Below are 120,206 nucleotides of genomic sequence, written 5' to 3'. Positions count from 1 at the left end.
ATGAAATTCGTTTTTGTGTGTGAGACGTCATCTAAATTAAAAATGGCGCACCTTTTGGCCATTTCGCGTTCGTTGTGTTCAGGTGGTCAATCAGAGCCGTGAAAGCTACACGAATCATACTAATATTTATTATTTTCAGTCAGCAAAATGATAAACGATACAAATACAAAACTAGAAAGGGATCGGATACCGCTGACTTATCGATCGTTCGCAGCGACAAAAGTTAGGCGATCCCCCAAAACAGAAACTGCGGTTTTGATTCTTTTGCTATGACTCAATAGCGACATCGGGTGCCTCATCACTAATTAATTAATAACTCGCTGATTATACGACATATTTCATCCAAAATCAATGAGCTTCTGGTCCGAGATATGATGAATATGCATACAAAATTTGGATCAGAAGTAAAAGAATACCACGAGGTCTTTAATCGTTTCGTGAGATATAACATACGAAAGTGTCTAACAGACAAATACCGGTACTCCTGAAATATGTGCACCAAGATGTCGCACAACCTGAACCCTAACCTGGTACACAACCTAAGTCAGGCTGTGCGCCATCTTGGTGCGCATACTCCAGGAGGTCTCAAATACCTATCAACATACTTACCGATCGAGATCGATAAGTAAATACGCGAATATGACAAGAACATAACATCACTGGGGAAGGGAAGCCGCGGGAAACCAAACCTGATGATCAAGTAGCGACACCCAAGGTTCTATCTAATTGTGATTAAGATTTTAGAATATCTGGAAATTAATATTATTTAGTTTTCGTTGTAAACGAGCGAGCAATTTTGACCACAGCAGGTTGTATCGAAGACCCACGCAATCCAGGAGATAGTCAGTTGAGGTAGTCTTCGTTTTATATATAGACTCTATGTAATAGACTACAGGCAGTGAAGATGTTCGCGATGTAGGAAATATTCGAGCAATTTAATGGTGGCTCCGTTATCTAAATTTACCTGAAATTATGATAATTTGTAGTACCGTACCGGTACTGTGAAAGATTGAATTTGTTATACCACTTCGTTTTGACTTTCGTGTCCATATCTCTTGTTTATCATCTAAGATTCTAAACGAGTGATTCTCAAAGTGGGCTAGAGAGATAAATCAGGTGACGAAAATTTAGAGGGGCGATTGCGCATTCTCTAAATGTCAGATTTATCGAGAAGCTTGTTTTGTTTATGCGACAACAGAGAATATTCGTCTCACTAGCGCTTCCATTAGAAGGATAGCATAATGCCAGAGGCGACTTCGTGAGTTGCACTGATTCTGTTGAGCATTTCATATCCGTCACAACCCACTGATTGATCGTGTTTACTATTTATGGAAATAAATTGAAAAATCTACCTGACTTCAAGATTGATGACGTGAAAAAAAATCCTGGAAGGTTTTCATCGAATAAAAGTCGTGCAAAAAGATGCTACAAATTCTTCTGAGGGTTGTTTATCCAAGGTGGGTTTACGAAGATGGATAAGAGACCGGTGAAGGCGATAGGATTGTTGATGAGTGGAATGCATACCAGCTTATCATAGCAGCACAATCTATTTCAATTTTTAGCAAGATTTTCAGTTCTTAATGGCTTTGACATATTCTTTGTCACATTCATTATTTCCATATTTATTTTAGAGCGGTGCGACCGATTTTTGGTCGGCTACACCATTGGAATTGATTTAAAAAAATATGTGTGAATATAGATAATGCTTCATGACCACAGAGCTTTATTCATTCAACAATTTTCTTATTGTCAAAAGGCTTTAAAATTTTGTGGAAATTTCCAATCACATACTACATATGCGCACAATCTGAACGCTTACATCCCAAATATTGAAAAATAAATTCTGGAAAACAAATCATACAATCATTTTCATTCATTATTGAAATGAATGTCGTTTCGTAGTTTTCTGGACCCAACATTGATCTAAATTGGTCAATGTTTAACTCAGCATTTGCTGGTTCGTCGACTATATGTGTTTTGGCTTTGCAATCATGAAACATTAAAAACACGAAGCAGCAATATGAAAGTGATATCAGACGGATTTCCAAAAACTGGAACCAAGACTATGACTGTTTCTTTAAAAATACTGGGATTCAATATTTACGATTACATGGAAAACACTACAATTTTAGGCAAAGATTGAGAAAAAGTATTTAAAGTGGGCTACACCACTGAAGATTTTAGTAGAATGTACGAAAATGTGCACGCAGTGTCTGACGTACCACCAAGCTTTTTATGGGAAGAACTACATAAAGCTTTTCCGAACGCAAAGGTAATTTGACATCTTATTCGCAACAGAATTTTAGCAATACCGTTTCCTTGATAAGAAAGATTTGCCAAATTATAAGGTGAAAGATTCATAGATAGATACAGTTAGAAATATTAACAGCAATACTGGTTCTAAATGCATCTAGAACGAATGAGAGTGTTGGCACATGACATGGATAATATCAGACTAGTCTTGCGATTCATTTGAGGAAATATTAGGTATGAAATATACATAAAGAAATAAACATCTTCTGCTTATATCTGCCTCCGGTATATCCATCCAAATGTATAATTTGTTAGGTATTTTGTTAAATTGTAACATTTGCCGAATATTTTGACTACCAAGGATGAAGATTCGAGCTGGACTTTGAAACTAATATCACTCTCAACACCCTATGGACATTTGTCGTTTAAGATTCTATTGGATTATTGTGTTGGCAAGGGATACGTATATTACATCATTCAGTTTTATGTGTTTAGTTGTTGCTAATATTATACTACTTATTTTTACAACAACAGAAGAAATTAAAACCAAGTATTTAACGGGTTGGCTCAATGAGAATTTTTAAAATGGTTCAAATGAAGCACATATTCTATTTTGTTTAAAGTGTGATCAAAATTATTTCCGCAAGAAAAGAGGAATAATGATGTGCAATTTTATTGAACCCCTAATTAAATATTAGCTTTTTTGAATTCCAAAATGAGCACATAAATTCAAAATATTTAGATAACGTTCTGCGCTTTACGATGTTTCCGGTTTTTTCTAGTGCGATAATTTTACGAAACAATTTAATATATTTCAGATCGGTTAATATTTGGTCTTAGTGATTCATTGCTCTGGAAGTCATTTAGACGACTGACTTTTAATGAGCAACTTTTAAAACTGAAATTTAGAGAGCACAACTCACACATATATAATGCAGGTAAACTAAAACTGTTTTCACCTATGCTGTGTTCAAATTTGAATCTGATAAATGTTTCATTCATATTAATATGGGTTAAACTATATATGCAAATTATCAAAACACTATGAAATCGTAACGTGCCAATTGAAAGGTAAAAGATTCAGAAGTCTACGACATTACTGCTCTCACGGTATGTGTAAGTAGTATGAAAGTATATCGCGCTTATAACAATTGTGTCGGACGATTTGAACAAACTTTCAATATGTATGTAGGCTACTATTTGTCTAATCTACTTCCCACAATCAATGCCATAATTGCAACATTTCAGCCTATTTGTCTTCTTTTGCTACATACACGACAGTTCACTGAATATTTTCCCCCTTCCATATGATTACTGAATAGGCAGCCGTTTAGTCTACACGCATAACGTTTCGTGCGAGATAGATAGCTACGTCAGCTCTGTTTAAAGAAAAAAGTCAAATTTCATGTTTTTTTTAGAAAAAAGAAAAACTGAGCTCGAGTTTCGTATAAATACGACTGCATCCGCTCATTTCTTCACCAGTCTGACTCGTTCGAAACGTAAGTTAGGAAATCGCCGATTGTTGCAACATACAGCTCGGATCCTAAGCATTTGGATATTTCTTATTTTGAGACTTGCAAAATAGAAAAGGTTGGTAGTTGGAGTAACTAGTCGTTTAATTCGGCGATATATTTGATATAGAATCCAGAAAGCTGGACACATATTTTCTTGTGTTTATAGGATACATGAAATCTATACTAAGTGCTTTACGTCAAAATATATTTTTATCAAATATAGTCAAGTATGGACTATTTTGAATAAAAAAACTTAAAAACGGCGTGATTTTTTTTGTATAATATACTATGTTATTCATCTTTGCATTATTTCTACATTTTATCGCGTCAACTTATGTCCGCAGGTGAAACTGATATATTCCGGTTCAAGTTCAGGTTTCGGTTTGAGTTTAACTTTTGCTTCAGATTATTGGGGATAATACCTTAATTGAAACATAATTAGAAATTGATATGCGGTAAAAAACGACAATTCAGAAATAGCAAGATTTGAGGGTATGCTCATTGTAAAAATATCCATCACCATACGTACACATAGTCACGAAGATGAGTACAAATTGAAATCAAAAGTTGAGATTTGAAGGATACTGGGAAAACTTTTACAATATATTTTCATGAATAACTTTATTATTGTAACTTCACCAAACTCATTTTTTTCAAACCATATCGTTTACCATATCGTCATAGGTAGACAACATGAAGATTGCTATAATTGCCATCATTGCTCTATTGGGAGGTGTTTTCGGACAAGATGTGGAGGATGCAGATTCAGGTAGATCGAATTATATCATATACACAGTTTAGTTTGAAACTCCAAGTTTGTGCAATTATGCACATAAGCATACATAAAAACAATATAAACACAAACAATGAGCAAGACAATATGATTTAATCTACCTGCGCCGACAGGACAATATATTTATACTTCATTCTAAAATCTAGAAAATTGTTATCAACTTAATAATGTATCATAACAGAATATTATTTATTTAACTGAATGAAGTTGCATTATCTTAATTTATTATTACAGGTATTAGTGTTAAAACTGACTGGCCACAAAATGAAGACTCAAACGCTGGTGCACTCGTCGAATTTGCTGTTTCCGATGTTGGAGATGGTAGCTGCACGGCTGATCTTCCAGGTCCAGTCAATCTTTTCCATGTAAGTGTAATGTTTATATTTAAACCAATATGACAAAGTTTGGCTGCAAGGTGATTAAATATATATTTATATATATATAAGATGAGAGGAAAATGGCTAAAATTGTGTAGATGCATCCAACATTATTTCCCGAAATATTAATAGACAACATACAGACAGATTACTGGGACACGTTGTTTCATGCCCTGAAGGTAGATTTATAAATTAAAGTGAGAGAGATGGTACACGGCAGAAAAAATTTGACATGAAAAAATATTTCGTTCGTCAAAAACCGGTTCTATTTCCAAAAATATTTTTTAAATCATTCTGTTTTAGGTAACGAACGGCCATATTGTCCCAGGAGACAGCAGCCCCATTGAAGGCACTTACAAAATTGCCGCCCCAGCTGATTGGGAAGCCATCAATGAAACTATAACTGTCCTCATTATTTTCAACCGGGACGAAATTTTCAATATTACCGATATCGTTTTTACATGTGACCAATCCGATGTACAAGACTGTAAGTTTAAACCAAACAAATATTGCTCTGCGTTGTAAATTGAATTACTGCATGGACTAGTCCACATAACAACAACTGTTGTAACGCTATATTTCGTATTTAAATTTCATCGCCGTAATTGAGTGTTGATTGTTGCTTCGTGTCGATTTACTTCAAATAATAACTGTAAATACTGTTACATGATGAACTCACACGTATACATGCAGTACAACAAATTCTTTAAACTATTTTCCTAGTGGGTGTGATAACCAAAAATATCTTGTAACTAACATTTTAAAAGTTTAATTTCTTGTAATTAACATACTAAAAACTGTAATTTTTTCTCAGTATCTGTCTACTCCTTCCCACAAAACGACCTTGTAAAGGAAGCCAGCTCCAATGTTTTCAAAAGAAGCGGATACCACGAGGGAGACGTACTTACCATCACTCTTCCAGTAGCAGTTGCCAGATTTAACGTAAGATATTATAACAATATCTTTTTATTTTTTCAGTATCATTTTTTTTCTGTAACTTACCACACTATTCAAACAAATTTCAGATTACTGGTGGAGACAGCGAACTAGTTGTTGACGGAGACGGTACGACATACACAGTTTCGGGATTCAAGAATGAAGAAGGCAATGATGATCATACCGAGGTATACTTCTACGAAATTGTGTTAAATAAAATTATGAACGGGGGTGCGAGATTCTAAATCTTTTCTAATTGTCATCCCTTTAGTTTCAAATATATTGTGTAAATTAACAAAACAATTAAACAACAAAAATTAAAAGAAATCGAAACGAAGTCAGGGTTTTCAAATACTATTATTCTGTCTATTCATGTAATTTTATTCTTTCCATTTTAGGTCCACTTCAGTATTGATTACTCTACCGAACCAGACTCCTGGTTTGCTGCGGGAGATATCACTGTTTCAGTCACCCAAGAAGAAGAATCCGAAGAAAGCCCAGATGAGGCCTAAGCAGTTTTTAAAGCATTATTCGTAATATATAAGATCGTTTGGACAATGGAAATAATCACATTATCAATCTTTTAATAAATGTAGTTTTTGTAATAAAATAATCATCAGTAAACAGGCTCATCTGAAATTGAACAAAATGAATCAAATTAGATTTTAAATATTTATATTTTTCCTTCCAGTTATTATTTCTATCCGATAAAAAGGTTGAGGTATTCCCTGTAGTTAAATCATTACAGCCATACTTAGGCCAATGTATTCTTTAATTCTATTTGTTTGTAAATTTTTTGAATCGTGCTTCATGTTTCAAACCTAGTTTATCATAATTCGTAATACTTAAATCGTAAAACTTATCAGATATGGTAATTACAATACATTCAATTATAATCGAAAAGACTCTCATTCTCTGTTTTGGTTTTCACTGCCAAGAAAATATGGTAATAAATTGACTATAAAGTATTTGTGCCGGTGTTTTATCGTTATCTGTTTGCAATAAGCAAGATTTCGACTTTTATACACGAATAAAGAGCACCAGTTAAAATGTTTTAGTTGTGAGAAGAGTAAACGACGGGCAGTTCTAGAAAAGGGTTTGAAATGCACAGATTGAGAGTTTTGTACACAAAAGTAGGCCACAGTCGTATTACAGTAAAGAAACTTATATATTCAGAATGTGAAAACCATTTTGAATTTTCATTGATTAATTCATTATCCCGATTACTTCGATCTTTAAGCAGAAGTGGCGAATATCGGTAATTCAAGTCAAAAAGCAGCGTAATTACTCACGAATTATATATATATTATACGATGACATACAATAAAAAGACATTAATATTACTACAGGGGACAAAGCGAAATACACGTCAAATGCACGAACGCAAAAGTAAGCACTATTGAAGTTTTACATATACTTATTGTATTCTGTTAATGTATTTGATAGTCCAATGCGTGATTGGTTATATATATATATATATATATATATATATATATATATATTAAATTAAATTGTTAATGACAAATTTACTTAACAACTGTATTCTGTTATTTTCTATTCGAATCATATCAAGGATATTCTATGCCTTTTTGTTCTCGCTTGTTGTTTGATTTACTTGAATTTCTGATATTTCACAGTTCCACTCATTGGATCAACCCACTGGCGTCCATAAAATCTATTAATCGTAGGGAATAAAATATTTCCGAAAATCAAAAAATATTTAAATTAGAAGATCTCTTTGTTTAGCCCCATTTGTAAAATGTGTGAATGTATATTGTAAGATTATTCTTCAAACGGACTACAACACGGCGTCAGAATTATTAGACTGTATATGAAAAATAACCTTCAGATCAACACTACGTAATGATTGATCTTAGAAAGTATATTTCAAAAGTATTCGGCTCGATTGAGTGCCCATTTATGTTGTGTTTGTATTAAAAAACATATTGAAATGTTGATTTTTTTCGTTGTGAGGTTCCAAAATGTTGCATGTTTGTAACGCGTTGTTTGCAACCGTCTGTCGCCTAGTGTTGTGATTTTCAAACTTTTTCGAACCTCGGGACGCTTTTTTACATCATGAATTTTTGAACGCCAATCGCAAGTTTTCGATTTTGTGGAAACTATTCGAATAACTAATAATCACGATCAATTTTAGCGTAGGAATGAAATAACAACAAGACCAAGCTTATGACTCGAATAGTAAAGAGACGTAACAAACTGAAAGCAAGACTACAGAGAATGAAAATCCGTTGAAATATCAATGACGATTACTTAAAACGGGCTGTTCGTAGCCGTTAATAGCAATACAATATTAATATGAGCTTGTTTAGATGAGCACGAAGCCTCTATTTTAGTTGGGGCTCAGGGGAGGCAAATAGGTAGTTCTTCTTCAACGGTTGTAGGTTTTTCATCAGTGATATTTAACGTGCGGTATGCATTATGAAGAACGCCGATAAACCGCCTTGAAATAGCTATCTTCTTCTGGTGTCGTTATAACTCAAAACGAAATTTTGTTTTTGTTATTGTTGAAGGGCGTTATTTTTACCCGAGCATCGATTTGTTTATTACGTATTGGTGACCAAACAGCAGTAGGTTAAAACTGAAATTCAGGCAGTCGCTCAGACTTTTTGACTCGGTTTTATGTGCCATTCGTCAGTTTTTATTAGTGCCTTTAAAGTTAAGACATACCGTAAATAAAATAACTCTTTTGCGCGTTAAAAATTCTCTTTGTACTTCACCGTTGACTAATTTGAGTCCGTTCCTAGAAAAATGTTTATTACCCGCAATAGAATCCTCAAACTAAATGCGTGCTAAGTGGTTTTGGATTTTTTTGTCATCATAAAATACGCCAGAATGCAAAACAAATTTGGAGACAACAATCTGACGCGGAGCACCTGATGATCTTTCACGGAACATCGGTTCAAAATCACTAGCCTGGTTCATAATGCATGCAACGCAGTCTTTTTTGTTTGTCACAAAAGCTCTTGCGTGAGGATGGTGATAGATAGGTATCTTGTGATGTACTATTTCATGTAGCCACTTCTGATTCATACGCTAACGACCACAACACACCTCAAAAACAACAATGCTCTCTGATTCGTGGTTTCTTATGGACAACAGCAACGACCTGATAGTGGCATGAAATCTCTAGGAACAGACAACACCCTAAACGTGTTGCGCAAAATTAAATTTCATTGCTCATTGTGATGGGGTGTTAAGATTGTAACGGGCTGTAAAATTGGGCCGAGTTTAATCAGATTGAATCGTGTAACTCAGGAAAGAGTATAATTGTTATTTTTTGACACAAAGTGGACCTATGGATCTTTTGGTAAATTGTTGTTATTGTTGTGAGTAAAAAATCGCTTTTTATATTAAATACGAAACCAATTGCTTTGGAATTTACGGTGATTGAAGATTGTTGTTATCACTAGAAAACTATTGCTTTTATTTATTTCGAAAATTTTCTGTTTTTTATATGAAATTCGTTTTTGTGTGTGAGACGTCATCTAAATTAAAAATTGCGCACCTTGTGGCGATTTCGCGTTCGTTGTGTTCAGGTGGTCAATCAGAGTCGGGAGGGCTACACGAACCATACTAATATTTATTATTTTCAGTCAGCAAAGTGATAAACGATACAAATACAAAACTAGATAGGGATCGGATACCGCTGACTTATCGATCGTTCGCAGCGACGAAAGTTGGGCGATCCCCCAAAACAGAAACTGCGGTATTGATTCTTTTGCTATGACTCAATAGCGACATCGGGTGTCCCATCACTAATTAATTAATAACTCGCTGATTATACGACATATTTCATCCAAAACCAATGAGCTTCTGGTCCGAGATATGATGAATGTGCATACAAAATTTGGATCAGAAGTAAAAGAATACCACGAGGTTTTTAATCATTTCGTGAGATATAACATACGAAAGTGTCTAGCAGACAAATACCGGTACTCCTGAAATATGTGCACCAAGATGTCGCACAATCTGAACCCTAATCTGGTACACAACGTGAGTTCAGGCTGTGCGCCATCTTGGTGCGCATACTCCAGGAGGTCTCAAATACCTATCAACATACCTACCGATCGAGATCGATAAGTAAATAGGCGAATATTACAAAAACATAACTTTACTGGGGAAGGGAAGCCGCGGGAAACCAAACCTGATGATCAAGTAGCAACACCCAAGGTTCTATCTAATTGTGATTTAGATTTTAGAATATCGGGAAATTATTATTATTTAGTATTCTTTGTAAACTGTTATTAGCGAGCAATTTTGACCACAGCAGGTTGTATCGAAGACCCACGCAATCCAGGAGATAGTCAGTTGAGGTAGTCTTCGTTTTATATATAGACTCTATGTAATAGACTACAGGCAGTGAAGATGTTCGCGATGTAGGAAATATTCGAGCAATTTAATGGTGGCTCCGTTATCAAAATTTACTTTAAATTATGATCATTTGTAGTACCGTACCGGTACTGTGAAAGATTAAATTTTATATACCACTTCGTTTTGACTTTCGATTCTAAACGAGTGATTCTCAAAGTGGGCTAGAGAGATAAATCAGCAGACGAAAATTTAGAGGGGCGATTGAGCATTCTCTAAATGTCAGATTCATCGAGAAGCTTGTTTTGTTTATGCGACTACAGAGAATATTCGTCTCACTAGCGCTTCCATTAGAAGGATAGCATAAGGCCAGAGGCGACTTCGTGAGTTGCACTGATTCTGTTGAGCGTTTCATATCCGACACAACCCACTGATTGATCGTGTTTACTATTTATGGAAATAAATTAAAAAATCTACCTGACTTCAAGATTGATGACGTGAAAAAAAAATCCTGGAAGGTTTTCATCGAATGAAAGTCGTGCAAAAAGATGCTACAAATTCTTCTGAGGGTCGTTTATCCAAGGTGGCTTTAAAAAGATGGATAGGAGACCGGTGTGGGCGATAGGATTTTTGATGAGTGGGATGCGTACCAGCTTATCATAGTAGCACAATCTATTTCAATTTTGAGCAAGATTTCCAGTTCTTAATGGCTTTGACATATTCTTTGTCACATTCATTATTTCCATATTTATTTTAGAGCGATGCGACCGATATTGGTCGGCTACACCATTGGAATCGATTTAAAAAAATATTTGTGAATATAGATAACGCTTCATGACCACAGAGCTTTATTCATTCAACAATTTTCTTATTGTCAAAAGGCTTTAAAATTTCGTGGAAATTTTTAATCACATACTACATATGTGCATAATCTGAACGCTTACATCCCAGATATTGAAAAATAAATTCTGGAAAGCAAATCATACAATCCTTTTTATTCATTATTGAAATGAATGTCGTTTCGTAGTTTTCTGGACCTAAAATTGACCTAAATAGGTTAATGTTTAACTTAGCATTTGCTGGTTCGTCGACTTTATGTGTATTGGCTTAGCAATCATGAAACAATAAAAACACGAAGCAGCAATATGAAAGTGATATCAGACGGATTTTCAAAAACTGGAACCAAGACTATGACTGTACCTTTAAAAATACTGGGATTCAATATTCATGATTACATGGAAACCACTATTTTTAGCAAAGATTGAAAAAAAAATATTTAATTAATGTGGGCTACACCACTGAAGATTTTAGTAGAATGTACGAAAATGTGGACGCAGTGTCTGACGTACTGCCAAGTTTTTTCTGGGAAGAACTACATAAAGCTTTTCCGAACGCAAAGGTAATTTGACATCTTATTCGCAACAGAATTTTAGCAATACCGTTTCCTTGATAAGAAAGGTTTGCCAAATTATAAGGTGGAAAATTCATAGATAGATACAGTTAGAAATATTAACAGCAATACTGGTTCCAAATGCATCTAGAACGAATGAGAGTGATGGCATATGACATGGATATTATCAGACTAGTCTTGCGATTCATTTGATGAAATATTAGGTATGAAATATACATAAAGAAATGAACATCTTCTGCTTATATCTGCCTTCGGTATATTCATCCAAATGTACAGTTTGTTGAGTATTTTGTTAAATTTTACCATATGCCGAATATTTTGACTACCAGGGATGAAGATTTATGGTTTAAGAGTTTAGTAACGTAGATGCGATCAAATGAATCAAGCTGGACTTTGAAACTAATATCAATCCTAACACCCTCTGGACATTTGTCGTTTAATATTCTATTGAATTATTGTGTTGGTAAGTATTACGTATATTACATCATTCAGGTTTATTTAGACAACTGACTTTTAATGAGCAACTTGTGAAACTGAAGTGTAGCACAACTCACACATACTGTAGGCAAACTAAAGCCGTTTTCATCTAAGCTGTGTTAAAATTTGAATCTGATAAATGTTGCATTCGGCCTATTTGTCTTCTATTGCTACACATACGACAGTTCATTAAAAGTGTTTCCTCCTTCATATGGTTACCAGAGAGGCAGTCGCACTCCAAGACAAGAAAAATTGTCATGCTGAACCCAGTGGCATGCTCAACAACTGGGGGGCTGAAAATAAGTCGGTCACATCTTTTTAACATAGGTTCGATCTGAGTTGACAACAAAACTTTAAAAAATACAGCGCCTCGGTAATGGACCATACAAAGGCAAACAAAACTTGGTAGTTGACACAGAGACTGACAGAGTGGAAGTTATGTTTACATTTTATAGGACAGAATTTACTCCTAATTCCTAATTAGATCTCAGCCGGGTCTCAGAAAGATAAGTCACTTGCTTTTCCATTTGACCACCTGAAAACGCAAGTCGACGATAACACAACTCTGGCAATTTTGTATTCTCTGCTAAACTTTCACCAAATTAGTTTGAGCATGTGAGATCGCCACAACAATCTAAAGCAGGGGTTTCAAACATGCGGCCCCAGAGCACTTCCAATGCGGCCCTCGAACGCTTAACAATATCTGTAAAATTTTGCGAATTTTTTTTTATCCAAAGGTAATACATTTTTCAAACCTTTTAAAGTGAAATCGATTATTCACATTATCAGAATAAGATCAGCAATCAGTATGACAATTTTAAAGATCAACTTTAAACAATTTTTTTTTATGTGTTTGTATATTATCATGATTATAAGGCTACCTAGTTACTGAAAACTCAAGCGGTCCACTTTTGCCACGTACTGGTAGGAAATGTCGTGAATGTGGCTCATGTCTAGTCCGAAAAATCAGCCATTTGTTTGTTTACTGATCTATACATGCAATGATAAACGTAATATTTTTGTATTACTGAAATTAATCAAACATTCTCAACGATCCAGAATAACCGATGAATGATCATGTGACTTCTTTAATTAGAGGTGGTACTGTAAAAATCATTTCAGCCTGATATTGGTAAGCTGGTGGCACAAAAGAGATGCCAAACGTCAGGACATATGTAATAAAAAAAATCAGTTTATTCTGTAGTATTTTTGTAAATTTGGGTTTATATATTTAGATTAAGTATTTTTTAGTGTATGTATTATTCTTTTCTTATCAAAACTTTGTTCAAAAATGTTTTGGATAGTTGTACATGAAAATTTATGATTTTGTGTAATAAATACAGTGAATTGCAATAATATTGAAATGCAAAAATCAATATGTAAATGGCATTTGAAATTTGAGAAGATACCAAAACTTCATTCGGCTGTTTAATTGCATCACAATATATGTCACAAATTATACCCATCTAAAAATTCAAGTATCAATAGGCTTCAAATATACATTGTCAAAATATATCAAAAACTATTTGCGGCCCTTTGCACAATCCCCACAATGCGATGCGGCCCTCGAAAACCCACGAGTTTGACACCCCTGATCTAAAGCATGGATTGAACAAACGAGGCTAGTTTGCAATATTTCACAGAAATATATATTTATAATTCGATGATAATATAACATCAACTTCTGCCATGTTGATTCCGTTCAAACAATTTCCCTTGCGCAACAATTTTTTAACTGAGTATTTGTCTCAGTAAAAAATGATTGTCGTGTTTAGTATGCTGTCCTTCTTTTATTCTCGTCAAACTTATTTGTCGTTTACAGAATGCATCTGCTGAAAAACTTCTGGTTTACAATTATCGTCAGGGATGGGAAAATCTATGCAAATTTTTGGACAGCCCTGTACCTGACATACCTTTCCCTCACAAGAATAAAGGCGCAAATATTATCGACGAATATCTTGCTACGGATACAATCATGATCAACCTTAAAAAATAATTGATATTGTGACTGGCAACCGTGTTTGTTCTTTGCTGCAACGAATATCTGCAACTATCTATGCAGTGCAGCAAAAGTATTATGGAAAAAACTTTAATTTTTTTAATTAGTCCTAACTGTATAATTTATTTTGATATCACAATAATAATAAACAAGAGAGCTATGCTCAAATATATGGACACGTAGAGTCACATAATTTTGATGACGTCATAGCGAAAAAAAAGTAATAGCCTTCTGGAGAAAATTTTTATCTTTCACCACTGAAAATTTCAAAGCAATTGGTCCAGTATTCGAAGAGAAAAGCGACTTTTTAAAAACGTGTCAAAGAACAAGAACAACAACATAATATTGAAACGATCGTTATGTTCATTACGTGTCCAACAAAGAGATGAGAGCTGAATTCACGGCGGTACCGGTACCTAACGTAGGTGCGGTACTGAGTTAGCAGTCAGGCAGCATCTTACCTGTACACTGTAGGCCATATACGGTAATTGATCACAGAACAGTTGTTCCCTTGCAAATTTTATGTTGTTTACACTTTAGGACAGATAATTGATCACAGAACAATTCTTCCCTTTCAAATTTTATGTTGTTTCCAGTAGACTCTCATCAAAATAAACAAATATAGTAGGCTACAAGTGCTACAACGCTTGCATTACTGCACTGGTAGGACCGTGAAAGAATAAGTTACGGTAATTTCATTGTGGTAAGACACCGGTACCGGCACCAGTACCAGTATCGTACTTACGTACTGAGCTACCAGTACCGGTTAGCAGTCAGCCAGCATCTTACCTGTACACTGTAGGCCATATACGGTAATTGATCACAGAACAGTTGTTCCCTTGCAAATTTTATGTTGTTTACACTTTAGGACAGATAATTGATCACAGAACAATTCTTCCCTTTCAAATTTTATGTTGTTTCCAGTAGACTCTCATCAAAATAAACAAATATAGTAGGCTACAAGTGCTACAACGCTTGCATTACTGCACTGGTAGGACCGTGAAAGAATAAGTTACGGTAATTTCATTGTGGTAAGACACCGGTACCGGCACCAGTACCAGTATCGTACTTACGTACTGAGCTACCAGTACCGAACCTGTAGGTCTGATATTCCGTTCCGCATACGATAGGCTATAAAACTTGCATTGCAGCATTAGTAATACCGCGGAAGGAATAAGTCAATTTCACTGCGTTACGGCAACTTACCAGTACCGACCTACAGTAGCTGTAGTACTGAGCAAGACAATCGATCGCGAAACCGCTTGAAATAAGTGTAAAACAGTGTTCCCATGAGTAAAAATAAATACCGCGAAATTTTGTATGAAATATCATATCTCATAGGATTCATATAAAATTTAAGAATAAACAAAAGTAATAGCCTTCTAGCGAAAAAATTAATCTTTGACCACTGAAAATTTCAAAGCAATTGGTCCAGTATTCGAAGAGAAAAGCGACTTTTTAAAAACGTGTCAAAGAACAAGAACAACAACAACATAATATTGAAACGATCGTTATGTCCACTACGTGTCCAATTATGAATACGGTTCACATTGTTATAATCGACATTCAAACAGATCAGATGTTGTATTCCGAATATTGTAATTTCAAGTTTGAATAATCTTAATGTATATGTTGGTGAAAATTATGAAAATAATTTTGTTCGTCTATATTGTTTTGTTTGCCATCGCTTAGTCCAGGATTTTGGCAGACTTTTTTATAGGATGTAACATATCTCGATTTGTTATTATGTTGTTGTTGGACACGTAGTGGACATAACGATCGTTTCAATATTATGTTGGTCTTGTTGTTGTTCTTTGACACTTTTTGGACATCTAGTGGAAAATCTAAAAAACCGCTTTTCTCTTTATTTATTTTTACTGGTTAAAGATGAAATTTTTCTCCAGAAGGCTATTACTTTTATTTATTTCAAATATTTCTGCTAGCTCTGTGAGATTTGTTTTTGTTCGCTATGACGTCACCGAACGTTCTGCGGACGCATAGCCGACACCCCTCTTCTTTTTGATCACGTGCCATCGAACGTCGATGGTTCTAACGGAGTCCTTACGGTACTTTGCTACGATTTTTTCCTTACGCTGATCGACGGTACGGTAATAGTACTGCGAACAGACGTGTCCATATATTTGGGCGTAGCTCTCTTGTTCTTAGAATTCTTCTTATTGTTGTGAAAACGTGGCTTTTCTTTTTAACTACCCGATCATTTTCTTTTAAAATTTTCAGTGGTCAAAGATTGCCGTTGTCGTTGGAAGGCAATTAATTTTAGTTATTTCAAAGATTCCTGTGGGTTCTATGTGATTCGTTTTTCACTTCGAAGTTTTGTGTGAAGACGTCTTCAACAATGAAAGTTGCGCACTGTGTGGCGGTTTCGCTGTCGCAGTCAGCAAAAATGTTTTTTTTTGATAAGCTGCAGGTAGACTTTTCGGTACCTGGTATTTCGATTCACACGGCGACCCGACGCATACGCGCATGGATCATCATAGGATCTGTAAAGGGGTAAATTTTTTTGTTTTATCACCACACAATGTGTGACCACAACACAGCATAATGTCAACAGTCTGATAGGAAATGGGATATTTTATTTACTTTATATTGCCGTAAGAAACACGGTACTATAAGAACATTGTGTATTTTACCGCAGGATTTTGCTAATATTTGAGCGCGACTCACTGACCAGTCTAATTTAGTAAAAGTATGGCCAAACGTTCTTACATTTTAGCAAAGTCAAAACCCCACACGTCAGTACACACTACGGTATGTTTGGTTTATTGGAACATATAGCCTATATTTTTATTTAATAGTGGGTCTAATGCAAATGTTTTATCGTGGTTATTTGAACTTTTCTGCTTTTGTAGATCAAAGTAAAGCCCCAGTGGATTATTGATTGCTGTCCCAGGGCTGCTGTGGAAGGCGTCCACATGCACTAGAACAGGGGTCGGGAACCTTTTTGGTCAAGAGAGCCATAAAATATAAATATTTTCAATTGCATTTCCGTGCGAGCCATATAACATTTCTTCACTTAATCAGGCCTGAAATGTTTACTCAAAAGTCAACACATACAATGTCAATATACATTTAATGTGATTTCTGATGCTGCATGTAGTCGCTGCGGGCCTTGAACGGTTGCTCACATGCAGCCCAAGTTGAAATCTACGATACTCATCACCCTTTTTCGTTTAGGCATCTCCGTAGTGTTTTTAAAACTCTATCGCTTTGTGATGTCACAATATATGTTCCAGAATCCCCTTTTTGTCACAATGCCTGTCTGGTAATTATCTTACATAACATAGACATGTGCTGGACGCGCGTTCTCAAACGTATTGGGAATTTCCTGCCAAATTTGGCTATAAAAGAGTTTGAAATCTCGTAACAATAGTAAGCTTAGTCTTGGGATATTAGATTTTTCTGGGAGCCATATGCCGTCACCAAAAGAGCCATATATGGCTCGCGAGCCATGCGTTCCCGACCCCTGCACTAGTAGAATGACAACACTGGTCAAGAACTTGTAAGAAAACTGATCACTGGAAGCACTGGTCAAACACGTCCATATAGTGAAGTGCGTAAGGCTAGTAAACAGATCAACAAGCAATCTCGTACTGGGTTATTATATTCGTCTGATCTGAGAAACTCAGAATCTGCAGAAAACTGTCTCTCAAACAAATTTACTCCGGTCTCTCGTCCGATTACCAGTCCATGGATTCCATTAGTCAAAGATTTGTTTCAGATACAAGGACTTGGTGGTGGAGGAAGTCATAACCGACAAGCGAGCATAATTACCCCAGGGTAATCAGAGTTTTATTTTTAACGTTTAGCACGGCGCGCCACACCGCTGAGCCATGGTACAGTTATCTACATTCTACAAAACCTATCCAGCCAATAGCTGGATAAAGCCAATAACATCTAAGTATAAAATTCCCACCCGACAATCATTTCGTAATGTAGGCTATGAAATAAGACTAACCCAAAATAGGAAAACTAATCAACACCTGCACAGCCTTCTCCCTAATCCGTAACGTGAGGCGAGCTTCTGATACCGCGTGGCAACGAAAATTCTAGAAGACCACAAAGCGCGGGGAAATATAAGTTACATTGTTACGTCACATTGAAGATAGACAGTTTCAAATGACAAAGTGGGACTAATTTGACAGTGCTTAAGAATGTAAATACATGAACCTGGTAATCTATGAACGACATACAGGATATAAATAAAAGCCTTGAAGCAGCAATGGGTCGCACACATTTCGCACATCGAGCTACAAAACATTTGACCCGAACCTTCCTACGGCTGATTCCAAAATATGTGGTAATGTATTGGAAAATGACTAACAGTTTTACATGTAGTGCTGTAAGTGTTTATATGTTTCCGCATGTACATAATATGCGCATGAGAGTGCCCAATCGCAGTACCGCTAGCCTACGGACCAAGGACAGCCGTGGCGTAACGATCACCCTTGGCGGAATAACAATAAATTAAAAATTTCGTCTTCGAGTCCTGAAAATTTGAAGTTGATTGGCCCAGGAAAAATTACCGCACCAATTAAGTCCCCCCCCCCCCCCCCCAACAGCAAGACAAGAAAAAACCACGATTTATCATAATGATCCATAGGGTCAATTCGTGTCCGAAAATGAACAAGCGAGTCGATGTTCATTGTGTTTCGATATTGTATTGCATTGACATGTAGTATAATATCTGTACAACCGTAAACGATTTGAGCAGTCTAAGTGAAGGTAGAAGATTCGTAATATATATTGAATTGAACAAACAATTGTGAAAATGAAGACACAGTCTGTCTTGCAAATTACCAGGATGATGTGACAACTTTGTTGGCGAAAGAAAGCAAGGCATCAAAAATGCGATGCATTGCAAAAAATGTCAGTCAGATGTAGGTAAAGTGGTGACAAAAATGAATTCTTTGCACCTTATATATAAAAAAACTTAGCAGCATAGCGTTTTGGACTTACTCTATCTCAAGTATTGTATCTTTTACAGAAGTTTTTTTCTCCACTTGACCTATAATCAGGGCTGCCATAACGTCCTTATTTCCAAGATTTGTACTTATTTTGAAGGCCTTTGTCTTAGAAAATATTTTTGTCCTTATTTTTAACAAACGTCCTTATTTTGACATGTGTCCTTATGAATGAATATACCGGTAAATTAAACTTTAAAATTGGTTTAGATCTGGAACTTCATAAGATATAAAATGAGTAAACGTAAAAACATTTGCTGAGATGACTATGAGAAAGAATTCAGCGGCGTCAAAACAAACGAAGGGCCAGTGATTTGCGCACTGCAGATTTCGTGAATGTGACATTAACCTGGAATCCATAAGTAAAGCAGCAATTTCTGCTCACAATGCAACCCAGAAGGCGGAAGCACAAGGACCCTGGTCAAGAAATTGAATCAAACCAAGAGTCAATGATTATACAAGGGTCGCACTGCATGAATACATTCCGTTAATTACATTTCATTCATTGTTATCTTTTTACTATGTTTCCCTGTCCTTATTTTAGGGTTCATATCGATGGCAGCACTACCTATAATTATAATACTAAATCTAAAAGCGTGTTAACCACCAATCTCACAGTCGAAGAAATCGAAATATCAGATTACATAGCAGGATATGTTATTAGAAAAATCTATCACAGTGAAGGAATTTCAGCTAGTCGTAAACTCATATTGTTGAAAAAAATAACGCTTACGAAAGTGACAGAAAAAAAAGATTTCACATCAAAACATGCTTATGAGAAACATTGGAATGGCTATCTCAATACATGCAAGCAGCTGAAATTTATTTCCATCATCACATCATTGTACATCTGACACTTGATAAAGAAGAAAAACATTTTAAAATCATTCATGAGCGAATACCTCAATGTATTATTCAATGTAACTGAATGTCAAGATGTAACAACACTACTTGAAAAAGTATTCAAAAAATTAGAGCAAATGTATAAGAAAAGTACTGCAGCCAAAATAATACCAACAAGATGGGCAATAGGATTCGTTGAATACGAAAACAATTAAAGAAAAACAGCAGCTAAAACGAAGATTAAGATATATGTGATTACAGCCAGGTTTCTGTACTCCTGAAGTATGCGTACTAAGAAATGAGGACACCGGAACGTAGTGTGTATACCACGTTAGGGTTAGGCCATTTCCAATTTTTCATATCTCAGTTCTATTACAAGTTCGGGGACTAACCAAGTGAGTTTTGTAGTATTTGTACCTAAAATTATGACCTAAACCTAACGTGGTATACACACTACGTTCCGGTGTCCTCATTTCTTAGTACGCATACTTCAGGAGTACAGAAACCTGGCTGTAATCACATATATCTTAATCTTCGTTTTAGCTGCTGTTTTTCTTTAATTGTTTTCGTATTCAACGAATCCTATTGCCCATCTTGTTGGTATTATTTTGGCTGCAGTACTTTTCTTATACATTTGCTCTAATTTTTTGAATACTTTTTCAAGTAGTGTTGTTACATCTTGACATTCAGTTACATTGAATAATACATTGAGGTATTCGCTCATGAATGATTTTAAAATGTTTTTCTTCTTTATCAAGTGTCAGATGTACAATGATGTGATGATGGAAATAAATTTCAGCTGCTTGCATGTATTGAGATAGCCATTCCAATGTTTCTCATAAGCATGTTTTGATGTGAAATCTTTTTTTTCTGTCACTTTCGTAAGCGTTATTTTTTTCAACAATATGAGTTTACGACTAGCTGAAATTCCTTCACTGTGATAGATTTTTCTAATAACATATCCTGCTATGTAATCTGATATTTCGATTTCTTCGACTGTGAGATTGGTGGTTAACACGCTTTTAGATTTAGTATTATAATTATAGGTAGTGCTGCCATCGATATGAACCCTAAAATAAGGACAGGGAAACATAGTAAAAAGATAACAATGAATGAAATGTAATTAACGGAATGTATTCATGCAGTGCGACCCTTGTATAATCATTGACTCTTGGTTTGATTCAATTTCTTGACCAGGGTCCTTGTGCTTCCGCCTTCTGGGTTGCATTGTGAGCAGAAATTGCTGCTTTACTTATGGATTCCAGGTTAATGTCACATTCACGAAATCTGCAGTGCGCAAATCACTGGCCCTTCGTTTGTTTTGACGCCGCTGAATTCTTTCTCATAGTCATCTCAGCAAATGTTTTTACGTTTACTCATTTTATATCTTATGAAGTTCCAGATCTAAACCAATTTTAAAGTTTAATTTACCGGTATATTCATTCATAAGGACACATGTCAAAATAAGGACGTTTGTTAAAAATAAGGACAAAAATATTTTCTAAGACAAAGGCCTTCAAAATAAGTACAAATCTTGGAAATAAGGACGTTATGGCAGCCCTGATTATAGGTCAAGTGGAGAAAAAAACTTCTGTAAAAGATACAATACTTGAGATAGAGTAAGTCCAAAACGCTATGCTGCTAAGTTTTTTTATATATAAGGTGCAAAGAATTCATTTTTGTCACCACTTTACCTACATCTGACTGACATTTTTTGCAATGCATCGCATTTTTGATGCCTTGCTTTCTTTCGCCAACAAAGTTGTCACATCATCCTGGTAATTTGCAAGACAGACTGTGTCTTCATTTTCACAATTGTTTGTTCAATTCAATATATATTACGAATCTTCTACCTTCACTTAGACTGCTCAAATCGTTTACGGTTGTACAGATATTATACTACATGTCAATGCAATACAATATCGAAACACAATGAACATCGACTCGCTTGTTCATTTTCGGACACGAATTGACCCTATGGATCATTATGATAAATCGTGGTTTTTTCTTGTCTTGCTGTTGGGGGGGGGGGGGGGACTTAATTGGTGCGGTAATTTTTCCTGGGCCAATCAACTTCAAATTTTCAGGACTCGAAGACGAAATTTTTAATTTATTGTTATTCCGCCAAGGGTGATCGTTACGCCACGGCTGTCCTTGGTCCGTAGGCTAGCGGTACTGCGATTGGGCACTCTCATGCGCATATTATGTACATGCGGAAACATATAAACACTTACAGCACTACATGTAAAACTGTTAGTCATTTTCCAATACATTACCACATATTTTGGAATCAGCCGTAGGAAGGTTCGGGTCAAATGTTTTGTAGCTCGATGTGCGAAATGTGTGCGACCCATTGCTGCTTCAAGGCTTTTATTTATATCCTGTATGTCGTTCATAGATTACCAGGTTCATGTATTTACATTCTTAAGCACTGTCAAATTAGTCCCACTTTGTCATTTGAAACTGTCTATCTTCAATGTGACGTAACAATGTAACTTATATTTCCCCGCGCTTTGTGGTCTTCTAGAATTTTCGTTGCCACGCGGTATCAGAAGCTCGCCTCACGTTACGGATTAGGGAGAAGGCTGTGCAGGTGTTGATTAGTTTTCCTATTTTGGGTTAGTCTTATTTCATAGCCTACATTACGAAATGATTGTCGGGTGGGAATTTTATACTTAGATGTTATTGGCTTTATCCAGCTATTGGCTGGATAGGTTTTGTAGAATGTAGATAACTGTACCATGGCTCAGCGGTGTGGCGCGCCGTGCTAAACGTTAAAAATAAAACTCTGATTACCCTGGGGTAATTATGCTCGCTTGTCGGTTACGACTTCCTCCACCACCAAGTCCTTGTATCTGAAACAAATCTTTGACTAATGGAATCCATGGACTGGTAATCGGACGAGAGACCGGAGTAAATTTGTTTGAGAGACAGTTTTCTGCAGATTCTGAGTTTCTCAGATCAGACGAATATAATAACCCAGTACGAGATTGCTTGTTGATCTGTTTACTAGCCTTACGCACTTCACTATATGGACGTGTTTGACCAGTGCTTCCAGTGATCAGTTTTCTTACAAGTTCTTGACCAGTGTTGTCATTCTACTAGTGCAGGGGTCGGGAACGCATGGCTCGCGAGCCATATATGGCTCTTTTGGTGACGGCATATGGCTCCCAGAAAAATCTAATATCCCAAGACTAAGCTTACTATTGTTACGAGATTTCAAACTCTTTTATAGCCAAATTTGGCAGGAAATTCCCAATACGTTTGAGAACGCGCGTCCAGCACATGTCTATGTTATGTAAGATAATTACCAGACAGGCATTGTGACAAAAAGGGGATTCTGGAACATATATTGTGACATCACAAAGCGATAGAGTTTTAAAAACACTACGGAGATGCCTAAACGAAAAAGGGTGATGAGTATCGTAGATTTCAACTTGGGCTGCATGTGAGCAACCGTTCAAGGCCCGCAGCGACTACATGCAGCATCAGAAATCACATTAAATGTATATTGACATTGTATGTGTTGACTTTTGAGTAAACATTTCAGGCCTGATTAAGTGAAGAAATGTTATATGGCTCGCACGGAAATGCAATTGAAAATATTTATATTTTATGGCTCTCTTGACCAAAAAGGTTCCCGACCCCTGTTCTAGTGCATGTGGACGCCTTCCACAGCAGCCCTGGGACAGCAATCAATAATCCACTGGGGCTTTACTTTGATCTACAAAAGCAGAAAAGTTCAAATAACCACGATAAAACATTTGCATTAGACCCACTATTAAATAAAAATATAGGCTATATGTTCCAATAAACCAAACATACCGTAGTGTGTACTGACGTGTGGGGTTTTGACTTTGCTAAAATGTAAGAACGTTTGGCCATACTTTTACTAAATTAGACTGGTCAGTGAGTCGCGCTCAAATATTAGCAAAATCCTGCGGTAAAATACACAATGTTCTTATAGTACCGTGTTTCTTACGGCAATATAAAGTAAATAAAATATCCCATTTCCTATCAGACTGTTGACATTATGCTGTGTTGTGGTCACACATTGTGTGGTGATAAAACAAAAAAATTTACCCCTTTACAGATCCTATGATGATCCATGCGCGTATGCGTCGGGTCGCCGTGTGAATCGAAATACCAGGTACCGAAAAGTCTACCTGCAGCTTATCAAAAAAAAACATTTTTGCTGACTGCGACAGCGAAACCGCCACACAGTGCGCAACTTTCATTGTTGAAGACGTCTTCACACAAAACTTCGAAGTGAAAAACGAATCACATAGAACCCACAGGAATCTTTGAAATAACTAAAATTAATTGCCTTCCAACGACAACGGCAATCTTTGACCACTGAAAATTTTAAAAGAAAATGATCGGGTAGTTAAAAAGAAAAGCCACGTTTTCACAACAATAAGAAGAATTCTAAGAACAAGAGAGCTACGCCCAAATATATGGACACGTCTGTTCGCAGTACTATTACCGTACCGTCGATCAGCGTAAGGAAAAAATCGTAGCAAAGTACCGTAAGGACTCCGTTAGAACCATCGACGTTCGATGGCACGTGATCAAAAAGAAGAGGGGTGTCGGCTATGCGTCCGCAGAACGTTCGGTGACGTCATAGCGAACAAAAACAAATCTCACAGAGCTAGCAGAAATATTTGAAATAAATAAAAGTAATAGCCTTCTGGAGAAAAATTTCATCTTTAACCAGTAAAAATAAATAAAGAGAAAAGCGGTTTTTTAGATTTTCCACTAGATGTCCAAAAAGTGTCAAAGAACAACAACAAGACCAACATAATATTGAAACGATCGTTATGTCCACTACGTGTCCAACAACAACATAATAACAAATCGAGATATGTTACATCCTATAAAAAAGTCTGCCAAAATCCTGGACTAAGCGATGGCAAACAAAACAATATAGACGAACAAAATTATTTTCATAATTTTCACCAACATATACATTAAGATTATTCAAACTTGAAATTACAATATTCGGAATACAACATCTGATCTGTTTGAATGTCGATTATAACAATGTGAACCGTATTCATAATTGGACACGTAGTGGACATAACGATCGTTTCAATATTATGTTGTTGTTGTTCTTGTTCTTTGACACGTTTTTAAAAAGTCGCTTTTCTCTTCGAATACTGGACCAATTGCTTTGAAATTTTCAGTGGTCAAAGATTAATTTTTTCGCTAGAAGGCTATTACTTTTGTTTATTCTTAAATTTTATATGAATCCTATGAGATATGATATTTCATACAAAATTTCGCGGTATTTATTTTTACTCATGGGAACACTGTTTTACACTTATTTCAAGCGGTTTCGCGATCGATTGTCTTGCTCAGTACTACAGCTACTGTAGGTCGGTACTGGTAAGTTGCCGTAACGCAGTGAAATTGACTTATTCCTTCCGCGGTATTACTAATGCTGCAATGCAAGTTTTATAGCCTATCGTATGCGGAACGGAATATCAGACCTACAGGTTCGGTACTGGTAGCTCAGTACGTAAGTACGATACTGGTACTGGTGCCGGTACCGGTGTCTTACCACAATGAAATTACCGTAACTTATTCTTTCACGGTCCTACCAGTGCAGTAATGCAAGCGTTGTAGCACTTGTAGCCTACTATATTTGTTTATTTTGATGAGAGTCTACTGGAAACAACATAAAATTTGAAAGGGAAGAATTGTTCTGTGATCAATTATCTGTCCTAAAGTGTAAACAACATAAAATTTGCAAGGGAACAACTGTTCTGTGATCAATTACCGTATATGGCCTACAGTGTACAGGTAAGATGCTGGCTGACTGCTAACCGGTACTGGTAGCTCAGTACGTAAGTACGATACTGGTACTGGTGCCGGTACCGGTGTCTTACCACAATGAAATTACCGTAACTTATTCTTTCACGGTCCTACCAGTGCAGTAATGCAAGCGTTGTAGCACTTGTAGCCTACTATATTTGTTTATTTTGATGAGAGTCTACTGGAAACAACATAAAATTTGAAAGGGAAGAATTGTTCTGTGATCAATTATCTGTCCTAAAGTGTAAACAACATAAAATTTGCAAGGGAACAACTGTTCTGTGATCAATTACCGTATATGGCCTACAGTGTACAGGTAAGATGCTGCCTGACTGCTAACTCAGTACCGCACCTACGTTAGGTACCGGTACCGCCGTGAATTCAGCTCTCATCTCTTTGTTGGACACGTAATGAACATAACGATCGTTTCAATATTATGTTGTTGTTCTTGTTCTTTGACACGTTTTTAAAAAGTCGCTTTTCTCTTCGAATACTGGACCAATTGCTTTGAAATTTTCAGTGGTGAAAGGGTATTGGTGTTTTTGAGGCTTCGGGAGTGGTTCTTATTGGGAGTCTGGACCTTGGTCAGACGAAACGTTACAGAAATATATTTGTGTTAGTGTGCAGCAAGACTCTTGAATCATTTTACAAAAAAGTTGTTGCTGTTTATTACAAATCAATAATTTAAAAACACTCGACAAAATATTGCAACATTTTTTTGGCATATCTTAAATTATAAATATATATATATGTTGAAGCCATGTTTAGATAATAGCAATGATAGGTATCCAATTTACGTGAATAAGGGTATTAGTACCAGCCTGAAATCAAGCAAAATGGATTCACATGGCAAACGTAAAGCACCTCTTATGTTGTCATATGCAGCTGGTGACTTCGTATACAATGACGGAATGAATGGAAAAAAATCCATCATAAAACACTCATTATTCGAAGTTAAAATATCTGTGTTCAATTTATGTCTTCATGCCGATCTTACAATTTCAGGGTGGTATCGATCACCACATTTCTTTTTTGCCGAAAGTTTCAGTTCCTCAATCGAAAATTTTCATTGATATGGCTGTATGGTGTAAGTTGATTCTGATTTTTGAGATAAATCATCACCTATTAGTCAATTCATATCCTTGCTTACTGCTACACAGCATAAATCCTCACACTGCAACTTTTTTATGATCTTTTTCTTCCTGAAAATATACATATTAGGTTACATAATATCTTGATCTCTTATCAAAATTAACATTCCTTGACCAATCATCACTGTATTGGTTACCTAGGACATTCACAACTCACTCTTTTTATGCTGAACAATCGTAGCACGAAATGATTCTCTACTACATCTACTCATTGGAGCCTTGAAGTGAATTTAAAATCTTCAGATCTTACTGTCATTTGTCAACATGCTTTCAAGTGCTAGGACCGGTTCTAGGGCCTTCCCTCTCAAATGATTGCTCTCCTATTTTGCTTTGTAATCTGCATTCTATAATAAAATCTTCATTAATGTTGATGCACAACTAATTTGAATATTTATAAAGCCACTCACTTAATCTTGTCGTGAGACAACGCACACGATGATTTTGGAAGCAATAATCTGTCTGCGCCTAGTCGGGCGTGACGGCGAATCCAACATCGGGACCAAATATCGGGAGTTACACGGGGTTGGTTAAATAAAGTCGTGCGATTTGTTACAAATTACGACACCCAATAAATTGCCTAAAGTCCGAAAAAATGAGTTGATTTATTAGAAAAAAATCATTTACACTACTTCTTCCCACTTTTGGCAAATAATTTTGATAATGATAATCAAAAGTATCGACTTTTCATTACTGTATGATGATTTTCCGTTGCGACAAAATATTCAAATTCATGAACAATAACAGCATTTAAAATGCCTTGCCGTATTAATTCAATTTTGTTTAATTAACGTAACTCGTGGTTGCGTCAACTTACGAAAAAATAGAAGTAATACCGCGGAAATCTGCGGAAATAAATGATCTGGCCAATCATAAGTAATTTTTTATACCTATTTCCGTACTTACGAAAAACAAATAATAAAACAACTATCTGTGGACATAAAATTTGTGGTAAACTGCCTCATTACAATTAATTTTTGATTTATATTTTCGTACTCACGGAAAAATAATTTATATTATTTCTCGCCTTCAGGAAACTTATTTTGATAATGATATTTGAAAGTATGGACTTTTAACTGAGATGATTTTATGTTGCGACAAAATAGTCAAATCCATGACCGATAACAGCATTTAAAATGACTTATTGTATTAATTTAATTGTGTTTAACGTAACTCCTAGTTTTGCCGACTCGCGATTAAATTAATGCATTACTACTCTAAGATACGGCAACAATCTGTGGACATAAAATGTGTGGTTATAATCTGCCTGATTATAATTACGAAAAACAAAAGCATTACAATTTTAAAATAATCTGTGCAAATATAATGTGTGGTAAAATGCTGGATTATTATTTATCGATTTTAATCCGTAAATATGTTGATAGGTATTTGTCTGTTTGTCGGTCTGTTTGTCTGTTAGATGCACACGATATCTCACGAAAGCGAGATTGAATCTGCTCAAGATTTTGCATGTGCATTCATTATATGTCGTACCAGAAGCCTATTGATTTTGGATGAATTAGGTCGTATAATTAGGGAGTTAGTGATTAATTAGTGATGGGTCACAAGGTGTCACTATTGAGTAAGAGCGCTGTTTTGGGGGATCCCCTAACTTTCGATCGATAAGTCTTCGGTCTCTGACCGATATTCTCGTAATTAATTTTTGATTCATAATTTCCTACTCACAAAAATATAATTTATGCTTTCACCCACTTTCGGCAAATAGTTTTGATAAAGATTGTTAAGCATGGACCTATCTGTTGTGCAAAATATTTACCGTAAATCCATGACTGATAACAGCATTTAAAATGCTGATTAATTTACTTTAGTTTAATGTAACTTATAACTCATGGTTGCATCGTCTTACGAAAAATAAAATGTTTCTATTAAAGTAACTTTAAAATACCACGGCAATCTGTGTACACAAAACTAAATGTAAACTGCCCCATTATAATTAATTTTGATTCGCACTCTGGTACTTGCGAAAATAAAAAGGGCATACTACTATTACAGCAATCGGCGGATATAAATTGTCTGGTAGCCAGCTTGTAGGTAACGGTTATTCCATTGTTTACTGTATGCTAATTCCACCATACAATAGGATAAGCTCGAATTTATTTTTGAAGTATTCGAAATTTCATATTTGAAAATAATAATTTCGAATGTATTCGCGTCGAAATAGTGAATTATTCGGCATTGACCATCCTTGGCTACAGGTACAGCGATACTCGTGTACCTTCTATTGCAAATTTGTTACAACCACTTCTATACACAACGAATATTTTAATCAAGTACGAATTACAGGTAATGGGCTGACTCTCGATGACATTATGGTCAATGAAGACAGTCGGGATGGTTTTAAATGTAGCCCCTAATTTAAAATCGGTAGATTTAAAGATGAAAAAATCACAGCTATGCTCTTTGGATGCATCCCGCTTTGAGCTTATAAAAATATGGTAACCCTACTCAATATAATATTTAACAAGTAGATAAAAATAGCCGCCGTTCGTTTAGGTATCGGAAATATAGAATGATAATGTCCCTTTGTAGTCGTCGGTTGGATAAAAAGAGGAATGCGAAACATTCTCATCAATTTTTCCTACTAATTTATTTGGTGGGGAAATCTTTTGTTTGGCATGCCACACCTTATTCTCACGTTCTGTATTTGTATACTGATACGATATCAGCGACCTCACAAAGATTTCGTTAGTTTCTGGTTACCACGTGTATATAAATATAAAGCAAATTTTTGTTTTGGGATATTCATTCATGAAAACCAACTGTTTCCACATGCACGGCACAAGGAGTTCGAGACAAAACCGTCCTGATGCACGTTCATATACAAGGTTAAATGGTTTGGGTGAAAATTAATTTCCGTGCAGTACCAACTTCGTAATTTATAAATTCGGATACTTTTACTATGTAATATCAATCTTGACAAGTATAAATATTAAATATATGTTTGCAACGGCGTCAGTGTCGTTTACAACTCCCAATATATATATATATTGTGTTCTATTTTGAATGACTATGCTTGACAATTCTTCGAGCGGAAAATGCTATACTGACAAGGATGACAGGGATGAATATGTGGTTATAATTCCCTTTTGAATAATCGCCTCCGTAGGGCTAGGCTATCCCAATTAAAGCGCTCATACAATGTCTGTCAATTACTCGAAATCTAAGATCGTTACTGTTAGGTCTACATAGCGTTAAAATTATTAACATATGTTGTGCCTCATGCTTAAAAATTGTCTACCTCAGATGTACATTCACAGCTTGCGGTAAATTTTGTGGCGTTGATTTTTAGGCGTCAAAAATGATACTTCTGCCAACATGCTGTATACAATTAATTTACTGTCCAAAACTTGTGACCATGTAGCACTTACGGTTCGTGAAAAACAAATACATATGGTATACGAATACATACGGTATGGTTTCAAGTTAAAAATAATTTATAAGTGCCGAGAACTGCGGGAACGTGCTTTCTATTTAGAATATCTTCGTGTTACATCGTTAACAACTTATTTATCCTTATGTTTACCAGTTTAGCGGTAATTCTATATTCCTATATTGTTGTTGGTATATATCAGTAGGCATAAACAAACCTGCAATGCCCATTGTATACTGTCATACATAATTCGATCGACGACGTTGCGACTGACTCAATTCGCAAAATTCACATAACACGTCAATAAAAGCTTGCACGTCTGGTGGTTTTCGAAACAACTAGCCCTGAGGGCGAGTGAAGTAATTGTCAAATCACCATCGGATAGACAACAGTGACCGTTCTATTACGTGTGTGTGTGTTATTTTATGACATTTCTGAAAATGTAATGAGCAATAAACATAAATTGCCACGCCTTCGACCAGTATAAATAACACATGCTTAGACTCCAAAGTCATCAGTTTTCAAGTGCACAACTAGAAGACAGAGCAAGCAGCCGATCCCATCTCTACATTGGAAATTAATTTTCGAACAGAAAAGGTAAGCTTTAGATTTTAGTATTCAAGAAATCACCCCTACCGTGATTTACTATCACATACAAGCATGGCGTGAAAGAGTGAGAAGTAGATTTGAATAAGTAAAGACATCGGGAGATTCTTTTCCATAGAGCTTGGTTCTATTCATTGTTACCTTGTTTACTTTTTAGAAATAGAAACAAAATGAAGGTCGCCATCTTTATCGCAATTGTATTCGCTGGAATTGTCAATGGACAAATCGTAAGACGTGAGTATTTTATCGAACATTGTGCTTAACTGACTTTACTCTATCGATCCTCTATTGCTACCAAGATGTGTAAAATGGAGTGAATATTCTTAACTGAACAAACTCTAATTTCAGACTCTAACTTTAAACTTTAATTTTAAACAAACTTTAGACGAGAATGCCCTCACATGGCCTGAAAATGACCACACACTTGGGGGAGCAATCGTGGATTTTGTCTATGAAGAAATCGGCAATGGATCGTGCCAAGTTTCACTCCCGTCTATGGTCAACCTTTTTCACGTGAGTAATATTTATGTATCAAATGAAATTATTTAGATTAGAATTTGTATATAAATAAAGTTAGACAAACTTCAGAACTTTATCTTGTTCCAAGTACGCAATATTTGAACGTCTTGCACTTCAGGTTGTGAATGGATTTATCGTCCCTGAGAGCAGCAGCCCAGTTGAAGGTCTTTACACGATCAGTGCACCAACCCACTGGAGTTTAGTCAACGGCACATTCAAAGTTCTCATCTTGTTTGACCGTGGATCAGCTTTTGCTCTGGAAGACATTGTATTCGCCTGCGATCCTCTGGCAATTTCTGACAGTAAGTTTGTCTGTAGATTTAAGATAAAATGTAAAGAATATTGATTTAATGTTACAATGAAGATAAATAAATAGTGATGGTATTATCAGGAGTTGCAAAAAAATAATACTGTTCCATTATTTTTCTAGTCAACGTTTACTCTTTCCCGCAAAACAACCTGATGGGAGAAGCTAGCTCAACAATTTGCTACAGAAGAGCTTTCCACGTCGGAGATGTTTTGACAATCACTTTCCCAGTCCGAGTCAGAGAATTCAATGTGAGCTGCAGAAATTTTGTTTAAAATTTAATCGTGGACATGATTCAATTTGCATTTTATCGTGCAATTTATCTAATTAACTAATTTTTCCCTGTTCGACAGGTTACCACCTGGAACTCTAACTACGAACTTACAACCGAAGACAACATCACATACACTTTGACCGGATTTCAAGCTCCCATTGGAAATGACTTCAATACCGAGGTTAGTGTTTACAGTATTCATTTAATGCGATAAAGTATAAAATTAGTAGCGTTACAAATATAAGACATAATACTTCCAAAATATCTTTAAACACAACACTCAAAACTTGATTTGTTTTGGGAATCCTAGTAATTCACATTACCTAATTGTCATTCTAGGTTTCATTCCACCTTGTCTACGACATGGAAGATGGAGTCGATAGATGGTTTTCCGCTGGTGACATCACCGTCTCAATCACAAAAGCAGCCGACAGTGAAGTTATCATTGTCTAAAACATTCATCCATCTCTTTTGTTGATACGTTTATCTCATTCCGAAACTTGTCATTTAGATATATATGTAGCCTACGTTGAATTCTCTGATCTTATTCTTTGAAACAGTTGAATATTTTGGACAATCAAAATTAAATATATAATAAAATTGGACAATTTGGACAATCAAATATAAATATAATATAGGTTTTCAATAACTGAAATTTTGAAACATAAATTCACTTTGAAACACCAAACTTTTTAAAAAATTATTATTTGCCGAATTTTTGTACTTAATTCGAAAATTTTCTTTGAATGGTTGAAATACCATGACAAGATTTATTTCGTCGGTATATTTTATGTATTTTTTTGTAGAATTTGTAAGCTTACGTTTGATATTTTTATACCAATGATGAAACTATTTTTATATTCAATTTGTATATGAAAATTTGAAGTAAAAAGAAACTAGCATATGCTTGATAAAAATTATTATCTCATTGCATTTGTGTAATATTACATTATCAATATTTTCAATTTATGAGTACGAATGCTGTGGTAAACATTCCGAGTTGTTGACAATAAAGATCTGATTTTTACAAAAAAATGTCTGATTTCAATTCAAGCTGAAAATTCCAGTAATTGACGCATTTTTGTACATAAACTACAGCAAGGAGTTACGGGCCAGTGCTTAAGAGGATCCTGCCGTAGATAACATGGTCTATCTTTTGGATTAAGCTATCCGATTGAAGTTTGCAAATAATGCATTTGTACAGTAGCTTATGATGATTGCAGAAAAAACGCATTGCAATAATACTATACAAGAGAGCAAAGCTTAAATACATAGACACAAAGTTCGCTACGAATTTAATGAAGAAGAACGGCGAACAATCGATACCGAGTCGTCCGAGCAATACGAAATAAATCTATTCCCCTTATCGAGGGACTTTGGGTAATTTGGGTAATCATTTGAAACCCATTAGTCCTGCAATGGCGGAGAAAGGAATAATTTTTTCCAACAACAATATTAAATCCAATGAGAGTAATAAACAAAAGAATTCAGGTCTAACTCTTTGTCAAACTAAACAATAAATCAAATAAATAAAGCACTTGCGGGATGGCGGCTGGACACACTGGTCTATAGCTTTATATAAATATAATGATTGGGGGTTTTGCCTTTTAATAACAGAATCCAAGGTCGCGTATTTTGTGATGTGATAGTGAAATTCACTCCGGCATTTTTCGAATGACTAAAATATAGAAAAAGAAGTGTAAATAAGAGTTGTAATTATATGCTGTCAGTGGCAACTACCTGAAAAAATATCAGAATCTTTAATGAGCATATTATGGTTTATTCATGCTACTTTATTATCCGGTTTACCCTCACAGTACTATCCAGATATCAGATGGCAAAACACCTATCGGTTAACCGGTTATTCGGATAATCCAACCCTAGTCACATCCACCAGTCTCATTTGTCGAAGTTCCTATAATTTACGCAGACTAGTGCAATCACATGCTGGTGAGTAGATTACAAATTCAATGTCTCACTAAGTAAATTACGATGTCGCGTGGGCCAGATAAATTCCTCACTTGTGCACATTTTACCATGAAGCATATTGGATGTACATATTTTCGAAAATTCTTTAAAATATCATGTACATCACCTCACCCGGATTCCAGATTTTCGAAACTATGGTATATATAGTTAGCTTTTTACTTAGCAGTGAGGCTTGTTTGGGGCAATCGTGCTGCAAGCTTGCTGATATGAGGAATCTTTCTGCTTTTATAATATAGTGGGTATAATACAATTGTCATTGTGTTCAAATTTGCAGAAGCATTTTGTTGCAACTGCATGTATATATATATATATATATATCAGAAGTTCTCTTTAATACACGTAAGTATTGTCACTCGCGCTCCGATTTTTACCAAATAACTTTAGTAATGAATTAAATATTTTACCACACAACTTTGCAAGTATTGGATAATCTTCCTCTACGCCAATCATATTTAAAGGTAAGGTATTTATTTTGTTTATTGCGTCAGTTTTTTTTCATCTCGTGAAAGAAAGAATGACCTTGGAATTTGTTTTTAAATGGTAACCATTATATTATCCCCAACAATTATATTATTCGAAGTTAGACCAGTATGTCCAGCCGCCATCCCGCAAAGGTTTCAGATATATGTTTTATTTAGGGATGGGCCGGGATTCGGATCTGGACTCGGATTCGAGTCGAATCCACGCATTTTTTGGACTCGGATTCGATTCCGATTCCACGTCATTTTTACCGAGTCTAAAATCAATTCTGTTTTTACTAATTTACGCCTATATTTGTACTTTTGCCTCTATAAATCTCACTACATACCTTAACGAGTTGAAATTCAAGGTTAAATCTGTAACAATATCCCTCACGTGTACTATAAACACTCCTAATAAAAGCGACAACAGATATCCAGATAATATAACGCATGTTAAAAACTATTGATCGCTTATAACAATGATGTTGCGCCAGTCACCTTCAAACTATCTATCCTTTTTGATACACAATAAAATATGTGTTAGCGCAATATTTTTGAGTTTTTGATTCGCGTAAAAATGAAGCATGCTCTGAATCAACTCAATGGGGAATCTCATCGATACCTCTTTTAAATCGAGTTTATTACGTGCAATCCTTTCTATAAAAAGGGAGCGATGGAAAGCATGGAGCGTTTTAGAACGTTTACATGAACTACTAAATTGCAATCATTGTATTGACGACGAGTGGCATCTCTCTACCATTTGCGCACGCCACATAGTAAATTTAGGGCTAGAAATATCTGGAATTATGGGGAAGCATTGCAGTCAAAAGCTTTTTATTTTTCATATTGATATGTGAGAATTTTTAACTAGCCGTCCAGAATTGACGCAAGGTGGTGGGCTGAAAATCCAGTTCACAGCCAAGGCGCACATTGACCCACGTTTACGTTTGTATTATGGTCGCCAGAAAAAAGAAAAAAAATATCTTTTTAAATTGTTCCAACAGCTATCTGCGGAACCATTAGGCAAAAAATATGAGTTTCGACGTATGTTTGTGAGCGCCCGATGCTGTAATATGGTCAAAAACGTGTTTTCTACTTTTACATTATGGCGTCACGGACTTTTTAATTCGTCTGTTGTTATTCTTGTTGTGGTTAATATTGTTGTTGGCAAAAATTGTGTCTTTCTCCGCCATTGTAGGTCTAATTGATTTCAAATGTTCAAAGACGGAAGAAGTCGCTCGATAAGGAGAATAGTTTTTATTTCGTATTGCTCGTTTGTTCGCCGTTTTTTTTTTATCAAATTCGGTGCGAACTGTGTGCCTATGCATTTAAGCTTTATTCTCTTGTATAGTATTATTACACTGCTTTTTCTGCAATCATCATAAGCTTTCTAAACTGTAAATGTACAAATGCATTATTTGCAAACATCAATCGGATAGCTGTTAGGCTTTATCCTAAGGATAGACCATGTTATATACGCAGGGCCCCCTTAAGCACTGGCCTGTAACTTTATCAAGGTTATAGTTCTTAAAGAAAATGCGTCAATTACTAGATTTTCCACCTTGAATTGAAGTCAGAAATTTTTCGTAAAAATCAGATATTTATTGTCAAATGCTAGTTCCGTTTTACTTCACATTTATATCGTATCAAATTGAGTATAAAATAGTTCATCATTGGTATAAAAATATCAAAAGTAAGCTTACAAATTCTACAACAAATTACATAAATATACCGACGAAATAAATCTTGTCATGGTATTTCAACAATTCAAAGAAAATTTTCAGAGTAAGTACAAAAATTCAGCAAATAATATTTTCACTCGCATTCACCATGTTCATATGATGGATTAAAATCAAGTTCGGTGTTTCAAAGTGAATTTATGTTTCAAAATTTCAGTTATTGAAACACCTAATATTACATTTAAATTTGATTGTCCAAAATATTCAACTGTTTCAGAGAATAGGATCAGAAAATATCTAAATGACAAGTTCCGGAATGAGTTAAACGTATCAATGGAAGAGATGTATGAAGTTTTAGACAATGATAACTTCACTGTCGGCTGCTTTTGTGATTGAGACGGTGATGTCACCAGCGGAAAACCATCTATCGACTCCATCTTCCATGTCGTAGACAAGGTGGAATGAAACCTGGAATGACAATTAGGTAACGTGAATTACTAGGATTTCAAACACACATCACGTTTTGGGAGTTGTGTTAAAAGATACTTTGGAAGTATTTTGTCTTATATTTGTAACTCTACCCATTCTAGACTTTATCTCATCGAATGAATACTGTAAACACTAACCTCTGTATTAAAGTCATTTCCGATTGGAGCTTGAAATCCTGTCAAAGTATATGTGATGTTGTCTTCAGTTGTAAGTTCGTAGTTGGAGTTCCAGGTGGTTACCTGTTGAACGGAAAAATATAATTAGTATATTGAACAAATTGCTCGATAAACTGCAAATTGAGCTAAATCCACAATTTTATTTTGAACAAAAAATCTGCAACTCACATTGAATTCTCTGACTCGGACTGGGAAAGTGATTGTCAAAACATCTCCGACGTGGAAAGCTCTTCTGTAGCAAATTGTTGAGCTAGCTTCTCCCATCAAGTTGTTTTGAGGGAAAGAGTAAACGTTGACTAGAAAAATAATGGGACAGTATTAATATTACACAAATTCTGATAAGACCATGGCCATATATTTATCTCCAAATATTCTCCACATATTATCGCAAATTTACGGACAAACTTACTGTCAGTAATTGCAAGAGGATCACAAGCAAAAACAATGTCTTCCAGAGCAAAAGCTGATCCACGGTCAAACAAAATGAGAACTTTCAATGTGCCGTTGACTAAACTCCAGTGGGTTGGTGCACTGATCGTGTAAAGACCTTCAACTGGGCTGCTGCTTTCAGGGACGATGAATCCATTCACAACCTGAAGTGCAAGACGTTTAAATATTGCGTACTTGGAACACGATGAAGTTCTGAAGTTTGTCTAACTATATTTATATACAAATTTCAATCTAAATAATTTCATTTAATACTCAAATATTACTCACGTGAAAAAGGTTGACCATAGACGGGAGTGAAACTTGACACGATCCATTGCCGATTTCTTCATAGACAAAATCCACGATTGCTCCTCCAAGTGTGTGGTCATTTTCAGGCCATGTGAGGGCATTCTCGTCTACAAAAAAATCAGTTAAAATATTCACTCAGTTCTATTTTACGCATTTTGATAGCGTCGATAGAGGAAAGTTAGTTATGCACAATGTTAGATAAAATACTCACATCTTACGATTTGTCCATTGACAATTCCAGCGAATACAATTGCGAAAAAGATGGCGAACTTCATTTTTTATTCTTTTCTGAATAGAAAACAAGAAATAATCAATAAAACGAATCTCTAGAGACAAGAATTTTCCGTTGTCTTTACTTATTCAAAGCTTCTTCAGACTCTTTCGCACCATGCCTATATGCAATAGTTGAGTACAAAGGTAGAAGTATGTAAAATGGTAGAAGTGTTTTCTTAAAATACTAGAAGCTATGCATTACCTTTTCTGTTCGAAAATTGAATTCCAATGTAGAGATGGGATCGGCTGCTTGCTCTGTCTTCTAGTTGTGCACTTGAAAACTGATGACTTCGGAGTGTAAGCATGGGGTATTTATACTGGTCGAAATTTACAACCTTAGAATTCTGCATGAGCGGTATGGACTCCTATCTATACCAAGCATAAATATAATTTTGGAGATGTTTACAGTTTGTTTTGATGATTTTATGAGTTGATTGCGACGGGTGTGTTTTTAAGAGTGCCAGTAAACCGCAGTAAACTTCTTTCGCGGTTGATGGATAAACAGGAGATAATAAAACGTATATTATAATATGGAGTTTCCTTCAGTATTGACCTGTATGTTTATTTCTCAGTGTAATCCCAACCGTACAGTTTGTGTCTTAGTAGTAGTTGTCAAGCGTGTCCCTACAACAAAAACAAATATTACCTTAATCACTGAATAATAATAAAAATGCAATATTCTTATTCTGGTTTCGTGTATAAACAACACTACTCATGGATATGATCGTTTTGAATTTACTTTCTTTGATGTTATGTTCGTGATTATACAAAGCTACAATATTCATACTTTTACTTGCAGGAAATACACGGTCGTTCTAAATATCACGTGTTTCAAAGTCATACTCGGAATTCTTATTGAGCGCTCAACTTCTTTGTCGCCTCTACACATAAAACACCTTTCATCGATTGAAATTGGGATACTTTTCAACAATTTGTACAGTTGGTACATATATAGATAACAAGCGCAAGTTTATCAATATTAAAATATACAGACACCCTAACGTAAAATTGTCTCAAGTCAATTGTGTATTAACGCTTTTATCATATATCCTAGATATTTTACCATTCAGTATAAATTTGTCTGAAATTACTCCACAACACTTTCAAACGAGAATATCGGTCAAAGACCGAAGACTTATCGATCGAAAGTTAAGGGATCCCCCAAAACAGCGCTCTTACTCCATAGTGACACCTTGTGTCCCATCACTAACTAATTGATGACTCGCTAATTATACGACATAATTCATCTAAAATCAATAGGCTTCTGGTACGACATATAATGAATGCACATGCAAAATCTTGAGCAGATTCAATCTCGCTTTCGTGATTTATCGCTTGCATCTAACAGGCAAACAGACAAACAGACAAATACCTATCAACATACTTACCGATTAAAATCGATAAGTAATAAGTTGAAATATGAAAAAGATCCGATTAAGTTATTTTTTCTAGACAAATTTGCCCGTATATGGACGAGACAAATTCGATAATAGTTTTCAGTCAAGTCCTCGTTACCCGAGCAGCTCGTTCGAAGCCAGTTTTAAGATGCTGACTTCACAAACGGCTAAACTTCTATGGGGGTACAAAGTCGTCCATGTTATAGGTAGTTGGATACGTTGTAAAGTACCAAACACTGTTAGCAATAATCTTTGGGATGGCAACTCATTCTGTGTAGATTAGCACTCATTGACCGTTTTGCAGCCGTAATAAAAAGACTTGATATTTAGGAGACGCAGAATTTTGTGTTCATAACGAGACTTCGTGGTGTGATATATTTCTTTCTTTGGTAAATTTCATGGTTTGTTACTATTCATTACTCCATATTTCACGAACCAATGTCACGGTTGAACGCCTCTGTCACGCTTGTCCGCCGATCGTTTCAGCAAAGTCGGTACTCGCTACTCGGTCACATCTAGTTTGGCTAGTTTTGATATCTATAATTTTTACTAACGGATATATCCGTATATTTCGTATTTTCACTAGTTACTGCTTATTGTTAGAAAATCAATTTCACAAGATTTTTGTGGTGAATTGTAGTTTTATTGTAAATTGTACAATAAACTACCGAAATTATAGAATGGTGCAAAGATTAGAAGTAATCCGGGACACAAGTTAGTTTAACGCTTAAAATGAGTCCTCGAAATTAAAACTAGCTTTTTCCAACCTAGAATAGGTTTTACATCCTGATCCCGGGAGAGTAGAAAGCCGATAAGATGGCTTAATCATATGACTAACCACGGCCTCTCGTCCGGTTACCACTCCATGCCGGGTCTGGGATTAGTTAGCCAGTTAGTTATTTCCAGGTACGTGACCAGCGGTTACGTGAACCACCCTACGGCGGCGAAGAGTGCACATAAGTATCCCCGCATGGGATTCGAACCTGCGCACCCACGCAGGGTAATCAGAGTTGTGGTGGCGAGCGTATTCTTAACGCCCAGCCTTAGCACGATGCGCTACACCGTCGAGCATAAGAAGGCGTTCCTTCAATATACCGCAAAAACTAAATGTCGAGTCAGGTCAAAAGGCAACAAGCTCAAAAGCGCTTCCCACAGTGTAGGCCTAAGGTATATGTACGTGAAAGCGCAATGCACCAGATAAGAAGAAAAATCAATATGTACCACCCAACCCCGCCAGACCACAAACAAATTCCAAATGTAGTATACTAGTATAGGACCTGCCAATCTTCCACCAGCCAGGCCCAATGATACATAGCCTACATGGCGTCGATTATGCGGTATTGGTCTTGTGTCCAGTACCGAAGCAAAACATGCCCCATTTGCCTAATTTTTCGACAATATACCCGGATCCTAAGGCAAAAACAGCGACATCAATAAATAGTCATCACCTAAACCGCCATCCTCCAGACTGCCTCATCCACACATCCATTTCCTCAAATCTCTTCAACTGAATTCGTTTACAGTCTCGCTTATACTCCCAACCTAACTTTTTAAAGCAAATGCGCTCTTCCATAACATACCAATCACATTTGTTTTGCGTATTTCGTGATGTGATAGTGAAGTTCACTCCAGCATATAGACTAAAATATAGACAAAGAACTGTGAATGAAAGTTGCTATTATATGCTTAGGGTGCCGTCAGTAGCCACCACCACCAAAAAAGCATATGGTGTATTCTGGCAACTTCATTGTCCGGTTTAACCTCACAATACTATCCGGATATCAAAATACCTCTCGGTTAACCGGTTATTCAGATAATCCAACCCTAGTCACATCCGCCAGTCTCATTTGTCGCAGTTCCTTTAATTTACGCAAACTAGTGCAATCATATGCTGGTAAGTAGTCTACCAAATAAATGTCTCACCAAGTAAATTACGATGTCGCATGGGCCAGATAAATTCCTCACTGCGACACCTTTTATTATGAAGCATATTAGATGTACATATTTTCGAAAAATCTTTAAAATATCGTACGTGGACGCAATGGGAATGGTTCTGGCTTTCAGTTAACTCATGCAAATATCATGTACATCACCTCACCCGGATTCCGTTTTTTTTTAAACTATTGTAGGCAGCTCGTTACTTAGCAATGTGTTTGGGGCAAGCTTGCTGTTATGGGGAAACGTTCTGTCTTTATAATATAGTGGGTATAATACATTTATCATTGTGTTTGAATTTGCAGAAGCAATGGGTGGCACCTCCCTGTAGAGATATATCAGATACTCAGATCAGAGATATATTAGTACTCTTTAATACACCAAAACAAAAGGAAAAGTATTGTTACTTTTAGAATTCAGTGTGAGTTGCAGAAATTTTGTTTAAAATTTAATAGTGGACATGGCTGAATTTGCATTTTATCTAATTAACTAATTTTTCCCTGTTCAACAGGTTACCACCTGGAACTCTAACTACAAACTTACAACCGAAGACAACATCACATACACTTTGACCGGATTTCAAGCTCTCATTGGAAATGACTTCAATACCGAGGTTAGTGTTTACAGTATTCATTTAATGCGATAAAGTATAGAATTAGTAGAGTTACAAATATAAGACAAAATACTTCCAAAATATCTTTAAACACAACACCCGATTGCCCGAAACTTGATTTGTTTTGGGAATCCTAGTTTTTCACATTACCTAATTGTCATTCTAGGTTTCATTCCACCTTGTCTACGACATGGAAGATGGAGTCGATAGATGATTTTCCGCTGGTGACATCACCGTCTGAATCACAAAAGCAGCCGACAGTGAAGTTATCATTGTCTAAAACATTCATCGATCTCGTTCGTTGATACGTTTATTTCATTCCGAAACTTGTCAATTAGATATATATGTACGTTGAATTTTCTGATCCTATTCTCTGAAACAGTTGAATAATTTGGACAATCAAAATTAAATATATTACAATTAGACAATTTGGACAATCAAATATAAATATAATATAGGTATTTCAATAACTGAAATTTTGAAACATAAATTCACTTTGAAACACCAAACTTTTGATCATATGATCACGGTGAATGCGCGTGAAAATAATATTTGCTGAATTTTTGAACTTACTTTGAACATTTTCTTTGAATGGTTGAAATACCATGACAAGATTTATTTCGTCGGTATATTTTATGTAATTTTTTGTAGAATTTGTAAGCTTACGTTTGATATTTTTATACCAATGATGAACTATTTTTATACTCAATTTGTATATATAAATTTGAAGTAAAAATGAACTAGCATATTATGCTTGATAAATTTTTTTATCTCATTGCATTTGTGTAATATTACATTATCAATATTTTCAATTTATGAATACGACGCTGTGTTAAACATTACGAATTGTTGACAAAAAAAGATCTGATTATTACAAAAAATGTCTGACTTCAATTCAAGTTGAAAATTCTAGTAATTGACGTATTTTTGTATATAAACTAGAGCAAGGAGTTACGGGCCAATGCTTAAGAGGATCCTGCCGTAGATAACATGGTCTATCTTTTGGATTAATCCTAACAGCTATCCGATTGAACTTTACAAATAATGCATTTGTACAGTAGCTTATGATGATTGCAGAAAAAACGCATTGCAATAATACTATACAAGAGAGCAAAGCTTAAATACATAGACACAAAGTTCGCTACGAATTTGATGAAGAAGAACGGCGAACAAACGATACCGAGTCGTCCGAGCAATACGAAATAAATCTATTCCCCTTATCGAGCGACTTTGGGTAATTTGGGTAATCATTTGAAACCCATTAGTCCTGCAATGGCGGAGAAAGGAACAATTTTTTCCAACAACAATAATAAATCCAATAAGAATAATAAACAAACGAATTCAGGTCTAACTCCTTGTCAAACTAAACAATAAATCAAATAAATAAAACACTTGCGGGATGGCGGCTGAACACACTAGTCTATAGCTTTATATAAATATAATGATTGGGGGTTTTGCCTTTTAATAACAAAATCCAAGGTCGCGTATTTTGTGATGTGATAGTGAAATTCACTCCGGCATTTTTCAAATGACTAAAATATAGAAAAAGAAGTGTAAATAAGAGTTGTAATTATATGCTGTCAGTAGCAACCACCAACTGAAAAAATATAAAAATCTTTAATGAGCATAAAACCGCTCACAGTACTATCCAGATATCAGATGGCAAAACACCTATCGGTTAACCGATTATTCGGATAATCCAACCCTAGTCACATCCGCCAGTCTCATTTGTCGAAGTTCCTTTACTAATGCTATCATATGCTGGTGGGTAGATTACAAATTCAATGTCTCACTAAGTAAATTACGATGTCGCATGGGCCAGATAAATTCCTCACTAGTGCACATTTCACCATGAAGCATATTGGATGTACATATTTTCGAAAACTCTTTAAAATATCATGTACATCACCTCACCCGGATTCCAGTTTTTCAAAACTATGGTATATATAGTTAGCTTTTTACTTAGCAGTGAGGCTTGTTTGGGGCAATCGTGCTGCAAGCTTGCTGATATGAGGAATCTTTCTGCTTTTATAATATAGTGGGTATAATACAATTGTCATTGTGTTCAAATTTGCAGAAGCATTTTGTTGCATCTGCATGTATATATATCAGAAGTTCTCTTAAATACACGTAAGTATTGTTACTCGCGCTCCGATTTTTACCAAATAACTTTGGTGATAAATTAAATATTTTACCACACAACTTTGCAAGTATTGGATAATCTTCCTGTACGCCAATCATGTTTAAAGGTAAGGTATTTATTTTATTTATTGCGTCAGTTTTTTTTTCATCTCGTGAAAGAAAGAATGACCTTGGAATTTGTTTTTAAAAGGAAACCATTATATTATCCCCAACAATTATATTATTCGAAGTTAGACCAGTATGTCCAGCCGCCATCCCGCAAAGGTTTCAGATATATGTTTTATTTAGGGATGGGCCGGGATTCGGATCCGGACTCGGATTCGAGTCGAATCCACACATTTTTTGGACTCTGATTCGACTCCGAGTCCACGACATTTTTACCGAGTCTAAAATCAATTCTGTTTTTACTAATTTACGCCTATATTTGTACTTTTGCCTCCATAAATCTCGTTACATACCTTAACGAGTTAAAATTCAAGGTTAAATCTGTAACAATATCCCTCACGTGTACTATAAACACTCCTAATAAAAGCGACAACAGATATCCAGATAATTTAACGCATGTTAAAAACTATTGATCGCTTATAACAATGATGTTGCGCCAGTCGCTTTCAAACTATCTATCCTTTTTGATACACAATAAAATATGTGTTAGCTCAATATTTTTGAGTTTTTGATTCGCGTAAAAATGAAGCATGCTCTGGATCAACTCAATGGGGAATCTCATCGATACCTCTTTTAAATCGAGTTTATTACGTGCAATTCTTTCTATAAAAAGGGAGCAATGGAAAGCATGGAGCGTTTTAGAACGTTTACAATTTTACATGAACTACTAAATTGCAATCATTGTATTGACGACGAGTGGCATCTCTCTACCATTTGCGCACGCCACATAGTAAATTTAAGGCTAGAAATATCTGGAATTATGGGGAAGCATTGTAGTCAAAAGCTTTTTATTTTTCATATTGATATGTGAGAATTTTTAACTAGCCGTCCAGAATTGACGCAAGGTGGTGGGCTGAAAATTGACCCACGTTTACGTTTGTATTATGGTCGCCAAAAAAAAGAAAAAAATATCTTTTTAAATTGATCCAACAGCTATCTGCGGAACCATTAGGCAAAAAAATATGAGCTGCGACGTATGTTTGTGAGCGCCCGATGCTGTAATATGGTCAAAAACGTGTTTTCTACTTTTACATTATGACGTCACGTACTTTTTAATTCGTCTGTTGTTATTCTTGTTGTGGTTAATATTGTTGTTGGCAAAAATTGTGTCTTTCTCCGCCATTGTAGGACTAATTCATTTCAAATATTCAAAGACGGAAGAAGTCGCTCGATAAGGAGAATAGTTTTTATTTCGTATTGCTCGGACGACTCGGTATCGTTTGTTCGCCGTTTTTTTTTATCAAATTCGGTGCGAACTGTGTGCCTATGCATTTAAGCTTTATTCTCTTGTATAGTATTATTACACTGCTTTTTTCTGCAATCATCATAAGTTATTTAAACTGTAAATGTACAAATGCATTATTTGCAAACATCAATCGGATAGCTGTTAGGCTTTATCCTAAGGATAGACCATGTTATATACGCAGGGCCCCCTTAAGCACTGGCCTGTAACTTTATCAAGGTTATAGTTCTTAAAGAAAATGCGTCAATTACTAGATTTTCCACCTTGAATTGAAGTCAGAAATTTTTCGTAAAAATCAGATATTTATTGTCAAATGCTAGTTCCGTTTTACTTCACATTTATATCGTATCAAATTGAGTATAAAAATAGTTCATCATTGGTATAAAAATATCAAAAGTAAGCTTACAAATTCTACAACAAATTACATGAATATACCGACGAAATAAATCTTGTCATGGTATTTCAACCATTCAAAGAAAATTTTCAAAGTAAGTACAAAAATTCAGCAAATAATATTTTCACTCGCATTCACCATGTTCATATGATGAATTAAAATAAAGTTCGGTGTTTCAAAGTGAATTTATGTTTCAAAATTTCAGTTATTGAAACACCTAATATTACATTTAAATTTGATTGTCCAAAATATGCAACTGTTTCAGAGAATAGGATCAGAAAATATCTAAATGACAAGTTCCGGAATGAGATAAACGTATCAATGGAAGAGATGTATGAAGTTTTAGAAAATGATAACTTCACTGTCGGCTGCTTTTGTGATTGAGACGGTGATGTCACCAGCGGAAAACCATCTATCGACTCCATCTTCCATGTCGTAGACAAGGTGGAATGAAACCTGGAATGACAATTAGGTAACGTGAATTACTAGGATTTCGAAAACACATCACGTTTTGGGTGTTGTGTTTAAAGATACTTTGGAAGTGTTTCGTCTTATATTTGTAACTCTACCCATTCTAGACTTTATCTCATTGAATGAATACTGTAAACACTAACCTCTGTATTAAAATCATTTCCGATTGGAGCTTGAAATCCGGTCAAAGTGTATGTGATGTTGTCTTCAGTTATAAGTTCGTAGTTGGAGTTCCAGGTGGTTACCTGTTGAACGGAAAAATATAATTAGTATATTGAATAAATTGCTCGATAAACTGCAAATTGAGCTAAATCCACAATTTTATTTTGATCAAAAAATCTGCAACTCACATTGAATTCTCTGACTCGGACTGGGAAAGTGATTGTCAAAACATCTCCGACGTGGAAAGCTCTTCTGTAGCAAATTGTTGAGCTAGCTTCTCCCATCAAGTTGTTTTGAGGGAAAGAGTAAACGTTGACTAGAAAAATGATGGGACAGTATTAATATTACACAAATCCTGATAAGACCATGGCAATATATTTATCTCCAAATATTCTCTACATTTTATCGCAAATTTACGGACAAACTTACTGTCAGTAATTGCAAGAGGATCACAAGTAAATACAATGTCTTCCAGAGCAAAAGCTGATCCACGGTCAAACAAGATGAGAACTTTGAATGTGCCGTTGACTAAACTCCAGTGGGTTGGTGCACTGATCGTGTAAAGACCTTCAACGGGGCTGCTGCTCTCAGGGACGATAAATCCATTCACAACCTGAAGCGATAGACGTTTAAATATTGCGTACTTGGAACTAGATGAAGTTCTGAAGTTTCTCTAACTATATTTATATACAAATTTCAATCTAAATAATTTCATTTAATACTCAAATATTACTCACGTGAAAAAGGTTGACCATAGACGGGAGTGAAACTTGACACGATCCATTGCCGATTTCTTCATAGACAAAATCCACGATTGCTCCCCCAAGTGTGTGGTCATTTTCAGGCCATGTGAGGGCATTCTCGTCTATAAAAAAAAATTCATTTAGGAATATTCACTCAGTTCTATTTTACGCATTTTAATAGCGTCGATAGAGGAAAGTTAGTTATGCACAATGTTCAACAAATTACTCACGTATTACGATTTGTCCATTGACAATTCCAGCGAATACGATTGCGATAAAGATGGCGAACTTCATTTTTTATTCTTTTCTGAATAGAAACCAAGAAATAATCAATAAAACGAATCTCTAGAGACAAGAATATTTCGATGTCTTTACTTATTCAAAGCTTCTTCAGACTCTTTCGCACCATGACTATATGCAATAGACGAGTAAAATGGTAGAAGTATGTAAAATGGTAAAAGTGTTTTCCTAAAATACTAGAAGCTATACATTACTTTTTCTGTTCGAAAATTGAATTCCAATGTAGAGATGGGATCGGCTGCTTGCTTTGTCTTCTAGTTGTGCACTTGAAAACTGATGACTTCGGAGTGTAAGCATGGGGTATTTATACTGGTCGAAATTTACAACCTTAGAATTCTGCATGAGCGGTATGGACTCCTATCTATACCAAGCATAAATATAATTTCAGAGATGTTTACAGTTTGTTTTGATGATTTTATGAGTTGATTGCGACGGGTGTGTTTTTAAGAGTGCCAGTAAACCGCAGTAAACTTCTTTCGCGGTTGATGGATAAACAGGAGATAATAAAACGTATATCATAATATGGAGTTTCATTTAGTATTGACCTGTATGTTTATTGGACACGTAGTGGACATAACGATCGTTTCAATATTATGTTGTTGTTGTTGTTGTTGTTCTTGTTCTTTGACACGTTTTTAAAAAGTCGCTTTTCTCTTCGAATACTGGACCAATTGCTTTGAAATTTTCAGTGGTTAAAGATTAATTTTTTCGCTAGAAGGCTATTACTTTTATTTATTTCAAAATTTTGCGTGAATTCTATGAAATTTGATATTTCGTCTAAAATTTTGATGTATTATTTTTTAACCATGGGAACACGGATTTTAGTCAGTGTCATGACTGGCTGTACGTTTTGATTCTGCAAAATTCTTGCTACTGGAAATTCAGAACTTTTTTGAGGGTACCGGTAGCGTCAAAGGTACCGGTAAGGACTGATTCGCTCTGGTCTAACGTATCCATATATTTGTGCGTAGCTCTCTTGTTTCTCAGTGTAATCCTAACCGTACAGTTTGTGTCTTAGTAGTAGTTGTCAAGTGTGTCCATACAACAAAAACAGATATTACCTTAATCACTGAATAATAAAAAATGCAATATTCTCATTCTTGTTTCGTGTATAAACAACACTACTCATGGATATGATCGTTTTAAATTTACTTTCTTTGATGTTATGTTCGTGATTATACAAAGCTACAATATTCATACTTTTACTTGCAGGAAATACACGGTCGTTCAAAATATCACGTGTTTCAAAGTCATACTCGGAATTCTTATTGAGCGCTCAACTTCTTTGTCGCCTCTACACATAATACACCTTTCATCGCTTGAAATTAGGCTACTTTTCAACAATTTGTACAGTTGGTACATATACAGATACCAAGCGCAACACTATCAATATTAAAATATACAGACACCCTAACGTAAAATTGTCTCAAGTCAATCGTGTATTAACGCTTTTATCATATATCCTAGATATTTTACCATTCAGTATAAATTTGTCTGAAATTTATTGTAGAAATTAATCTTGATCGTAAATGAGAAGCAGACACAAGCATCGCCGTTCGTATGTGTTATGTTGCATATGTTTTCGGAATTGGGTTCGTGCAATCAACGATAAAAAACCGTTCGAAGATAAAAAAAAAATCGTACGTTGAAGTACTTCACAACACTTTCAAACGAGAATATCGGTCAGAGACCGAAGACTTATCGATCGAAAGTTAGGGGATCCCCCAAAATAGCGCTCTTACTCCATAGTGACACCTTGTGTCCCATCACTAACTAATTAACAACTCGCTAATTATACGACATATTTTATTCAAAATCAATAGGCTTCTGGTACGACATATAATGAATGCACATGCAAAATCGTGGGCAGATTCAATCTCGCTTTCGTGATTTATCGCGTGCATCTAACAGACAAACACACACATACCTATCAACATACTTACCGATTAAATCGATAAGTAATAAGTTGAAATATGAAAAAGATCCGATTATGTTAAGTTATTTTTTCTAGACAAATTTGCCCGTATATGAACGAGACAAATTCGATAATAGTTTTCAATCAAGTCCTCGTTACCCGAGCAGCTCGTTCGAAGCCAGTTTTAAGAGGCTGACTCCACAAATGGCTAAACTTCTATGGGGGTACAAAGTCGTCCATGTTATAGGTAGTTGGATACGGTGTAAAGAACCAAACACTGTTAGCAATAATCTTTGGGATGGCAACTCATTCTGTGTAGATTAGCACTCATTGACCGTTTTGCAGTCGTAATAAAAAGACTTGATATTTAGGAGATGCAGAATTTTGTGTTCATAACGAGACTTCGTGGTGTGATATATTTCTTTCTTTGATAAATTTCATCGTTTGTTACTATTCATTACTCCATATTTCACGAACCAATGTCACGGTTGACCGCCTCCGTCACGCTTGTCCGCCGATCGTTTCAGCAAAGTCGGTACTCGCTACTCGGTCACATCTAGTTTGGCTAGTTTTGATATCTATAATTTTTACTAACGGATATATCCGTATATTTCGTATTTTCACTAGTTACTGCTTATTGTTAGAAAATCCATTTCACAAGATTTTTGTGGTGAATTGTAGTTTTATTGTAAATTGTACAATAAACTACCGAAATTATAGAATGGTGCAAAGATTAGAAGTAATCCGGGACACAAGTTAGTTTAACGCTTGAAATGACTCATCGAGATTAAAACTAGCTTTTTTTCCAACCTAGAATAGGTTTTACATCCTGATCCCGGGAGAGTAGAAAGCCGATTGGATGGCTTAATCATATGACGAACCACGGCCTCTCGTCCGGTTACCACTCCATGCCGGGTCTGGAATTAGTTAGCCAGTTCCCCTTTTCCAGGTACGTGAACCACCCTACGGCGGCGAAGAGTGCACATAATTATCCCCGCATGGGATTCGAACCTGCGCACCCACGCAGGGTAATCAGAGTTGTGGTGACGAGCGTATTCCTAACGCCCAGCCTTAGCACGATGCGCTACACCGTCGAGCATAAGAAGGCGTTCCTTCAATATACCGCAAAAACTAAATGCCGCGTCAAGTCAAAAGGCAACAAGCTCAGCAGCGCTTCCCACAGTGTAGGCCTAAGTTATATGTACGTGAAAGGCGCAATGCACCAGATGAGAAGAAAAATCAATATGTACCACCCAACCTCGCCAGACCACAAACAAATTCCAAATGTACAAAAACGAGGCAATGTTTACTTTACAACCATACTTGAATATCTGCCTGGAGGACAAAGGTGTCTGAACGGCTGCAGAAATTGCAATTGTTACATCATTGTTGTTGATTGGTTATGGTTATGGAAATAAACAAGGTAATTGATGCCCGGGAAAATATGCATAAAGGCCGTACAGCGAATACATACAGTATGGAAGATAAAGCGTTGTCGGCATATTTTAGCGAACTCAAAGGTTTAATTGTTGCAATAATTCAAAACTGCTCGCGTACCACCTGAACATGTTCCGCGTACCACTAGTGGTACGCGTACCACAGGTTGAGAACCACTGCTGTACGCCAATCATTTTTAAAGGTAAGGTATTTATTTTGTATATTAGAGCAGTAGAGATTTGAGGAGGTGGAGGTGTAGATGAGGCAGTCTGGAGGATGGCGGTTTAGGTGATGACTAGTAATTGATGTCACTGTTTTTGCCTTAGGATTCAGGTATATTGTCGGAAAATTAGACAAATGGGGGCATGTTTTGGTTCGGTACTGGACACAACACCAATACTGCACAATTGACGCCACGTAGGCTATGTATCATCGGGCCTTGCTGTTGGTGGATTGGCATTTGTTTGTGGTCTGGTGCGGCTTGGTGGTACATTTTGATTTTGCTTCTCATCCGGTGCATTGCGCTTCCACGTACATATAATTTAAGCCTACACTGTGGGAAGTGCTGCTGATCTTGTTGCTTTTTTATCTGATGCGGCGTTTAGTTTTTGCAGTATATTGAAGGAACGCCTTCTTATGCTCAGCGGTGAAGTGCATCGTGCTAAGCGTTGGGAATACGCTCGCCACCCCAACTCCGATTACCCTGCGTGGGTTCGCAGATTCGAATCTCATGCGGGGACACTTATGTGCAATTCTCGCCGCCGTAGGGTGGTTCATGTACTCGCTGGTTGGTTATGGCTTTCTTCACCGTCAGGTCCATGCCCCTGAAAACAATAAACTGGCTAACTAACCCCATACCCGACATGGACTGTAACCAGACGAGAGGCCGTGGTTCGTCATATGATTAGGCCATCTTATCGGCTTTCTTTTCTCCCGGGACCTGGTGTTAAGTGGAAAAAAAAGTTTTAATTCTGAGGACTGATTTCAAGCGTTGAAATAAGCTAAGTCTCGGATTACTTGTAATCTGTGCACCATTCTACATTTTTGGTAGTTTATTGTACAATTTACAATAAAACTACAATTTACCACAAAAATCTTGTGAAATTGATTTGCTAACAGTAAGCAGTAACTAGTGAAAATACGAAATATTCGGATATATCCGTTATCCGGATAGTGAAAATTATAGATATCCAAACTAGATGTGACTAAGTAACAAAGATGAGCGGAGTCAGAATATTCAGACTCCGACTCTGTCCTGGTCCGAAATCAAAATTCGAATTCGGAGTCCGACTCCGAACAGGGAAAACTATTTCGCTTCTGTTGACAAATCTAATTTTGACATATTTTAGTGTTCACTACATCAGCAACATCAAAAACGTGCTGCGCTGACGTATTTTGTGTTCATTGGACACACATCTGATCACTTAAAAATATGTATTATTATGCTTCACAAACTCACATTTAAACATTGCTCGGATCTCCTGAAGTATGCGCACCAAGATGGCGCACAACCAGAACTCAGGTTGTGTACCAGATTATGCGACATCATGGTGCTCATACTTCAGGAGTACCCATTTCTCAATCTAAAACTACATGGGGACTATGTATTATACAATTATAGTGTTCGCTACAACCGCATAATATAAACATTGCAAAGACTGCGGTATTACATACACTAGCACACACTCATTAGTATGTTCAACTAAACTTTAAAATTATATTGTGAGATCAAGTATACCACCCATGGTTGTATGTATCAGGTTTACTGTCAGGCGACAGCACATCAAAACACAATAAAAACAAAGTAGCATCGCATTTAAAACTATGTTGCGTACATGCATTATCGCCATGGATCGTATAAAAGATTTATAATTACTTATAGTCCTCATTACAGGAATAATTTTGAAGTTCCGTTTGAAATTTTTTTATTTGGGATAATTAAAGCCCCACAGTATGATTAAAATATGCATTTATCCAATTCTGAAAAACTATGAAAAAGAAAAACCAACCAAAACTGTACGCATTTTCTAATTCAAACTGAAAATAATACCGCTGTCTGTTAAACATGACTCAATTTAAAGCATATTTATTGACCCATACGCTAAAGCAATTTTTACCAAAGCTTAGGAATAATAGTTTACTCGAGGCTTGGTCATCCCATGAATTCAGTGTTCACTACAATCAGACAATCACATTTAAACATTGCAAAGTCTGAATAGAACCAATCATTTATACCCACAATTACATTCAAGTATTTAACATTACTCTTCGCCAAAAGCATGTTCAATATACAGTTATATACAGTTATGGTGTTCAACATAACCTCATGCACACAGTGACAACTGGCACCTATATATGCTTTTTTTCTTTGGTTATGCACAACGAATTCATGGAACATACAGGCATGGAAGTTATTTGCTACAACCCGACAACAGCATCCAAACACTGTTAAAAATTACAAAACACCCGTTTCAGGCTTGTCTAGTAGTGGTAAACTCGGATTCATCAATATCGGTTTCATCCTAACAAGGCACGATTATGTTTTAACATTTATGTACGGATAATTTAAATCTGTTTGGATTATTCCTGTACGTATGGTTATATTATAGATTTAGTTGGAACTCCTGATTGACCCCGGGTAACCGCGAATATTCCCACTCTTGATCCGATCCTGTTTGTTGAAAACCCTGCCAGAGTCCTGTTTTTTTGAGTTCTGAATCCTGTTTGTGTTCAGCGCTACCGAGTACCGACTTTGCTGAAACGATCGGCAGATAGGCGTGACGGAGCCGGTCAGCCGTGACATTGGTTCGTGAAATATGAAGTAATGGATGGTAACAAACCAATCAATTTACCAATCGAAAGGATATATCACACCACGAAGTCACGTTATGAGCACAAAGTTTGTATCTTCTAAATATCAAGCCCTTTTATCACGGGTGCAAAACGGTCATTGAGTGATAATCTACATTCTACAGTCTACGCAGAATAAATTGCCATCTCAAATATTATTACAAACAGTGTTCGATACTTTGCACCGTATCCAACTACCTATAACATGAACGACGCTGTACCCCTCATAGACGTTTAGCCATTTGTGAAGTCAGAGTTTGTCTCGTCTGAATACGGGCAAATTTGTCTAGAAATAATAACCTAATATATTCGGATCTTTTTCATATGTCAGCTTATTTGAAAGTGTTTAGTGAAGTGAAGTACTTTAACGTGCGATATATTTTTTATTTTTTGAACGTTTTTTTATCGTTGATTGCACAAACCCAATTCCAAAAACATATGCAACATAACACATTCGAACGGCGATGCTTGTGTTTATTTTAGGGCTGGGAATTTCAGGGAAAACACTTTATAGCCGTTAAAGGGGTGAAATTAACAGGTTAACCGCTGCGTGACGTTTGACGTAATAATTTATAATTTTATCTTGTTACGTCACAATGGCTGCAAAGCAGTTTCGGGTAATCTTATCCCGGTGTCGCTCGAAATTATTCACGAATCGAGATAGATTCGTGATCGCTCCGCTGCAAAAGACATGCAGCATGGTTAGGACATGTATGGTGGCCCATCGTTGTCACGCGTAAAATTAAAAAAAAAATGAAAAAGCAAAAATAAAAAAATTGTTGTGAAAAAACATAAAAAAAATTTAATAAAAAGAAATGACGTTGATGACATTGAATATACGATTTTGCAATAAAATCGTGAACAATATTATCTGACCGAAAATTGATTCTGAATTTATCATTTTCAAGTTTTTATAATCAGCAATATTGTTACCTAAATTATTTTTCACATGTATCGGGTCCTTTCCAATACAGTTAGTGATATTCTTTCGAATTCAACGCCACAGGAGATAAATTTGCGATGACGTAATCATTTTTGAAGAAATTGTACATTATAAAGATGATTTGTACCTAGATGTCAGTTAACGGTTAAAATAAATCGTAACCGTTAACCATCTAAAATCGGTTAACCGGTAAAACATTCCCAGCCCTAGTCCTCTCCTCATTTACGATTTCCACAATAAATTTTAAACAAATTTATATTGAATGGTGAAATGTCGAGGATATATGATAAAAGCGTTTTAATACTAGGGATTTGTTCAAAAATTATTGTTTTAAAACAATTGTTTTAAATCAAGTTTTTTTTGCCTGTTTTGTTCAAAATGGCTGTACTATTTGATTTTTTTGTATTAAATAGGTTGGAGAAAAATGGATGTAAAAACTTGCCAAGCGCTTCTTATTGGCAATAAATCTTTCAAAAGGCCACAAATATCGATAAAGGCTCATGCACACCTTCTCAAGCTGTAGTTCATTGGTTGTCGCAGTAAGACGCAACCGATAAGCCATTATGTGAACGACCCTGCTGCGATGAAACCACGTTGCGAAAATTGAAATGCGATCGAATAAATGAGTTTGTATAACCTTGAAAAACTCACTTCAACCTGAAAAAACAAAGTATGCTAAGCATAAATTAACCGAACAGTATTAACCGTAACAATGACTTCATTTTATGAGAAAATGTCAATACATGACCTCGAAATCCATAATAGGGCGTCATAACAGATTAGTTGTGGCGTCTTTGCATCAGAGGAATTTTACAATCAACATAGGCTAGGTTAGGATGTCTCATCGTTCATATCAGTAGATTACCGCCGATATAAGCATATTCTTCATTATCGCAACCCACTCGTTTTGCCGAAGGGCTGCCCTTGATCGAATTGCTTTTGTAGTAGGCTCGTGAGCTAATTTTCGTCTCTCTGATATCTCGGCTAAACATTCCGGGTAAAATCTTATGACTTTGGTGGAGATATAAAGTGGCGATAAATGTTCGCAATAGTTGTAAAAAGTCAAAATAAAAAAAAATTACTTTCATTTTTAAAATTATAATTCCGGCTGCGTGTGCAACTGCCAGAATGCAACGTTTTGGCGTAGTTTCGCGGCGATGCAAGGGGTATTTCAATAAAAAATACAAAAAATACAGAAAAATTTCGATTTAAAACAAGCCCTTGTTTTAAAACACGATGTTTTTTTTAGTATTGATAAAAAACAAACTCCTATTTAATACACGATTGACCCGGAACAATTTTATGCTAGGGTGCTTGTATATTATCATTGTTAGGCTTACGCTTGTTATCTATATATGTACGAATTGTATAAATTTTCAAAATATATTTCAAGCGATGAAAAGTGTATTAGGTGTATATTTGACAGAGAAGTTAAGCGCTTAATAGGAATTCCGAGTATGGTTTTGAATGGTATTTCCTGCAAGTAAAAGTATGAATATTGTAGCTTTGTATAATCACGAACATAACATCAAGGAAACTCAATTTAAAACGATAATATCCACGAGTAGAGTTGTTTCTATACGAAACCATAATGAGAATAATTCTTTGTTTTGTTTTTTTATTTGGTGATTATGTCAATAGGTCTTTTTGTTGACAACCACACGCTTGACAACTACAAGGACACAAACTGTCCTGTTGGGATTGCACTGAAAAATAAACGTACAGGTCAATACTGAGTAAAACTCCATATTATATATGATATACGTTTTATTACCTCCTGTTTATCAATCAACCGAGAAAGATGTTTATTGCAGTTTACAGGCACTCTAAGCAACACACCTGCCGCAATAAACTCATAAAATCATCAAAACAAACTGTAAACATCTCTAAAATTATATTTATGCTTGGGATAGATATGAGTCCATACCGCTTGTGGAGAATTTGAACGTTGTAAACTACGACCAGTATAAATACCTCATGCTTACACTCCGAAGTCATCAGTTTTCAAGTGCACAACTAGAAGACAGAACAGCCGATCCCAGCTTTACATTGGAATTCAATTTTCGAACAAAAAAGGTAATGTATAGCTTCTAGCATTCTTATCATTTCACATATTTATCCACTATTGCATATAGGCATGGTGCGAAAGAGTCTGAAGTAGATTTGAATAAGTAAAGACATCAGAAGATTCTTGTCTCTAGAGATTCGTTTCATTCAGTATTTCTTGTTTTCTATTCAGAAAAGGATAAAAAATGAAGTTCGCCATCTTTATCGCAATTGTATTCGCTGGAATTGTCAATGGACAAATTGTAAGACGTGAGTATTTTATCGAACATTGTGCATTACTAACTTTCCTCTATCGACGCTATTAAGATGCGTACAATAGAACTGAGTGAATATTCTAAACTGAACAAACTCCATTTTTTTTACAGACGAGAATGCTCTCACATGGCCTGAAAATGACCACACACTTGGGGGAGCAATCGTGGATTTTGTCTATGAAGAAATCGGCAATGGATCGTGTCAAGTTTCACTCCCGTCTATGGTCAACCTTTTTCACGTGAGTAATATTTGAGTATTAAATGAAATTATTAAGATGAAAATTTGTATATAAATATATATACATAGTTAGATAAACTTTAGAAATGCATCGTGTTCCAAGAACGCAATATTTAAACGTTTTTCGCTTCAGGTTGTGAATGGATTTATCGTCCCTGAGAGCAGCAGCCCCGTTGAAGGTCTTTACACGATCAGTGCACCAACCCACTGGAGTTTAGTCAACGGCACATTCAAAGTTCTCATCTTGTTTGACCGTGGATCAGCTTTTGCTCTGGAAGACATTGTATTTGCTTGTGATCCTCTTGCAATTTCTGACAGTAAGTTTGTCTGTAGATTTAAGATAAAATGTAAAGAATTGTTTTAATGTCACAATGAAGATAAATAAATAGCATCGGATTATCAGGATTTGTATAATATAAATACTGTTCCAATATTTTTCTAGTCAACGTTTACTCTTTCCCCCAAAACAACTTGATGGGAGAAGCTAGCTCAACAATTTGCTACAGAAGAGCTTTCCACGTCGGAGATGTTTTGACAATCACTTTCCCAGTCCGAGTCAGAGAATTCAATGTGAGTTGCAGAATATTTGTTTAAAATTTAATTGTGAACTTGGCACAAATTTACGTTTATTGAGCACTTTCTTCAATAAACTAATTTGGTTTATTGTTTACAGGTCACCACCTGGAACTCCAACTACGAACTTACAACCGAAGACAACATCACATACACTTTGACCGGATTTCAAGCTCCTATTGGAAATGATTTCAATACCGAGGTTAGTGTTTATAGCCTTCATTCAATGAGAAAGTCTAGATTGAGTAGAGGTATAAATATAGAACAAAATACTTTTAAAATATCTTTAAACACAACACCCAAAACGTGATGTGTTTTTGAAATCCTAGTAACTCACTTTACCTAATTGTCATTCTAGGTTTCATTCCACCTTGTCTACGACATGGAAGATGGAGTCGATAGATGGTTTTCCGCTGGTGACATCACCGTCTCAATCACAAAAGCAACCGACAGTGAAGTGATCATTGTCTAAAACATTCATACATCTCTTTCAATAATACGTTCATCTCATTCTGGAACTTGCCATTTAGATATAAATTTAAGTTGAATTTTCTGATCCTATTCTCTGAAACAGTTGAATATTTTGGACAATCAAAATTAAATGTAATATTAGGTGATTCAATAACTGAAATTATGAAACATAAATTCACTTTGAAACACCAAACTTTTGATTTCAATTCAACATATGATCATGATGAATGCAAGTTTTGATAATACTTGCTGAATTTTTGTACTTACTTTGAAAATTTTCTTTGAATGGTTGAAATACCATGACAAGATTTATTTCATCGGTAAATTTTATGTAATTTTTCATAGAATTTGTAAGCTTACTTTTGATATTTTTTTTTACCAATAATGCACTATTTTTATACTCAATTTAGTACGATATAAATTGGAAGTGAGAAGGAACATATAATATGTTCAAATGCTATATAAAAATTATTATTTCTTTGCATTTGTGTAATATTACACTATCAATAGTCACAGTCATTTTTTCCATCTAGTAAAAAAAGTTCACATGCAAAATTAAGACGAATAAATAATATTGAATACACATCTCACTGGGGAAAAGAAGCCGCGGGAAACCAAAGATGGTTATCAAGCAGCGACACCTAAAAATATAATTTTCAATTTGTGAATATGATGATGCTTTGAACATTACGATTTTTTTTTACAATAAAGATATGATTTTAGCAAAAAATGTCTGACTTCAATTCAAGGTGAAAAATCTGGTAATTGATGCATTTTATTTAAGAACTATAACCTGCTATATTTAAGCGACAGTGTATAAGAGGATCCTACCGTAAATAACATGATCTATCTTTTGGATAAAGTCTGACGGATATCCGATTGAAGTTTGCAAATAATGCATTTGTACAGTTACAGTTTAGATAGCTTATGACGATTGCAGAAAAAACGCATAACAATAATACTATTCAAGAAAGCAGAGCTTAAATGCATAGGCACAAAGTTAGCACCAATTTTGATAAAGAACAAGAGAGCAATGCTCAAATATATGGACATGTTAATCAGAGAGAAGCAGTCCTTACCTTCGACGCTACCGGTACCTATGGCGCTGTCGCCATTCCCATTCCCCGTTAGGAAAGCAAAAACTTCGTTATATACCAACGACGTTCAATGAGCACGTGATCAAAAAGAAGAAGAAGAGTGCCAGCATAAAACGACTTTTTAGGTTTTCTCCACTAGAGGTCAGAAAAAGTAAAACGATCCATAGGTCCACCCCGTGTCCAATAATAAAAAATAAAACTAATAGTCTTCTGGCAAAAAATCAACCTTTAACCACTGAAAATTTTAAAGCAATTGGTCCAGTAATCCAAGAAAAAGCGACTTTTTCATAACGTGTCAAAGAACAAGAACAACATAATATTGAAACGATCCATTGGTCCACCAACGTGTCCAAAAACGGAAAACAACGATACCGAGTCGCCCGAGCAACACGAAATAAACACTATTCTCTTTATCGAACGACTTCTTCCGTCTTTGAACATCTGCTTTTAAAAACAAAATCCAAAGTCATCCTTCCACGGGATAAAAAAAAACGCCGCAACATACTAAATACATTCATTACCTTAAAAAATGGCATTACTTGCAGAATTGTATTGTGAAATATCAAATTTCTCACCATAGATATTTGGTATTAATCGGGGCGCGAGTGACAATACCTTTCCGTTTGTTTTGGTGCATCGAAGAGTTCCTATGATATATCTATTCAGGCAGGTGCAACGAAATGCTTATGAAAAATTATACATTATGAAAAATGTGTTATACCAACTACATTATAAATTCAGAATGTCTCCTCATATCAGCGAGCTTGCAGAACGATTGCCCAAAACAAGCCTATGCTAAGTAAAGACTACCATAGTTTGGAATAACAAGAGCCCACCGCACTCACGAACGATATTTTTGCGAGTTTTCGACAATATCTACATTTATTATGCTTCGTGATAAAATGTGCCTCAGTGAGGCGTTTTTCTTTGGAATTTGTTTGTGGTCTGCCGCGGCTGGTTGGTATATTTTGATTTTGTTCCTCATCTGGTGCATTGGGCATTCACGGACATATAACTTAGGCCTGCACTGTGGGAAGTGCTGCTGATATTGTTGCATTTTGACCGGATACGGATGCTTCCTTCACCATTACGACTTTATCCATGCATCTGAAAACAATAGCTGGCTAACTAATTTTATACCCGACATTAACTAGTAACCGGACGAGAGACCTTGGTTTCACCATATGATTGAGCCGTTCTATTGGTTTTTTTCGCCCCTGGAATAAATATGCAAATCCTATCTTATCATTTGGTGAGACAAAAACAGTTTGATTTCGAGGACTTATTTTCCAATCTTCAAACGTAAAAATAGCCTGAGTTTCAAATTATTTGTAAACTTTGTACTATTCTAAATTTTTCGGTAGACAAATGCATGTTATATGCATGTTTTTAGTTATTTTAGTTATATATTTGTTTCCCCGAGTTCCCGTATATATATGAATTGTACCTTTTTGCGTTATAGATATTTCAACCGAAATAAATCTGTTCTATCTAAGTCAGGTTATGTATTTTTTGTCTCCACTGTATACTATAGGCTTTTCTGGATAATTATCACAAAAAATGTTAAAAATGCACGTTTTTATGTTCAAGATTTCATTCATATATATGCTCGTACAGTGTATGTGTATATATATATACAATAAAACTACAATTCACCACAAAAACCCCGTGAAATGGATTCTCTAACAATTAGCAGTAACTAGCTATGATTAACCGGATATTAAATTAATTGAATGATGATCTACGAAGAACCCTGAGAAAAGTTTAGCCATTTGTAAAGTTAGAATGTTGAAACTGACTTTGGACGAGCTGCTCGGATAACAAAGACATGTTTGAAACTGTTATTGAATTTGTCTTATCTAGGGGCGAACTAATCTAGCAATAATAAGTTAAAATGCTCGTTTTTTTTTATATTTCAACTTATTTGAGAGTGTTGTAAAGTATGGTCCTTCAACGATTTTTTATCGTTGAGGCAGAAAGACCAAAGGCAAAAACATATGTACCATTACACATACCAACGGCGATGACTGTGTGCTGTGTCTGCTTCTTATCCACGGTTAAGAATAATTTCCACAAGTAATTTCAGACAACTTTATATTAAATGATAAAAGTGGAGTAGTCCGGAAAAGCGTTTATACACGATTCACTTGGGACAATTTTATGTTATGTTGTCTGTATATTAATATGCTTTTTATCTATATATGTACCTATTGTACAAATTGTGACATGATTATTAATGTCGGTATTTCAAACGAAAAAAAATTCCGAGTATGGTTTTGAAATACGTAATATTTTGAACGATCGTTTATTTCCTGCAAGTAAAAGTATACGGACATCGCAAATTTGTATAATCGCCAATATAACATCAAAGGAGGTAAATTTAAAACGATAGATTTTGTGAGTAGGGTTGTTTATACACGAAACCAGAATGGGAATATTGCCTTTTTATTTTATTCGGTGATTATTTCAATATGTGTTTTTGTTGTATGGACACGCTTGAAAACCACTAGGTCACAGACTGTCCGGCTGAGGTTGAACTGAAAAAGAAACCTACAGGTCATTATTGCGCGAAACTCCATATTATGATACACGTTTTATTATATCCCGTTTATCAATCAACTGAAAAAGAAGTTTACTGCGGATTACCGGCACTGAACAATATATCCGTCGCAATAAACGTATAAAATCATCAAAACAAACTGTAAACATCTCTAAAATTATATTTAAGCTTGGGATAAATATGAGTCTAACCTGTTTGTGCAGAACTCTAAACAATATAAATGACATTCCGGTACACACCTGATTGCGTGTTTTATGTTTTTTATAGCACTTCTGATGAGGAACGATGAGCAATAAAAATACTTCTTGTACTTTCAAAGAGTATAAAATCTCGAGATCCCAAGGAGAGAACATCAGTCTTCAATTTCGTATTTTGTTACTAACAAGTCAACACAACTGTATACTGAAGATATCAGCTTCACTGAATTCAAGGTAACCAACCCCCTGTTTATAAATTCGTTGCTTATCAGCATATGAATAGTAGAATGACTAGTGGAACAGTTGTTGAAACAACGGGGTCCTAATCTATCTAACAGTCTTTGTTGTCGAGTTAAGCTTTTATTTAATAATCTATAAATGCGAATTATTTTTAAGACATTTCAAATGTTTGAACCTACATAATATTAAGGCATAGTTTAACCAATAATACCATTTCAATTTGAAGCGAGATGCCCTTGACCCTAATTTTTTGAAGGCAACTTAATCATAACATTTTTGTATTTTTCAGCACGACAATCAAAATGAAGATCACCATATTCATCGCCATTGCTTTTCTTGGATTAGTTTCTGGACAAATCGTGAGCCGTGAGTATTTAATATGATTCGACATACAGTCTGATGAGACCGAAAGTGTCCAAGTTAGCTTTAAAATACTAATTTTTCCTATAGTAGTAATAGCATTCGTTTTGTGACCACGAAATACACTAGTAAGTACATTGTCTAAATTTCTTTTATTGCGTAATCATATAATATATATCGTATTTTTATCTTTTTAGACGAAACAGCTCTCACATGGCCTGAAAATGACCACGCCCTCGGTGGAGCTATAGTAGATTTTGTGTATGAAAACGTTGGAAATGGATCGTGTCAAGTTGTATTACCGGCTATGGTCAATCTTTTCCACGTAAGTTGATCATTGCTAGTTGGAATATCATGGTATACTTTTCTAACTACACATCGGTATTCTTGAGTTGTAAAATGCATTCTAAAGTATGAAATAAACAGCATAAGTATCAAAATGTTATGTGTTTCACGTTGTCTGCTAGTAAAAATGATTCTTATGATATTAGGTTATGAACGGATTCATCGTCCCTGAGAGCAGCAGCCCAGTTGAAGGTCTTTACACGATCAGTGCACCAACCCACTGGAGTTTGGTCAACGGCACATTCAAAGTTCTCATCTTGTTTGACCGTGGATCAGCTTTCGCTCTGGAAGACATTGTATTCGCTTGCGATCCTCTTGCAATTTCCGACAGTAAGTACTGTAGTGTGTTATTATTCGTAGGCAACATCATATCTTTTAAAGACTCTCGATGACTGTCACAGATAGCAAGATTTTTAGATATTTTGTATCAGGATAAAAAGCTTAATACGGAACGAATAAAATATGAATTACTAAATCCTTATTTTTTTGATGAACAATTGAACTTAATTGCAGCAGAATAAAATTATGTTCCTTTATTACAGTCAACGTTTACTCCTTCCCCCAAAACAACTTGATGGGAGAAGCTAGCTCAACAATTTGCTACAGAAGAGCTTTCCACGTCGGAGATGTTCTGACAATCACTTTCCCAGTTCGAGTCAGAGAATTTAACGTAAGTTTTTCAAAGACTGTTTGGCACTCAAGTTATTTTATCCGACAATAGGTATTCGATTTGCTGATGTTTAATTAACTGACTAATGGAGAAAAATACGTCTATAGCAATCAATGGACTACGATTAAAAACAAAACCTAGCGATATTTGAGTGAGTCGCTTTATATCTCGTGATTGCATACCTTGCATGTTCAAATCACTGATACGCAAATGCATGGTCCATGAAGAATTTCTTGCATATATGAAGAGGTACTCTACTGTACTAAACATACTATAACAAGTTCAAAATAAAATAAAAATATCACTGATTGGCACCCAACCTGCAAACTCTTGAAATGTTGCCTATATACATTTACTTTACAGATATACTGTATCCTCATGAAAGTGTGGCATTTGTACTCGGTTGACTGTGATATCGAAAGAGTTGATAGGTCCAAGTTTTTAAGATATATAGAATTCATTACCTCGTAAAAACATTAATTCGTTTATGTCATGTTAATTTAATTTAAATTTAAATTTTACAGATAACAACTTGGAACAGCAATTACGAACTCACAACTGAAGATAACATCACCTACACCTTGACAGGATTCTATTCTCCAATCGGAAACGACAACAACACTGAGGTAAGTAGACTCGGGAAACATTTTAATTGCATTCTATCGGAAGCACACCATGTATTTATTTTTCTAACAAGTGTAATGATCGAACGTATTATTGAACAAACGTATTCTCATTATTGGAATAAAGATTCATATTTATGAAATTAAACTCACAAACAATATTAAATTGAATACAACCCGGACTCTGATGACCTCATCGGTCGTGTCTGTTACCACGTAGTGTCGTAGTCAAATATCGTAAACTTCGAATCCTTATTTTGTTTATACGTATGTTCATTTTCTGGTTTGACAAAAGCAATAAATTCTCTCCCTCTCTCTCTTATAACAAATATATGAAGGGAAATACGTTACTTGCTAAGTAAGTTGACCAATTCATTACACCTACCCTGTAACAAGCTTTGTGATATTTTCAGGTGTCTTTCCACCTTGTGTATGACATGGAAGATGGAGTCGACAGATGGTTTTCCGCTGGTGATATCACTGTCACAATCACTAAAGCTGCCGACAGCGAAATTATCATTGTTTGATTTTCTGTCTGATTGATAAAACTGATCTCAATTGCAACACAGCTTTCGTGTTTTTTAATATAAAAATGATGTTGTTTGGATTTTAATATATATTATAATATTATAGGTAAATTGTATGGGATTTTCAATCTCAAATAGGAAACAAACGTTTCATTTGTAACTGCTTGTTATTTAAAAATACTAAACCACCGTTTCGTATGAAAATACTCTATGAATGATAACAGAATCATACCAAGAATTATTTCGTTTTTAGATCGTTGAATGATTAAATATAACACTCTTTGCATGCTTTTGACATTTTATACTGATAATTATTCTTTCGTATAGCATATTATTATTTTTTTTGATACTTTTATATCGACATATTTGCACAATTGAAATCATTATGAGAGTTGAATCAAATAAACCTCGTTTTGTAAATCGAATAGCGTGCAGTATTATATGTGTTAAATTGTTAATGTTACCGAAAATATAGTATGTGTCTCTAGGCGAAGTTGCGCACTTCATATAACCGCTATTTGGTTAAACAGGAACATCCAGCGCGCCAAAACAAGTTATATGCTGAACGACGTGAAGATTGAATTAAGTACTAGTAATTTGAGGTTGAAGGAAAATTATTCTAATGAAAGAAAAAATAGTTATAGGATCTTGTCAGATTTTTCACCACTTCAAATTACACAACTTGCTACATACACAATACTGAATCGGTAATGCTTTTTTATTGGGTCCAAAAAATTAAAAATTCAAGATTTTTTTTTCATACTGACGGGAAATAAACGGATTTCGTTCTGTCGTCCTACCTCCGCCAAATTAGTGAGCTTCTGTAATAACGAATGATTCTTTGGGACAAATATATCACTACTTCAGTTGGGGAACTTACGAGCTTTAGAGTTCAGTAAGGTGAAATTTATTTATCAGTTAAATCCAATGTTCCGGTTCTTTCAAATAATGATATGCTTTATTATAAGTGACGTTCGATTTGAACTGGTCGTGCGATTATTTTTATTTAAATTTTAAAAAGACAATTTAAGTGATTAGTTAGTGACTAACACCCAAAATGTCAAACATCAAAATCTATGACTAATAGTTTGAAACTAAATATTTACATCTTGTTGATAGATGGACATTCATTATATGATTTTTAATCTGTTTGGAAAATATAGATTGGTATCAAACGAAAGTATGATTAGGCAAATTGACTTTAATTCTGGGTTCAAATATGTGATTTAATAGGTTCAAAAACATTCAACAATTTTATGACTTGTGAAAACTTCGAAAAATCTCGCGCGAATAACCTATAGCCAACTCAGAAATAAGCAATGTAAGAAATCTCGAAAAAAAAAGCATGAGTGAAGCACTATCTGGAAAACTTTCTTTCGTTTCAATTATATTTTATTCATAAATTAAAATAATAGTAAACTAATATAATTTTATCAAGCTTCAAGTGAAGTTTTATCGAATTATAATTAAGTTCAATTTTAGCGATACGTGTAAAGCTAAAAGTAAGTGCGATTAAGATCATAAAGAAAACACGTATTTTGCCTTTGGCGTCTACTTAAATATCAAAGTTGTTATACTGGTACTTCTCGATGATCTCATCGGTATTTTGAAATTGAAATAAATAAATGGTTCACGTGAAGAGATTGCGAAATTACCTCTCCCTACATATAGCCGAAGAAAAAGCCAAGATCATCTGTGTCATCGCTGTCTTCATTCGTCGCTGTTCGACTACATCAAGTACAAGGTATGTTGAGTTATAATTGAATTTTAGGAAGCTGCTGCTCTTGTATTACCAAGACTATTCACGTATTGGTTGACGTAAAACATATAAAATATTTTGCGCCATTTTGGATTCGAAACTAAGCCAATAAATTGATGTTCAATTCCCATTTCTTGGCTTTTATCCTCCACAGAGTCGAAAAACTTGAATCTAAAACACTAAATGTGATGCGCAAGTAGGTCTACATATGATTAGGAAGTACTTCAGGTCAATTTAAAAAACAAACAAAAAAATAAAACAGTTCTAATTGTAAACTTGAAGAATATTTTCAACAACCCAGTTTTATTGATGGCCATGCCCAATAGAATCAATTTTCCCAAAATAGTAACGAAACTACCGATATAAGAATCATAGTCAAACCACGTGCATTCATTCCCCGAATTCAAGTCAGTATAACATAGAGAACTATTGGTATTCAAAATATTTGCTTCAATCTCTCAAAATTCCAGTTTTTGGCTGATCAAATTGACCATAAAAATTCAGCCCAACGTCATAGAATTTCGGTAACGGTTGTCATTGTAGAAAAAGCATTTCACATCATATTACTTAAAATAACTTGACAACCTTATTGAACTAATCATATAGATATTAAAAAATCAAAATAGAATTCGTTTCATTATTACGCTAACTTATTTTTAGAAAACAATGAAATTTATAGTAATAGCTACATTTCTATTGTTGGGATCTGCATTTGCACAAGAGGAGGAATCAGAGGGAGTTTCAGGTATAGAAAAATATTCGATAGCATTGATATATTTAATTCTATTTGTTCAACCAATTTTGTCTTTATTGGGAAACGCTCAATAAAATAACAATTGATTTTTTTGAACATATGATTTTCATTATAGTGCTTGTTAACACCGAGTGGCCGCAGAACGATCACTCGCTTGCTGGAGCTATCGTAAGCTTGGTATACGAAGGATTGGAGGATGGAAGCTGCATTGTAAACTTGCCAGAAGCAGTCAACATGTTCCATGTCAGTATGCTTTCTATATAAATAAAAATTTGAATCTCGACATATATATATATTACTTTGAACATTTGAACCAAGTTTTCATACTACGTAACACCACGTATCACACAGTCGTTATATAAATTTTTCCATAGGGTGTTAGGGAATGAATTCGAACTCCAGAAATTCACGATTACGTTTCCTTTGTTTCCTTCATTCGTCATTTCACCTATTTCATAAATCACATTTCACAGGTAATGAATGGCCACATCAATGGAGATTCTAGTCCTGTGGAAGGTCGTTATAAGATTTCAGCACCAGCCGGCTGGGAAGCTGCAAACAGCACATTCAATGTTTTAATAATGTTCAACAGAGACGAAATATTCAATTTGACAGATATAGTATTTACATGTGACCCAACTGATGTGGAAGAAAGTACGTTGTATTTGGAAATTATATGAAAGTGTATTCTTTCTTACTCATTGCGAGTTTATAACATTATTCAAGTATATTAATATAAGCAATCTTTTTAAATCGTAATGAACTCGTTTCCATAAATCCAATTTTCTACAATTAAACTTTCTTTACATTGCGTTGGAATTTGTTAATAAGCTGTTTTAATTTGTTCATTTTGAAATTTCAAATTATTATTTTAATATTAGGCCGCCCAAAATACATTAAAATAGCAGATATTTGAGAAATCTGTAAAAATTAATTCAGTTGGGATTGATATTTTTGAATTTGCAATTCTGTAATTCGAATTTGTAATGGGATTCTGCAATTTTGCAAAACGATAGATTAATGAAAAGTTTACCAAAATACGTACGTATCGAACGCAAAAAAAGAAGTTTGTGAAGATTTTTTTAATCTTCAGTATTACATTGTTTTATGAGCACATATTTCTTTAAATACTCGGAACTCGTTTTTAATCTCTTCCTTCGCTGTCACTATATAAAAATTATCTTTTTTTTGATTACCAATGTGTCAAACCGTCACTTTTTCAGTAAGCGTCTATTCTTTCCCACAAAATAACTTGGTGAAGGAAGCGAGTTCTAATGTATACTACACAAATGGATTTCACGAAGGAGATGTCTTGACCGTTACGTTCCCAGTTGCAGTCGCTAGATTCAATGTAAGTATTTAATTTATGTATCTAATATCAGCATGTTACTATCAACGATTTCGCTGATATGTTACTGTGACGTAATAATTTTATTTTTTATTTTTTTTTTATCATTTGGAGTATATTACTTTTTTACCAACCAATGTATTTGTAGTCATACCCTAGTATTATTCCGGCGCAGAATGCACATATATATTCTTTATTAAAGATTCAGAATCGAAGAATTAGGAATATAATTCACGGTTATTAGTGTAAAACGATGATATGATGAAAATAAAAAAATGATATTGTGTTGCACAAATGCAGGTTTTAAAAATACCAATCAGACAGAAAATTAAATCATCAAATTTGGTTTCATTCAGTGATATGTCATATCAATAAATTAATTCATAGCATATTCTATTGAACTAACGAACACCCACTATTCTGTATAACTTTCGATCGTACACGATCTTCTCAAAATACAATATATAACATAGCTATATTTATCAATCCAGTTTACAACAATGGACAGCAGATATACCGTCACTTCTTCCGACTCAACTACGTTCACCTTGAGTGGATTTCAAAATGCTGAGGGAGTCGATGATATGAAAGAGGTTTGAGCAAATACATAACTCAATATTTGTATGATGTTCGTAGAACGAAAAAGAATAATAATGCGTGCCCACATAGGTTCAAAATGATATATTTTATTTTCACTCACTCATTCGATTTTTAGGACTCAATCCCAATGGTTTGAGATCTTCTTTGGCGTAACAAAATTATAAAAAATTACATTTCAATTTTTTGTTTTTATTTGGATATAAATGTAAGTAATCAGCAATATAAAAATTTACACCGAAAGACGCGCTCGATTCACAACGAGTTTTTGTGTGTAACTACCGGATGGGTAAAAGAGAAATATGACTTCATAAATAATGACCTCATTCATGTACAATTTCATATCTCGAAATTTGTTTTTTACAGGTGAGCTTTAGCATAGATTACCTACAATCAGAAGATGGCACTTCCAACTGGTTTTCTGCCGGTGATGTTACTGTTACAATTACTAGAGAAGGCGAGAGCGAAGAATAACATTTAGTCATTTGAGATTACACAAGATTGAATTGGATGCATTTATGTTTATTCAGAGATGATTGAAGTCTACTCTGGTTACACACAACGACAATACATGTTGTTTTACAATTTAAAAATGTATTTTCAAAGACATGCTTTTCTGTAATAAAGTACCCGGTTAATAAAATAATAAACTTTTGTTTGCTAATTTCACTAAATTCGCAATTGCCGTCATTAGAACGCTACGGAATTACATGTTGGAAAGTTAAATTAATAGTCATAGGGACAATTCATGCCTGAAATTTGGGTCACAGAATTTATTTCGATGAAAACGTTAGGCCACATAGGGGATGAACAATTTTAGTGTACCATTGAGTGAGTTTCTCATTTTTATTAGCAGAATATTACTTTGTGTACTTTGGAGATAATACATGAATATGCTGGAATGCGTTACCAAAACAGAAATCAATTTTTGAGCTCAGGATATTGTATGTAGGGCAGAATGATCATGTGCTAATTGTTTAAATCGCATTTGGGCTCGTAATTATGAAGTGTATAATGTGAGGAGAAAAGATATATCAACAAGTATGACAAGTGGGCAGTAAAAGGATATATATTGGCATTCAAGTGGTTCTCAGAATATTTATAATAAGTAAAAACAAAAATTTAAATTAGTCACTTAAAAAAGCACGAAATTGCAGTACTTAACGACAGAGATTGACTGGACAGCCAATTAGGCTCACATGAATTATGTTTGGGACTCATCTGTGTTATAACGGATGTAAATAATACAAGAAAATCATAATTAGTATAAACTTTGGATAAGAAATGGATAAACAGTTATTTATCTCAATATTAATCTACTGCGCCTATATAATCGTATAAATATCGAAAATCTGACACTACGAAAAGCAAATGTTGCGAAAAAAGAAGATATGCATGCCGAATACAATGAATAAATAGTATGTCGAAGATTCGAGCCATAGACTCCGTGTGGAAGAGTCAGACTACAGTGAAAAAACTACAAATATGCTGCTCCTTGACTTTGCTTAACCGAGTTGCTAGACACCGATAACAATGAAAGTCACAATACAATACAAGCAATGGGTAATTGAGAATTGATCTGTTTGCTTCGACATAAGCGAAAACTGGCAGCAATAATAACGGAGCTCAGAGTACCCATTATGGTACTGTTATGATAGTTAGTAGCAGTGGCGGCGCGTGGTCATTTTGACAACCGGGGCAAGCTACTGCGGGACCAAGTCACCCCCATCTACGGGGACAGGATGAGCGCTTTAAGTTCTCCCATCATTTTATGAGTATAAAAACCATTCCATCGGTAACAACCAATCGGCAAAAGCGACAATTTTTAACGATAAGAGAGTGTCTTTAAAACCGGTCCAAGTCAAGGGATTAATAAATATAGACATAGTTTATTTTGAAACCTCTTTCAAAAGGAAAGGCAATATTTACCCAGATAAATACAATGACATATTAACAGAAACTTCGGGAAAGCAGACAAAACCTAAAATAAGGTTTAAAACGTTACTATGAAGAAAGGAAAGTTAATGCAAAGATAAGGACATGCGTCGCTCACTCATAGATATATATATATTATTTTGAACATTTGAACCAAGTTTTCATACTACGTAACACCACGTATCACACAGTCGTTATATAAATTTTTCCATAGGGTGTTAGGGAATGAATTCGAACTCCAGAAATTCACGATTACGTTTCATTTGTTTCCTTCATTCGTCATTTCACCTATTTCATAAATCACATTTCACAGGTAATGAATGGCCACATCAATGGAGATTCTAGTCCTGTGGAAGGTCGTTATAAGATTTCAGCACCAGCCGGCTGGGAAGCTGCAAACAGCACATTCAATGTTTTAATAATGTTCAACAGAGACGAAATATTCAATTTGACTGATATACAATTTACATGTGACCCAACTGATGTGGAAGAAAGTACGTTGTTTTTGGAAATTATATGGAAGTGTATTCTTTCTTACTCATTGCGAGTTTATAACATTATTCAAGTATATTAATATAAGCAATCTTTTTAAATCGTAATGAACTCGTTTCCATAAATTCAATTTTCTACAATTAAACTTTCTTTACATTGCGTTGGAATTTGTTAATAAGCTGTTTTAATTTGTTCATTTTGAAATTTCAAATTATTATTTTAATATTAGGCCGCCCAAAATACATTAACATAGCAGATATTTGAGAGATCTGTAAAAATCAATTTAGTTGGGATTGATATTTTTGAATTTGCAATTCTGTAATTCGAATTTGTAATGGGATTCTGCAATTTTGCAAAACGATAGATTAATGAAAAGTTTACCGAAATACGTACGTATCGAACGCAAAAAAAGAAGTTTGTGAAGATTTTTTTAATATTCAGTATTACATTGTCTTATGAGCACATATTTCTTTAAATACTCGGAACTCGTTTTTAATCTCTTCCTTCGCTGTCACTGTATAAAAAAAATTTTATTTTTTTTTATCACCAATGTGTCAAACCGTCACTTTTTCAGTAAGCGTCTATTCTTTCCCACAAAATAACTTGGTGAAGGAAGCGAGTTCTAATGTATACTACACAAATGGATTTCACGAAGGAGATGTCTTGACCGTTACGTTCCCAGTTGCAGTCGCTAGATTCAATGTAAGTATTTAATTTATGTATCTAATATCAGCATGTTACTATCAACGATTTCGCTGATATGTTACTGTGACGTAATAATTTTTTTTTTTATTTTTTTTTTATCATTTGGAGTATATTACTTTTTTACCAACCAATGTATTTGTAGTCATACCCTAGTATTATTCCGGCGCAGAATGCACATATATATTCTTTATTAAAGATTCAGAATCGAAGAATTAGGAATATAATTCACGGTTATTAGTGTAAAACGATGATATGATGAAAATAAAAAAATGATATTGTGTTGCACAAATGCAGGTTTTAAAAATACCAATCAGACAGAAAATTAAATCATCAAATTTGGTTTCATTCAGTGATATGTCATATCAATAAATTAATTCATAGCATATTCTATTGAACTAACGAACACCCACTATTCTGTATAACTTTCGATCGTACACGATCTTCTCAAAATACAATATATAACATAGCTATATTTATCAATCCAGTTTACAACAATGGACAGCAGATATACCGTCACTTCTTCCGACTCAACTACGTTCACCTTGAGTGGATTTCAAAATGCTGAGGGAGTCGATGATATGAAAGAGGTTTGAGCAAATACATAACTCAATATTTGTATGATGTTCGTAGAACGAAAAAGAATAATAATGCGTGCCCACATAGGTTCAAAATGATATATTTTATTTTCACTCACTCATTCGATTTTTAGGACTCAATCCCAATGGTTTGAGATCTTCTTTGGCGTAACAAAATTAAAAAAAATTACATTTCAATTTTTTGTTTTTATTTGGATATAAATGTAAGTAATCAGCAATATAAAAATTTACACCGAAAGACGCGCTCGATTCACAACGAGTTTTTGTGTGTAACTACCGGATGGGTAAATAAGAAATATGACTTCATAAATAATGACCTCATTCATGTACAATTTCATATCTCGAAATTTGTTTTTTACAGGTGAGCTTTAGCATAGATTACCTACAATCAGAAGATGGCACTTCCAACTGGTTTTCTGCCGGTGATGTTACTGTTACAATTACTAGAGAAGGCGAGAGCGAAGAATAACATTTAGTCATTTGAGATTACACAAGATTGAATTGGATGCATTTATGTTTATTCAGAGATGATTGAAGTCTACTCTGGTTACACACAACGACAATACATGTTGTTTTACAATTTAAAAATGTATTTTCAAAGACATGCTTTTCTGTAATAAAGTACCCGGTTAATAAAATAATAAACTTTTGTTTGCTAATTTCACTAAATTCGCAATTGCCGTCATTAGAACGCTACGGAATTACATGTTGGAAAGTTAAATTAATAGTCATAGGGACAATTCATGCCTGAAATTTGGGTCACAGAATTTATTTCGATGAAAACGTTAGGCCACATAGGGGATGAACAATTTTAGTGTACCATTGAGTGAGTTTCTCATTTTTATTAGCAGAATATTACTTTGTGTACTTTGGAGATAATACATGAATATGCTGGAATGCGTTACCAAAACAGAAATCAATTTTTGAGCTCAGGATATTGTATGTAGGGCAGAATGATCATGTGCTAATTGTTTAAATCGCATTTGGGCTCGTAATTATGAAGTGTATAATGTGAGGAGAAAAGATATATCAACAAGTATGACAAGTGGGCAGTAAAAGGATATATATTGGCATTCAAGTGGTTCTCAGAATATTTATAATAAGTAAAAACAAAAATTTAAATTAGTCACTTAAAAAAGCACGAAATTGCAGTACTTAACGACAGAGATTGACTGGACAGCCAATTAGGCTCACATGAATTATGTTTGGGACTCATCTGTGTTATAACGGATGTAAATAATACAAGAAAATCATAATTAGTATAAACTTTGGATAAGAAATGGATAAACAGTTATTTATCTCAATATTAATCTACTGCGCCTATATAATCGTATAAATATCGAAAATCTGACACTACGAAAAGCAAATGTTGCGAAAAAAGAAGATATGCATGCCGAATACAATGAATAAATAGTATGTCGAAGATTCGAGCCATAGACTCCGTGTGGAAGAGTCAGACTACAGTGAAAAAACTACAAATATGCTGCTCCTTGACTTTGCTTAACCGAGTTGCTAGACACCGATAACAATGAAAGTCACAATACAATACAAGCAATGGGTAATTGAGAATTGATCTGTTTGCTTCGACATAAGCGAAAACTGGCAGCAATAATAACGGAGCTCAGAGTACCCATTATGGTACTGTTATGATAGTTAGTAGCAGTGGCGGCGCGTGGTCATTTTGACAACCGGGGCAAGCTACTGCGGGACCAAGTCACCCCCATCTACGGGGACAGGATGAGCGCTTTAAGTTCTCCCATCATTTTATGAGTATAAAAACCATTCCATCGGTAACAACCAATCGGCAAAAGCGACAATTTTTAACGATAAGAGAGTGTCTTTAAAACCGGTCCAAGTCAAGGGATTAATAAATATAGACATAGTTTATTTTGAAACCTCTTTCAAAAGGAAAGGCAATATTTACCCAGATAAATACAATGACATATTAACAGAAACTTCGGGAAAGCAGACAAAACCTAAAATAAGGTTTAAAACGTTACTATGAAGAAAGGAAAGTTAATGCAAAGATAAGGACATGCGTCGCTCACTCATAGATATATATATATTATTTTGAACATTTGAACCAAGTTTTCATACTACGTAACACCACGTATCACACAGTCGTTATATAAATTTTTCCATAGGGTGTTAGGGAATGAATTCGAACTCCAGAAATTCACGATTACGTTTCATTTGTTTCCTTCATTCGTCATTTCACCTATTTCATAAATCACATTTCACAGGTAATGAATGGCCACATCAATGGAGATTCTAGTCCTGTGGAAGGTCGTTATAAGATTTCAGCACCAGCCGGCTGGGAAGCTGCAAACAGCACATTCAATGTTTTAATAATGTTCAACAGAGACGAAATATTCAATTTGACTGATATACAATTTACATGTGACCCAACTGATGTGGAAGAAAGTACGTTGTTTTTGGAAATTATATGGAAGTGTATTCTTTCTTACTCATTGCGAGTTTATAACATTATTCAAGTATATTAATATAAGCAATCTTTTTAAATCGTAATGAACTCGTTTCCATAAATTCAATTTTCTACAATTAAACTTTCTTTACATTGCGTTGGAATTTGTTAATAAGCTGTTTTAATTTGTTCATTTTGAAATTTCAAATTATTATTTTAATATTAGGCCGCCCAAAATACATTAACATAGCAGATATTTGAGAGATCTGTAAAAATCAATTTAGTTGGGATTGATATTTTTGAATTTGCAATTCTGTAATTCGAATTTGTAATGGGATTCTGCAATTTTGCAAAACGATAGATTAATGAAAAGTTTACCGAAATACGTACGTATCGAACGCAAAAAAAGAAGTTTGTGAAGATTTTTTTAATATTCAGTATTACATTGTCTTATGAGCACATATTTCTTTAAATACTCGGAACTCGTTTTTAATCTCTTCCTTCGCTGTCACTGTATAAAAAAAATTTTATTTTTTTTTATCACCAATGTGTCAAACCGTCACTTTTTCAGTAAGCGTCTATTCTTTCCCACAAAATAACTTGGTGAAGGAAGCGAGTTCTAATGTATACTACACAAATGGATTTCACGAAGGAGATGTCTTGACCGTTACGTTCCCAGTTGCAGTCGCTAGATTCAATGTAAGTATTTAATTTATGTATCTAATATCAGCATGTTACTATCAACGATTTCGCTGATATGTTACTGTGACGTAATAATTTTATTTTTTATTTTTTTTTTATCATTTGGAGTATATTACTTTTTTACCAACCAATGTATTTGTAGTCATACCCTAGTATTATTCCGGCGCAGAATGCACATATATATTCTTTATTAAAGATTCAGAATCGAAGAATTAGGAATATAATTCACGGTTATTAGTGTAAAACGATGATATGATGAAAATAAAAAAATGATATTGTGTTGCACAAATGCAGGTTTTAAAAATACCAATCAGACAGAAAATTAAATCATCAAATTTGGTTTCATTCAGTGATATGTCATATCAATAAATTAATTCATAGCATATTCTATTGAACTAACGAACACCCACTATTCTGTATAACTTTCGATCGTACACGATCTTCTCAAAATACAATATATAACATAGCTATATTTATCAATCCAGTTTACAACAATGGACAGCAGATATACCGTCACTTCTTCCGACTCAACTACGTTCACCTTGAGTGGATTTCAAAATGCTGAGGGAGTCGATGATATGAAAGAGGTTTGAGCAAATACATAACTCAATATTTGTATGATGTTCGTAGAACGAAAAAGAATAATAATGCGTGCCCACATAGGTTCAAAATGATATATTTTATTTTCACTCACTCATTCGATTTTTAGGACTCAATCCCAATGGTTTGAGATCTTCTTTGGCGTAACAAAATTAAAAAAAATTACATTTCAATTTTTTGTTTTTATTTGGATATAAATGTAAGTAATCAGCAATATAAAAATTTACACCGAAAGACGCGCTCGATTCACAACGAGTTTTTGTGTGTAACTACCGGATGGGTAAATAAGAAATATGACTTCATAAATAATGACCTCATTCATGTACAATTTCATATCTCGAAATTTGTTTTTTACAGGTGAGCTTTAGCATAGATTACCTACAATCAGAAGATGGCACTTCCAACTGGTTTTCTGCCGGTGATGTTACTGTTACAATTACTAGAGAAGGCGAGAGCGAAGAATAACATTTAGTCATTTGAGATTACACAAGATTGAATTGGATGCATTTATGTTTATTCAGAGATGATTGAAGTCTACTCCGGTTACACACAACGACAATACATGTTGTTTTACAATTTAAAAATGTATTTTCAAAGACATGCTTTTCTGTAATAAAGTACCCGGTTAATAAAATAATAAACTTTTGTTTGCTAATTTCACTAAATTCGCAATTGCCGTCATTAGAACGCTACGGAATTACATGTTGGAAAGTTAAATTAATAGTCATAGGGACAATTCATGCCTGAAATTTGGGTCACAGAACTTATTTCGATGAAAACGTTAGGCCACATAGGGGATGAACAATTTTAGTGTACCATTGAGTGAGTTTCTCATTTTTATTAGCAGAATATTACTTTGTGTACTTTGGAGATAATACATGAATATGCTGGAATGCGTTACCAAAACAGAAATCAATTTTTGAGCTCAGGATATTGTATGTAGGGCAGAATGATCATGTGCTAATTGTTTAAATCGCATTTGGGCTCGTAATTATGAAGTGTATAATGTGAGGAGAAAAGATATATCAACAAGTATGACAAGTGGGCAGTAAAAGGATATATATTGGCATTCAAGTGGTTCTCAGAATATTTATAATAAGTAAAAACAAAAATTTAAATTAGTCACTTAAAAAAGCACGAAATTGCAGTACTTAACGACAGAGATTGACTGGACAGCCAATTAGGCTCACATGAATTATGTTTGGGACTCATCTGTGTTATAACGGATGTAAATAATACAAGAAAATCATAATTAGTATAAACTTTGGATAAGAAATGGATAAACAGTTATTTATCTCAATATTAATCTACTGCGCCTATATAATCGTATAAATATCGAAAATCTGACACTACGAAAAGCAAATGTTGCGAAAAAAGAAGATATGCATGCCGAATACAATGAATAAATAGTATGTCGAAGATTCGAGCCATAGACTCCGTGTGGAAGAGTCAGACTACAGTGAAAAAACTACAAATATGCTGCTCCTTGACTTTGCTTAACCGAGTTGCTAGACACCGATAACAATGAAAGTCACAATACAATACAAGCAATGGGTAATTGAGAATTGATCTGTTTGCTTCGACATAAGCGAAAACTGGCAGCAATAATAACGGAGCTCAGAGTACCCATTATGGTACTGTTATGATAGTTAGTAGCAGTGGCAGCGCGTGGTCATTTTGACAACCGGGGCAAGCTACTGCGGGACCAAGTCACCCCCATCTACGGGGACAGGATGAGCGCTTTAAGTTCTCCCATCATTTTATGAGTATAAAAACCATTCCATCGGTAACAACCAATCGGCAAAAGCGACAATTTTTAACGATAAGAGAGTGTCTTTAAAACCGGTCCAAGTCAAGGGATTAATAAATATAGACATAGTTTATTTTGAAACCTCTTTCAAAAGGAAAGGCAATATTTACCCAGATAAATACAATGACATATTAACAGAAACTTCGGGAAAGCAGACAAAACCTAAAATAAGGTTTAAAACGTTACTATGAAGAAAGGAAAGTTAATGCAAAGATAAGGACATGCGTCGCTCACTCATAGATATATATGCTGCTGGACTTCTACTGCTTGAACATATATGCAACACGCCGCGGTTTCTTGGAAGCAAAATGCTCAATAACGCGCTGATTAAAGTCATGCATCCCAGAAATAACGTCTATGTGAATGGATAAAACAGCTAAGGAATTTAATCTATCTTGCTTCATTGTGTTTCTGAGATACGTTTTAATACGTTTCAGCGTGCTGAATGTTCGCTCTGCGTCGGCGGAAGAAATAGGCGTCGTCAAAATGATGTCCAGAAATTTTGCAGACGCCCCAAAGGTAGTTACTAGAGTGTTATACGAGGAACCCATATATGAGGAACCCATAGAGCGCGCAAGTTGATGTGATGTTCAAAAAAGTTTGATTGGTGTATATACATCGCAATTCATTTTCCAATTTACGCGTTTATCATGGGGTTAAATTTGGAGACAGTAGCCAAAAAATGGATGGGAAATTGACGTGCAAATTTTGAAAAATTTTTGGGGTTCATCAAAGAGAACGCGGCAAGGTGTTCAGTGCGCAGACGATCGCCTATGTGATTCACCAGAATGTCGCAGCATTCCTTTGCAGACAAAATCAAACGCTGCGTTGTTTGCCCGCGGCGTAAAGAAGCACTCCATGTGTCGTCGTATTTTATTGTTTCCCGGATACGAGATACAGCATCGCAGAGGTCTGAAATACACGACTGCACAGACGCTCCATCCATTAGCCTTGACTGCAATGCGCCGTATAATACATCCACGTGATAGAATATTGTGGAGAAAAAAGCGAGAAAAAATGAAAACTCACCATCTTCTAGCAGACGCTTTAGACCTGCCGCCTCCCTCACAGAGCGTTCGTCCCAAACCGGAGAGCTCTGAATGCCATTGAAACACTCAATGAGCTCAGACCTAATTTCGGACACGCCCTGTACCACGCGTGATTGGAAGTTCCAACGTGTTGGCGCACAAGCTGGGAGATGGCGGCTACATATCTGGCGAAGGAGGTCAGAGCGCTCCGGCGAAACGGAAAAAAATGAAGAAAACCCCGAAACATTTGCAAAAAATATACGGACGAGATGGGTATCAAGACACATATTTTTAATAACGAGGTTAAATTGGTGTGCATAACAATGTAAAAAATGCGCATGAGGAATATCTTCTTTTATATAAACTTGAACACCATCTTTCGACTCACTCATGACTGCCGCACCGTCATAAGTTTGAGCTATCAATTTTGACTTCGCGTTGTAAGGCTGTAACACTTCTTTCAGTACAGCCGATATCCCGCAAGCCGTGCGATCAACGATTGGTACAAAGCTGTGAAATCTCTTGGTAGGTTTACCATCTTTCACAAACCGAAAAATCACAGCCAGTTGGGAAACGCACGTGATGTCAGTTGTCTCGTCAGACTGAATCGAAAGGAACTGGCAATTCTCAATTTACAGAGCCAAATGTTGTAAATAAATTTTATACATTGAGTCGAGCAAATCATTTTGGATATCCTTAGATGTCCCTTTCGAAACAGTTGCGGCATCAAGATGATCTCTCAATACTGTATCTAGGGATGCGGTGTATTCCACCATATCCAAAAATACCCCTCTATTAGAAGAGCCAGCCCGTTCATCGTGCCCACGGAGGGACAGCTAGTGACAACCAATGAACTTCAAAACATCTATCAATCGACCGAGAACATGGCGGTTTTTCTCGACGTTTTGGTTGTGCCGACGAATAGAAACCGCGCGTCCTTCATCCAACTGTGCTGCAATATTAACCCTTCCGAATGTTCGGTATTTTACTGCATTGTCCAGATGCTCCATAGAAGATTGATGATCCCTGGCACGCTCGGAAAGATGTTTAAGATCTCTAAAACCAACGTGAGTCACGGGCGGTAGCAAAAAGTAGGCAATAAAAACAAAAAAGTGCATTTTTGTCCTCGCTGTAACACAACCATTCGTGTTTTTATACCAAGTTTCTGCGCAGAATGTACGCCGACGCTTTCCTGCGTCATGGGATTGTTCCAGTGAACAAATTTTTGGTTGATAAGGCCCAAGACGTTGTACCTCTAATTTTTGTTCCAGCGGCAGCTGCGAAAACGGATTGCGAAGTAGTGCATTAACCTTATTCATTATGAGGTCTAAGGCTAAGAAATGCGAAGCCGGAAAGAAGTGAGGAGCTCAAAAGGAATGTGGAAAATCGAAAGCAAATGGACTAAAGGTCTCTAACTGATTCAAATAGCGAAACAAGCGACAAAAACGAAGGCGAGGAAACTATCAACTCTTCAAGCAACCAACGAACGAGAAGGAATGCGTGAATATGTCAACACGTTGTTGTAAGAAACGTCGGCATTGTGTCGTCATAATTTCGGGGCTAGCCCCGATCGGCCCCGATGATTTAGTAAAAGAAACAGAAAACAAACGAGACAAACGCGGCGAGTGGAAGATAAAAGAGAGAATACGATATACAATGAGCAACCGGGGCAAAATCGGCGTCGCCCCGTCGACGTTTGGCGAAGGCTTTGCGAGCGAAAAATGAACCATGTCGGGAGAATATGGCTAGTGTAGACAGTCTGTGCAACCGATATTGAGGAATTTTTCGAATATTTTTTATTATACCGAAAAAACAACCGGGGCATTGCCGTTTGGCTCTATTGACGCGACGCCACTGGTTAGTAGTATGTTAGACCAGCAGCGTCAAGTGGTCTATCCCGTACGATGGGATACTAAGGATAATCGTATCCATGCAGCCAAATGTCAGCCACACGCCCACACTCTTGAAATTTTCTGGATGTTTGCGGTATTCCTGTAGTGTGTGTATCAGGTTATTGTTAGACCATATTTTTATTCCGTACGACGCTCCCGTAGTGTGTGTACAAATATGTAGGTAACTAATTTTGTCTGCCTACTTTACATCAAGTTGTGTAAAGGGACTGAAACTTATGTGCAGGCGGTGTATTCACTTGGCCAACACAGACAGCCCCTGAACTCATAATAGAACTAAAATAAGGAAAACCATTAGCGATCAATTATATATGCCAACTTCTTCTATTTGTATAAAATCACTGAATTGCGATTGTTTCAACTGCAGCAACACAGATATTGTATCTTACAGGGTCCCTCATCTTATCAACAAACGAGTGAACTGATATTTCATGAACTGGCAATAACAGTCTATTCGAGCCAACAAACGCAACACAATTGTGATCTCCTGGCTTCGATTTTTTCTGCATTCCATTTGTCTCGTTGAAGTACTGGTAATAAATGGGAAAGGTGTGGAGTCTGACTCGTAGGCGCAGTCAAGGTAAAGCAGTGAAAATAGCGTTGACTATTTAATTATGTCTGCAAATATAAAAGTCGTACAAAAAAATTTCAAGTGTAACAATAGTCACTAGAAATGCAAAGAGTTCTCCCTTCGGTGTCCAAGAAATGTCGAAAAACGAATTAATAAAATGTGAACCATGGCCTCCAGTTCAGGTTTAAGTAGGGAGTTAAACACTGATCACGAGACTACAATCAGCAGAGATAGGCTTGCTAGCAAGTAAGTTTATCTTGATTACTCTTGATACACTGACAAAACAACAGCAGTACAGCAATAATAAACAGAATTAGCAGGGAAGCGAGCATAATCTGAAAACGGTATGTTTGAGACAGGAAAAATTCGCGACAGGAAAAAATCGCGCTTTTTAACTATAAAATCAAATTTATTCTAAATTAAGTACGTACAATTTTCCGCTTAAATGCCACGTCAACTGCGGGATTCTAAGCAAAAGATGATCAATATCGAATACAATGTTTATGCAGTTATAGGATATAAATGTACATTTTGTGTTAATCATAGAAAAGTTAGAATTTAATGAACAGAAGTTTTCAGCATAATTTGTATATAACATCACCATCGAACCCAGTGAAATATTAGAGATAATATTATGTGATCTTATTTGCATAAATTCAATTATCTTGTGAATTTTCCAAATCTTTCGTCAACAGGCATATAGCGACTGCTTGTTCAATATAGCTATATGCACACCGTTGTTCGTTCGCAGCAGCTTGGGTGAAATATTCATAACAAAATATTGCGGTACTAGAATGGAAGAAAGCAAAACTTGTTTGAATTAACAACACATAGTAACGTAGCTTTGCTGGAACAGTGCTAGCTGACGAATATGTAACTATATCTGCTTCTAGACTCCCTACCAATGTTCCCTCTAATTTTTTGTAGTATGTGTGCGCAGAAATTTTGGTGTGTGCGCACTTTTTTGGAAATGACTAATATTTGTGCAAAAACCAATGAAAAACATTTGGCGTTCTAACCGGGTAATGGGTGGGCAAACAACAAACTTTCTCAACCTGCCAACCGAGCACATTGTTACATTACCTCGAAATACGTCTGTGCGCAGTAAATCTATGCGTGTGCGCAGCCTGTGAAAGCTGTGTGCGCGCGCACATCTTAGAGGGAACACTGCTCCCTACCAAACCAAATTGGACCTGGTTTGAGCGATGTTTTCTGTATTTCTGATGAAATTCACTGAGGTGTATTTGAATGCATTCTATCAAAAGCTCTATGAAAGACATTTAAAGAACCTCTCTCGTCATTGTCACTTATCTTCCTGGCTGAAAAGTAAACTGAAAACGTGATAGATTTCACGAATATCTCACATAGATCCATTAATCGTAAATATATATATAAAACGAACAACGAATATAGTCAAGATTTTTATTTATCAAATCACAAGAAAAATTTCAACAATCATATAAAAATGAAGAAGATTTCAATGCCCCAATCTAAGCTAGTATTACAATAATATCTCAGAATGGTCAAAAATTTCAGTGATATCGTGCACTATTCCAGAACAGAGAAATGTCCCATTTCCCCTCAAAATTTTGTATGCAACTTATTAGACACGTTTTTAAATAGTGTTGTAGTAAATAGGGGGGTGCAGAACAGACAAAATAGATTAAAAAAATTAATAACTAAATTTGATTGTGATACTTCGAATGCCGTCCAATTATCGGTTGACGGATTTTTCAAATTGGGGGAACAACTTGGTGACAAAACTAGAAAAAAGGCAGAACGAACCCGCTTTGGATCACGGCAACACACTCAATTCAAACGCACAAATTTCAACCATTAAGAAAAATGCAAGATTAATAAAAAACAGAAGACAACATATGAAAATGACAACATTATCTCCCACGATATGCAATCGTTCATATATTCAGATATATCACAATATTCAAAATGGTTTAATAAATACAGATGGGGTCATGTTGAGTTGTGTATATTGACATTTCAGACGTTCAAACACTCATAGTACTCCTTTTAAGATTCCAATGCACGGTCACCTCCTTTTAACTATGGTGCTTTATAATGTCGTATGTGCTATATTTGTTTTTTGCTGAGACGCAAACTGGGCACCAGGGTTATATGCTCTTAAATGGACTAATGACCTCCAATGGGGACGTTGGAAATTTACTCAAGAATCGCATTATTCAGTCGCAGACAACTCCAATAACATAGGGATAACTGATACTGGCGGGTTTGAGTCGAAAATACACCAAATGAGTACATGATGTCTATCGATTCCGTGAAGTAAAACAACTACCACGAGTTATAGAATATGAATAGAGGCAGTGAGGATTTGAATCCCGTCGCGAGCTTAGTCCATTTAGACTAGGCTGCACGCAGTATTATCCTTCATTTCCGTTCTATTGTGCTCATAATACACTGCATATTAGCGTCTTCTTGTTAGCGAAATTTGCGCTGATATCACGTCTCACGTGTTTCCGAAGTTGGCCTGCGGCGCATTTCCGCGGAAAGGTTAGTTGGTGTACGTATGTGTTTAGAACCGTAATCAATAGAATATAACCTGGAGATTTAATGAATGGATTCCAGTAATGACTTGTCTAACATTTCGTGTGACTTAAGATTCATGTCAAACATGAGGCATTGGTCCGCAAACATATTTCAGCTGAGCAATTGACGATAACATGGATCGTTACAATAAGATCTATAGTGTTTTGCTGACTTGGATTGCTTACGTATACGTAGGTTAACAGCTAATAGCAGATTCGAGAATAGTGAGTGCTTCACTGTCGTGAATTTTATAGAAGATACAAGCAGTAAGCTACAAAAGCTGATAAAATATCTCATTTTCGAAAATGTTTCAGGAAATTAGGGATTCAAATTACGACAAGCAGGGCTTGATATTGATGGTGACTCTGAAATTCAATATCTAATCACTTGAATGCGAACAGTGTGTGCTGAATGTGCTGCACAAACAAGGTCAATTTACAATATTCATTTCCTCGCATAAATTCACACTATCAGCCGGAAAACACTTTTGTGTCACCTGCTTTGTGTCTTGAGTACTGACCATAGCGTCGAGACGTATTTGTGGAGTTTGTTACACGTGTGTATATAATAATTTTATAGGTGCATTTTCGTTATCTGTTATTTAGAATAATTTAATTCGATGGTGAAACTTCACAATATATTACAATTCACATCACTATTATGTGCTGTATGGACCTTCGAATGGGTTAGATTCGATTTGTTGCTATAGACGTACGTCGAATACAAAAGTAATAGTACACGCAGTGAGGGACTTATTCCATTTAAACCTAATTTTTTATGCTTACTTCAATTAGATTCATAGATTAAGATGTGTGCAACATTATTTTAGTGCTCATGAGTTTTTTTTATGAGAGGCATGGTTGCACCATCCGTCGCATCATAATCTACTTAACAGGGTTGATTTATTTACTTGACTTCATTGACCAGTCTGTGATTAAAACATTTGGTAATTGTGATATTAATTAGTTTGTGATTACAACTTCCGGTGATTGTGATTCTAATTAGTCTGTGATTACAATTTCTGGTGATTGTGATTCTAATTAGTCTGTGATTACAACTTCTGGTGTAATTGAACATAATTTTCTTACTAAATTTATAAATTATTTTTTTCATCTGATATATTTTGCTAGTCAACAGGGATACTGTTAGGATGTCTCAAATCAAAGTTACTCCATTATTCGTGGAAGGCGCTTATGTTATCGAATTCCCACAATATAAAGATCACCGAGGTTATTTCGAAGAACTATACAACGTGACAAAGTACCCTGAAGAGATTCCCATTACAAAAATACAACAATTATCGACCTCGCACTCACATGCAAATGTTTTCAGAGGTGCTACCATTTTCTTTGTGTTATCTTTCCTAGATCGTTTTTTTTGTTCCTCATCCACATTACAAAATATTTTTTATTTCCAAAATATACGTATACTCGTTCAGCTCCATTGCTCCTACTGCTGATTAAATCCTCTGTCCAATCTTAAATCTTTGTTTTATTGTTTGTAATACTACTCTGCAGGATCATTTAAAATTGTTTTATCTACAGGTCTACATTGTTCACCGTACTACAAGCTTGTAACGTGTGTATCTGGAGAAGTTTACGATATCATTGCTGATGTCCGCGAAGACTCTTCTACGTATTTGAAGTGAGTGCCGTCCCAAAGTAGTCTTAAGAGAGAGAGAGCGTAAATGTACCTCAAACAAATATGTTCGACAGCCCTTTGTCGACGGCTTTTAACAAACTTATAGCATTATAGTGGTGATACCGATTGATTTTGGTTAACAGGAAAAAATGTATATTATGTCATAACGTAAACCTTTATGCTCTCATTTACTCCTTTGCATATTTCTAAAGTAAAAGTTCAATTTTTTACTCCTACAAATTCCTATGACGGCTTATAGTCATAAGGCGAAAAAGCAGAAATGAATATCAATGTAAAATTGTAGATGCGGATGACCGGATTTGCCTGTTTCGAGTTCATGTAATTACAATTAGGGCACGGAGTAATACTATTTTAATTTATAACGCACGTTTACACTGTGCTGTAGTGAGAACATAAAACATTTATACGCAACAGATGACGTTGCAATCTCAGCAACGTTGCAATCTGCTACATTCTAAAGGGCGTTTAATCATGCAGTGAAAAAAGCCGATATCGGCTTATCGGCTATGCTATTCGTGTATTGGAGAAGGATGTTTTTTTTGCTTGTGAAAATTTATCCTCAGGCAGTTCAAAAGTGCCTACTTGACTTGAAACAATATTTGATACTACTGGAAGCTCAATAATTGCGCCTCTTTATTTTTGATTGTCTAACCTCAAAAATTTGGAATTTCTGATGGGAATGTGCCCTATATTTTTTCAGATGGGTTCGAGTAAGACTGACGGCTGAAAACCATAAGCAAGTATTTGTACCCGCAGGATGTGCTCATGCATTCTATGCAACTAAAGACAATTCTATTATGGTGTATGCTCAGGTGATTTGCTTGAAAAAAAAACTGGGGCTCCCGAAGTATGCGAACCAAGATGGCGGACATCGGAATGTAATATGTGCACTAGGTTAGGGTTAGGCCATAATTTTAGGTATAAATACTACGGGAGGCTCTTGGCTAGTCTTCGAGCTGATAATAGGACTAAAATAAGGAAAATTGGAAAAAAATTATCGCCTAACCCTAACCTGTTACCCATGTTACGTTCCGATGTCCGCCATCTTGGTTCGCATACTTCGGGAGCACCAAAAAACTTTATAAATTGAACATGCCACTGCAAATGAAAATGAAGAATCTAAAACCTAATATTTATTCATGCAAAATTTGAACAGGGTGGTACATTCAACCCAGTGTCTGATAGGACAATATCGTGGAAAGACCCTGTTCTCTGCATTCAGCTACCAACATGCGATGACGTCATAATTTCAGAAAAGGATGCAAAGGCAGTAGATTTGCAACTTGATCCAATTAAATTTAAATCAAATAGAAAACGGATCCTGGTTATCGGAGCCTCAGGAAAACGTGAGCAACATTCTCATTGACTGCATTGAACGAAGTTTGGTTTGAAATAGTCATATATATATATATATATATATATATATAGTGCCTAACAAAAATCTGTAGGGCTAAGTTAAATTTCCCAAAAAATACGTTGACAAGGTCTTTGTGGCCATTGCTCTCGCAACTTTCCTCATTTTAAATCTCAAGTTGACTTTGAGCCCAGTTTGAGACCCATTTTAATTAGTTATTAACAGATTAATCGTTTTAAAATAATTTTAAGCTCGTTAGCCTTGTTTCTGATTTTAGGCGAAATATAGTTCAAAATGCTCAATCTCAGCATATCAGGGATAAAACAAACTTATATATTTTACAGTTGGAAGTGCCATATGTTCATATGTTGATGAGAATTGTGAAGACATGATTACATTGAAAACACACTTTGAACACAGAGTATCTAAAGGTTCTATGAAGTACGACTTGGAACTAGCTGGAAAGTACGTAAAGTTGTTCTAAATTACATGGCGAGTCCAATTACATTTTAATTTAAAAGTTTCATCATCAATTTAGGTATGCTCGTCAAAATGAATATTCGAAACAAGCAAATAAAGGGAAAAAGTAGAAAACCGCTATAATGGCGTTCAAATTTTAAATAGTTTCTATGCATATTTAAACTAAAAATGTCAAAATTTTGGTGGTATGTCATGCATACCGGTGAGGGCCACGGGGGCATCCTCCCCTGCAGCACGCTGTATAAGGGGCAGCAGATCCAAATGGGGGGATTTAGAGTTTGAATTTATACACATGTTTTACTTGACGTGTTTTTATGTAAGTAAAAACTGACTTTACCTGTACAGTCAAGAGTGTGACTGATTTTGATGGAGCCGAGTCAGCAATGGCTCACCCTGTATGCCTGCGATAGAATAAGTGCTTACAGACTTTATCAAATTCATAAATAGGGAGTAAAACGATGTAGTTCAGAACTTCAGACAATCAAACCATGTCTTCAATATGTTATTAGCTTTTGCAATTAGAATTTTTTCTTTGACATCCCAGGGATCAGGATCACGCCGACGATGTACTAGATATTTGCTGCCCTCAAGTGGTTATAATATGTGGATCGTGGACAAACGTGGGTCAGTGCGATATTGAACCTGATAAATCCGCTGAAGTTATGATCAAAGGGCCAGTAAACATAGCCAAATGTGCAAAAAGAAGAGGAATCAAAGTTGTAGCCATTTCTACTGACTATGTTTTCGATGGCAAAAGAGGTATGATATATACATATGAAGATAACAACCTGGATCATTGTACTGGCTGCTAAGAATGAGCTTGCTATTTCACCAATAATTGAACTTTAATAGACAAACTACTTCTACGCAAATAAGCTATTGTTATACTTACCAATTCTGATAAATGAGAAAAACACGAATTTTTCATATGGTTGCATTTATTTTCATGTAGAGCCGACATCACTGACAAAAAAAACTGAAATTTGCTTAATAGGTATTAAAGATGGTCCCTACAACGAAGCAGATGTTGCGAACCCTTTTTCTGCATACGGTAAAAATAAATATGAAATGGAAAAGCAAATCATTGATGCCACTAACGGTGATGCATTGATTGTAAGAACAACGACGGTAAACGGGAAAGATCACCGACAGTTTGGCGCTTTCTATACCTTGTATGAATATCTAATGAGTGGAAAAGAATTCTTTGTTCCAGAAGCGGTAAATAATTTTTCTTTGCCACATATCGAGCCTAATTTAAATAACAAATATTGGTACCAGGACAAATTTGATGAGGTACCTTAATTCTAAAATTGACAAGGTTTTATCAATATGCAACGGTCAACAACAGGGGTGTGCAGCCTGCGGCCCGCAAGTAAAAAAATTGTGCGGTCCGTGAAGAAGTGCCAATTTTGAATGATGTTCAGCCCGCAAAACGAGTTTTCAATTTAGCTTAATCTGATACGTTCAAGTGATTCCAATCTCTTCGAGTTGCAAAGCCTATACCGGAGTCCAATTTATTATCCACGTCTATGACGTCACAATGCCCTAACAGCTAGCTTGTGCGAAGCGAACAACGCATGTCACAAGATCAATAACCAAAATTTTGTAGCCGAAACTAACAGAAAGCCTATGCTGAAAAAATATGCGGCCCGCGGTTTTACAAAGTTATTTGTATCTGGCCCTCCTGTATTAAAGGCTGCACACCCCTTGTCTATGATATTGCTCCATGGTTTAACAAGGTTCTACTGCGGTGACCGATGAGAAAGGCAAACGATCAAAATTTGTATAAAGATTATCAACACTAAAAAACATTGAGCAGCTGGGTCATAATACTTCTGTTCATTGAATCCAAATCCTATATTTTTGAGAAAACGTTTAGAATTAAAAATCTCATTGTGAAATTACTTTGTGTCACAAGGGTCTAATATATATCTCCGTTTATTCGAGCCAACTCTTGTTTATTCTGTTGCTGATAACGTCATTATTTAACTAGAAATTCAAATTTCCTGAAAGTGATCCACTTCTCCATGTGATAGCAGATGACACCAAAATTTATTTTTTCGTGTTGACAGTAGTAATTTTTCATGTCATTGAACTCCTCAATAAAGTGGTGCCATTGCAAGGGATTTTTTAACATAAAAATCCTATTTACTTGCTTTAATATTGCCGTCATTACATAATTCAAGGGTTTCAATGACAATGCATGGAATAACTTGCCGTGGATTAATAACTATTATCCTGAAATTTGAGGCCAACATGAAATATCCCACATTGAAATATTGATACAGTCCGATTACAATTTGTGAATGTTTTAGAATTTAGAATAATCGTCTTTGCCCCATTACGATTCGGAATAACATTTATATTCTCAAAATTTTCCAGTTGCTCACTAGTGAATCTGTCTCAAAATCAACCCTCCGTTATTTTAAAAATGTATAATTTCAACTGATTTTATTCCATAACCGTTGCTTGTTCACAGTTTGTATGAGTTTATTTCTAAACCCGTGAAAAACCACCAAAAAAAAAATCTTGCAAAAACAGTGAAAAACCACCAAAAACCCTCTTTCGTGCCTTGAGTAATATTATTTTAAAACTTTATTTCTTTGCAGACACGATCACCAACATACGTAAAAGATTTGGCCAAAATTGTCATAGAATTGATAAAGAATGACGCAAAGGGAATAATTCATGGGTGTGGAGACGAAATTGGGTCTTTACTCGACTATTTCCAAAAGGTCACAGTTGTTATGGGTTTCGATCCCAACTTAATAAAAACAAGAGAAAGAAACAAATATCAACCTGAATACTCTGCCATGTCGTCTGACAAGAGAAAGTATGTTCTAAGTTTTTTTAATGTTTTCCATTCTCTCGATTACCAGAGAGTGTTTCAAGTTGTTTATGTAGATATACTATTGTTGATTGGTATCGCGAAAAGTGTTGCGTCCACTTTACTCCATTATGGGGTTTCAGAAACATAATTATTCCATAAAATTAGTCTTCTTCAATATATTTTGCCTTTTCCACAAAATTGATGGAACAACTTCTTGAAGAAAAATTGTTGCTCTTGAAAATTGACAACTGCATCAATATCGAAATATTGGAGTTTCTTTTTTCAGATACGATGGTCTTTAATGACAACCGATAACAGATATGCATATGTGTTTTTCTTCACACAATGTCGGTCTTCGTGGTATAATTTAGGATTTTTTTTATAGCATTTGGAAAAGTCTTTTTTTAATTTTCTTACTACTATGAAATGGACGTATATGAGTTAACCTTGAACGGTTAAACAAATGTTCTAAAATAAAATAACGTTTCCTATTTTTTTCTAGAAAACTTCTTCCTAATTTTAAAAGCCGTTCAACTGAGGAGGCTGTAAGAGATTGGATGGATATGGAAGAAGAATTTTGTAACAAAATCAAACAAAAATATTCCAAATGAAAACACGAATACAGGGTACCGTGAATATTGAGATTGGCGTATCCGAATATTGATAAATACAATATAATATATAATCAAAGTATTTGTAATTTATGCGTAAAAAGTAAATTCTAAATGAGAGTATGGCGTTTAGTTCGTAGTTTCAAATGTGTGGCAAAGACTATCAAGCCTTTTCCATTTTCAAGATATATGTTCCCGCTATTTCCAGTTATCTTGTTGCTTCTAAATCAATCTTACGATAATATTGGACACGAAGCGGACATGCAGATCGTTTAGTTGTTATGTTGCTGTTGTTGTTAGAATTCCTGTTTTTGTTGTGTGAAAATCCCTTTGCTCTTCAACTGCTCGGTTTGAAATTTTCAGTGGTTGAAGTATGTATTGTCGCTAGAACAGTGCTCGCCAACTTTATTTGGAGTGGTATACACCCTTTGAACCCTTCCTCAAAATCTGGTACATCCCGCTCATCCTACATTTTTAACACGTAAATAATGTTTAGAAGTTATATATATATACAAATATGTTTTTATGTCGATGCAATAGTTTATTATTTAGTTAATGTGAACGTTGCTCTTGGATTCAATCATCCAGTCGTGCAGAGCGAGGTTATAATCTTGTTTCCAGTGACCCTCTCATCAGTGTATTAGTGTCGGTGGTTAAATTTCCTGGATTCCAAAAAAATCCTTGTTTGTGAAGGTATGTCATTCGTAAGGAATTCATTCATTTTGTGCAAGCGATTGCGATACTCGGGAACTTTTATGGTAGTTCTGCCCAAATCGTTGTAGTTTTTTTTTTATCTTTTAAACTCTGCATTTTTTTACCGGATCTGATCGTAATTCGAGCAGTTCGCCAGTAAGATAGACAGGAGCAACCTCTGCACTTGCGAATGGCTGAATGGCCCATATTAGAGAACCAAGATGATGATATTCAACAACCGTAAAACAGGCTCCCAATTTGAGCTGTAGCACATCAAGATGTTTTCGTACAATTGACCTCAACTTGGTTTCCATGTTTGGGTTTCCGATTTCCCATTCACAAATAGCCCAGACATTCAAAATTGAAAATATGTCAATTTTCTACATTATTCTGCCACAATTTCAATTTCATTTTAAAAGTCGGAATCTTGCTACTAGCTTTAAAAATATAGCATCTCTTCCCTTGCATCAATAAATTTAGGTGATTTCTGATTTCAAATATTGCTGTTAGATAGGACAATTTGCAAGCCAAAAGATATTTTGAAAACTAACAGCCCGAATCAAACTATAGCAACCAGCGAAAAACAGACAGATCTTTCCACAGCAGAGAAAACTCATTTCAAAACTTTTCCTCTCGATAACCAGCGCACTTCGGCGTAATACAATAGCCTCAATTCATTTGCCTCCATGTCTTTGTGCAAATTTATGTAAATAGTATATGCTTCTTAGAATGAGACCGAATAAAATCCAAATCACTTTTCTCACCCTTTTCGTAGTTTAGTTTTTTTTACATCTTACGACAAGAGCCTATTGATATATGTATCGTTAAAAAGGTATCGAACTGCTACAAAAGTATATTATGACGCTATACCTAAAACAAGAAGATTACCGAAAATAGGAAAATGCCATACATAAGTTTAGACGCATTTAATTAGCATATCGTGTGTTAGTGTGTACCCGTTCAAGATTAGGTACGGTACACCCTATCGGTGTGGAACACCCTTCAAACTTTTGTTACACCCTGGGGTGTACTATACACCCGGTTGACGAGCACTGCGCTCGAACGATGTTACTTTTATTTATTTCAACGGGCTCTGAGATTTGTTTTTCGTCTGCAATGACGTTACCGAATTAAAAAATGCGTACCTTGTGGCGAGTTCTCGTTCGTGGTAATGGTCAGGCGAAGTCGTGGAAACTGCGGTGCCGATCGTCTGATGTGAATGATTGCATAACTATACTACTTTGTTTTGATCTTCGTGTTCATGCATTTGAGCATCAGACTCTTGTTATATTTATCATATATAAAACTTGCTCATTTATGTTATACTACAAAAGGGATAACCAAAACGATGTCGCGAACAATAAATGATCAGTTTTCCCTGTTCAATATTTAGCTCAAGTCATTCAAACATTTAACTCTGGTTGCTGCTATTTTTCGAATATTTATTCCAAAATACTAAATATATGACTAAGCCAAATTTTAGTAATCATTAATCGAAACACGAGGCCACGGGTCATAAAATGTTATTCCCATAAATAACAAAAACGAAAAAATTTGATATACATGATATGTATACACATAAATTATTGATCAATTAAAGAATATGAATTTATTGAATATTTGATGTTCTTTCGTGTCACTTGTGGATGTCACATTTATCTTCGACAGGAAAATCGTTACCACGATCGTGTCGAGTGAGTAATCATCGTGCTGTTATTTGGGTATTTGGTGTTGAGTATATCGAGTGAAATAAAAATATAGACATACTGATATACAAGCAAACTTTCCGCCAGTGTCGAAATTTTTATGGATTCGTCTTCTTCAAGCAACGTAAAAATAAGGGCGAGCAGTAAATAATGCAAGCAGCGTTTGAGCATATTAATCGTGCTGAGTAGCCTATTTGAAGAATCGAATACAACACAGTAAATTTAATACATAAGATAGTCAATTCTTGACAACCATTCTATTACCAATGCCAAAAGTTCGTATTCACATATATCAGGATACAAATCACAACCAGCTGATGTTCATAAGACCAACGTCCGTCAGCAAATGATTCATATGGGTGTTCGATGAATATAAATGATTCATTATTAGAGAATGTCTCGAAGAAAACAAGCTGTTATTGCAAATAATTTTTTTAACTTCTAGCAGTGGGTGAGTTTCGCAATTGCAGATTGATAAAAGTCAATTGCGGAAAAAGTACGTCTTCACGGTGAATCATATGTTTTAAAAGACTTATCACCCCATGATATTAGATAGTATTACCACCCAAGATACCGTATAGGAATTCCAGCTGCATTGATGTACTGTGGTTTTGCATCAGAACTTTCGAATTTGGACGCCAGTCAACCGTTTTTCCTTATTATGTTGATTGAGTATTGAGCAGCCATTTTAGTTTCGTTTAATGAAATTAACAGAAAAATTGAAAAACTTCCCAAAGTCATGAAAATCTGATTTTATATCGCCATGCATTTTTAGACAAGAATTATACCAACGGTTTTCACAAATAAAAATATTGGGATTCTTTTTATTGAAAAAGTTTTTACTAACAGAACAAAACTCCTAAAACATGTGTCTATCTATATGCCATATTTGCAACTTGCATTGAATTTTTTTGTTTTTCAAAGACTTATTGTATGTACTTTTCTTGACTTATCCCGACTTATACAGCTCTGAGCGACAGGTTACTTGTTCGTTTTTTAAACATATATTTTGTTTATTATTCCAATAGTTGAATCAAGTAATTTATCAGCAGGATCATATTATATATATATCTTGCCTACTCTTGTCGAACAATGCCGTTGACTTACATCACTTTAAAAAACAAAGCAGCGCGATTGAAGATAATGAATGCTCGGTAAATAAAGCACCCTTCCCTTGATACGGGAAATCAGTTATATCTCTAATATTTATATTCATGCTGTAGAAAATGAACGCGTTTTCAACTTGAAAATAGACCATTCTCTTCCGGGCTGACAAAAATGCTTCCAGCAGAATCGACAAACTGAAAAAAATGAATAAATATTATCAAAAAATCAAAATTTATCAAACACTGGCATAATTCAATCTCAATACAAATCGATAAGTTTCAATAGAAATCTGTTAGTATGGTTATTTTCCCAGATGCATTTACTAATTCTTTTGTGATCTATTTTCGTCGTTCAAATGTACGAAATTGCGATTATATTAGAGAAAATCATATGTATTCGTTGCCATCATCAACTGTTTCAAGCAATACTATGTGCAGCCCCTTAAAACCAGATCAAGTATCCTAAAAGATGTAATTCCTCCGAAAAAATTCAAAAATTATATCATTTTGTGCTCAGTTGTGTCCACTTCGAATTGAGTGAATGCGATCTAGCAAGTAAAGAAGCTAGCTTCACATAGCAAATGTGATGTTTGTGGCTTAGATTAGCAATATTAGACATTCAAAAAAAGAATTTAATTTAAAAAAAATAACTAAAAAATAAACACAATTGTCTTAAGTGTTGGATCCAAACCTCAAAACTAATCAACGAAGTCATATCACCCGTAACAATCGTCGATATCATCCTTGCGCGTAGGGTTTTGATTTTTATCAATTATAAACAAGGGCTTGTTTTAAAGCAATTTTTTTTTCTGTATTCACGCCAAAATGTTGCGTTCTGGCAGCTGAACATGCTGCTGGAATAATACGTTCAAAAATATTATAAGAAATAAAATAAAAATTTCGACTTCTACTGTCATTGCGCAACTTTATTGCTAAGTCAGTACATGCCCCAAAGTCATAAGATTTAAACAGGGATGTTTATCCGAAATATCTGAAAGATGATTTGAGTAAAAAATGCATGAAAACTAATGAAACATAGCTCACGGGCCTACTAGAATCCAAAAGCAGTTATACCAGGGGGCCCGCTTACCGCCAAAATTTGGCCAAACAAGTACGTTGATACAATAATGTGGAATATACTTTGATCGGTGGCAACTAACCAAAGTTCGAATCGGGGCCGGACTTGTACGATGAGACATTTCAGGTTATGCTGATTGTGAATCTCCGACTATAACAATGGCGTCACAACCAATTTCTTATGACGTTATAAGGGGGATTTGGAAGTTATGTAATATGACACCGCAAGTACATTTCAAAATTGCGTAAATTACAAAATTTTGGCTACCGAAACGATGTATATATATATATATATATATAGGTTTTTTAAAGTTATACAAATTCAATAATTCGTTCGTATTCCAATTTCATTTCGTTTAATTGGTAAATGTTGACCCTGATTCAAATCCCATGAGAGATGTGACAATTTGGAAGAGGATTGCTGAAATCCTCGCCGCCGCAGAGTGATTCACCTAAGGGCGTAACGGCTTACCGGTTGCGTCTTTCTCCAACAACCACGTTTGCGGACGTATTGCGCTACAGCTCGAGAAGGCGACTATGGGCTAGTCATCAATATTTGTGGCGTTTCGAAAGGTGGCTAGTCATCAATATTTGTGGCGTTTCGAAAGGTTTATCGCGATTGGAAAGTTTTTACATCCATTTTTTATTTTTGTTTTAGACTTAGCCTATTTGATACAAAAAAATCGAATACCACATCCATTTTAAACAAAGCAGGTAAAAAAAACTCGATTTAAAATGATTATTTTAAAACAATTCCTTTTCAACAAATCTTTACTTACGTAACTGGGGTCGTAAATTTCATTATAGCTTACATGGTTCATTTTTTGGGCCATAATGACAGTTCCACAAATTTAACGTAGGTTTCCTGATTTGCATTCACAAATAAATTAGCGGGCGTAAGAACTGGCGACGAAAATTTAAAAATAGGCAAGACATTGAAGCATACGTGCTGTTAGGATGGGGCGGGTGAATACTTTAACGGTACGGTTTTCATGAAAAACATAAAATGGTAGTAAACTTTATAGTAACTTTTTGGGAGTGTCTCGTTTTGTTCTAAATTCCATCTCCAAGTTTTTATTTGACTCAAAACAATAAACTTTAAAGTCTAGATTCACTTTGTGTGTGTGTTAGAAAAATAAGAAAAGTGTGTCGATGTTTTGGATATAGGTCAAAAATACGGCTCTTACGTATATATATCTGTTTCTGTCACGCAATGGTAATGGCAAGCGACTCATTTCTTTCCTAAGCAAATGAATTTTTATTTAATTTTATTTTATGGTTCTGGGGATGGGTTTATTGACTATTTTTATTCCCAAATTATTTGTACTATTGATATTTTATTTGAATTCGTATATATCATTCTCATCATTGTTCATGTGTTTTTAAATGCTTGTGGGTGAATCTTGTAATGTGTGGTCGGTCTTGGAATTTGTCAGAAGATCTCATTGCATACAGTGCACCTTAGAAATTGACTACAGAATATAGTATTATTTATTTGTTTTAACCAATGTTGTGGTGTAGACAATTAGTTTTCATTTGATATTAAATTTTTGACGCTCTTATTGCTTAAATAAATTAGCAGGGATTTCCCAACCAATCTTTTTCGACCGCGGACCACTGTTTGTGAATCTTTTTTATGACGGACCCCGTCTTATGCGGTGTCAATTGATGTGCCTAACCAACGAGAAAAGATGATGTTTCCTTTGACGAAATGAAAGTCTGAATCAATGCATACTAACTGGCAGGCTAATAGCAATTATATTAGATTATGACCTATTTGTATATGTTCAGACTCTTTTCATATCGTTGCGGACCCCATGTGCAGTCATCACGGACCCTAGTTTGGGAGACCCTGAAATAAAGCTAATATTATATAATGTATATGATTCAATTTTATGACACATTAAAATTAACACCGCCACATTGTGATACAAACCAATTTAAATAATAAGGTTTGGTTAAATTTTATCCTGGTCACAGGTGGGCAGAAACTGAGAAATGGAATAATCTAAAATGCATTAACGTCTAGTTTCTTAACTAATCCTATGTGAACATGAAATTATACAAGTTTTATTCTTTTTGGTCAGAAAAGATGAATAGAAATAAGAAAGTTTAATTCTACATGCACCTTGTACATGTATCAATTTGATTTTACATGTATATTTTTCTTGAATTCTCCCATAGTGACAGTGACATATATAAGTTTTCAGATCTCAAGTTCGAACTTGTTCAAACTGTTTGCGCGTGGGATATTATCACCGCAAAATTTAATCATTGTGAGAAAATTCATCACTAAAGGACAACACACGTCTGACAACCTTGATCCTACATTTTGATGTGGCAATGTTATTACCTATTACAAAGTAATTACAACGAGATGACAGCTGGCATTTATAATATTGCTGGTTCGTAATCGAAATAAATTTGTTATCCAGAAATTTGATTCTAAGAAAAAGTTTACTTTGGAACCTCCAAGTCTTGATGGATGATGAAGATTGAACCCATGTGAATCTCGACCCCATATGCCCTTCTATTAGAATTTCTTTACAGTTGTCAGTAATTTGCCCCCCCCCCCCCCACACACACACACACACATAAGAGGGTGATTACAGAATTCATGGAAATGAATACGGAGAATGATTTAAACAAAAGGGTTAAATTGAACATGTAATGAAGCATATATTAACGTTAATACAAAAATAAATACTTCGTCTTATCAAACTGGGCCAATCAAGAGATAGAAGTGTGAAATTCCAAAATCATTGCTAGTTGCCAGGCAAGCGTCGATTTTTCTTGCGAATGTATAAAATAAATCGAAATTGAAATCAAAGCCAGTAATGAACAACTCGTTGAGGAAAACGGAAAGAAAGATTAAGAAAATAACAAATATATATACCGAACCGGTAAGTATTACAAAATAAAAATAAAGAAAAAATCCTTCGGACTTTATAAAATATTTGAGGTTGTTGATTCAATTTAATTCCAAAATTTCATGGTCTAATCCGCAGCACGGGAACTGACATAGAATTTATGAATATTGTTACAACTTGTTTGTACAATCTTTCACTAAATATTTGTTAATCGCCAATTCAATCATTAGTCAGATTTATTTTTGAAAACAATAAACAGAATTTCTTTGATTCTATTTCACGAAAGTAAATATATCTATTTTGGTATAACAGTTGCTCGTCATTTGTTGGTATTCACCATTGGTATAATATGATTTTACATCAGTTCGCATTGTGGATAGATTGCGTATATATAAAGCATCACTCACCCACCAGAGTTAACACACGGCTCCCCAAAGTGGTGAAAAATATTGAATTGCAATATTCCGAACAAAACAGTTCGCAGCTCTATTTTCATCCCTTGTTTATGTGTAGCTATTATTTGAAGTTTGAAATACCGATGATGCAATATGATTGGCGTTACCTCTAGAGTTTTAATCGTTTTACTGTGCCGTCTAAAAGCATTACAACCATATTTCTGAAGTCAACTTATTTCGTAATGCAAAAACACATTGCTTTTCGGTAGCGTTCACCAAACCACCACCTGCCCCAAGCAAAGATAACAGTTGGATTAAGGTATCATACACGAGGCCGTACGATAAAACAAACTTATTTGACCTATTTGAAAAAATTTACACTCAAGCGCAATCGTTCACGAAACTTTTATATGTTAAAATTTAACTTAAATGGTTAGCCAATGAAGGATTTACTAATTATTTGGGCTCTGGGTTGCACATAGATGGCTAGCAGTTACCAAAAGAAAATGAGTGAAAAAGAGTAATGAGTTGTTATATAGGATATCTTGAAAGAGGGTAATATAAACACGCAGCCAATATGTATTTCTTTAAATTATTCTCTTGAGATTTGTTTTGAAATTTGAAACCAGCATGCGAATGGGCCAAAAGTAATACATGCTTTGCCACAAAATTTTCTTACGGAAACGATGCTCCTCATTTATCCATTACAGCACTTTACAAAAAAAATTCAGTACCCCAAATGAGTGTATCCATAAGTCATAATTAGGGATTTCGTATTACAAGATAATACTCATCACTCGATTATTCATACTTTTTCCAACCAATATGATAAAATGACAACAATGGTTATTTATATATAATTTTTTCATTGTAATGTAATCAAAATTAATAAAGCTTCACGCAAAAAGATATTTATAAAAGTTGGTTATACTTTGTAATAATCATTTATGCATCTACCATAGTAAATTATCTAAATATCTTTTTTTTTAACAACGAAGCCGGCTTTTTTATCGCTGATTACCATGATGGTACCGGACCACACACACGCTAAATGGTGTTGCGAGTCCTTTTCGAGATATTTGAGTGTTTTTGAGGGGGTTGTTTGTGTATTACGTTGATTAATGAACCAGCTTATTCACGGTTAGTCTGACCGCAGTTTGTGATGAATCATCTTTACAAACTTTCAGAAACAGAAGCGATATGAAAAGCTAAAAGCGATGCAAACTAAATATAAATGAGTAAACGAATGGAATGAACGAATATTTATTCTCTCCTTTTTTAACAGCAATTTGCTGCATTTTAATGCTATTCATCAAAATCTCACTCTCTCACATGGAAGGACACAAATATTTTAATTTATTCTCTTTCACTGAACAGAGATGAAATCCTATTGTATTTAAGTGTTATTCAACAAGGATTAATCACGCAATCATCGCGCATTTATATATATAATAATATAGATCAAATTAGATTATCTTCTCGTGGTTAATATAAAATATAGTGCCATACTCGTGTAGCATTGTTCTATTGCTCGGCTCGGCGTGTGGCGCATCGTGCTAAGCGTTAGAAACACGCTTCCCACCGCAACTCTGATTACCCTGCGTGGGTTCTGATCCCGTGGGGTATATTTATTTGCGGGAAGAATACTGGGCTTCTCTCCGACCTAGGGTGGTTCACGTAACCGCTGGTCGGTTACGGCTTCATCCATCATCAAGTCCATTTATCTGGAAGTTCATTTTTATACGTTCACAATAGGAAGAATTGAAGTAATTTAACACAACACATTTATATTCTTACGTTTTCTTTCGCCTCTCGTGTTGAATTGATGACAACTTTTTTCTTCTTCCAGCGCTGGACAGTAGAAGTTCAAACATTTTGTTCGCATCTTCTTGTACATTCGAAAGACTAAAGAGAATGAAATCGCCCAATCAAAAATGCTTGTCTCAACTAAAGCGCACAAAAATTTCCAAATATCGATATTCGTTGTAGAATGACGTTCCGGTGTGCATCTCATTTTTTAAGACTTTAACTGGAAACAAGCCAAAAGCGCGTACCTGCATGAGAATTTCTTGCATCCGAATACAAAATGCAGATGACCAGCACAAACAACGCACATAGGGTGTAATAAGCAATCCGTTTCATGATGTTGGTAACAGAAATACTTTACTTTACGTTGAAACTATGTTCTATTTTGTAAAAAAAAGTTCAAATTATTTTTAGGCAAGTAAATAAAGAAATGCCTTCAAGCATAAATACTCGCGTAATTATTGTCGTTTTTTTACCCATTATCCTCTCTCTGTTGGTTGTTTTGCCCTGTGTTTGTTATCATTACAGAAACTTTAACATGCTATCAGATAAGACAATTTTCACAACACTGTCCCAAAGATCACAGCCTTTCTGCCGTTTTCTTTTTACATTCTCTGACAAACTTTCGAGATTCTGAAGCACTAAAATTATGAGTTAATAATGTCACTGAGAAATTATGCGTTAAAGGGCAATAATTGACAGCTAATGTATTTTCAGCATGAAAGCATAATTTTTTCGATTATAATTGATAGTTAAGCTATAATGGAATATTGAAATTTTCACGTTCTTTATATATGTTTATATAAGAAAATTCAGCATAAAATAGATGAATAAATCCCAAATTTTATGCTTGAAACAATGCGACCACGATTATCATTTTAAAAGCAAAACAACGAGAATTTGTTAAACCGCATTGACTGCATGATCCATTTACACGCATTGAATCATGAAATAGAATAGAAAACCATTGTTCCGTCAACAAAAATGAAATATTAAACAAACGATGGTGAATGGTATTCTCAATACACTTATTTGAGAGACTTTTTCTCATCGATGGGCAACTGCACTTGATCTAAATCTAATCTTCGTTTATCTGTTATTTTACTTCTTCCATCAACAAACGTTCAATTGGTATTTGACAAACATACTGTCACAACTCAATTCTAGTTTGAATTTCATTGTATGATTTGGCGTCAGCATGCAATTACTTGTCTGTCTGTCTGAACAAATATCATGCTTTAGTATATTCACAAAGTAAATTTAATATCATGTACTGTGGAGAATTCACTTTCGTCAACTGGTATTTCGAAGCATAAAATAAAATTGAAAATATCTGTATAACGTTAATGCGAATTTCTAGTAATTTTTTTCGAATAAATATTTCAATTTACGTTCGCCCTGAAAATAAATATTCAAAAATTTTGTATACAGTCGGAAATCTTTTTCTACATTTTCCATTACTTAGGAAACCTATTCGTCATGATTACACACACGCCACAATGTAAATCATCGAAACTTATTTTCATTGGATGGCAGGTATATTGGAAGGAGAATTGGATTCAGATATATTCCCACGAGATAACGGAACGGAATATTTAGTGGAGATCAAAGTCAAACAACATATGATATAAAGTTCTTGTAGCATTTAAGGGCTATATGAAATTAATTGGCGTATCTGATTATGATAATAATTTCCAGTACATTGTACATTGTAAACATCGATACAAAAGACTGCGAGAATATTCCAAAATCCCAACGGGAATTGAGATAGAGGTTGGCGCAATGTATTGTTCATATATTATTATATTGTGCCAAGTCAAATATAACCACAATGCTACTAATTCTAGGATCGGACATTATGATTTTGCAAGTCAGCAAGATCAAAGTAGCTCAGTTGAATGGAAATCCGATCAAAACGAAGTTCTTGTTCTTAAAGACAATTTAGCTATGCGTATTAAAATTCACAAACATTTATAAATTCCATATGCACTTAATATGACGTATATGTGTTTGTCTGTATATGCTGATGACATTTTGCACTTCTCAATCTTTACGGGTCAACCCCTATGCGTGTTAGAAGTTCGTTGGGTTGTGTTCAGGCAGCTGCCACAAGTCAACCGCATAATATTCTGTCAACACAAGCGATATCACCCATTACACTTTTAATTACTTGAGGTGAGAGTACTTACATCTAGCAGTTACGTACTTACTTTCCACTCTAGTTTTTAATATTTTTTTTCTTGTCAATCAAGACATTTATATACAAAGCACAAATTTTTTAAAAGTTTCGTGCTTTGTCACAAAAATAAAATTAAAACTAAAAATGTGTCGTATTTACGTTTTCAAATATCAAAATAATGTTTTTTTTTTCAATACGATTTAAAAATGTACCATTTCGAGTCGTATAAGCGATATTTGGTGCTTTTTACTTTCTAAAAAACTTTGCAGCGATGAAAATGTTGCGTGAAGGAAAAATATTTTCATGCATTAAAAACAAAACTCCCTTTATTAAAATAACAAAAAATATTATTAGGCATACAAATTCAATTTTGTGATTCTAAAATATAAAGCAAGCGTTTAATGCCTACCCTTGAGCTCAATGACCTGTTGTCGTATTAATATAATCAATTTCAACGTCACTCGCCGTTGCGACTACGCACAATGGAATAAAAGTATTATTGCTCTGAAATACTGCAATTTGCGTACATGAACATATATGGTATACTGCCCGATTTATAATTAGAATTGATTCGCATTTTTCCGATCTTGGTAATTTGTTAAATTTGAGCCGCTCGCAGTTATTTTCAAGATGTCGACGTTAGCAAAATCCCAAGGTCGACAATGAAATTTAACATTTTACATTATTGCAATATCACCACAATAAGTAAAGACGTCGTGTGCGACCCGGGGGTAATTTAATAATGGATAATGGAATGGATCAACCTCAGGTGACTACGGTTTAGCTTACGATTGAAAATTCTGAAATTTTGCGATTCGAAAACATCTAAAATACAGTTTTTAATCTGCCGCGGCACTCCTAAATCGAAATTTATGGTTTTCCCGTTTTATATATACCAACACCGTTTTTATTCTTAATTATTCACTTCTTTATTTTTCAGTTGAAATTGGATTTTCAGTTGTATTTAGCGTCTCGTCTCAGACGATCGCATAATAGCGACTAACGAGTCTTTCACGCGCACATTTCCGGATGATAAAAACTCTTTACCGACGTCCTCTGGCACATGTCCAGCGAAATACTTGAGAGAATTTGCGGACATATTAGGTTGCATGTTTCCGTAATTTACCATTCATGTCTAATACAACATGTTTATATGAAAGATTACTTTCAGGCAATGCGCATACCAGTTGACTGACCAATGCATTATGCCATTCAAAATTTAGTTTTTCAAGGACGCTGAAATATTGCGTTTTTAGAAAGGATCAGATTGCTGTGCTCCTTGCACCAAAGTTAACCCGATTGTAATCTGTTGTTTTCGACATCTCTTTCAGATTGTAGTGCCAAAATTTAAATATCGCTTCGCACTATTTCCTTTTCTCTTGCTTTAAAGGTGACCGATTTGGCTAAATTTATTTCCGATTATTTATCTCGATCCTCTACTTTACATACTCCACCTTGCTAGAATTTGATCTTATCAAAAAATCTTTTTATTTTTTTAATTATTCCTAGAGTCTGGATAGCCTTTATCGATCTTCAGAAAATCCGACAACATAATTTAATTAATTGACAAAAAAAATTATTTTTCGAGAAACGCTTTCAATAAATTGCAAACCAGATCGATTTTTTATGAGCTCGAGACTTAATAAATAACTTTTTATGGATAGCATGCCGTTTAGTGAAAATTTATGACTGAGGCAATAAACTGAGGCATTCATGTTAAATCTTTTGTGCATATGTATAAATAGAATGTTATAAATAATCACGAATGCTTTTATGATATTCAACATCAACATAAATTTACACATTCAGCTATTTTAAGTGAAGACATCACCACCATGTGAAAAAAAAAATCATTGTATACATTTTTCGATAGCACTCGATCTTAAACTCAAATATTTTTTAAAAAAATTTAAAATAAAAACATATTTTTCAACAAAATTAGTTATAAGAAAGTGTAACCGACAGCTTCACTCAAAGAACATCATTCACCCTAACTCTGCATTGCAACGGTTTTGCTAACTCCCTGTCCCTGTATAGCTTTATATATTACTACGATTCGTAATTTTCTTTTCAATGACTTCCATCCCTCTTGAGTGGGTACTTGAGACTCTGGAATTATCTGATCTGAACAATCCGCGAGGATTTACTTGCCCCGATATCCCTGCTATATAGATGAATATTTTTGAAAGACAATAAAACCACGACAAAAACAATGTATATTATTTGTTCCCTTCTTACTGATATCTTGGGGCATGCTTCCCAAATTATAGCAATAGCTTACGGGCGACATATCAATCTTATACAGGTGTACCATGAAGCTTCAAATTACATGCACTTTATGTCAACTTTATGAAAATAAGCCAACTAAAAAATCGCATGTCTAAAATCATATAAATATGCCAAATTTTTGGTATTTTGCAACGCTGGCCTAGAGTAGACTATGACCCGGTTGCATCCAAATCTGATGGCTCAATAAATCGTAACAAGCAACCCAGTCCTTACTTTAGCCTATCAACTTATTTAGCGTATGTGACCGCAAGTCAATGCAAAAACTCAGAAGTATATAAATTTTTATCAAACTGACTCAAAGACCGCACAGATTTAATTCGAGGACTCCATGTTCGCTGCTTCACATCAATTCACAATCAATACACAATCACTGTTTTTACAATCTGCGAGGAAATGCAAATTCAAAAATCTACGATAATGAGAAATTTCAACAAATTACTGGAACACCAACGACGTCAAATGGAAGACGGGAACAAAAGAAAAATGAATGCGTTAAGCCTTGTGGGAGATGATTCATCGGGTACACTAAAAGTTATTTATAAATACCTGCTGTCAAAATTAAAAAGTCGCTTAATAGTAAATTGTACGGATTCGCTTTCATCATTAGGATAACTTAGACACAGTTCAGATATCCGAGGCAGACGAATTTTGTGGGTTTGGCATAACGTTATAAACGTGAGCGTTCGTTGAGATTTTGAAAAAGTAAAGGAGTTTTGCATGTAAACTGCGAGTGTTACACGTACTTTACAAACGAATTGCCGATAACAACACATGAATTTCATTTCCTGTAACAAGGGAAAGTTTTACAATATATTTATTATACTTGATTCTGTAACGTACAAAGTTGTAGAAGTTACAAAGTGGTAATATAAATGTTACTTACTGATTCTCTTTCTCGCTTTCTTTTGTGATGTCATATTTTACCATAAATTTAGGGTCATTCGGGTTTAAATATCTGCTTGTGTTTGAATGAAGGCGATGGAAATTTTTTTTCGTTACAATAAACCACATTACAAAGCTTTTGTACAATTTTTAAGCCCATCTTAATCGACGGAAAAACTCGTTTTGTTGACAAAACTTATACTAGATTATACAACAAAACCTACAGGTTTATAGACCATGTTATGACACCCGGACAAGCCATCTTAATTTAGGTTCTTAAAATTGCAAACTAACTCACGGTTTATTAATTATTGTGTTTTACCTACGTCTATTGTTGTTAATTGTTGATAAAAAAGAAAAGTTGCATTATATTTTTAAGTCATATAGAAGCCGATTTTCACCCAAAATTATAATTACATCGAAACAATTTTCAATTCCACCACGCTTCAACGTCTCTTCCATGCTTATACGGCGGTGTGCCTACTCCAAGGGGCATTCGCGACCATACATTTAAGCATTTCGCTCCTATTATGAGTTTATATGCGAATATAAAATTGAAAATATTGTTTACATCTCACATAAATAAATAAATACACCTGACGCAGTAACACTGCTAAAATGGTCGATTATATATCCATATCATGCCAAAATGTAAGCCGAAGAGTTGCCAGCTCTGTATGTAACGGTAGTTGTATGTATGTATATCCACAACCTCTTAAAACACTAACAATATATTTAACCATTAATACAGGGTGGGACAAGAAAACTCCCCTGCATATTTCATTTTAATTAAATTGATTTTAATTTGAAATGTGAAGAGTTTTTTACCCCACCCTGTATAATTGTGCGGTATGCTATATATACCACTGCTACTTCAATATCCACATTGCATAATCGTAATATAGAAGTTAACTACATTCAATTTTTTTTAATATTGTTTGCAATATCTATGTCACTGGTCTGTTTAAGGTTGGCCTGAAATTTATATAACACGTTTCATGGCGCCAAGTTTTATAAGTTCGCAATAAAACATAATATTTTTGTATTGTAAAAGTATGCTGGGAAGCTACCGAATATTAAAACGTCTCTCTCAACTTTAAAAAATCAACAATTCGACACAGCGGTAGATTATCTTGATGTGAATCGAGGAAGCGTAAACCATAAAATGGCGTGATGGTGGATAATACCAAGAGATAGTTTGATAGAATACGTACTAGATAGGTTGGTTTCCAACGCGGAAATACGTTCGCTGAATTGCGATCTGTTTACAGATAATAAACATCGAAATACCAATTTACATAATACCTTTACTATAAATGCCGCTAGGATGTGAATGCCGAGGTATTCTTCAAATAGCAAGGCCAAAATATGCCAGATTTATCCATGGATATTCATGTTAAATCTATTTGGAATATATATAGGTAGAATGTTATAAATAAATAACACATACTTTTATGATATTCAACATCACCATAAAATTACACATGTCAAGCGGAGATATCATCCTCGTGAAAAAAATTATTTTATACGTTTGTCCGATAGAACTCGAACACAAATTAAAATGTTTTTAAAATTGTTACAAAGAAAGAGATTACTTCCCAACAAAATTAGTTATACGAAACTATGAAGAATATTCACCAACTCTTGCTTTGCTACGGTTTTGCTAACTTCTTGTCTCTAATATAGCTTTAGTTAATACAACTATTCGTAATTTTACTTTTCAATTACTTCTATCTTTCTAAATTGGATACTTGAGACTCTGAAAATATCTAACCAGAACAATCTGAAAGGAATTACTTTCTTGATATCCCTGCTATAGTGCTATCTAAATGAATATTTGTGAATGACAATGAAATATATCGAAGTCGTGACAGAAATAATGTATATTTTTTGTTTACTACTCAGTCATATCTTGAGGCATGTTTCCCAAATTACGGCAATAGCTTTCGTCAAAATATCAATTGTTTACAGGCATACCAGACAGCCTCAAATTACAAATGTCTTTAACTTACATACACACTACGTCAATTCTATGAATATAAGACAACCTACAAATCGCTAAGTCTGAAAACATATTGATGTGCCAAACGTTTGGTATTTGTCAGCGCTATTCTAGATCTAGACTATAACCCGGTCGCATCCTAATCTGAGGGATCAATGAAATCTAACAAGTGACCGCGTGCTTATTTAGGACTACCAACTTTTTTGACTTAGATAATAATTTTATCAAACCGACTCGAAGGCCGCACAAATTTAATTCAAGGACCCGATGTTTACTGCCTAAAAAAATTCACCATCAATACGCAATCACTGCTTTTACAACTGCGAGGAAATTCATAAATCTACGATAATGAAACATTTTACCAAATTATTTGAAACACCAACGACGTCAAAGAGATGGAAACAAAAGAAAAACTGATGCTTTAAGCTTTGTGGGAGATGACTCATCGAGCACACTAAATGTTTCTTTATAAATACCTGCTGTCAAAACTAAAAAAAAACGCTTTATAATTAATTGAACGGATTCGTTTTCATCAATGCGATAACTTAACAGTTCAGATATCCGTCAGCAGACGAATTTTTGTGGGCTTAGAATAAGTTTATAAACGTGAACTATCGTTGAGATTTTGAAAAAGTAAAAGGGTTTTGCATGTAAAATGCGAGAGTTACATGTACTTTACAAACAAATTTCCGATAACAACACATGAATTTAATTTCCCATAACAAGGGAAAGATATACAATACATTTATTATACTTGATTCTGTAATGTAGAAAGTTTAAGAAGTTACAATGTGGTAATATAAATGTTACTTATGAATATTTTACGAACGGCTTGTTATAGTCCTATGGATGACAGAGCTTGAATCTGACCAATACCGCATGCTTAAATTGCAATACGAATAGATACTTTTATCCTAATTTAAAGGCTTTGTTAACGAGTCTGCATTGGTACACGACGAAATCGGGCTTAATTTTTTGAACTTTAATGCTAACAAAAGTGTTTGAAATGCCCACGCTACAAAATCAAATTCACAGATTTGCAAATGCAGAACGCAAGGCGTATACGCACTTTACATATTATGATACAACGGATACTACAATTCCCATTATTATAATAAATACTCAAAGAATGTGTACAAAAAAATATTTTTCTTAATTTTAGTGTTTGCACAACGTGCAATTTTTTTATGTTGGCATTACGTTGACAACACAGTTTTTCCTAGTAGGATAAGTATTGAATAAAATACTGTCTAAGCTTATGAACTGAATCCTCCTAATTTCATCAACTTCTTTCGTTTTTGTGTTCGATAACTACAAAATAAGGGAGGAGACACTTACAGGTTGATATTAAAAAGTACAAAAACTGGATTGTTTTAAATATGTACCAAACTATTGTTCAAATGTGGTATTTCTCCTCGGCTTACCGTGGAAAAGCAACACCGACTCTATGATTTTTTCCACTTCTTCTTTCAGATTGTAGCAATAAAGGTTGGCGATAAGGAATAGAATAGTATTGCAAAAAAGTAATACTATTATTTACGATGCTCACAAACCAAGATTTAGGTAACCCACTTTTCGATCAATTCTGACGATGATGGCAGCTCCAGAATACTAACAAGTAACAACATAAAAAATAAATATAATAAAACCAGCCATTTCGTGTCCAAAAATGTTTACATTTAAAGTATAAGAGGCGTAAAATGGCGGGATCAATATACAAACTAGCAAAACATGATGTATATTCATTACAAACTACCCACAATAGTTCCGGAGTCAATATTACGAAATTGTCTTGCGACGAAGCATGTCGATATTCGACCAAGTATAACTGTCTCTCTCTCTCTCGTTTTCTATTGTGATGTCATATTTTACTAAACATTTTGGGTCATTCGGGTCTAAATATCTTTATTATTGCTATCTCGCAAAACAGTTAAAATTACTGCTGCATGGGCAAATATCTATGTAAAAAATATTTGTATTTTTCCTGCTAATGTCTTCACAATCTAGTTTCTCTCACGAAAGAGATCAATAATGTATGTGAATTATTTAGTATTGAGCAAAAAATACCGATAAATGACCGTCACTGCAACTCTGATAGAATAAACAATAATTCAATGTTTATATCAAGAATCTTCTGCAGGGGTTAACATGCTAGAATTACGTTTGCAGTGTACATCAGATGAATTAAGATGTTCCATGAGTAATCGAATCGAAGTAGTTAATGAATTCCTCATGCGAACACGAACACTTTGTTAAAATTGAAAAATCCTCCCCGATAGCGGCTTTTCATTGTATATGATAAAAAGAATCATTTATGCACTAATGCAAAATTCCGAAGTCTTACTGTATCACCAACACCGAGATAGATTTTTTGAAAATGATACGTTTGCAATCTTTTTCGTTTGACATAAACTTGTTGGACTGCCTTGCAACTTAAGTGAGTACGCGCGTGGATAGACACAGCCTCTTTGTTACTTAAAGTTGCAATCTTTGCTTACCATATAAACAGAAAATGATTTATTTTCAAAATTTCGGGATTAAAAACAGATCTGAATTGGTTGAGTGAAGGCATTAAAAAATTTTTTTTTCCTAACAATAAGCCACATTACAAAGTTTTGTACAATTTTTAATCCCATCTTGATCGACGAAAAAACTCGTATTGGTAACAAAACTTATACTCAGGCATAAAATGAAAATCTGCGTTTCTTGTTGCTAATTGTTGATAGAAGAAAAACTTTTCTCTTCAACTAACGCAATTAAAGATGTCGCTATTAGTTTCATTTAATTTTATCCAAGTCATGGAGTTGATTTTCACCCAAAATTACGATTGCATCGGAACAATTTTATTTCGTCTACGTCACTGGTCTGTTTTATTTAGGCCTGAAAGGAATAACACGTTTCATGAAGCCAAGTTTCGTAAGTTCGCAATAAACATATCATTTGGTATTGTAAGAGTATGCTGGGAAGCTACCGAATATTAAAACGGACCTCTCAACTCTAAATCAACAATTCGTCACAGCGGGAGATTATATTAATGTGAAGCAGGGAAGCGTTAATGGTGTGATGATGGATAATACCAAGAGATAGTTTGATGGAATACGTCAATAAGTTGAGCCTCTATGTTAATTGAGATTGTCGTATTATGATGAAAATACTTAATATGCATATTTATCTCAGAAATACGTTAGATTTAAGCTTGAATTGAAATATATGTAGTAATTCGTATTTTTCAGCCTATGGGTATTTCTTATAATCTATAGCGTACTACTTTCAATTTCGTTATTAGTCGGCTTAGTGAGAAAGTTGGTCACTCATACCAGGAACTATTATAATCTGAAAGAGATGGCGATCGTGATGAAGCTGAAGAAAACCAAACCATAGTACACTCATCAGCACGATCGCCTCACAAAACTGCACACTTCACTACACACCGCGGTCATTTATTCGACAACGACTTCGTACCTAATGTAAACAACAATATACTGTTATTCATCAAGCATAGTTTTAATTGCCTTTGGCGACTTTTCTGTAATTCTTTGCCCGCTACGGCGGTGCTACAACTAACTCATTTAGACTATCTGTGTCCTAAAACTATATAGGCGATGATTATCAAATGTCAGCCTGAAAGCTTTGTCGAATGAATATTTTTTCTATTTTGCTAATTCAAACTTTATGGTTATTCCAACAGATTTACCTTTACTTTGCCCTCAAAGAATTTCTACGGTTCCTTCAGTGTATGTCAGCAATATCGCTATCGATGTCCAAGTTTGTTACAAATTTAAATACAACATTGCGTATTTTTATACATTTTCTGAACTCTTTGAAATCTTGTTCTACTGCGAACTGCTGTGTTACCGACTGGTCAGCTCTAGGCATAAGCGTGAAAAAGTCACACTAGCCCTTTTACTTCGTTAAACTCGTTTGCCGAAACCGTCCGTTCGATATAAATAAACTTTTGAGACCAACCTGCCTATATTCAGCGCGTGTTCTCATTTACCGGGATAGAAAAGCGATGTGACCTCAAAGTTTTGAGCAATGAAGCATACAGATGTACGGACTTCTTTGTGAAGTATATTTACACAGGACAACCCGCTGCTACGTATCTGTAAACCAACGATTGGCCAATGAATATTGAATGGGGAATTTGAAAACAAAACATAAACTTGCAATTTACAGCACTGCATTTGATGTCAATATTACATTATGGCACGCTTTACTTTTTCTTAACAATGACTATGACTGACAGTACATGAATGGCATTGGTATACATATGCGGTACACAAAGCCGACTAACCTTCGAGAATAGCAGTCCCCTATAAGTCGATTCTAGCGAAAAAACCGTTACAGAAAATATACGTATATGCAAGTGTACAAATTGTAAATAACTATACTTCCTAAAACTGTCATATTCGATTGTTTTTCTTTCCAGTAACCATGGAAAAACGCAAGTTTATAGATGTGTGTATATTAGGAGTACTATATTTGTCGACGGAGAGGAACAATCAACCAATGAAGTTGTTAGTAATAAAATGTACAAACATAAGTGTACTTAAATAACCGATTTAATAAGACCCAGATCAAATGAGCATACTTTTAGTAGCAACATGTAGACGTTTAGTGTAAAAACTTCTATCATTTAATAGGGACGTAAATTGATATTGATTTGTTCATCATCTAACAAAAAATGTTTTTCGGAAACATCCGAGAATTCTATCGTTTCCCACAGGTCGATGAAATACAACCAATATTAGTCTTATTATAAATCGATCACGCGCCATTTTACATCGCCATCGTATGGTTGACGATTGCTTTGTAAAAACCAACAAAAGCATCGGTAAGGTTTTGAAGATTTTCCGCCTAGTTGCCAAAATATTTGCCAGGTTTAAAATGAAAAATGATGCTCAAACAGAAAAATTACTCGTCAATGAAATACTTTACTACAAAATCTGTTGAAGCTCCTACAATACGCGTAATGCTGATGAAATGAATCATTTCGTGTGCCCTTTACCCTTGTCAATCAATGCAAGTTGTCATTTTGTACAAAGTTTGCAAGCCAATGACCCAACTGTTGTTGTTCTCGTTATTACACTGAGCTAGACAAATTGGCCTAATACAAAAATTGTCATATATACTGAGAATATATAGTAAAGTCTAACCAAATGATCTTACTTTTACTATAACTTCGTAGTGCTAATGGTATGTTATAGCATATCGTGTACAGAAATAGAATGCAATGTTGCTGCAATTTGTATCCAAAACCTACTTATAAACGTCTATGAGTAAATCCAAGTGCTTTAGAATAACTCTATTGAGAAATTGTAGTAAGCCCTTGTCGTCTTCGGTAGTTTCTGTAAGCTGTTCTACAAACTTAGTAGATTTAGTCATGTTATGGAGTAAAATATTATCGATAACCCCGATCTGACCTATAAACACAGAAGCGAATTGTTGGTATTTAAAATGATTCCAAATTCTGATCTCTTTTATTTTATCTCTTTAGACAATTTCACTCATGTCACTCTGCTAATGCTCAATGCTCATCATCAAGGTAACACCGATAACATAATTGGCTGTCACTATTAAATATTATTATTATTTTTCAATCTGTAAAGTAGTCAGAATATTAACCTCCACATAGATATTTTTCAAAGTTTATATTCTGATCGTTATTCCATTTTTTATTTCACAATTTTTTTGACGGTTATGAAATGATTCAACTATAAAATGTCCACTGAAATTGTTTTATTTAGATTTCAATTAATACTTTGATTCGGATCACAGTTTCTTCGAATAATATTCACAGAATCATTCAATTCATTCATTACGAATCATATGTTGTTCCTAATTGTTCATTTAATTATAATCAGCCCTGGGATATTTAACTTGTTCCCCTTCAGTCTAAAATTTGAATAGTGCTGTATTTCTTATGGAGCTTAAATTGTAATTGTGTATGATCGTCTTTTTGAGTATCAAAATTACGCTCAAAGCCTGAAAGTAAAACCTGTTTTCTTTTTTGCACGTCGATAGTATTTGCTCGAGGTAAAAATAATTTCTCGAAACTTGTACAAAGGTGACATCAATATTTAAACGTACAAAAACACTTGTAGCTTATAACATAATTAAGATTTAGTACTATCTACATGTCAGCTTATTGATCCCATAAGAATGCTGAAATTAAAACCAGAAAAATTCTCAATATATCTCATGGCAGATCCGATCTGAGCCCAGCGCCTTAGCATCCGAAATAGTATCTGATCCATATATCTATTTTGTTGGCTCATGACAACATGTTTTAACTTGAACTTATTCTACTCTAAATCTCTTGGGCATTTCTGGCTCATAAAACAGTTGATAATTATACCGCCATGATACGAGTAACCATATAAAATATTTGATTCGACAAGACCTATCTGCATGTACATACATATATTATAGAAGTTCGGACACAATATGATTTATGATCATCTATAAAACATCGTTTTAATTTGACTGTTTGAAGCATCTGATATAACTCCCAAATATATTTCACTGACAATTTATGCAATTATGATGTTTGATACACACATAAATGATACTTCAATATCGAATAATCGTAATATTTACTACTCTGAAAATTCAAATTTGCAACGTCTACGTCACTGGTCCGTTCAAGATTGCCCAAAATGTAATAAAAAAAATTAAAAACACACTATAAACTTTTTGTAAAGTGTTTATTCGCAGTGAAGCTACCGAATATCGAAACGGTCCTTTCAAATTTGGAATCAACAATTCAACACCGCGGGAGATTATGTTAATCAGAAAAGCGTGAATCTGAAAACGTCGAAACGATGGAGAACATCAGGTGATAGTTTAATGAACTCGTATATATTAAGTATTTCCTGAGTTGTTTGAGAAAGAGAAATGGTGATATAAAATTATAAGAATTGCAAAAACTTATCAGATCTAAGTTTTAAAAACGAGTTTCATGCTTTGCGACTTAAAAACTAGTCGTGTACGCGAAACATGACACGTAGGAAATAACACTTTTTTATTTCAATTACTCTTTGTTTTCTTGTCATCGATTTATGTTACGTGGTCAGCATCAAAAAACAATTGAAATCATAAACTTCGTCAAGTTGAACTATTTACAGAATTTTATCAATGAAATATTTAATAAAAATTTTCCATTATCGTCATCCATGAAAGCAAGATATTTTATAAGTAGCAAGACGAAGTAGTAATCGTAGGTAACAGACGTGGATATGACTTTAGATCGGCGGTATAATACGGGTATGGGTTATCGAAATGCGTGAATCCACAATGTTGTGAACGAAATTGAGAGAATAAAATGTTTTATTATCACTTCACTCGACCTTAAGGTAATATTTGATATGAATCTATCTTTTAAAACATTCAATTGCGCAACAGATTTATGTACACCGGTAACATAAACAATCACTTATTCAATCGCCGCTACCCTGTGACAAGCACATAATGTATAAATATTTGTCCATCATATTTTTATATGCCGATGGCTACTTTCTTTGACTCTATTTGCGTGGGATAGCAACAGACTGAATATTTGTAAAATATACAACGTTCACCAATTGCGCCCTGAAGGCACATTTACATAAAATTGGCTGTCATTCTGACGGATTTTGTGGACAGTGTTTCGTACCCGAGACCGTAGACCACTACCTATTGCATTGTCAACGATATAATCATCAAAGAAGACCAGTCATTACCAAAGCCAGAAAACTTAAACTGGAAATGACTTTGGAAGAAGTGTTTAGTAACATGGATATTATTGAAACTGTTATCGAATTTGTTTTGTCTACGGGCAGAAATATTTAGAAAAATTACCTATTGTAATTGATTCAATTGTATAATTATATATTCGTAAATATTGTATTATATGTTAGTATAGGATTTTTAAATTCAAAATGATCAAAGGCGCAAAAAACCACTGAAGTTATAAGCGCCATAAAACATAACAACAACAACAACAACAAAATTAGTGTCTTGGTATTTAACAAACTTGTCGTCTATTTAAACGAATTCCTTACAAATCCCTTAAGGATTAGTCCAACAACTTCAAGCTAAACTTGCTGAATTGCAATAAAAAAAAAACGAAAAACATAAGCAAAGATTTTAGTCATCTCAAATTTTATTTGACTTGCTCTCAGTTATCGTTCGTAAACAACTTTCTGGTCAAGTCAACTGCATACAACTTGCAAATCCGCGTTTGGAATATTCATGCATGTATTATACAACCATCACACACTTTGCACACAGCTGCTTATTGCCATCGGCGTCGGATTTTACGGTGACTTCAACACATCATATAAAACCCTTAAAATCTGTTTTGCTTGGGACTAAACATTCACTGTGACCTCTATACCGCCATTGACAAATTTGCCCGCCTTCCATAACTTAACCTTCACAATCAATTTGACTTCGATATTCGGCGTTTTCTAATCCGTTATCGGAAATACAAACAAAACTTTTCAATTTTGATAACGTCATCACACAAAACTTTAAAGTGAAAAACGAAATTCATAGAGCCAACACAAACTTTTAAATTAAGATGTCTAGCAACAACAATATTCTTTAACCACTGAAAATGTCGAAGTAATTGGTTGGATAGCGAGACAGAAAACTATCCATAGATCCACTTCGGGTACAATAAAATATACAGTTGATGTAAATCGTTTCTCAGAGTTTGTATTATGTTCAATACTTTTACTATGCCTACCTACTATGAAGTCTCTTACAAAGTTTCCGCATAACTCAGCTGACTGAGTGATGCTGCAAATGGATACCGTTATTATAGTATAAACCAAAGGATCACTCATATCTAATCAATATGCAACAAAGCAAGCAATGTCTTTCAATTCCCTTAGAGACGTCTATACACAAAATATCGTCATGAAACAGCCATGATCATATTCATCACCACCACTAATACATCATTATTACAACAAAAATATTCTCGCTTCACCAATGCTTTCCATCTACGAGTCAAATGGTGGTGTTGTGACAACAACACAATAAGATGCTAAAAGTTTCCGATATTTCCTGAGTTTTTGCAAGCCTTGAAGTTAAAATTAATTTTAAAATTAGGATTTTTTTGCCTTTATTTGTTAATAAAATACTTTTCGCAAGATTCCTTATCTGTAACTATGACGTCATGACTCATGTTCATAAAATGCATCATTTCGTGTGCCCTGTGACCTTGTCAATCATTGCATGTTATGAATATAGTTTGCAACCTTTTGACCCATGTGTTGTTACGCTCTTAGATGTACTGAACCAGATGAGTTGCCGAATACCAAACGTTTGTTTAATATTTCGACGTTTTGGCCTAAAATAAAACAGAAAATATTACAAATACGCACCCATGAACCTACATTTGGTGTAAACTTTAGAAACGATTTTTGTAAAGACAACGAAATATTTCAAATGGATAGCATTTCATTCGACTATCATCTCATCTTCATTTTTATCGATATTGGTATTTTTCATCGTTTTGTCTAAATATATTTTATATTAGGGTCAAAGATTACGTGTGGAGTAGTGTGCCGCGGTTGGGACTTCAATCTGTATCATTTTGCCCCATATTAAAGTGTTTTACTTGCGTCATCAAACTATCGAACCTATTGTGTGGCTTTGCAGCACGAGGAATCTTTACAGAATTTGCGAGCAAACCCAATCGCGAAACAGCATCACTACAGCAGACTATATATTTCAAATCAGATGCTGTTAACATTCTCTCAATAAATTATTTTACCATGAGGTAATGGAGAATTGAATTTCCGACTAGAATATGCCTAATAAAATTAATTGAAGTTAAGCAAGACTTGGAAAATGTTGGGTTAATTCATAGATTATTTACAGGTTTTGACAGAAATTTGTAAAATAAAATAAATAAGACAGTGTTTTATAAAATGTCACTGACACACCACTACCGTACACATCTTGCTGGTGGATTGAAGTGGTTTTTGTAACATGCAACAATTTTAAAGTCAATCAATCTAGTTAAAGGGATAGAAATAGATACCACTGTTTTGAGCTAGCACTTACAGACCAAGCAATTATTTTTTGATGTGGCTACCAGTTACAACCTCGTGGCAGCTTGTGACCAAACATTCGTCTATCAAAGAGATTGCCAGTCTCTCTCGAGTATTTCTACTGGTGTCTTTTTACTGACTTATGGTAAAAAAGAAAGTGTTATTGTATTGCTCTGCTCATCATGACACCAGATAAACCCATGGGTCGTTTTGTTTTTATGTTGTCGTTGCGAAATTATCGCTTTTCTCTTCAACTACTGGACCAAATGCTTTGAAATTTCCGGTTGGTAAAGCTTGTTCTTGTCGCTAGAAGAGACGTGTTTTTGACGTGATATTTGTGATTTTTGTTTATTTCTAGACCAATTGCTTTAAAATTTTAAGTGCGGTTAAAGATTGTAGTTTCCACTAAAAGGCTATTACTTCTTTCAGAAATTTATGCGGGATATGGTATTCATGTTTTATGTGCGTTGACGTCATCAGCCTTGTTGCGGTTCTGCTTTCATAAAAACCGCGGTGCTGGCAGCATATTGTGACAGATTGCATACCCGTACTACTTCGTTTTGGCTTCCGTGTCTATATATTTGTGTTCCACTCACTTGTTACCGGTATGTTTTGACAGATTAATTGTAAGAAACAAAGTGTTATTGTGCACGAAGGGCAGTATTTGAAGAAGAGTGAAGTATTGGACACCAGATAAACCTATGGGTCGTTTTGTTTTTATGTTGTCGTTGTGAAATTATCGCTTTTCTCTTCAACTACTGGACCAAAAGTTTTGAAATTACCGGTTGGTAAAGCGTGTTGTTGTCGCTAGAAGTAAATGGCTTTATTTCGATTCAAAGAATTTCTCTGGGCTCTATGGGATTCGTATTTCACTTCAAAGTTTCGTGTAACGAAAAATTGCGTGCCGTGTTTCTGTGATCACATCTCAGTGATCTGGAGGTCATACTATCGGTACTGTTTAAAAAATTCCTACTACTTTATTTTGGCCTCCATGTGCATATATGTGGACACTGTGCCCTCTTGCGGTATTTTATTTATTTTGTCAGTATATTTCTTGTTGTTGTTGTGGAAAATGACTCTATCTACTAATGTGAAATTTTCAATGGTTGAAGAATATAGTTTTTGCAAACAGGCTATTACTTTTATTTATTTGAAAGATTTCTGTAGGTTTCATAGATTTTGGTATGCGATGACGTTATCATTGTCGAAATTTGCTCGTCTTGTGACGTTTGCGGTCGTTGCTATCTGGTGGTCAGACAAAATCGGAAAGACTACTCTACCTGTATAGTCTACTGTAAAAGATTACTGTTGTGTTCTTAAGCCTCTTATGTTTGCAAGAAATATACAAGTATAGACGTTGTAGCGACTTCTTTTAAATCATGAACTGGCGGAACTCCGGCAGAGGACAAAACGTGTTCATGTGAAGACTATTGAGGCCCATTGTCGCTCACAAGATATTGTGGTAAACCATATCTAGCAAAAAGAGTTCTTAGAACACGGATAGTACTCTATGGGCGTAAGTTGACGACATTTTTATAACTTCCGGCCATTTTGAATATGCATCTACTACTATTTAAAACATCGCCCTCTTGAATAGCCCGGCAAAATCCACGTGGACTCTGATCTATGGTGCTTGGGGCAACTCCTAATGGTGTAGGTACATTTTGCTGCATTTGGCAGTTATTACAATTTTCAACCATACTTTCTATGT

General features: G+C 35.0%; 11 protein-coding genes and 1 long non-coding RNA gene across 14 annotated transcripts; 9 read left to right on the top strand and 3 right to left on the bottom strand.

Moving 5' to 3' along the window:
* Nucleotides 1–3,684: 3,684 nt before the first annotated feature.
* Nucleotides 3,685–6,841, top strand: LOC120330150 (uncharacterized). The gene is made up of 7 exons (XM_078110848.1): nt 3,685–3,843; nt 4,452–4,536; nt 4,795–4,925; nt 5,241–5,424; nt 5,752–5,879; nt 5,963–6,061; nt 6,272–6,841. Exons 2-7 carry the CDS (start codon nt 4,461–4,463, stop codon nt 6,383–6,385), a joined length of 732 nt encoding a protein of 243 aa, XP_077966974.1. The 5' UTR covers nt 3,685–3,843; nt 4,452–4,460; the 3' UTR covers nt 6,386–6,841.
* Nucleotides 6,842–30,796: 23,955 nt separating this feature from the next.
* On the top strand, nt 30,797–33,011 carry LOC120343380 (uncharacterized). Its single transcript, XM_078111272.1, has 7 exons — nt 30,797–30,866; nt 31,032–31,110; nt 31,262–31,389; nt 31,514–31,697; nt 31,826–31,953; nt 32,056–32,157; nt 32,316–33,011. Exons 2-7 carry the CDS (start codon nt 31,047–31,049, stop codon nt 32,427–32,429), a joined length of 720 nt encoding a protein of 239 aa, XP_077967398.1. The 5' UTR covers nt 30,797–30,866; nt 31,032–31,046; the 3' UTR covers nt 32,430–33,011.
* A 3,076-nt stretch (nt 33,012–36,087) lies between these two features.
* Nucleotides 36,088–38,136, bottom strand: LOC120343384 (uncharacterized). Its single transcript, XM_078110878.1, has 7 exons — nt 37,984–38,136; nt 37,720–37,796; nt 37,488–37,615; nt 37,180–37,363; nt 36,939–37,066; nt 36,732–36,833; nt 36,088–36,573 (listed from the first exon to the last, which is right to left on the bottom strand). The coding sequence occupies exons 2-7, from the start codon at nt 37,781–37,783 to the stop codon at nt 36,460–36,462; spliced, it is 720 nt and encodes a 239-aa protein (XP_077967004.1). The 5' UTR covers nt 37,784–37,796; nt 37,984–38,136; the 3' UTR covers nt 36,088–36,459.
* Nucleotides 38,137–41,237: 3,101 nt separating this feature from the next.
* On the top strand, nt 41,238–42,773 carry LOC144421070 (uncharacterized). 2 transcript variants are annotated; one of them, XR_013474936.1, is made up of 3 exons: nt 41,238–41,379; nt 41,625–41,726; nt 41,893–42,773. It is a non-coding gene; the product is annotated as an uncharacterized LOC144421070 (long non-coding RNA). The 2 variants fall into 2 exon arrangements; XR_013474937.1 differs by lacking the exon at nt 41,238–41,379 and adding an exon at nt 41,466–41,534.
* A 2,785-nt stretch (nt 42,774–45,558) lies between these two features.
* On the bottom strand, nt 45,559–47,628 carry LOC120343382 (uncharacterized). Its single transcript, XM_078110870.1, has 7 exons — nt 47,541–47,628; nt 47,277–47,353; nt 47,041–47,168; nt 46,733–46,916; nt 46,492–46,619; nt 46,285–46,386; nt 45,559–46,126 (listed from the first exon to the last, which is right to left on the bottom strand). Exons 2-7 carry the CDS (start codon nt 47,338–47,340, stop codon nt 46,013–46,015), a joined length of 720 nt encoding a protein of 239 aa, XP_077966996.1. The 5' UTR covers nt 47,341–47,353; nt 47,541–47,628; the 3' UTR covers nt 45,559–46,012.
* An 8,858-nt stretch (nt 47,629–56,486) lies between these two features.
* On the top strand, nt 56,487–58,824 carry LOC120343381 (uncharacterized). Its single transcript, XM_039412541.2, has 7 exons — nt 56,487–56,567; nt 56,731–56,807; nt 56,924–57,051; nt 57,184–57,367; nt 57,493–57,620; nt 57,724–57,825; nt 57,982–58,824. Exons 2-7 carry the CDS (start codon nt 56,744–56,746, stop codon nt 58,093–58,095), a joined length of 720 nt encoding a protein of 239 aa, XP_039268475.2. The 5' UTR covers nt 56,487–56,567; nt 56,731–56,743; the 3' UTR covers nt 58,096–58,824.
* Nucleotides 58,825–62,038: 3,214 nt separating this feature from the next.
* LOC120342937 (uncharacterized) lies at nt 62,039–66,457 on the top strand. The gene is made up of 7 exons (XM_078111026.1): nt 62,039–62,182; nt 62,478–62,554; nt 62,746–62,873; nt 63,040–63,223; nt 63,436–63,563; nt 64,088–64,189; nt 64,600–66,457. The coding sequence occupies exons 2-7, from the start codon at nt 62,491–62,493 to the stop codon at nt 64,711–64,713; spliced, it is 720 nt and encodes a 239-aa protein (XP_077967152.1). The 5' UTR covers nt 62,039–62,182; nt 62,478–62,490; the 3' UTR covers nt 64,714–66,457.
* On the top strand, nt 66,318–69,845 carry LOC120342936 (uncharacterized). The gene is made up of 7 exons (XM_039411992.2): nt 66,318–66,457; nt 67,133–67,217; nt 67,342–67,469; nt 67,700–67,880; nt 68,450–68,577; nt 69,066–69,167; nt 69,538–69,845. The coding sequence occupies exons 2-7, from the start codon at nt 67,139–67,141 to the stop codon at nt 69,643–69,645; spliced, it is 726 nt and encodes a 241-aa protein (XP_039267926.2). The 5' UTR covers nt 66,318–66,457; nt 67,133–67,138; the 3' UTR covers nt 69,646–69,845.
* Nucleotides 69,846–71,393: 1,548 nt separating this feature from the next.
* Nucleotides 71,394–73,568, top strand: LOC144421105 (uncharacterized). The gene is made up of 4 exons (XM_078111332.1): nt 71,394–71,600; nt 72,173–72,300; nt 72,789–72,890; nt 73,261–73,568. The coding sequence occupies exons 1-4, from the start codon at nt 71,423–71,425 to the stop codon at nt 73,366–73,368; spliced, it is 516 nt and encodes a 171-aa protein (XP_077967458.1). The 5' UTR covers nt 71,394–71,422; the 3' UTR covers nt 73,369–73,568.
* Nucleotides 73,569–75,115: 1,547 nt separating this feature from the next.
* On the top strand, nt 75,116–77,343 carry LOC144420956 (uncharacterized). Its single transcript, XM_078110864.1, has 4 exons — nt 75,116–75,323; nt 75,896–76,023; nt 76,512–76,613; nt 76,984–77,343. Exons 1-4 carry the CDS (start codon nt 75,146–75,148, stop codon nt 77,089–77,091), a joined length of 516 nt encoding a protein of 171 aa, XP_077966990.1. The 5' UTR covers nt 75,116–75,145; the 3' UTR covers nt 77,092–77,343.
* Nucleotides 77,344–84,586: 7,243 nt separating this feature from the next.
* LOC120342208 (dTDP-4-keto-6-deoxy-D-glucose reductase-like) lies at nt 84,587–91,565 on the top strand. Of its 2 annotated transcripts, none has more exons than XM_039410945.2 (10): nt 84,587–84,936; nt 85,638–85,841; nt 86,052–86,151; nt 86,870–86,981; nt 87,326–87,515; nt 87,868–87,988; nt 88,548–88,762; nt 88,998–89,221; nt 90,613–90,836; nt 91,336–91,565. In XM_039410945.2, exons 2-10 carry the CDS (start codon nt 85,658–85,660, stop codon nt 91,442–91,444), a joined length of 1,479 nt encoding a protein of 492 aa, XP_039266879.2. In that variant the 5' UTR covers nt 84,587–84,936; nt 85,638–85,657; the 3' UTR covers nt 91,445–91,565. The 2 variants fall into 2 exon arrangements, with proteins under 2 accessions (XP_039266879.2, XP_039266878.2); XM_039410944.2 differs by having other exon boundaries at nt 84,587–85,063.
* Nucleotides 91,566–91,703: 138 nt separating this feature from the next.
* On the bottom strand, nt 91,704–101,499 carry LOC120342209 (uncharacterized). Its single transcript, XM_078110715.1, has 3 exons — nt 101,346–101,499; nt 101,089–101,196; nt 91,704–95,144 (listed from the first exon to the last, which is right to left on the bottom strand). The coding sequence occupies exons 1-3, from the start codon at nt 101,405–101,407 to the stop codon at nt 94,952–94,954; spliced, it is 363 nt and encodes a 120-aa protein (XP_077966841.1). The 5' UTR covers nt 101,408–101,499; the 3' UTR covers nt 91,704–94,951.
* Between the last annotated feature and the right edge of the window lie 18,707 nt (nt 101,500–120,206).

The sequence above is a fragment of the Styela clava genome, chromosome 3 (assembly GCF_964204865.1).
Source record: "Styela clava chromosome 3, kaStyClav1.hap1.2, whole genome shotgun sequence".
Taxonomy (NCBI): domain Eukaryota; kingdom Metazoa; phylum Chordata; class Ascidiacea; order Stolidobranchia; family Styelidae; genus Styela; species Styela clava.
The sequence above is the reverse complement of the archived record's forward strand: the minus strand, read 5'-3'. Positions and strand labels throughout refer to the sequence as shown.

Excerpts from the sequence above, each read along its gene's own strand:
- LOC120342937 (XM_078111026.1), top strand. The coding sequence starts at position 62,491 with ATGAAGATCACCATATTCATCGCCATTGCTTTTCTTGGATTAGTTTCT. Across the intron at positions 62,874-63,039 it reads CTATGGTCAATCTTTTCCAC|GTTATGAACGGATTCATCGT; the intron begins GTAAGTTGATCA and ends TTATGATATTAG. Across the intron at positions 63,224-63,435 it reads TCCTCTTGCAATTTCCGACA|TCAACGTTTACTCCTTCCCC; the intron begins GTAAGTACTGTA and ends CCTTTATTACAG.
- LOC120330150 (XM_078110848.1), top strand. The coding sequence starts at position 4,461 with ATGAAGATTGCTATAATTGCCATCATTGCTCTATTGGGAGGTGTTTTC. Across the intron at positions 5,425-5,751 it reads CCAATCCGATGTACAAGACT|TATCTGTCTACTCCTTCCCA; the intron begins GTAAGTTTAAAC and ends ATTTTTTCTCAG. Across the intron at positions 6,062-6,271 it reads GCAATGATGATCATACCGAG|GTCCACTTCAGTATTGATTA; the intron begins GTATACTTCTAC and ends TTTCCATTTTAG.
- LOC120342208 (XM_039410945.2), top strand. The coding sequence starts at position 85,658 with ATGTCTCAAATCAAAGTTACTCCATTATTCGTGGAAGGCGCTTATGTT. Across the intron at positions 87,516-87,867 it reads TATCGGAGCCTCAGGAAAAC|TTGGAAGTGCCATATGTTCA; the intron begins GTGAGCAACATT and ends TATATTTTACAG. Across the intron at positions 90,837-91,335 it reads ATGTCGTCTGACAAGAGAAA|AAAACTTCTTCCTAATTTTA; the intron begins GTATGTTCTAAG and ends ATTTTTTTCTAG.
- LOC120343380 (XM_078111272.1), top strand. The coding sequence starts at position 31,047 with ATGAAGGTCGCCATCTTTATCGCAATTGTATTCGCTGGAATTGTCAAT. Across the intron at positions 31,390-31,513 it reads CTATGGTCAACCTTTTTCAC|GTTGTGAATGGATTTATCGT; the intron begins GTGAGTAATATT and ends CTTGCACTTCAG. Across the intron at positions 32,158-32,315 it reads GAAATGACTTCAATACCGAG|GTTTCATTCCACCTTGTCTA; the intron begins GTTAGTGTTTAC and ends TTGTCATTCTAG.
- LOC120343384 (XM_078110878.1), bottom strand. The coding sequence starts at position 37,783 with ATGAAGTTCGCCATCTTTTTCGCAATTGTATTCGCTGGAATTGTCAAT. Across the intron at positions 37,616-37,719 it reads CAATGGACAAATCGTAAGAT|ACGAGAATGCCCTCACATGG; the intron begins GTGAGTATTTTA and ends ATTTTTTTGTAG. Across the intron at positions 36,834-36,938 it reads TCCGAGTCAGAGAATTCAAT|GTAACCACCTGGAACTCCAA; the intron begins GTGAGTTGCAGA and ends TCCGTTCAACAG.
- LOC144421105 (XM_078111332.1), top strand. The coding sequence starts at position 71,423 with ATGAATGGCCACATCAATGGAGATTCTAGTCCTGTGGAAGGTCGTTAT. Across the intron at positions 72,301-72,788 it reads TTGCAGTCGCTAGATTCAAT|TTTACAACAATGGACAGCAG; the intron begins GTAAGTATTTAA and ends TTATCAATCCAG. Across the intron at positions 72,891-73,260 it reads GAGTCGATGATATGAAAGAG|GTGAGCTTTAGCATAGATTA; the intron begins GTTTGAGCAAAT and ends TGTTTTTTACAG.
- LOC120342936 (XM_039411992.2), top strand. The coding sequence starts at position 67,139 with ATGAAATTTATAGTAATAGCTACATTTCTATTGTTGGGATCTGCATTT. Across the intron at positions 67,470-67,699 it reads AAGCAGTCAACATGTTCCAT|GTAATGAATGGCCACATCAA; the intron begins GTCAGTATGCTT and ends CACATTTCACAG. Across the intron at positions 68,578-69,065 it reads TTGCAGTCGCTAGATTCAAT|TTTACAACAATGGACAGCAG; the intron begins GTAAGTATTTAA and ends TTATCAATCCAG.
- LOC144420956 (XM_078110864.1), top strand. The coding sequence starts at position 75,146 with ATGAATGGCCACATCAATGGAGATTCTAGTCCTGTGGAAGGTCGTTAT. Across the intron at positions 75,324-75,895 it reads CCCAACTGATGTGGAAGAAA|TAAGCGTCTATTCTTTCCCA; the intron begins GTACGTTGTTTT and ends TCACTTTTTCAG. Across the intron at positions 76,614-76,983 it reads GAGTCGATGATATGAAAGAG|GTGAGCTTTAGCATAGATTA; the intron begins GTTTGAGCAAAT and ends TGTTTTTTACAG.
- LOC120343382 (XM_078110870.1), bottom strand. The coding sequence starts at position 47,340 with ATGAAGTTCGCCATCTTTATCGCAATCGTATTCGCTGGAATTGTCAAT. Across the intron at positions 46,917-47,040 it reads CTATGGTCAACCTTTTTCAC|GTTGTGAATGGATTTATCGT; the intron begins GTGAGTAATATT and ends CTATCGCTTCAG. Across the intron at positions 46,620-46,732 it reads TCCTCTTGCAATTACTGACA|TCAACGTTTACTCTTTCCCT; the intron begins GTAAGTTTGTCC and ends TCATTTTTCTAG.
- LOC120343381 (XM_039412541.2), top strand. The coding sequence starts at position 56,744 with ATGAAGTTCGCCATCTTTATCGCAATTGTATTCGCTGGAATTGTCAAT. Across the intron at positions 56,808-56,923 it reads CAATGGACAAATTGTAAGAC|ACGAGAATGCTCTCACATGG; the intron begins GTGAGTATTTTA and ends TTTTTTTTACAG. Across the intron at positions 57,052-57,183 it reads CTATGGTCAACCTTTTTCAC|GTTGTGAATGGATTTATCGT; the intron begins GTGAGTAATATT and ends TTTTCGCTTCAG.
- LOC120342209 (XM_078110715.1), bottom strand. The coding sequence starts at position 101,407 with ATGTGCGTTGTTTGTGCTGGTCATCTGCATTTTGTATTCGGATGCAAG. Across the intron at positions 101,197-101,345 it reads TGCAAGAAATTCTCATGCAG|TCTTTCGAATGTACAAGAAG; the intron begins GTACGCGCTTTT and ends CATTCTCTTTAG. Across the intron at positions 95,145-101,088 it reads CACGAGAGGCGAAAGAAAAC|TTTGTCGATTCTGCTGGAAG; the intron begins GTAAGAATATAA and ends CATTTTTTTCAG.